Raw genomic sequence first — 121,896 nt, forward strand, 5'->3', positions numbered from 1 at the left:
TTCTTCAGCAGACCATCAATTCAGTTCCCCCCCATTGCATTCTGTCCAACTGAGGGTTCTGACAGGTTTGTCCTGCCCCTCGATGCCACTGCTATTTCTCCATGATTCGAAATCTTGCGCACTTTTTATAATGTAACTACTTCTGCTTCTCAGACTTTCCTCCAAAGACATAACAATGAGCAACATCACCTCTTGGAGGCTGAGTTGCATAGAATGCATACGCCTTTTGGTGGATGTGCTACTTCTCTTGGTATTTTATAACGTACCAATGAACGGTTTGTTTTATAGAAGAATAATCTGTATGGTGATTGTGATTGTATAATTACTCTGGTAGGGTTTACTTACTTACTTATTTATTTAAAAGGTAGAGTCACATTGAAGAAGCAAGGGAGGGAGGGAGGGAGAGAGGGGGAGATGGAGAGGGAGAGGGAGAAGGAGAGGGAGAGGGAGAGGGAGAGAGAGAGAAACACAAGAGAGAGAAAAATCTTCCATCGGCTGGTTAACTCTCCCAAATGGCCACAAAGGACGAGACTATGCCAGGCCAACAACCAGGAATTAAGAACTCCACCCAGGTCTCTTAGGTGGTTGGCTGGGGCCGTCATCTGCTGCCTTCACAGGCTCATTAATGAGATGGGAAATAGAGCAGCTGGCCCTCAAAATGGACCATATGGGATACCTGGGCCACAAACAGCACTCTGTACCACAACACCAGCCCCGGAAGCCCGAGTTGAGTTTTAGTCCTCCTAGGAACTCAGAGTCCATTCTCAGATGGGATCTCTCCACAGAGATGAAGGGACCCAATGTCACATTATTTACTGGGTAAGATCTGACACCTGGAACCACATTGATCTCTTGAATCTCACTCCATATCTGGCTCATCAGACATGGTAATGATCCTTTGACTGCTTTAGCCTATCAGAAGTCAGTACAAGTCATATATCTCTGAATTATTCTACTTCAAAGGGAATTTCTTTAAGTAAAATACAATGTTTATGAAATAAATCCATTATAATCAGTTGATTTGCATCATTTGGGAATTAATTTAAATTGAATTACATAAGCAAGTATTTCCCTTAGCCAGACTCCAACAGTGTGGGTTCACAGACATATGTGGAGGTTTCAGATTTGCCCCCTCACAAAACTCTATGTATCCCCTCACCTTCCCTAGTTATGATTGTATGTGCTGCCTTAAACATAATGTTAAGTTACAGATTACTATGAAGTGTCAGTTGCTAAGGAAACATTGAAAAAAAAACAGATAAGGGGTAAATTCAGCGGACAAAATCAGTAGGATCAGAAATTGAGATCAGCTTTTGTCCTAGTTTCTTTCACCAGTTACTCACTCTGTAGGTCTCCTTACTGTCTGTGTACCTGTGTAAGTCAGGGAAAGCACAAGTTGAAAAGGATGTCCATGATGGTTAGAAACACCATGCCTCTCATGGTGATAGTCACTCTAGAATTATTCCAGAGTACATCACTCCAGCTCATAGGAAAATGTACATAATGTATGGACCTAACTATCCACAAGTGCCAGCCAGCATCATCTCAAGAAGAATGTGGTGCATGTGTTGAGTCTCACATTCAGGAAGGCTGCTCATTCTTAGACCCTCTTCTCACATAGAGATGCTGCCCACCCCTCACCATGCTTTAAAAAAACTGGTTTCATTTGTTGTGTAAGGCAGGGAGACAGACATTTCCTATTCTTGGTTCACTCCCCAGAGGCTCCACCAGACAGGCCAGGAGTTTGGAACTTAATCCAGATATTCCATGAGGGAAGCAGGGAACCAAGTACTTGGGCCATCATCTGCTGATTCCCAGAATTCCATATAGCACGAAGCTAGGTTGGAAATAGAGTAGCCAGAATTCAAACCAGGCCCTGCATTATGACTTGCAAGCATCCCAAGTGTTGACTTATCCAATGCGCCAAGCACCCTCTCCTCTTCTCCCCCGGCTTTTGATTCTAAGCAGGTCTGTGGATGCTATGATAAATTGAATGTAGTGGAAGTTCACTGGTAATCTTTGAGAGGATTCAAGCTTCTGCCTTGCTATTTGAGAGCCCTGTAGCAGTCTGGCATTGTAGAACTCTGCTTCTCCTGTTGGTACCACCACAGGTAGAGCTATGGAGAGGCATAAGGGCCCAGTTGAGCCTGGCCCTAGAGTTGGTGTTCAAAGCAAAGAGGCTTTGTGAGAGAAAATTGCCTCGAAAAAAGTTTGAAGTGTCTCATGAAATTTTTGAGTAGTTTACATACCAGCTGAATGCCATTGAGTGTTCCTAGTTTAGTTTACATTTTTGAGGGTCACTTTCACCACTCCTTTGAACGATATTTGGATTAAAAAATGTGATAATCCTCTAATTACTTAAAACTATGTTTACTTGAAAACACAATAATAAACTATTTGTAATGTTTAGTTGTGTGTGACATGGCTGAAATTAACTGTGATCCTTGTATAAATTTAGGATATTTGATGTCTGCACATTCAGGACATTAAGCCAAAGTACAAACCTGCAAAGACTGCTTTTCAGATACACACTTTGAAAATGAGACAAAAGAAATGCATAAATAAGAAGATATATAAAACCTAAGAAAGAAATAGCTAATAACAAGGAGAGCGAAATACTGACTTCTTACAAATTAACATTACAGACTCTTTAAAACCACTTAATATACCACTGTATGGAGATTTGGTGAACTAGAAATTAGTCAAAATGCAGTATAGGGAATGTTGCATAATAAGAAAAAGGATTAAAAAGAGGCCAGAGAATAAAGTATGGATTATGAATGCATAATACACATTTCATAGGCAAACTGGAAATAGAAAAAAATAGTGCCTTTTAGAAAAAACAGTGTTGAAAAGGAAAGGATGTTGTCTTTTCAGGATTACAGGAAGTCATGATTTTCTAAATTCAGAAACCGCATCATAATAAAGCTAAATGATGTCAGAATACAGATCATCATGCCACAGAAAAAGAAGTGCTGACTAGAAAAGAACATATAAAAGCAGTACAGAAAAACTGTCATCATCAAATAGAATTGAAAAGGAAGTGTTGAGATCAAATAACTGCCATTTGTTTTTACATATCTAGCCAAAAGATGACTTAAAATGATGGTATGATAGACATGCAGATGGACCAACCAGAGACCTCTCAATAGCAATATGAGGTTTCAACTGCTGAAGTAGTCAGGTGCTTGTAATCAGGTTCTGTCCCTTCAGGCTGTACATAAGCTGCAGGAGATGTTTTGCTCAAGGTCACACACTTTCCTAGATAGACCACACCAAAGGATGATTCAGGAGACCTAGAATACTCAATGCATTGTGGGCCAAGAGGGAGTATTAATGGGCCATCTTTCCTCAGAGCTCCCCTTGGCATCAGAAGAGTCGCTTGTTGGTTTTATATCAAGGGTCTACTTCTGCCAAATCCTGTCTTTTTGGCCCTGTCCTCTCTTCAGGTGTTGATATTGCACACTACACTTCTTCTCAGAGTCAATTTAATGCAGAACCTAACTCAGAAATAGACATTATGAGAAAACAAAATTCTGAGTGTATTCACCAATAGACATTACGATAATTCATTATGTATCACTTGGATGAATACAGCATCCATGGGAGCATCTCATGAGCAATCTCCTGTGACTAAACCAATAAAGGACTTGCGGCCCTGGAGCCACAGGCATAGCAGAAAAGTGGGGAGAGGTGACCCAGGATGGAGGAATATAGCAATCCTGGGATGTTCAGCATTGGAGACTGTGCAGGAAATTGGTGTGCTCTTATCCTTGTTGGTTAGATTTTTGCTTGTTAGTTTTTTTGTTTGTTTTTTTTTTCAATGACAACTATTTAATGATTTGCATCCAAAATTATTGTGGACACATCTTGTTCTCTGCATCAAATCAAGAGGATTTGGTGACTAATAGGTCGAGGAGGATTTTTAGTAGTTATTTGGTAACGGGACTGTTCAGAAATGCATTTATGATATTTCTTTACTTGTTTTATCATCATATGATGTTTCCTGATAACAAATATTATCTTTCCCCCTTCCTAACTTGGAACTAATTAATGCATCATACAAGAAACTAACTGTTCATTAGAGATGTGATCAGGTTGGGCACTTGGCCAAATGGGTAGGACTCCGGTCACCACACCTTCACGCCACATCTGAACATCTGGCTTTGAGTTCTGGCTCTGCTCCCAATTCCAGCTCTCAACAAATGTGCATCCTGCCAGGCAACAGGTGATGGCTCAAGGAACTCAGTCTCTGCCACTGAACTGGGATGCTTGGATTGAGTTCACGGATCCTGGATTAAGTAGGCCCTGCTATGCTGGGCACCTCCTCTCCCTCTCCTAAATTTTTAAAGTAATATCAGACAATATCTGACAAGATACACCTGTCAAAGCCACCACTTGCTGATGACGGCTCACTGAGGAGCTCCATTTGCAGTTCTTCTTCAGTCCCCATTTTGTTCCGTTTGTGAGCTTTCACATCAATCCAAAAAAAAAAAGAATAACTTTCCATGTATTACTACCGAATTTAGGTCGGGATGCTTGTAATTTTAACATACTTGTTAAAATTTTAGTTTAGGAATACTTCTCTCTCTCTGAGAATTAGGGTAATATTTTTCCACCCAACAACTTTTAATTGATTCACTATTTCCCATTTCTAGGTTATTGATGAAGGAAGTAAATAGTGTTAATAATAGAAGTTTTAACATGCTATAACCTAAAGATACCGGATCCTTTTTAAAGACTCCCAGTCTCCTTGTATTCTGCGATGGCCGACAGAAGTTTTGCCATGTCTCCTCTTCTCCCTCCCAGACTAGTGTGATGAAACTGGAGATGCCTACAGGCTAGCCATGGCATTCTAGGTCGAGAGCACGGGGATGGCTCTCTCAGGGAGATTCTGCACAAGGCACGTTGGCTTCATCCGGGACTCCAACAGAGTCTGGGATGGAGGAGAAATGACTCAGACAGGCAGGGGCAGGGGCAGGGGTAGAGCAGAAGCAGCCCCGGCAGCATCGCAGCCGCCCTGACTGGGAGCACAGCACGAAGGCCTCAGCCTGTCCCGGGAGGCCAAGAGCCTCATGGACTCCTTCGTGAGCGACGTCTTCGAGCACCTCGCCGCCGAGGCCGCCCACCAGGCCTGGGAGAACAAGCGCTTGACCCTGACCCTCAGAGACATGCAGAACGCGGCCCACCGCCTACTGCCCGGCAAGCCCCACAAGTACGCGAACATCCAGGGCATCAGGGCCCTGCAGAAGTTCGCCATCGGCCAGTGAGGGGCCTGGGGCCCGGCCGCCCCTCTCCCCACAAAGGCTCTTTCCAGAGCCACCCTCCCAGCCGAAAAGGCCTGTCGCGCCGCGCTGCTGCACTCACCTCGGCTGTGGGCCGGAGGCGTCCTCGCGAGGTTGAGGAAATCCTTAGTATATCTAAGCATTGCCAATGCTGGTAGTGCCATAGGTAGGCAGCTACAGGAAGTTTACAGGCTGGAAGCCACACCTCCCCCACTCCCCGTAATCGTGACCGCCCCCCTGTCAATCAGATGACCTCTTCCCCAGAAAGTACTTCCCCTGACCCAGGACTTGGGGGCCACATCACAAAGCACTTGCATTTCTCAGCTCCTGAGAAGCAGATCATTAAAGGGCAAACACTCTCTCCACGTGGACCCAGAGCAGGCAGGGTATGGTAGTCTCTCTCTTTACCTTTCCTGGCCCACTCTCTCTAAATAAAAGCTATATGTGCAGGTGCATTTTCCTCAGTTTGTCAATAAACGTGATCACGTTGCACGTCGCGTTTACGCCTGTACTTACAATGTTGTGTAGTTAAAGCAGGAGTCTGGAATAGACTGCACCCGCATGGGAGACCAGGGGAAGCACCTGGCTCCTGGCTTCAGATCAGCGCGATGTGCTGGTTGCAGCGCGCCAGCCACGGCGGCCATTGGAGGGAGAACCAACGGCAAAAAGGAAGACCTGTCTCTCTCTCTCTCTCTCTCTCTCTCTCTCACTATCCACTCTGCCTGTCAAAAAAAAATCATATGGCAGCTTTACCTTTCTATGTGCTTTCATTTCTGTGGTTTTGCTGGTAAAGCCACCCGCCTGTAACACTGGCAGCCCATATGGGCACTGGTTTGAGACCATGCTAGCAATCCATTTGGGTACTGGTTCCAGACCCTGCTGCTCCATTTGTTACCCAGCTGCCTGCTAACATGCATGGGAAAGCATTGGAGGATAACAGGAGTACTTGGGCCCCTGCATCCATGTGGGAGACCTAGAAGAAGTTCCTGGCTCCTGGCTTCAGCCTGGCCCAGCCCTAGTCATTGTGGCCATTTGGGGAGTGAACCAGCAGATGGAAGGTTTCTCTCTCTCTCTCTCTCTCTCTCTCTCCCCCCCCACCACTCTCTATATAAAATCTGACTTTCTTTTTTTTTTTTGCTTTTATCTAATAAATACAAATTTCATAGGTAGAGCTTTAGGAATACAGTGGTTCTTCTCCCATACCCGCCCTCCCACCCCCACTCACATTCCACCTCCTACTCCCTCTCCTATCCCATTCTTCATTAAGATTCATATTTGATTATTTTTATATGCAGAAGACCAACTCTACAATAAGATTTCAAAAGTTTGCACCCACACAGACACAAAATATAAAGTACTGTGTAAGACAGTGACTCCTGTTGTTGGTTTAACAATTGACACTCTTATTTATGATATCAGTGATCACCTGGGGCGCTTGTCATGAGCTGCCAAGGCTATGGAAGACTTTTGAGTCCACAAACTCCGTCAATATTTAGAAAGAGCCATAAGCAAAGTGGAAGTTCTCTCCTCCCTTCAGAGAGAAGTACATCCTTCTTTGATGGCCCCTTTTTTCCACTGGGGTGCAACTCACAGAGATCCTTCATGTAGGTCATGTTTTTCCACCGTGTCTTGGCTTTCCATGCCTGAAAAGCTCTCATAGGCTTTTCAGCCAGATCTGAATGCCTTAAGGGCTGATTCTGAGGTCAGAGTGCTATTTAGGGCATTTGTCATTCTATGAGTCTGCAGTGTGGCCTGCTTTCCATGTTGGATCATTATTAGCAGACATTTGGTCTTATTTTTGTGATCCCTTTGATAATTAATCCTATCTATGTGATCAGTTACACACTTAATATGATCACTTTTACATGTAAGATGACATTAGTACCACCCATAAAGCAACCTTATACAACAAAACAAAGCCAGAGGCATCACAATACCAGATTTCAAGACATACTACAGGGGAGTTATAAGCAAGACAGCCCAGTACTGGTAGAAAAACAGATGGATAGACCAATGGAACAAAATAGAAACGCCAGAAATTAACCCACACATCTATAACCAACTTATATTTGACCAAGGAGCTAAAGTTAATCCCTGGAGCAAGGACAGTCTCTTCAACAAATGGTGCTGGGAAAATTGGATTTCCACATGCAGAAGTATGAAGCAAGACCCCTACCTTATACCTTGCACAGAAATCCACTCAAAATGGATTAGCCGACACCGCAGCTCAATAGGCTAATCCTCCACCTGTGACGCTGGCACACCGGGTTCTAGTCCCAGTCGGGGTGCCAGATTCTGTCCCAGTTGCTCCTCTTCCTGTCCAGCTCTCTGCTCTGGCCCAGGAGTGCAGTGGAGGATGGCCCAAGTCCTTGGGCCCTGCACCCGCATGGGAGACCAGGAGAAGCACCTGGCTCCTGCCTTCGGATCATCGCGGTGCACCGGCCACAGTGGCCATTGAGGGGGTGAACCAATGGAAAAGGAAGACCTTTCTCTCTGTCTCTCTCTCTCACTGTCCACTCTGCCTGTCAAAAAAAAAAAAAAAAAAGAAAGAAAAGAAAAGAAATCCACTCAAAATGGATTAAAGATCTAAATCTGTGACCTGGCACTGTCAAATTATTAGAGAAGATAAGAGAAAATTATGATGGAAAAAAATTAAATAATAAAATTAAATGCAGTGGAAAATTAAATCTCAACATTTACAACAAAATGTGTGAATCTGGAAGCCATCATACTTAGTGAAATAAGCCAGTGCCAAAGGGACAAATACCACATGTTCTCCCTGCCTGTGATAACTAACAGAGCACCTCAAAGGCAATCTGTAGAAGTGAAATTCATACTTTGAGAAGTAATGACTTCGAACAGCCCTTGTCTTGAGTGTTGAGGAATAGGTTTTTTTACACTATTGGTTGAACTCTTTACTTAGCATAGAGTAAAACATGTGTATAAAGTTAATTGAAAATGGATCTCAGTAAAAAAAATAAAAGTGGGAATAAGAGATGGAGGAGAAGGAGTATGGATGGGAGGGTAGGCATGGTGGAAAGACTCTCCATCTTCCTAAAGTTGTAATTATGAACTGTATGAAGTTTGTAACCGTCAAGCTGTGTAGTTCTGCATACATTCCTACAGACTCACTTCTAAGGTTACAGTTTAAAAACTTGCCATGCGACCCCAAATATCCTTAAGCTGGGTGCTAAAATACCATCTTAAGTGTTAAAGTGATCATATAGATAGGATTAAGGGTCTGGTAATAATAACAGATAGAATTAAAAAGAAGAGAATGCTCCAACATGAGAAACAGTCCAAAAAGCAGACACACAGAAGGACAAACTCTTTAAATAACACTCTGACCTCGAATCAGCCCTAAAGGCTTCCTGGTCTTGCTGAAAATCCTGTGAAAGCATTTCATATATGGAAAGCCAAGACACTGTGGCAGAAAATGCCCTACATGAAGGACCTCGGTGGGTAAGACCCCAGTGGAAAGAAGTGGTCATCAAATAAGGATGTACTTTTCTCTGAAGGGAGGAGAGAATGTCCACTTTGCTTATGGCCTTGTCTAAACACCAACGGAGTTTGTGGACTCAAAAGGCTTCCATAGCCTAGGCAGCTCATGTCAAAAGTCTCAGTGATCACTGATGTCATACATAAGAGTGTTAATTGTTAAATGAACAACAAGAGTCGCTGCACACTAACTCCCCATGCAGGACCTCTGTTCTCAAAGAATTGTATTATAGTTATGTCTGAGTGCTCACAAAAGATGTATCATTCTTGGGTGCTTCTTTAAAGTAAATTAACTTTCTAAAAAAATGAAATTAATTTCAAATGCAATGACTTTGAACAGCCCTTGTCTTGACTGTTGAGGGACAGTGTTTTGTTTTGTTTTGTTTTGTTTTTTGTTTTAGGGATTTTTTCCGTGCGAATTGTTGAACTATTTACTTAGTATAGAGTTATGTATATAAATTTATGTGTATAAAGTTATTCAAAAATGGATCTTAGGGGAGAATGGGACTGGGAATGGGAGAGGGAAGAGTTGGAGGGGTGTAAGAGTGGGTGGGAGGGGAGGTATGGTGGGAAGAATTACTATATTCCTAAAGTTGTACTTATGAAATGCAAGAAGTCTGTATTCCTTAAATAAAAGGAATTTTTCTTTGGGTGGGGGAAATAAATAAATACAAATAAATCAAAAAATGCAAGTCTGTAAAATGAATTCTGTAAATAATGCTATTGATTTGTCTGAGAATAAAGGGTATAATTTTCAAGTTCAATGGTCTTCAAATGGTCATGAAGGAGATTGCTGGGTCTCCTAAAGTGATAAATATTTAAAAACTGTGGGAAAGGAAGTGGGGTTGGGGCCATGGTATGGCCTTTTTTTTAAACTTTTATTTAATGAATATAAATTTCCAAAGTACAGCTTATGGATTACAATGGCTTCCCCCCATAATGTCCCTCCCACCCGCAACCCTCCCCTTTCCCACTGCCTCTCCCTTTCCATTCACATCAAGATTCATTTTCGTTTCTCTTTATATACAGAAGATCAGTTTAGCATACATTAAGTAAAGATTTCAACAGTTTGCTCCCACACAGAAACATAAAGTGAAAAATACTGTTTGAGTACTAGTTATAGCATTAAATCTCAATGTACAGCACACTAAGGACAGAAATCCTACCTGAGGAGTAAGTGCACAGTGACTCCTGTTGTTGACTTAACAAATTGACACTCTTGTTTATGGCCTCAGTAATCACCCTAGGCTCTTGTCATGAGCTGCCAAGGCTATGGAAGCCCCCTGAGTTCACTGACTCTGATCAATTTTAGATAAGGCCATGGTCAAAGTGGAAGTTCTTTCCTCCCTTCAGAGACCCATAGAATGGCAGATGTCCTAAACAGCACTCTGGCCTCAGAATCAGCCCTTAAGGCATGCGGATCCGGCTGAAAAGCCCATGAGAGTATTTCAGGCATGGAAAGCCAAGACACTCTGGGGGAAAAAAAAAAAAAACCTAAATGAAAGATCTCCACGAGTGAGATCCCAGTGGAAAGAACGGGTCATGGTATGGCCTTTTTATTACAAAATAAAGACCTGGATTTCCTCATTTCTCACAGTCAAAAGAATAAATAAAGTAAAATATAAGTCTTGGTATTTTTGTTCTTAATGCTAATGTCTACAGGAGAACAGCATCAAGGGGATTCTGATAGAAAAACAGGAAGGGAGCAGGCTGGTTCATGTCCACTTACAAGTGTTCACAGACTGGCGCCCCGGAGGGAGAAGATGAGGAGGAGACTGTTGCTTCCCCGCTGGTGTTCCATGGCCAGAGCGAGAGTTGAGCTCTGAGGTGAGGCAATGGACGTCTGGAAGGCAGACAGCGGCTCTCAGCTTCCTTCCGGATGACAGATGGTTACTCTGTTCTTCTTCACCCTTTCGGGTGTGACCTCTTTGGGGCTAAATACTAAGAAGCAATCTATTCTCTTGCTCAAATAATAAAGCAACTGAATCAGGGATTTAAAAAAAAAAAAAACAAGTGTTCACAGACTGGCTGTAATGTGTTTTTTTTTTAATTTTTAAATTTATTTTTATTTATTTATTTATTTTTTGACAGGCAGAGTGGACAGTGAGAGAGAGAGAGAGAGAGACAGAGAGAAAGGTCTTCCTTTGCCGTTGGTTCACCCTCCAATGGCCGCCGCGGCCGGCGCGCTGCGGCCGGCGCACCGCACTGATCCGAAGGCAGGAGCCAGGTGCTTATCCTGGTCTCCCATGGGATGCAGGGCCCAAGCACTTGGGCCATCCTCCACTGCACTCCCGGGCCATAGCAGAGAGCTGGCCTGGAAGAGGGGCAACCGGGACAGAATCCGGCACCCTGAGCAGGACTAGAACCCCATGTGCCGGCGCCGCAAGGCGGAGGATTAGCCTATTGAGCCACGGCACCGGCCAGTGTAATGTGTTTTTACAGTTAGTTTTCACTGCAAGACAGGTCAGATCTTAGCATTCAGGTTCCATGAATGGACTCCATGTGGCCAATTAGTTTGTTCTTATGTCTCAACTTGTATTTTAATATTTATTTATTTGAAAGTGAGAGATACACAGAAAGAGGAAGAGACAGAGAAAAATAGATATTCCATCCACTGGTTCACTTCCCAAGTAGCCACAATGGACAGGGCTGGGCCAGTCTGAAGCCAGGAGCCAGGAGCTTCTTCTGGATCTCCCACGTGGGTAGCAAGAGTCCAAGCACTTGGACCATCTTCTGCTGCTTTCCCAGGCATATCAATAGGGAGCTGGATCTGAAGTGGAGCAGCTGGGACTTGAACTAGTGCCCATATGGGATTCTGGCCTTGCAGGCAGTGGCTTTACCTGCTATGCCACAATGCCAGCCCTCAACTTGGCATTTTCCCCCTTGTTAAAATTGGTTGTGCACAGCTTGTTAACTCCACCCTTTTACTAGGCAGGAGGAAAGAAGTACTGAAAACAGTTCTGTTGCCCAGTTACCATGCCCAGCATCAGAAGGTAGGACCACCAAATATGTCAGAGGTTCCACATCTGTCCATGGAGGTCAGGACTTCCACAGGAAGATTGCCAGGCAAATTTTGCCCCATCATGGCAGCTTCCACGGCCAGTTGACTGCTGCATGCCAGGTAGACAGGGCTACAATTTTTTTCAGCTCGATTCAGGTACCACCCTAAAGCACAGACATCAGGTGTGGGGCTCAGTCTCTACTACAGTTGAAAGCTCTACATATGGTGATATAATCCCTGAGAATGTTCAGGGTTCTAGAGCTTCAGGATTTAAACTAAACACTGAAAGCTGATCTCAGCTTTACACTGGCTTCTATCACCCCAGAGCATAGCCTCCCAGTGTGTGGTTCAATGTCCCCTAGAAGTGAAAGGCCCTAGCAGCCACAGGTGCCAGTCCCCAAATGTTTGAGGTTCCAGAGGTGAAAGGCCCCAAATAATGATTAATCAGATATTGCTTTCCTGGGTTTACCGGAACCTTAGTTATGGTGGCAGCACCATCTAGTGGCCAGATAACCTAGAAGCAAAAAATTTGTGGGACACTTGGCTAGATCAACCTGCAGGGAGCCTTTAAACTGGGCTGCTGAGCTCTTTCTATCTTTTGTTTTCCCAGGTTCCAAGAGACTCAGCTATAGGTAACTCTACATCCATTTCCTTGGGTGCACCCCTAGTATGCTTGCCTAATAATTTTGAAAATCTTAAACTGAATGGCATAATTTAAGAAGTTTATTTTCCTTGGTAATACCTACCATTTGGCCAAAATACAAGCTGGGAAATGGAGAAACATGACAAATGAATGGGACTCAACTCTAATGCTATCTCCAAACTTGACCTCTGTATTATAGAGACTTCGGAAATAGTTATTTGGTAACACTCTTGCAAAGGAACTCAGAGAGCTCCAATTAAAGAATGTAGCAACCCTACCATATATATATATATATATATATATATATATATGATATATTGTAGCAATGCTACAATATGCAGATGATATTATCATTTGCAGTTCCTATGAGAAGTTTTCAGATGAAAATATCATTCAGATCTTAAACTTTTTAGGGAAACAGGGATATAGAGTTTCCCCCAGCGAAAGCTCAAATTTCTGAACAAGGGGTAAGCTACTTAGGATATATCCTGACCCCAGGAAAGCATGCTCTTTCATCGAGGAAAAGGATGCTATGTTATGTATAAGGCCATCACAGACAAACAGCTAAAGACATTCCTGGGAGTGGCAGAATTTTGCAGAATATGGATTCTAGGATTTGTGTTGATAGATAAAACTTTATTTGAGGCTTTAAAGGATCCTGACACAGACCGACCTTACTGGACAGGGTAGCAGTAGGAAGACTTACAAAGAATTAAAGATCTATTAACAGAAGCTCAAGCACTAGGAATCTCTAACTTAGAAAATATGTTCACTACGTTTGGAGCAAAGAAACAGGGATATATCTATGTGTACTGACTCAGTAACTGGGCCTACTTCCAGGACTAGTGGCCCACTTTTCTAAACTGTTAGATTCAGTGGCTGCAGAATGGCTTGCATACTTAATGGCAGTTGCTATTATAGCACTTTTGGTGAAGGAGACCACAAAGCTGACTTTAAGTCAGTCACTTGAAGGTCAAACTCCACACCAGGTGCAAGGAGTTCTTGAAATTAAAGGATATCAATGGCTAATAGGAGGATGCCTTGTAAAACATTAGGCTGTTTTTATAGACTCATCTGAGGTAATTCTCAAGGAATGTGGAGTCCTCAATCTGGCTACTTCATTGCCATCTGAAGGCACTGAAGAAGTAACTCACTCTAATGTAGAGACCATATAGCAAGTGTATTGTTGTAGGCCTGACCTATGAGACAAAAATTATTAAAAAGCCAGATATTGAATGATTTACTGATGTCAATAGTTTTTGAAAGGAGTTAGAAAAGCATGTTATGCCACAGTGGATCTTACTCAGGCCATGGAAACTCAGACATTGCCATCTAACACTCCAGCTCAAAATGTTTAACTTAGTGATTTGACTAGAACCTTACAGCTAGGAAAAGGCCAAAGACAATATTTAAACAGACTCTGAATATGGATTCCTTATGTTTCATGCACATGCATCAATTTGGAAAGAAAAAAAAAACCTACTGACTTCAAAGAACTCTCTCATTAAATATGAAAGAGATATTAGCTCTCCAAGCTGTACTGGAATCTCTGGAAGAAGCTGTTATACACTGCAGGAGACAAAAGAAGAAAGCCATGTTAGTAAAGGAAATGCAATAGCAGATAAGACAACAAAAAACTGCTGCATAGGAGGTTCTAGAAATAACTTTAACACTTCAACCTGAAAATGTAACTTAAAATCCTACTGTATCGTGCCTGAGATAGAATGGGCTCAACAACCAGTCTATACTAAAGATTCCAATGGACATAATAAGGTCAGGCTCCCAATGGCTCTCAATGGAAAATTATTAAGAAAATGCATGACTCCACCCATCTGGGAAGAGGAGTTTTAATGCATATGTTCCTCAGATATTTGGAGAGAAAGACTCCACACTGTCATAAGAGAAATAAGTCAGTCCTGTGCCCTCTGTTTATAAAATAACCCTAGTGATCACATTAAGCCACCCCCTTTACTCACTCCTGTACAAAGGAGAGGAAGGTATCCAGGTGAAGACTGGCAAATAGACCTCACTAACACTCCCTCAGCAAATAATTATGAATATCTATTAGTCTTTATTGCTACTTTCACAGGATTATAGAAGTTTTTCCAACACAAATGAAAAAGACACAGGAAGTATCCAAGGGGCAGCACTGTGGTGTAGAATAACAAGCCTCTTCCTTCAGTGCCAGCATCCCATATGGGCACCAGTTCAGGTCCCAGCTGCTCCACTTCCCATCCAGTTCCCTGCTGGTGTCCTGGGAAAGCAGTAGAAGATGGCCCAAGTCCTTGGCCCCCTGCACCCACCTGTGAAACCCAGAAGAAGCTCCTGGCTCCTGGCTTTGGATCAGCCCAGCCCTGGCTATTGCAGCTATTTGGGGGAGTGAACACGTATATGGAAAATTTCTCTCTCTCTCTTTCTCTCTCTCTCTCCTCTTCCTGTATCTCTGCCTTTCAAATAAATAAATTTAAAAAAAAGAAAGAAAAGAAAAGAAAAAAGAGGTAGCCAAAGTCCTCCTAAAAGAAATAATTCCTTGCTTTGGTCTTCCAAGGTCACTCCAGAGTGACAATGAGACCACATTTGTGTCTAAAGTGATTCAGCAGATAGCCCCTGCTCTAGGGAACTTTTATTATCTCCATGCCTCTTGGAGACCTTGGTCTTCAGGTAAAACTGAAAAAGATAATGATAGTCATATGAAAAATCTGACTAAGTTTTGTGAAGAGATGCCAGAAACATAGCTCAAATTACTGCCCATTGCCCTCCTCAGGATGAGAAGGGAACCTAAGTCTGCTTTAAAAATGATATAATTTGAAATGCTATGTGAAAGGCCCTTCCTCAACTCTGACATCCTCTTTGACTTGGAAACTGAAGATCAGATAAAGTATATTATTAATCTAGGTCAGGTACAAAAGCCTCTAATGGAGTATGGTAATAAAGTTCTCCCAATGCTAGATGTCAAAAGTCACAGTCTATCTCCCTTAAGAGACTTAGTTTTATTAAAGACTTGGAAGGGGGCCGGCACTGTGGTGCAGCAGATTAACACCCTGGCCTGAAGCACCGGCATCCCATATGGGCGCCGGTTCAAGTCCCAGCTGCTCCACTTCCGATCCAGCTCTCTGGTATGGCCTGGGAAAGCAGTAGAGGATGGCCCAAGTCTTTGGGCCCCTGCACCCACATGGGAGACCCTGAAGAAGCTCCTGGCTCCTGGCTTTTGATGGGCACAGCTCCTGCAGTTGCGGCCATCTGGGGAGTGAACTAGCAGATGGAAGACCTCTCTCTCTGCCTCTCCTCTCTCTGTGTAACTCTGACTTTCAAATAAATAAATAAATCTTTAAAAAAAAAAGACTTGGAAAAAAGGATCATCTTCTGACCAATTGCAACCTAAATGGAAGGGACCTTTCCAAGTGCTATTTGGCATTCCTACTGCAATCAAATTATAGGGCATTTCAAGCATTGTCAAGAATTAAACATTTACCTTTTGAGTCTTCAAGGATGCATGTACAAAATAAGTCTGCCAACTCTTTTGAGCCAATTGAAGACCTCAAATACCTCTTCAAAAGGTTAAAAGATATGTAAAATTTGCCTTTGTCATAGTAACCCTGTTACACTTTAAAGCAGACATGTTTTACCTATCTTTTCTTTTTGATTTTTTTTAATTTTTTTTTTTTTGACAGGCAGAGTGGACAGTGAGAGAGAGAGACAGAGAGAAAGCTCTTCCTTTTGCTGTTGGTTCACCCTCCAATGGCCGCCGCGGCTGGCGCACCACTCTGATCCGATGGCAGGAGCCAGGTGCTTCTCCTGGTCTCCCATGGGGTGCAGGGCCCAAGCACCTGGGCCATCCTCCACTGCACTCCCTGGCCACAGCAGAGAGCTGGCCTGGAAGGGGGGCAACCGGGACAGAATCCGGCGCCCCAACCGGGACTAGAACCTGGTGTGACGGCGCCGCAAGGCAGAGGATTAGCCTAGTGAGCCGCGGCGCCGGCCATTACCTATCTTTTCTGATTCTCTCAGGAAGCTCCTATTAGCAGGAAAAATCCCTAGTGATTTATTCTATTGGAATAGTAGGAGATGGAGATCCTGCTGTGCCTCATGAAGCCATTTTTAAAAATCTGGATATTGCCTGAGGCAATCTAGCCTACACTTCGGACAAGCTTCTACTGCAAGTACTCAAATCTGGGTGCTCTAGCTAAGGTAGTTGTACACAACTCATTGGCCTTAGAATATATGCTGATAGAGCAAGGAGGACCATGTGCAGTGATCCATGAACTCTGTCACATCTACCCTAACAACAATATGCTTACTGAGAAAGACATTACAAATCTTTATATCCAGGATGAATGGTTTTATAACCTAGGCAGTTATAGTTTATCAGTTCCCACTATTTGGGAAACAATAGGATATACTTTTCCTTTCCTAAAAGGGATCCCACCTGAAATTCATCTTTGTCCAATTATGCTCATTCTGACTGACAAACTTATATGTTTCAGAATTCAACAGTTTTGCAGAGTAACAATGACAATGCAGGGGCCACAGTTATTGTCCATGATTGATGAACTGGATCCATTAGATGAGACAGGAAGAGTATTCCAAACCTGGGGTAAGCAGGGAATATGACCCTGCTCAGCAGGAAATAGGTACAGAAGATGGAACCTCATCCCTCCACACCTTCTTAAGACTGAGGGACAGGTCGGCACCGCGGGTCACTTGGCTAATTCTCCGCCTGCAGTGCCAGCACCCCGGGTTCTAGTCCTGGTTGGGGCGCCGGATTCTGTCCTGGTTACTCCTCTTCCAGTCCAGCTCTCTGCTGTGGCCCGGGAAGGCAGTGGAGGATGGCCCAAGTCCTTGGGCCCTGCACCCACATGGGAGACCAGGAGGAGGCACCTGGCTCCTGGCTTCGGATTGGCGCAGCACGCCGGCCGTGGTGACCATTTGGGGAGTGAACCAACGGAAAAGGAAGACCTTTCTCTCTGTCTCTCTCTCTCTCACTGTCTAGCTCTGCCTGTCAAAAAAAAAAAAAAAGACTGAGGGACAAAAATCTGAGGAGGGAATGATTTGGGCTTGGAAGGCAGTAGGTAGGTCTGGTGAGCTGGAAGTCACAAGCACCTATGTGTAATTCTATCCTCCTACTTGTTAATCAAAATGCCCTTTTCCCAGGGATGTATCTGCTTCATCCAGGGCTGAGGAAGAAGATGCCATGAAAATATGGTTATTGAAAATAATTTGTTTTGAAAATCTCAAGTACTTGAATCATCATGTGATACCCCCCCAAGGTGCACATTGACAGGAAGCTGGATTGGAAAGGGAGCTAGGACTCAAACTCAGAGAATCTGATATGGGTTGCAGGTGTCCTGAATGACATCTTAAACCATTGCACCAAATGCCACCCTAGGCATCCCAATTTACAGGCCTGATTTGGCTCCCTCTGACAGATTTTTGTTTCCTAATCTTATAAAATTATTAAATGACACAAAATTTTCTTTAGTTAATACTATGTAAAAAACTTACTGATATGGTTGAATTCCAAGGATCCTCAGTTCTTTAGAGATGGACTAAGTGTCTGGTATTATTGTTTACCAAGGTGTCTTAAAGTTAATGGGACTTACGTTGAGAAATAAAGCTCATATTTTTAATTTTTAAGTTTTAATTCCACTTATTCTTGAAACTTTTGAAGTCTATTGTATTTAGTTACTATTATTGATTATTATTGATGGTGGGAGTGTAACCTATTACAACTTCAGAAAATGATTTGATGTTATCTTGTAAAATAGGACAAGTGTGTAACTTGTAACTCAGCAATTTTAGACATGCATGAGTACAAGAATGTTCTTTAACAACTTTCTTTAAAATAAAAAAGCACCTTAACGTCAAAAATATGGATATTGAGCTCCATATGGAACTTGCAGAGGTGCCATATAATTCCCAGGTGGTTTCACATCTGGAGAAGCACCACTCTGAGCTCATAAAGGAGATCAACATATCAGAATCAGCCTCTCCTGCCACAGCCTATGGCTGCAGGGACTGCCAGGCATGCTCTTTGTCTCCTCCCAATCCTGTCTCTTTTCAGGCAAATCTGCCCACTGCCTACTCATGGCAGGTATTTCATTGTGTGGAACAACCCATGCTTACTTGTGTTACGTTCATTTCCTCATTGACCATGTGTTTATGAGCCAGGGTCACCAGTTCATCTCCTGAGACATCCCACAGTTTTGCTATGAAATCTGCAGCTGCTGTAGTTGCGGTACCCTTATTCAATGCTGTACTTCAAACAGCACCTTTGGGACCCCAAAACATTCCAATGCAGTGTCTTGTAGCTCCTTGGGATAGCATAGGTGTACCACCTTAGCAAGGGCTAATTAAGAAATATTCATAAGGAGTAATGCCTCTGAAAGCCAAATCAACCACAGGCCTCATGCTGTCCATCTGCCTCATTGCCGTGATGGCAGCAGCGAACCCCTGCTGGTCCGTTTTAATGTTTCCTTCTCACTTTCCTTGATGCTCTACCTTGGCTAATAACATCGACCTCAGTTTCAGTTTGTTTCTCTCCTACCTGAACCCTGACATCTTTTACATAGCACTCCACAGTTTCTGTCTGCACACATGCACTGTTGAGGATGAAGGGTCCCTTTCTGTTCCTCAATTGAGAAAAGGAATTAGACTACAGAGAAGATGAAGAAAGCAAAAGGGACTGTGAAAAATGGCAAACCAATGTTTATCTGGCCAGCCAAGTATCACAAGAGGGCTGGTCCCAAGAGGAGGCTATGGGTGACTGGGGAGAACCTATGCCAAAAAATGGAGGTAGCTGTCCTTCAGCCAGTGATTGCTGGGTGAGACTACTGTGGCTGGCCAGATCTTCTGACTATTCAAGAGAAGTTGGAAATCTGCATTTATATTTCATACTGCATGTTTTTAAATGCTTAGAAACTAATTAAAATGAATGGAAAATCCTCTGTCCAACGTTTTGCAGTTTCTAAATTATTGAGTTGTTAAAAAGCAGCTGCTATTTTTTTTGCATCAGCTGCAGTTCTTATTTTTACTTTTTCACAATGGAAATAGATTTCTTTTTTTCTGTATGTAAAAATGTATGTTAATTTTAAAATTTACATATACTGTTCCAATAAACTATTTTTAACATTTTAATGTCTTTGTTTTTCTATATATTGAAATAACACCATATGTACATTTTTAATGTTAAATTATATAATGGTCACTTACCACATTAATAATTATCTATCTATCTGCATCATTTTTTCATGCTATATGACATTCCATTGTGTAGATGGTATATGCATTATTCATCTAATTCTCTACTAATGGATATCTAGGTCACTTGTAATTTTTCATTCTTGCAAATGACACAGAAATGCACATTAAGAACTTTCCAAACAGAATCGCTATATATAGGAGAGGGAGAAGTCTTATCCTAGAAGTTTTAGTTTTCAAGCGTAGAAAGTCCTAAGGATCAGCAGTAGGGTCCACCTTAGTTAATACATGTTTGGGAGATAAAGAACACACACATTTGCAGTTCATTATTTCGAGTTACACTAGCCACGTCAGTAGTGAAAAACTGCAGAAATATCTCATAAGTGGTCAGGAGAGTGGAATATAAACCTCAATGTGGAAAAGTGTATGCTAATACATGAAGCAAACTATGTGGAGAATTATTGTAAGAGTATAACATAGCGCTCCACGCTGTCACACCAGAGACATGATTCTGCCTCACTGGGGCAATTCATAAGTCATTCAGTTATACGTTATCTAAAGTATGCCAATCTGACATTGAAGATATATGCTGACAGAATAAAAATGCCAGAAATCAATCCAAGCATCTACAACCAACTTATATTTGACCAAGGAGCTAAAATCAATCCCTGGAGCAAGGACAGTCTCTTCAACAAATGGTGCTGAGAAAACTGGATCTCCATATGCAGAAGTATGAAGCAAGACCCCTACCTTACACAGAAATCCACGCCAAATGGATTGAAGATCTAAATCTACAATCCAACGCCAACAAATTATTAGAGAACATTGGGGAACCCCTGCAAGACATTGGCACAGGCAAAGAGGTCTTGGAATAGATTCCAGAGGCACAGGTAATCAAAGCCAAAATTAACAAGTGGATTACATCAAATTGAGAAGTTTCTGTATTGCAAAGGAATCACTCAGGAAAGTGAAGAAGCAAGCAGCAGAATGGTAGAAATTATTTGCGAACTATGTAATTGATAAAGGATTAATAACCAGAATATACAAGAAGATCAGGAAACTCCACAACAAACAACCTATTAAGAGATGGACAAAAGACTTAAACGGATATTTTTCAAAATAAGAAATCCAAATGGCTAACAGACACATGAAAAAATGTTCAGGATCCCTAGCCATCAGGGGAATGCAAATCAAAACCATAATGAGGTTTCACCTTACCCCGGTTAGAATGGCTTTAATACAGAAATCAACCAACAACAAATGCTAGTGAGGATGTGGGGGAAAAGGTACCCTAATCCACTGGTGGTGGGAATGTAAACTGGTAAAGCCACTATGGAAGACAATATGGAGATACATAAAAAATCTGAATACAGACTTACCATATGACCCAGCCATCCCACTCCTGGAAATTTACCCAATGGAAGTGAAATCAATAAATAAAAGTTATCTGCACCCCTGTGTTTATTGCAGCTCAATTCCCAATAGCTAAGACATGGAATCAACCTAAATTCCTATCAACCTTAGACTGAATAAAGAAATTATGGGATATGCATACTATGGAATACTACACAGCATTCAGCAAAAATGAAATCCAGTCATTTGCAACAAAACAGATGAATCTGGAAAACATCATACTTAGTGAAATAAGCCAGTCTCGAAGTGACAAATACTATAATGTTTTCCCTGATCTGTGAGAACTAATAGAGCATCTAAAACAAAATCTGTAGAAGTGAAATTGATACTTTGAGAAGGGATGACTTGAGCTGCCCTTGTCTTGACTGTTGAGGAACAGTTTCCTTTTTTTGTTTTTTGTTTTTTTCTTCATACTATTTGTTGAACTCTTTACTTAACATAGAGTTAATCATATGTGTATAAAGCCAATTGAAGATGGATCTCATTAAAAAGTATGAGTAGGAGGGGCCGGTGCTGTGGCACAGTGCATTAATGCCCTGGCCTGAAGCGCTGGCATCCCATATGGATGCCGGTTCTAGTCCCAGCTGCTCCTCTTCCGATCCAGCTCTCTGCTATGGCCTGGCAAAGCAGTAGAAGATGGCCCAAGTCCTAGGGCCCCTGCACCCACATGGGAGACCTGGAATAAGCTCCTGGCTTCAGATGGGCACAGCTCTGACTATTGCGGCCATCTGGGGAGTGAACCAGTGGATGGAAGAACTCTCTCTCTCTCTCTCTCTCTCTCTCTCTCTACCTCTCCTTCTTGTGTGTGGCTCTGACTTTCTTTCTTTTTTTTTTTTTTACAGGCAGAGTGGACAGTGTGAGAGAGAGAGAGACAGAGGAAAAGGTCTTCCTTTTTCCGTTGGTTCACCCTCCAATGGCCACCGCGGCCACCGCACTGTAGCCAGTGCACCACGCTGATCCAAAGGCAGGAGCCAGGTACTTATCCTGGTCTCCCATAGGGTGCAGGGCCCAAGCACTTGGGCCATCCTCCACTGCACTCCCGGGCCACAGCAGAGAGCTGGCCTGGAAGAGGGGCAACCAGGACAGAATCCGGCGCTCCGACCAGGACTAGAACCCGGTGTGCCGGCGCCGCAAGGTGGAGGATTAGCCTAGTGAGCCGCGGCGCCGGCTTCTACTTCTCTCTATAACTCTACTTTTCAAATAAATATTTTTTTAAAAAAGTACAGTATCAAATGCATTAAGCACTAAACTAGAAGCCACATTTGCATTTAGCCCAAGCTCGACTGCTTAGTATGATCTTGAGAAAATTGATGAGCCCCTCTAACTCTTTTTATTTCTGTAAAATAGCTTATTTTCATGGTGATTATGAAGATACAATAAACTATACCTTGAGATATTTGTTCAAAATATTATCATATTTGTCAAAAGCTTTCAGGTGAGGTTTAAACAATAGATTTACCTACAAAATGTTGCGCACACAAGCAAGGCAAGGCCAAGGTCTGACAAATTTGGACAGAAATATGTAATAATTTATTTTCAGACTTAGTTTATTGCTTATATTGCTAGTGAAGGGAATAGTCAAAGGAATCAGATCCTCATGGTCCTAGTCCTACAAATAAAGGTCAAGAATAAAGAACAAAGCAAGGGTGGGGGATCAGATCACAATGCATCTGGAGTTGTGGCAAACCCTGTGGCTGAGTAGCCAATGCAGTCAGCAGCTTAGCAGTTGTAGCACTTGTAGTTGTACCCCAAGGGGGCAAAGCAGAAAGCTTCAGACCTTATGAGAACTCAAGCGATGATAACTGTCTCAGGACAACCTCCCGGGTAAGTAAGGAGGAGAGTAAGAGAATATCTCTTAGCAGCTCCTCACAACGTGTTCTCATTCCAGGAGCCAAGACTCAGATTAACTTCAGTGGAAGCCTTGCCTCGCCTCTGGGACTTAGTGGACATGTTCAAGGTCACTAGGGCACCAGCAAGGAGCCATCCTCTTTTCCAGAACAAATGTTTTTCTGTGGCTTGGCCAGGGCTGATAACACCAGGAATTTAATCTTTTCTATTGTGCTAGGTCAGAAGAAATGGCATCTTAGTAACTAATGATAAAGCATTAGAACAAAATTAATGTAAGCCTCAGTCAGATATACCTCAGAATTTTTAAATTCTGTTAATTAGTCTATATTAACCCCACCTTTCTTCTCTAGACCAAAACTATCAAGAACTGTGACAAACTATGAAAATTTCTTTGGCGTTGTTTTATGAATCTTGGTAGATGATATGGGACACCTGGAGCAGAAACAGACTGATTATTATTAGTAAAATTATAAAAAGTAGTCACAGTATCAACATGTTGTGTTGGCTTCTTTTTTCTTAAGTTCTTTGAATCTATTTGTATTTATTTGTAGGTCAGAGAGACAGACAGAGATCTTTGATTTTCTGATTCACTTCCCAAATGCCTGCAACAGCTGGAGCTTTTCCTGGAGTCCAGAGCTCCTTTGGGTCTCTCATCTGGGTGGCAGGTACCTAAGTACTTGAATCATCACCTGCTACTCCCCACTATGGTGCACATTAGCAGGAAGCTGGAATTAGAAACAGAGTTGGGACTCAAACCTAGGCACTCTTATATGGAATTTGGGTGTCCCAAACAATGAGTTTTTTAAAAAGATTTATTTATTTAAAAGGCAGATTTACAGAGAAGCAGAGAGAGAGAGAGAAAGTCTTCCATCTGCTGGTTCACTCCTCAGATGGCCATAATGGCAGGACCTGCTTTGATCTGAAGCCAGGAGCCAGGAGCTTCTTCTGAATCTCCCACCAAGGTGCAGGGGCCCAAGGACTCGGGCCATCCTCCACTGCCTTCCCAAGCCATAGCAGAGAGCTGGATCGGAAGTGGAGCAGCTGGGATTCAAACAGGCACCCATATGGGATATCGGCACTACAGGCAGCAGCTTTACCTGCTACGCCACAGCGCCGGCCCCCAGCCAAGCCATGTCTTAACTGCTGCACTAAACATATGCCTTTGTTTTGGTTTCTTGAGCTTCAGTTCCTACATGGAGACAGGAAGAGGGAAGAAATGACACCTACATGCTCAGTGGGTTGCATTAAAAGAGAATTCTTAGCTTAGGGGGCACAAATCTTTCACAACAGACCATAAGCATGTTGACCTTTTGCTCCCGTGGTAAACATTATTTCTATCTTCCAAAGCTGGGAACTTATTGCATTTTGCTCCTGTGGGGTACATTTTCTCTATTTTCTAAGGCTGTTCCTTATACAAATATCCTTGGAAAGATAGTCCACAACAAAAGGCAGCAAGTGTTTTCTTGCAAAACACTTAGAAACAAGAGATAATTACATCACTACATGGTGTTTTCAGGGTCAAACAATAAAACGCAGACTATAAATACCTTACACATTGTAACTCTTTGCTACACAATATCTAAGTTTTAGATACATTTGTATGTACAAATACTTCAAATGAATATGTGAGAAGGGAGGGAGTTCTTTTGAATCTGTTAAAACAAAATTCCATTGTATTTCTTATGACTAGCTAAAATATGCTTCCAAAACAAAAATAGGGGAGCCAGATTCAAGGTGGCTAAACAGAGAAACCCAACATTCTCATACTTCTCCATGTAGAGGACTCAAATCAGCTATAAGGTGAGTGCCCGAGGAAGAGCACCTGAGTGCCGTAAGTGAACAGTTGGAACAGTAGGACACCAAGCCCAGACAGAGCAGCACAGAAAAAGAAATAAAGCCCTCTGGCTGGGACTGATTTCCTGGCCCCACAGCCAGAGGATTCTCTGCTGCAGGGGAAAGGGAAAGTAGGAGAGCCCCAGCAGGGCTCGTTTGCAGGAATACCTTACAAGGCAATCCTCACTAGACAGGAATGCAGTCGCTATAGACCAGAAGGTCAGTAAGGAGAGCTCGCTGGAAAATGCGCAGTCATTTTGCTTCAGAGAAGGCACTCACACTGTCTCCTCCCCCAAGTTTCAGACTGCAGCTCTGTGGCACCATCTTGAGAAAGAAGTCTGTTGGAAACTATACTGTGGAGAGAGAGAGAGAGAGAGAGAGAGCGTGTTCACATTTCTTCCCCAGGGGCCCCATGGACATTCTTGAAATCTATCAAGGAAGACTGTGCCTCACAGGTCCAATTGGGCCCAAAAAAGCAAGGGTGACCTCAGCAATCTAGCCCACAAAGTGTCTACACCTTAGGGAAGAGCGGGAGCAGGGCAGCTGAGATATCCAGCCCCTGGGGCTTCAGAAGTGAGGATGCCTGCCCCCTCAGATCTGAGTGTTGTCCTCCACATCTCTGCTTCCCCTCCTCCAACCACTTGGAACATTGCTGAAGGCTATTCGAACCTGTGTGTACCACGACTCATCCAGGGTTCCCATGCATCTGTCCAAACTGCCTACTGAGGCTCAGAGCTCCTGGTGCACCAGGGACAGTTTGTGCAATACAGTCTACACATGCAATAGAAAGTATGGCCATGCTCTGGACAGTGTGCTAGTGTGCTCGTCTGGGAGTCTGAATATGCCTTGGGACTGTTTGCTCCTTCTGAACAGTGATCCAGCACATAGAGGCGTTGGCAGACTAAGCTCCACAATGCTCAGCTGACAATGGTCAGTTTCTGAGACTCATTCATCTTGGGGATCACTTTTGACTCTTGTCCCTCCCACAAATAGGTGCCTGGGATTTCTGGCCCCTCCCAGAATGCTTTCTGGGGACTTTTCCCTTGCTCACTTGCTGCGGCCTCTAGCCCAGCGTTTCTAGGCTCCTCCCAGGCACAATGTAGGGCTCAGGGCTCCAGTTCCTCCCAGGTAATCTTCAAGGCTTCTGTGGTACTCCAACGCTGGTGCACTGCTGCTCAATTTCAGCTCTGTCCTGGGTCCCTACCCCCGCCCCGGCCCAGCTCAGCAAACAGTCCATGAAGAGTGGCCCAGGACTCCTTGTTCTGCTGTCCCAGAGCCAAAGTCACTCTTGTTGATCCAGTCACTCTTTCAGCATCTGTGGGACCCACCTCTTCTACACAGCACTAGTGCTACTTCTGGGGCCATGGAGTCAGACAGTTGGCTGGGAGTCCATGACACCACCCTGCACCTGGAGAAGTACTGATCTTGCTCCTAACCTTGGGTAGTGGCTTGGGATCTGTACACCAGGTCCACCCACAGAACCAGCAGGGCCTGCTCCCAACACCTTAGAAGCTCCTGACTGCAGTCCTTCCCTCAGAAGATTGCTAGGGACCTCTGTGACAGGGATCCCAACAACCACACTAAGCTACAGGAACACCCCAAATTACTACTGCTGCTGCCATCAACTAGCAGGTAAAAGTGTAAGTAGACTATTCTATGGAATCTAACTGGAATGAAAGCCAAAGTAGTCTGCAAAACCAATATCCAAAGGCACATCTTTAGCAAAAAAGCCTTTAATCCATGAAAACCATTCTCTGAAAGTGATGGAAGCAACTTATGCCTAGACATGCAGAAGTCAGTGTCAGAACACAAGAAGGGGCCGGCGCTGTGTCGTAGCGGGCAAAGCCGCAACCTGCAGTGCCGGCATCCCATATGGAAGCTGGTTTGAGTCTCGGTTGCTCCACTTACAATCCAGCTCTCTGCGATAGCCTGTGAAAGTAGCAGAAGATGGCCCAAGTTCTTGGGCCCCAGCACCCACATGGGAGACCCAGAGGAAGCTCCTGGCTCCTGGCTTCAGATCGGCGCAGCTCTGGCTGTTGCGGCCAATTGGAGAGTGAACCAGTGGATGGAAGACTCTCTCTCTCTCTCTCCTCTCTCTGTCTCTCCTTCTCTCTCTGTGTAACTCTGACTTTCAAATAAATAAATTAATTAAAAAACACAAGAAATATGAAAACACAGGCAATATGACCCCCTAAAAGGAACACATTGATGCTTTAGTATCATCATATGAAGAAAAGGAGATTGATGGAATGCCTGACAGAGAATTCAAAAGAATTATTCTAAGACTATTCAAAGAGGTAGGAGAGAATACAAATAAACAATCAAAGAAAATCAAGAAATCAGTGCAAGGCATGAATGAAAAATTCAGCAAAGAGATAGAGACATAGAAAAAAAACAAAAGAAATATTATAAATTAAGAGCTCAATAAGTCAAATAAAAATACAGTGGAAAGACTTAACAACAGACTAGATGAGGGAGAAGAAAAAAATTTGATCTATAAGACAGCCTTTTTTGAAATATCTTTGTGAGAAAAAAATTAAATAAAAGAATGTAGTGTTCAGGATCTCTAAACTACCATAAAATGAACCTTCTATTCAAGTTTGTGGAATTTCTGAAGGAATGGAAAAAAGTAGTGGCTTAGAAAACCTATTCAATGAAATATCAACAAAAACCTCAATTTGGAAAAAGATACGAACATCCAAAACAGGAAGCTCATAGGACCCCCAGATAGACATGATCCGAAAAAAAAAAAAAATCTGACCACAATGGTCAAACTTTCAAAAACACAACACAAAGAGACTATTGAACAATTTACAAGAGAAAGACACAAGGTCACTTTTAAAGGTGCTCCCAAATAGACTGACACAGCAGCTTTCTCAACAAAAACTCAAAAACTTAAAGGCAAAGGCCAGACTTGCACTGTGGTACAATGGTTAAGCTTCTGCTTGCAATGCCAGCACTCCATTTCCAAGTGCTGATTTGAATCCCACCTTCTCTGCTTCCAATCCAGCTCCCTGCTCATGAACTGGGAAGGCAGCAGAGGACAGCCCAAGTACTCAGTCCCCGGCCACACACGTGGTGTTCCTGGCAAGCTCACTCGCTCTATCTCTATCTCTCTCGCCCTTGCTCTCTCTCTTTCTCCTTTCTCTCTCTCTCTCTCCCCACCCCCATTTCAAATAAATAAATAATGTTTTAAAAAAACTTTCAGGCCAGGAGAAATATAGCACAGGTTCTGAAAGAAAAATACTTCTAACAAAAATTACCCAATGAAGCTCTCTTTCATAAATGAAGATTAAATAAAGATTTTCCAGGTCTGGTATTGTGGCACAATGGGTTAAATCACTACCTACCATACTGGCATCCCATATGGACATTGGTTCGAGTCCCAGTTGCTCCACATCCAATTCAGCTCACCACTAATGCACCTGGGAAAGCAGCAGAAGATAGCCCAATTACTTGGGCCCCTGCACCCAAATGGGAGACCAGGAAGAAGCTCTGGGCTTCTGGCTTTGGCCTAGCCCAACCCTGGTCAATGTGGCTATTTGGGGAGCGAACCAGCAGATGGAAGATCTCTCTCTCTCCCTCTCTCTCTCTCTCTCTCTCAAACTCTTTTTCTTTCTTTCTTTCTTTTTTTTTTTTTTTTTGACAGGCAGAGTTAGACAGTGAGAGAGAGACAGAGAGAAAGGTCTTCCTTTTCCGTTGATTCACCTCCCAAATGGCCGCTACAGCCGGCGCACCGCACCAACCCGAAGCCAGGAGCCAGGTGCTTCCTTCTTGTCTCCCATGCGGGTGCAGGGCCCAAGCACTTGGGCCATCCTCCACTGCCTTCCCGGGCCACAGCAGAGAGCTGGCCTGGAAGAGGGGCAACTGGATTTTTGCGCCCTGACTGGGACTAGAACCCAGTGCGCCGGTGCTGCAGGCAGAGGATTAGCCTATTGAGCCGCTGCGCTGGCCCAAATGACTCTTAAATGATATAGAACAAGGTTTATGAAACTTGCTTTATACCAAGAATAACCTCTGGAGATTGTTTTAAAAATAATTCTCAAAATTCCCTTACCAACAGAAATTCTGATTCAGTAGGTCTAGGAGTCATGATTAGAAATTTCTATGTTAAACAAGGGCTCCGTATAATTTTCTTGATCAGGCAAGTTCACAATGGCTGGAGCTGAGTTGATCCAAAGCTGGGAGCCAGGAGTTTCTTCTGGATCTCTTACATGGGTGCAGGGGCCCAAGCACTTGGGCCACCTTCTACTGCTTTCCCAGGCCATAGAAGGGAGCTGGATTGGAAGTGGAGCAGCCAGGACTAGAACTGGCGCCCATATGGAATGCTGGCACTACAGTTGGTGGCTTTACCTACTGTGCCACAGAGCTAGCCCCTGAAACACTATTATTAAATAAAATCTGTACTTTATTCATATTTCTATCATTTTTATATAATGTTCTATTTGTGTTCCAATATCCCATCCAGTGTATCACAATATATTTAGTTGTCATATATGAATGTTTTTTTTCAGACTTTTCTTGTTTTTGATAAACTTGACTGTTTATAGTAGTACTGGTCAAGTATTTTATTTTACAGCATGTCCATTGGTTGAGATGTGTTAGATATCTTCTTCGTGATTGTATTGGAGTTATGTGTTTTGAGGTACAAGGCCACAGAGGTAAAGTGTCATTTTCACTACATCTTATTAGAGGTTTTTATACTATCAACATGATTTAGCTCTGTTGATGTTAATCTTGGTCACCTGGTTGAGATATTATGTGTCAAGTTTCTCCAGTGTGAAGTTAGACATTTTACTCTCTTTCCATAGCGTACTGTTTGGAAGGAAGCCACTATGTATAGCCCATACTTAAAGAATGATGCGGAAGAAACCTTCACTTTCTGAGGGATAGAGTACCTACAAAAAATTTAGGTTCTACCTCTTGGGGGAGGATTTGTCTTCTTTTCCTCCATTTATTTATTGATTCATTGTTTATTTATTGAAGTATTAACTCCTGTATATTTATTTTATACTTTGCTTGTTAGGTGGTGATGAATTCTTTCAATTTTTGCTTGTCTTTAAAGTCTTTATTTTTAAAAAAAATAAAGATTTATTTATTTTATTTGAAATCAAGAGTTTGAGAGAGAGCCGGCGCCACAGCTCACTTGGCTAATCCTCAGCCTGCGGGGCCGGCACCCCAGGTTCTAGTCCTGGTTGGGGCACCAGATTCTGAGATTCTGTCCCGGTTGCCCCTCTCCAGGCCAGCTCTCTGCTATAGCCCGGGAGTGCAGTGGAGGATGGCCCAAGTCCTTGGGCCCTGCACCCCATGGGAGACCAGGCAAAGCACCTGGCTCCTGGCTTCTGATCAGCGTGGTGCACCAGCCGCGGCGGCCATTGGAGGGTGAACCAATGGCAAAGGAAGACCTTTCTCTCTGTCTCTCTCTCTCACTGTCCACTCTGCCTGTCAAAAATAAAAAAAGAGTCATTTGGTTTACTGAAACTTTATTTGCTTCCCAACACCCAACTCTGATGCCTCACTACCTAGTCTCAGTCCTCTGCAGGCATAGACTGTATAGAAGTTCCTTTAGATAGCATTCATTTCAGTCTTCTTCTTTCAAAGAGTAGGAAAAAGAGAACCAAGTTCATTTTTAACTTACCCAAGATTGCAGTAAGACGTCAAAATGCCATGGGGGGGTGGCGTTTAAGCTAGCAGTTAACACACTTGCCTCCCCCATTAGAGTACCTGGGTTCAATTCTTGGCTCTGGTTTTTGACTCCAGCTTCCTGTCAATGCAGAGCCTGCGAGGCAGCAGCAATGGTTCAAACAGCTGGATTCCTATCACCCAACTGTGGGTAATTGGAATTCAGTTACTGGATCCTGTCTTCATCCTCACCCATTAAAGACATTTGAAAAATGAACCAGTGGATGAGAACTCTGTGTGTGTGTGTGTGTGTGTGTGTGATCTGTCTCTATCTCTCTGCTTCTCAAATAAGTAAATAAATTTTAAAAAATTAAAGACCTGAGATACAGCAAAAAAATTGATCATGGCTATATATTCAAAGGAAACAAAAGATTCAATTTATTAAGTGTGCACATACCCATGAAAAGATTTATGGCACAGAAAATTATATCTTCCTGCAATATATAACAATAGGACAGGAGTTGAGAGAGATTCTTCAAATGGCTGCAGTAAGGAGCGTAATCAAAATTATAGGAAGCCAAACGGTTAACAATAGTATGACAAAGGATTGGAAAAACTGAGACAAATTTATACAATCAACCCAATTTCTACTTAAGCAAACAATTCAACATGTTCTTAAAATTCATAGAATTTATGTAAAAGAAATAATAAAATTCTCACAAAATGGAGTGAAAGTTACCATTATTTCTGATCATGCTCTGTCAAGAGCCTAAGCTGATTTCTTAAAAGATTGGAAACTTGCAAGGGGTTGATGGAGTCTAAGGAAATTCCTGCTCTTAAAGGAATTAGAAACCAAAGAATATATACTATTCACATTTCAAGATGTCAGAGTAGGACATGGTATGTGTGTATGTACGTGTGTTGGTGGGATAATACAAATATTATTCTCAAGGAGAGAGTAAAACCCAAGTCTCTGAAAAGGAAAACAATCTTTTATTCTGTAGAAGTAAATAATGACAAACTGGGGAGTGAACCAGTGGATGGAAGACCTCTTACTCTCTCTGCCTCTCCTTCTCTCTCTGTGTAATTCTGACTTTCAAGTAAATAAACAAATCTTTTCTAAAAAAGAAGTAAGTAACGACAGGTACAGCAGTGCCACAGGTAAAGAAAGGAAGGATGATTAGATGTGAATGATGCATTCTCTGCAGACATCCTAGATATATTATTCTCAAACGTTAGGGTATATCAGAATTACCAAGACTTTTTCTTAGGGGTTTGAACATGAAGACTCCTGTGATTGTTACCCCAGGGATACTGATTTATCAGGTCTACACAGGACCCAGAAAACTTCATTTTATTATTTGGACATCTTAATTAGCATCTTAACGACTAGGCCAAATGCCTGCCCCAGAAACTGCATTTTCGCAAAGCACGGGTGTGCGCACATGCACACACACACACACACACACCACACCAAGGAGTTTCTGTTGCACACTAAAGTTTGAGAACTACTAAATCGTACTATATCTGTGAATTACAGTGATCACCTGCCCAAAGAGATACGAATTTGAACACCTAACTCAACTTCACAAAAGCTTCAGAAGCTAGGTGAGAGATCACAGTGTCCAGTTTTAGTAGAACAATAAGAAAATACACATTGAAGAAAGCAAGGAAGGGTTGCCTGCATCAGCTCTCCTCAGCTTCAAGCAGCACAGCATGGAAAGAGATGACGCCGCTCTCCGCTTGGGAAATGGGGAGTGAGTTAAGTCCAGATCTCAGACCTGGAAATCCAGTGCTGTAATAAAACCCAGTGCCAGGCCAAGCCTCCTGGTCCTTGCCTCCAGATTCATACTTACAAGCTTAGGTTTCAAAGCCGCCTTAGGCAGAACTACCCCTCCCCAAAGCAGACAGAGCAGCAAGACTTCACCCACTGGGGAGTAGCACAAGGAAGAGAACATAGGTCCTTGCCTTGAGGCTACAAGCCAGGCCGCTGTGGTGAGATGGAGGGCCTGATAAAACGCCAAGGCTTCTAAGCAGTTCTCACAGAACCTCCAGACTTGCCCAGGCATCAGGCAGAGGCTTGCACCCTGGTGAGACACTGGGGCCTGATGTGCACTCTTGAGATTGTACAGGGACCTAGTGACTGAGACTTAGGTGGGAGCCTGAGCGCCCAAGGACCTGCCTTTATTGCTCTTGCCCCTCCCTGGGGAAGAGAGCAAGGAGCCACAGGACTGCCCTGGGACTCGGTGCTAGGCTAAAAACAGCAGCAGCAGCAGCAGCAGCAACAACAACAACAACTTTGGGCAGATTCTAATGGGCCCTGTTCCCAGGTCAATACCCTTGAGTGGAACCTTTTTTCCGGCCCTGGTGTCAAGTGGAGTCCTGCAGCTCTAGTCTGTTGACCTTACACTCCAGCCAGCATCACTTAAGTCTAGTTACAGCAATTTGCAATCCAGTACAACAATAAAAACCAGTGGCAGTCCAAGCCTCATGGCCCCTGCCTCCGGGCTCATACCTACAAGTATAGATTTTAAACCCTTCTGTGAGTTCACCTCAGCAACAGACAGACCATAGCAGCGCAGGCTTCGGTCCTATTCCCATATCATGTTGGCCTTGCAGACCATTAAGTGATCTAGCATTGAGACATTGGTGATCACAGAACTGGGTCTCTGAGCCTGCCCTGGCCCCAGAAGGAAGCTTGTGGGACAAACACACTCTCCCTTTCTGGAGTTTGGTGACATCACATCCCCAATGGACTTGCAAAACAAATCTCATCTTAGAGTGCCACCTAGTGCTGAAGTAATGGAAGTGTCCACAAGCTCAGACAAAATATGGGGACTGCTTAGAATTTCTGGAAAAACAATGACAAACGAAGTCACTTTATGAAGACAGAGAAAAAATAACTGATCGTTTAATGCACAGACAATGTCATATACCAACAAGTCTCAAGTACACTCATGAACCATGACCTCATCTAACAAACAAAATAAGGTTGCAGAAACCAACTACCTTGCATAGGACATTGTCAAATGCTCAGATGAAGAATTTAAACGAGAGGGCAGGTCTTTGGTTCAGCAGTTAAGACCCTACTTGGGACACCTACATTCCATATCAGAGTGCCTGGGTTTCAATCCCTACTCTGTTTTTCCCAATCCAGATGGCTGCTCATGTGCACCCTGGGAGACAGCAAGTAGTGACTCAAGTACTTGAGTCTTGGCCACCCATGTGGGAGACCAGTTGTTGTTCCTGGCTCCTGGCTTTAACCTAACACAGACTCAACTGTTATATTAATTTGATGAGTGAAACAATGGATAGAAGGTCTCTCTTTCTCTCTCTCTCTCTCTCCCTCGGTCCCTCCCTTCCTCCCTCCCTCCCTCCCTCAAATTAAAAACAAAAATTTAAAGTATCTGTTTTTAGGAAACTGAATAACTTTCAGAAGAACACAGAGAAACTAATATTCTAACAAAAAGACTTCACAGAGTTATGAAGTTCATTTTTTAAAATCAAACAGAAACCCTTCAACTTAAAAGTACATACACTAAGTGAGATTAAGACCATAACAGAAAAATATCAACAACAGAATAGATGAAACAGGAGAAAGAAAAAGTGAGTGCAAACACAGGCTACTTGATAATACGCAGTGGGGCTGACAGTGTGGCGCAGTAGATTAGGCCACCACCTGCGATGCCGGCATCCCATATGAACATGGGTTCGAGTCTCAGCTGCCCGACTTCTGATCCAGCTCCCTGCAAATGCATCTGAGAAAGCAGTGGAGGATGGCTCAAGTGCTTGGGCCCTTGCACCTACATGGGAGACCCACGTTCCAGGCTTTGGTCTGGCCCAGCCCTGGTGGGATATTTGGGGTGGCGTGAAAAGAGCAACTTTCAGAGTATTTAGGGTGTCAGTGGGACTTGAGAATGCCAACAGGGTAGAAAATATAAGCAAAGAGATAACAGAAACTTTGAATTTAGAGGAAGATACAGCCATCTAGGTACAGGAAGGTCAGCGATAACCAGTCAGATTCAGCTCAGCCAAGTGTACTCCAAGATGTATCATAAACAGACTCCCCAACACTAAGGGGAGATTTCTTAAAGTTTCAAGAGAAAAAAATGAATAAAATAAAGGGGTGTTCCAATTAACCTGACATGAGATTTCTCAGTGGAAATCTTGCAGGAGAGAGTGGAGAGAGACATTCACAGTACTGATGGACGAAAAACTGTCCATGAAAAATACTGTACCCAACAAAGGCATCCTTGAGATTGGAGGGAGAGATAGACACTCCCAGACAAGCAACAGCTGAGAGAGGCCGTCACTGCCAGACCTGTCTTACAAGAAATACTAAAGGGAGTGCTTCCAACGGAAAGAAAGAGATGCTGAAGAGTCAGAGGAGACTATCAGAAGGCAGAAAACTCACTGGTAAGGGCCCCTGCACAGATTCAAAACGTAATAAAGACTGAGTATGAACCGTTCACATTTAAGTGTAAAGATAAAAGCAAAAATAATATAAAACAGTAATAACTATGTTAATATGTTAAGAAATAGACACTATAGAAAGATATAAAATAGGAAATTAAAAGTTCAAGATGTGGGACTGGTATTTGGCCTACCAATTAAGTCAGTCTCTCTCTCTCTCTCTCTCTCTCTCTCTCTCCTTTCTCCTTCTGTATCTCTTGCTTTCAAATAAATAAAATAAATCTTTAAAAAAAGAAGTGACAAATCATCCAGTCAGAAAATCAACAAAGAAATAGCACAGTTCAGTTGCACCCTAGATCAATTGAATCTTAAAAGAAAATCTGCAGAACTTCCCATCCAACACAGAATATATGTCACAAAACAAGTCTCAACAATTTTTTAAGAATAAATTGAAGTAATCATGGAAGGCTTCCTGGAGGAGGTGAGGTTTTTTTAAAAAAAATATTTATTTTTATTTGTTTGAAAGGCAGAGTTACAGAGAGACAGGGGGTGGAGAGGGAGGGAGAGATCTTCCATCTGCTGGTTCACTCTCCAAATGGCTGAACAGCTGGAGCTGGGCTGATCTGAAGCCAGGAGCTTCTTCCATGTTTCCAATGCAAATGCAGGGACCCAAGCACTTGGGCTATCTTCTTCCATTTTCCCAGGCCATAAGCAGAAAATTGGATTGGAAGTGGAGCAGCCAGCACTCGGACTGGCGCCCATATGGGATGGTGGGGCTGCAGGTGACAGCTTTACTCGCTATGCCACAGCGCCAGCTCCAACAAATTTTCTATAATAGAAATTACATCAAGTATCAATTCTGGCCACAGTGTAATAAAACTAGAAATCAACAACAAAAAAAACTTTGAAAACTACATAAATACATGGAAATTAAATAACTTATTCTTGAACAAGCAATAGATGTAGGAAAGGAAAAAAGGAAGAAATTGGAATATTTCTTGAAACAAATAAAAGTGGAAAAATGACATACCTAAACCTCTGGAATACAGCAAAAGCAGTACTAAGAGGGTGATTTAAAAGAATCAATACCTACATAGAAAAGCAGAAAAATCTTAACTAAACAACTTATTGCTGCATCTCAAGGAACTAGAAAAACAGAAACAAATCAAAGTCAATGGTGGTAGAATGAAAGAAATAATAAAATTCAGAACACCAACAAAGGACATATTTAAAAATATACTAAAAAAAGGCAATAAAATGAAGAGTTGGTTCTTTGAAAGGGTGAACCCAATTAATAGACACCTAACTAGATGAACTAAGAAAAAAGGAGTAGATTCAAATAAATAAAATTGGAGACGAAAAGGGAGAAACAGGAAGGGAGTTCAGAAACTACTCAGCTGTAAAATAATTGGCAAATATTTACCAAGATATCACTTGTGAAAGCTTGATTAAGTTGTTGAAGAGAAAAAGCATTTCTGCACGGCTTGGCCTCATTGCTGAGTCATTTTGAGATCAGTAAATACTCCTATTAATGTTAATATTTTGAGAGAAGTAGACAAGAAGTCAATATCCATTTTACAGTTGACACTGAGACTCACTGGAGTCAGCATGACCCACTATCACTACGAGAGTGTCAGGCCTAGGATCTTCCATACTCCATGGAGAAGGAAAGAATTAGCTGAACCTCGAAGGGAAGATTGAATCCAGCAAAGAGGATGGAATGAGAATCAAGAGAGAAATTCTCTTGGGAAACTTTACTAATAGATGCATGAGACGAGATTAGTAAGTGCATTCAGGCGATATTTAACAGCTTAGTTTAGCTGGGTTGAAAGACTTATATGGGAAGAGTATGTGGGAAGATAAAAGATAGTTAGGACCCAGGTCCTGGAAGGCACTGAATCAATTTTTCATTAAGACTAATCTGGCTGTGGAATTTCAGATGGCTTGGAATCTGAATGCATGGATACCAACATAGTGACAAAAAGAAACAGTGCATAGAAGCCAAAGCTCTAGAATAAAAAAAAGTGGGGGAGTCCTCGCTCTCAAGTTACTTAACCTTTTATTTACACATCTATAGGATAGGGCTAATAGTAATCTCTGTCTCATAGAATTGTGATGAGAATTAACTGAGATCATTATCAAATGAGTGTGTTAGGATGGCAGCAAAAATGCAGAGGGCACATTCATGTTAGAGAGCATAAGAGAATCTAACAACCAGATTATTAACAAAGATGTGAGTGAAGTAAAGGGAACTCACAAGGGACAGTGCAAGGTCCCAGTATGAAGATCGATGTGGTCGTTACCACTCCTAGTCCTGCATGAGGCAGCAGAAGAAGTAGAAGTTGGCTGAGGAAGCAGGGAGCTACTGGAAGTCATCTGCTGCATGCTGTGAATTTAGCTACCCTACAGCAACCCTGCCAGGAGAGAACTGAATTAATAAATACCCTGACCTCATTCTCCTTCTTCCCTCTGATCTGCTTCCAGGGCTTCTCAATGGTGGAACCCAACAGGAAGCCGGAATATAAGAAAGTCCACTAGGATGTCAATACAAGTCCTTTCCCCAGGAAAGAGAGCATGGGGAAGAGTGCGGGGGAAGGCTGGAAGGTGAAACTGGAGGAGCACTAACTGCGCTCTAACCAATGGTAGTGTGATGTATATTTCAGTCCCTGCACGGCCTCCAGCCTCCTGGTTTGCTGGCAGGTGATGCCCTTTAGGGTTCAGAAGATTCCGGAGGAAGGTGTGATGAGGATGTTTCTTCTAGTTACCTCTGTCTATGAGTTGCTGCTTTCACTTCGTTCTTATTCCCTTCTCACGCCTCCTGGGTATGTGGTTCTCTTTCTGCACAGGGTCAGTGACCTACTTACTCCCGATTTCTTTCATTAATTCATATACTACTAATAGTTGCATGTACATAGATTTCACTGACGGATGGAGTCTTTGTCGTGCAGCAGCAAACAACTTAAAACTAAAGAGTCCACACCTTTCACCCTGAAAGGCTTTTAGCCATTACTCTAGGGCTTGAGTTTTCACAACGTTGTTTAATTCCTCTCTCTCCTTTGATCGTCTCCTCACTTTCCTTCAGATTGCAAATCCCTAAACCAAGCCCTTAATACTAATTTCTCAAGCACAGCAATTTAGTGCCATATTTATTCCAACCGTGCCCCAAGAGTAATCTTTGAGCAATCAAATGACCCATCAAGGCGTTTAGCTAAAACAAACACAGATTTGTCACTAAAGAGGAAATTTGCCATTACTTAGCTCTAAATTGACACTTTGGCTTTTCCCGCACTACTTAGTTCATGTTGTTTTTCAGGCATGAATTGATGAGCACCTGGTCTGAGAGAGTCGCAAGAAAATTGAAAATAAAGGGACAGATGTGAGGTCCAAACCATGATGGCCATCCAGATACGGATGAGAGCCCAGGAGAGGGAAGAGGGCCATCCAACAACGGGATTGACAGCCTGGGTGATTGAGAGCACTTTTCTACCTAGTGAGAGTGAGGTCGTTTCCACCCCAGGCTAGAGCTCTCTCTGTGGTCTCCTTTCCAACCTTATCACTTTTTCCTGCTGCCAGTTGTTTCTTCCACTGGGTTCCTGTCCTCCAGGATCCAGAAGATGGGATGTGGGTCCCAGTCACAGCTTTGTTAACCCACACCTCATCTTCCGTGAATCACCTACACTGAACTATATGCCCCCAGAAAACCCATTTTCTTACAGTTGATCCTAAAGCACTGTACACATTATTACCTAATTGTCTTTTTAGAAAATAGCTTGAGATATTATTCATAAACCTCACCCTTTGCAAGTGCATAATTCTGTTGTTTTTAGTAGGATCCACTGAGTTGTACAACCACGACCACTATCTAATTTCAGAATATTTTCATCACCACCTAAAAAACCTTGTATTCGGGCCGGCGCCGCGGCTCACTAGGCTAATCCTCCGCCTAGCGGCGCCGGCACACCGGGTTCTAGTCCCGGTCGGGGCGCCGGATTCTGTCCCGGTTGCCCCTCTTCCAGGCCAGCCCTCTGCTGTGGCCCGGGAGTGCAGTGGAGGATGGCCCAGGTGCTTGGGCCCTGCACCCCATGGGAGACCAGGAAAAGCACCTGGCTCCTGGCTCCTGCCATCGGATCAGCGCGTTGCGCCGGCCGCAGCGCGCCGGCCGCGGCGGCCATTGGAGGGTGAACCAACGGCAAAGGAAGACCTTTCTCTCTGTCTCTCTCTCTCACTGTCCACTCTGCCTGTCAAAAAAAAAAAATAAATAAAATAAAAAAAAAAAAAAAAAAACCTTGTATTCATTAGGAGTCATCACAACATCCCATCCTCACAACCCCTGAAAACCACCAGTCGAATTTCTAGCTCTATATATTTACTATTCTGGACATTTCATATAAATGGAATCATTTTGTAATTGGCTTTACTCAGTATGCAGAATGTTTTCAAGGTTCACCTATGTTGAAACATGGGATAGCACTTCATTCTTTCTTTTGTCTGAGTAATATTTAATTGTATTTTGTTTATACATTCAAACAGTTTCTACCTTTTGGCTATTGTTAGTAATGCTGCTATTAACGTACAACCATCTTATGCATGAGCATGCTCTCATTTCTCTTCGCTATATATTTAGTAGTGAAATTTCTGGGTCCGTTTTGGGGAACTGCCAAACTGTTTTACAAAGCAGCTACATAATTGACAATCCCATCAGAAAGGTAGGAATTGGGGCCAGCGCTGTGGAATAGCAGGTTAAGCTACCACTTCCAGCGCCGGCGTCCAGTATGAGCATCAGCTCAAGACCCAGATGTTCCACTTCCCATCCAGCTCCCTACTAATGTGCCTGGAAAAGCAGTGGAGGATGTCCCAAGTACTTCAAGTACTTGGGCCCCTGCACCCACATGGGAGACATGGAAGAAGCTCCTGGTTCCAGGTTTTGTCCTGGTCCAGCCCTGGCCATTGCTGCCACTGGGGAAGCGAACCAACAGATATAAGACATTCTCTCTCTCTCTCTCTCTCTCTCTCTCTCTCCCTCTCCCTCTCCCTCTCCCTCTCTCTCTTCTTTTCCCTCTCCCTCTCTCTCTCCCTCTCCATCTCCATCTCTGTAACTCCGCCTTTCAAATAAATAAAAAACAAGAAGAGAAATGTATGAAGTTTCCAATTTCTCTACATCATTGATAACACTTATTATCTGTCTTTTTTAAAGATTTATTTATTTGGAAGGTAGAGTGACAGAGAGAAGGGGAGACAAAGATATCTTCCATCCACTGGTTCACTCCCCAAATGGCTGACATGGCCGGGGCTGGGCCAAGTCAGAGCCAAGAGCCAGGAGTTTCATTTGGGTCTCCCATGTGGGCATAAGGACCAAAGCATTTGGGGAATTCTCTGCTGCTTTCCCAGGTCCTTAGTAAGGAGCTGGGTAGAAAGAGGAGCAGCAGGGACTCAACCCGACACCCATATGGGATGCTGGAGTCGCAGGCAATGTTTTAACTAGCTAGGCCACAAACCAGGCTGCAAACATTTTATATTTTGATGAAGTCTCATTCGTCTGTTTTTCCTTTAGTCGCTTGCGCTTTTGGTGTCATATCTAGGAAACCATTGCCAAAGTCACGAAGATTTCATCTTACATTTGATTCTGTTTTAAAGTTAGCTCACACATTTAGGTCTATGTGACAGTTTGAGTCAATTTTTGTGATACAGTTTGGGGAAGAGGTCCTGCAACCTGTGGCTGCAACCCTGCCTGCTCCATTTCTCGGCTCAGGAATTTTTTTTGCTGAGTCAGCAATTCTACTCATGCCTTAGAAAATCCCATTGCACACTATAGGCTGCTTCTCACTATTAGCACTAAACCTCTTCCACTAACTTTATCAACACACGGCTCATCTAAAATCTGGTGACTGTGGGTTGGTTTTCCTCCCAGAGGAGTAAAAGAAAACCCTTACTGTCAGATGGTACTGTAGCACATCCTTCCTACTTGGAGGACAAGCAGTAATAACAGCTCACTGCTGCCACCTGCTGCCAGGCACAGCTCAAATGGCAAGTGGTGACCCCAGTTAGCTGCCAGACTTAGCAAATTTAAATACTTTAGGACAGTCAACAGGAGTGAGTGAAGTTCGCTAGTTAGGAACTATGTTAACTTGGCTAGCACCAGCTTATATAAGGTAGGTAGTGGCTCCTTACCTCCAGCGAATTATCATAGCACAACACTGGTCCAGTAAAACCAGATCTTTAGTTTAGTTTTTTGTTTTGTTTTATTTTCAAGGCAATTCAGAAATATAATTTTGTTTAAATGTGAACTCTCACAAATTATTAAGAGATTTATTTATTTATTTGAAAGGCAAAGAGACAGCAACAGAAACCAACAGACATGTTCCATCTGCTGGTTCACTCTCCAAATGCCTGCAATGGCTGGGGCTGGGAACTTTATCCAATCACATGGGTGGCAGGGGAACAACTACTTGGCCCATCTTCTGTTGCCTTCCAAGGCACATGATCAGGAAGCTGGATTGGAAGTGGAGCAGCCAGGAGTCAAACTGGCACTCCACTCTGAGATGCTGGTGTCACAAATGGAGGCTTAAGCCAGCCCCAAGTGCACACACTTTTTAACGAGCAATTTAAAAGCATGTAAGTTCCATGAAGATCGAACAGAGCAGGTCTCTAGAATAATAATTTGCAAACTCTCTTTCTTCTGCGAAAGTCCCAGAGACTGTTTTTGATGAATTCAAGAGTCAAAAGTAGAAGCAATGTGCTCTGTTGACATTCAAATGACATTAGCAGTGGCCCAGCATCTTCAGGCTTCTGACTTAGCTTGCAATTTGAAGACTTGGCTTTCCTTGAGAAAAAAAGGACCAAGCCTTTTGCATCTTCGTGATCCCATCAGTGAGTACATCACCTAGATGGGGTAGGAGCTCAGTCTCAACACAAAAATAAATAGATGTGTGCCTTGGCCGTGCTGCTTAACAGCTACATGATGGGTGAATGAGCTCCTCTGAAGGAGGTCAATTTTCTCACATGGGAGTTGTGAAGTTCCATTTCTGTGAACATGGCCTTTATCTAAAGCTGACTTTTTAGTGGCGAAAGAGAAGCTGAATTCAGGAATATTTAAGTTCTCCAGGAAGAAGTGAACTAGAGCATGCACTTGGTTAACCACCAACGGAAGGGCCTTGGATTTTAGGGAGACCCCTGACAGAAAATCAGCCTCAGAATAATTTGGCACAGAGAAGATGGAATGTTTTAGCTTAAAAATCAATGAGAGTGGCCGGCACCGCGGCTCACTAGGCTAATCCTCTGCCTTGCGGCGCCGGCACACCGGGTTCTAGTCCTGGTCTGGGCACCGGATTCTGTCCTGGTTGCCCCTCTTCCAGGCCAGCTCTCTGCTGTGGCCCGGGAGTGCAGTGGAGGATGGCCCAAGTGCTTGGGCCCTGCACCCGCATGGGAGACCAGGAGAAGCACCTGGCTCCTGGCTTCAGATCAGCACGTTGCACTGGCCGCAGCATGCTGGCCACAGCGGCCACTGGGTGATGAACCAGCAGAAAAAGGAAGACCTTTCTCTCTGTCTCTCTCTCTCACTGTCCACTCTGCCTGTCCAAAAAAAATTTTTAAAAATCAATGAGAGTAAACTGAATGATTAAAGCAAAGTCTACAACTTTGTCATCATTCACTATTCAAAAATCTCTGCCTAATTTCATGAAACAGGAACATTTGCATCTTTAAAATGTCCTAAATGATGGTGACTGTGAGGATCAGATGTCAAGATGGAAAGATCAGTGAGCTGAAAGCCAGATGCAGCACCGCCTGTCAAGATCGTGATTCAGTAAGTCAAGGTGAATAAAATTTGTTTTATCTGTATTTCACAAGGCCCCAATATGATGTATAAGATAGGTAAGTTTGGAAAACTCTACAGAGGACTTGGTTTCTGATCTTGAATCTAGGTGACCACTCGTAACACAAATATGGAGAAGTCATACAGTTTCTGAGTTCCCTTCCCAAATAAAATGAGAAACAGAATAACCAGGTTTAGTTTTGATTGCTAGATTTTAAGTCTGCTTTAAGATCTAAAATTCCGGGCCCAGCACTGTGGCGTAGTAGACTGAGCCTCCGCCTGCAGTGCTGGCATCCCATATGGGTGCCAGTTGGGGTCCTGGCTGCTCCTCTTCCAATCCAGCTCTCTGCTATGGCCTGGGAAAGCGGTATAAGGTGGCCCAAGTGCTTGGGTCCCTGCACCCAAGTGGGAGACCCGGAAGAAGCTCCTGGCTCTGGCTTCAGATCAGCCCAGCTCCAGGTGTTGCCGGCATTTAGGGAGTGAACCAGCAGATGTCTCTCTCTCTCTCTGTAACTCTACCTCTCAGATAAATAGTGAAATATTTTATTTTAAAAATAAAATTTTAAAAAAGTCTAAAAATGTATGTACTATGTTCACTATTTATCTGAAAAACACTATTTTATTCATTCCCTAATCTCTTTTGTTCCTATTGGTTTAGAAGCCCTACATCTCTAAAAAGCAAGAACCATTTTGATGACTCTCACATTCTTGAAAGACTCTATTTAGGCTTCCAATGCTTTCTTCAGATAAAATTGCACATCCAAAAATTCTGTTTAGGTTGAAGTCATATACTGACAAGGTCAAAAAATGAAATTTATTACATTTGTATCTTATTTAACTTTATCAGACTTAGGTCTTATTACTGAAACAGAGGCCATAAAGAACATTATTGACTACATTTAAATTTTATTTTGTGAGCATATCATATTACATTATTGGGAGGTTGTTGGTAGTAGAATTGTCAATATGTTAAATACAAAGGTACTTTAAGGGGGCCAGCGCTGTGGTATAGTAGGCTAAGTCTGTTCGGGACCCAGCTACTTTTCTGATCTAGCTCTCTGCTGTAGCCTGGGAGAGCAGTGGAAGATGACCCAAGTCCTTGGGCCCCTGCACTCAAGTGGGAGACCCGGAACAAGTTCCTGGCTACTGGTGTGGATCAGCCAGCTCTGGCCATTGCAGCCATTTGGGGAGTGAATCAGCAAATGGAAGACCTTTCTCTCTGTCTCTCCCTCTCTCTGTCTGTAGCTCTACTTCTCAAATAAATAAATAATCTTTTTTAAAAAAGTATTTCACAAGATTCAAGAAAAAAAAAAAACAGAATTAGGCTGGCGTCACGGCTCACTAGGCTAATCCTCCGCCTGCGACGCCGGCACACCGGATTCTAGTCCCGGTTTGGGCGCTGGATTCTGTCCCGGTTGTCCCTCTTCCAGGCCAGCCCTCTGCTGTGGCCAGGGAGTGCAGTGGAGGATGGCCCAAGTGCTTGGGTGTGGGGAGCAATCCGGACTAGACTGAGTTACTGGAATTAAGACTTATTCTATGCATCTGCTCTCCCACAATATGGCGCTGGGAGAGAAGTAAACAGCTTCTGCACAGCTGCCTCCAGTTCAACCAATAAACTGTAGGACTTGCTCCTGATTGGAGGAGAGCAGCGTACTCGGCGTGTGGGCAGCCGAGTTGGGATTGGCGGAGGAGGACTATAAAGGAGGAGAGAGACGGCATGCACCAGGAACATCTAAGGGGAACATCTAGCTGAAGGAACACCTGTGCAGCCCCCGAGAAGAGCCGGCCGGTGGTGTGCCGCTCCCCTGCGGAAGTGGGGAATGTGGCCAGGGGGAACTGCCCTTCCACGGAGGTGGAAGGGATAGTAGCCAACCCGGGAAGGACCAGCAGCAAACCCGGGGAGGGCCGAGCAGACGAAAGAACAGCGCAGGGTCCCGTGTTGCTCCTCCACGAAGAGGGGGAGCGACACTTGGGCCCTGCACCCCATGGGAGACCAGGAAAAGCACCTGGCTCCTGGCTCCTGCCATCGGATCAGCGCAGTGCGCCGGCCGCATCGCGCTGGCCGCGGCGGCCATTGGAGGGTGAACCAATGGCAAAGGAAGACCTTTCTCTCTGTCTCTCTCTCTCACTGTCCACTCTGCCTGTAAACAAACAAACAACAAACAAACAAACAAAAAACAGAATTAAAAGGTAAGTTAATATGGAGGAATTCTTAAAGTCCATATATAGTTTTTTTCATAATATGCATTTCCATGAACTCTTTGAAGATTTTGTATGCATTTTCAAAACTTTTGAGGTACCCTCATATAAACATTTAAAATATCTCATTATGTTAAAACTCTGTTTTGATGTTTTCATTATTTTCCTTTTAAATTGTTATTTTATTTTATTTTATTTAAAAGGCAGAGAAACAGAAGAAGGAAATCTTCCACCCACAGGTTCACTCCCCAAATACCTGCAACAACCAGGCCTGGACCAAATCAAAGCCAGGAGCCTATAATTCAATCCAGGTCTCCCACAAGTGTGGCAGGGACTCAAGTACTTGAGCCATGTTCTGCTGCCTTCTGGGGTGCACGTCAGCAGGAAGCTGTGAAAGCAGAGAAGCTGGGACTCAAAACAAACATTCTGATTGGGGATGTGGGTACTACAAGCAGTAACTTAACCACTGTGCCAATGCCCATCCCACTTTATTTTCTTCTTATGTATCAGGATCCTCAAAAATAATGGTGATGACCTAGACCTCTTTTGAACTCTGAAAGTCCCCATCTCTAATTATATACTGGAAACTTCATCTTATCCAATGCTAATTTTTCCCTTTATGCTGTTATCCTGCTACTTCTGTCTCTACTAATTCCCTTTTCTGATATTCACGACAGCACCCTCCTGTTTAGGACCTCACTTCTATAACTTTTCCCTCTGGATATTCTTCAAGCAATCTTCTTTCTCCTCCAGTCCCCTAACTGGGGTTTTCCCAAGATTTTAGTTGTAGCCTGTGCTCACAGGAGACAGGCAGTAGACATAAATGATTCAGTGTCTTCGTGGTTTCTACTTGAGTGTCCCGCTATCACTCAATATGCCTACAAAGAAATTCATCAGGGGGCAGGCATTGTGACGTAGCAGGATAAGCCACCGCCTGCAGTGCTGGAATCCCATGTGGATGCTGGTTCAAGTCCCAGCTGCTCTACTTCCCATCCAGCTCCCTGCTAATGTGCCTGGAAAAGCAGTGAAAGATGGCCCAAGTGCTTGGGCCCCTGCACCCATGTGGGAAATCAGGAAGAAGTTTTTAGCTCTTGGCTTCAGCCTAGCCTAGTCCTGGCTGTTGTGCCCATTTGGGGAGTGAACCAGTGGATGGAAGACCTGTGTGTGTGTGTGTGTGTGCGTGTGTGCGTGTGTGTGTAACTCTGCTTTTCAAAGAAATAAAATAAATATATTTTTTTAAAAATTAATCAACACCTTTTGAGTCAGCTCTCCCTCCAATCCTTCTTGATTTTCTTTGCCAATGACACAGTAATTCTTCTAGTCCATCAGTCTAGGATGGGAGAAATGCCCAACAGAAGTGAGTCAGAAAATAGATGTGTTGTTGACAGTGGAGCATGGTTGTGATACTGGAGTAGCTCTAGTGAGAATCCAGCATAAGGCAGGAAATCGCTGTCAGAGTAATGGGCAATCGGGTCAGTGTGGGTCAAGGCAGCAGAGCAGGACTAGATGGGATTTAGTACAGTACATAATTCCAAAACAGTGCCCCAAATCTAGAGAAGGTTCAAGCAGGTCAGCTCTGAGCTCAAAGAAAAGCCCGCAGCAAACAGTTGCTTCAACTATGTTCTCCAGTTACATTTTATTTAGGACAATTCAGGACTGCTAGCTGGCCGAGCTCCCAGAGAAGGACCCTTCAGTGAGTCATGCTTAAACTTTTCTGGGTCATAAACCCTTTAGTGAATCTTGTGAAAATTGTAGAATTTTTCCCTGGAAAATGTATGACTTAACGTACTTGCAAATTTTATTTAGAATTTCAGAGTTTTCATGAACCACTTGATCCTGTTCAAAGACCCAATTCTAAGAACCTCTTCCGAAGACCTTTAAAGACCTTGGCTAAATAGAGCAATGCTGAATCTCCTTAGGGGCAGGGAGGATCATTGGAAGCCCACTCCTTGTTCCGGACGCTGAGTTTAGCATTGGAAGTTCCTATGTCTCCCCTGTTCACTCTTCTGATGCATTCTGGGCTGAAGCTGAGTTGCCAAAATCTATAAAAGAAGGCCTCATGCTTGGTAATTTTAATGTTTTTGTTCAATATGTATTATTTATTGACTGCTTACAATGTATCAGATACAAGCCTAGCACCTGAGGGCTCAGCAGTGAACTAGAGAGACCAACATGGAGCTTTTTATCTACTGGGAGATCATGATGTTAAATAAATGAAAAGTATCACAAGTTGTAAATGTTAATGAAAGAAATAACCAAGTCACTAAGATAGTTATAGATGATAAGGATGTGGGAAATTATTTCTGTTAAGATGGTTAGGCAGGGGCCAGTGCTGTGGCTTAGCGAGTAAAGCCACTGCTTGCAGTGCCGGCATCCCATATGGGCACCCATGCGAGTTCTGGCTGTTCCACTTCCGATCCAGCTCTCTGCTATGGCCTGGGAAAGTAGCAGAAGATGGCTTGAGTTCTTGTGCCCCTACGCCCAGGTGGGAAACCCGGAAGAAGCTCTTGGCTCCTGGCTTTGGATCGGCACAGTTCCAAGCCATCCATTGCAGCCAATTAGGGAGTGAACCAGCGGGTGGAAGACCTCTCTCTCTCTCTCTCTCTCTCTCTCTCTCTCTCTCTCTCTCTCTCTCTCCCTGTCTCTCCTTCTCTCTGTGTGTAACTCTGACTTCCAAATAAATAAAATCTTCAAAAAAAAAGATGGTTAGACAAAGCCTTCTGAGGAGGAGACTCATACACTGGAGACCAAAGGAGTTTTTCTTGACAAGAATCAAAAAAAAGAGCATTCTAGACGGAAGGGGCAGCATGTATAACATCCTTGAAATAGGAAAGAGTGGGACTTGCTTGAAAAAGTGAAAAAAAAAAAAAAACAAATACCAGCATGCCTAAAGGGAAAGCACATGATGGAAAGAATGGTAAAAGATTAGAATGTCAAAATAGGATTCATTCAGGGCCTTACTAGATCAGGGTACTTACTTTTACTTTTTTTTTTTTTCAAATTGTAACAGGAAACAACTGAATAGATCTAAGTAGGAAAGTCACAAGCTTCAATTAATATTTTTTAACATCACTCTACCATGTGGAGATTGGATTAGAATAGGCAATAACAGATGTGAGGAGACTATTTTGGAAGCTACAGTAATAACTCAGGTGAGAGATACAAATGACTTGACTAAGATGATGGCAGTAGGAGTCAGATATGGGTTCCATGTATACATTTTGGCACTATGATTGGCATGGTTTGTGGATGTATTTGTTTTGGGGAGGAGGAAGACAAAGGGAAAAAAGGAAAAGGGAATCAAAGATAATCTGTGTGTTCCTGGATAGAAAAAGTGTATGGATAGATATTGATGTCATTAACTGAATGGGAAGCAAATTTCGTAGAAAAAATCCATAGATCCATTTCACCATGTTGTTTAATATTAATAGAAAATATCAGAATAATGATTTAAAGCGGATGACTGGAAATGTCCATCTGGAGGTTCAAATTTGAAAATCATCAGCACCAGATGGTATGTGCATCCATGGGAACTCTCTCTAGCATTGGTTTTAAATTTTGTTCAACAAGTATTATTTATTTCAATTTTTGTTTGTAGGCTACAAGACTAATACCTGAGGAATCAGCAGCAAGCAACAGAGATAAACACGGAGCTAACATTAAAGAAATAAAGATGCTAACTAACCAAAGGACCTTCGTTGATGCTTTCTTGATCAGTACTAAAATAGGATGATATAATCCTTTCTCTAATTACTGTTATTAAAAATATTGTGAGATATACTGGGATTCTTTTAAACTATAATAAATATTTTAAGTAAAAATGCATTTGAAAATTAAAAAAAGATACTAACAGAAGTATTGTACACCATAAACACTAATGAAAGAATCAAGGCAATGAGATACCGGTAACGCTAGGGAGACTATGCAGAAAGGTGGGAGAGTCCATCAAAAGGATAAAAGAGCTCCAATATTTAGAGTCAACTATAGGAGAAAGTAGCAAAGGAACCAGAGCCACAGCAACCAGCTGGGGTAAGAAAAGAAACCAGAAGAGAGTGGTGTTGTGGAAGCTCTTGCAGACTGAAACGTGCTCCCACCACCACTGCCAAATATTGAAGCTTTGACTCCTAATGTGACTGTATCTGGGGACAGAGTGTTTAGGAGGTAATTCAAGTTAAATGAAGCCATAAGGATAGAGCCCTCATCTGATAGGACTCTGATCACTGAAGAGGTTACATGAGCACACAACAAGATGACAGCTGTCTGTAAGCCAAGAAAAGAGGCCCCTGGATGAAATCCACCTTGTGGTACCTTAATCTTGGACTACTCAGCCTCCAGAAATGCAAGAAATAAATTCTAAGCCTCCCGGTCTATGGTATTCATTATGGCAGCCTGAGCTGACTGAATTAGAAGCCATGAGGAGGCCGGCGCTGCGGCTCACTAGACTAATCCTCCGCCTTGCGGCGCCAGCACACTGGGTTCTAGTCCCGGTCAGGGCGCCAGATTCTGTCCCGGTCGCTCCTCTTCCAGGCCAGCTCTCTGCTGTGGCCCAGGAGTACAGTGGAGGATGGCCCAAGTACTTGGGCCCTGCACCCCATGGGAGACCAGGAGGAAGCACCTGGCTCCTGGCTTTGGATCATAGCGGTGCGCCAGCTGCAGCGCGCTGGCCACGGCGGCCATTGGAGGGTGAACCAACGGCAAAGGAAGACCTTTCTCTCTGTCTCTCTCTCTCTCACTGTCCACTCTGCCTGTCCAAAAAAAAAAAAAAAAGAAGCCATGAGGAGAATACTTCAAGAAGAAAGAAATGCTGTTGAGCAGTCAAGTAAAATGAAAATAAAGCAGTGACTACTGAATCTGATGATTTTGATGCAATTATTCACCTCAACAAGAACACTATTGGTAGAGTGACAGAGATGGAAGCCAGAAAAAGTGGGTTGAGAAGAAGTGATGAAAATGCAGAAAAAAAAATCTACTGACAACTTTACTGAGAAGTGTTGTTGTAAGTAGAGTCAGAGAGTCCGAACAGCGGTGGGAAGGGGACCAAGATTTAATATTTTTCTTAATTGGGATGGGGCTAGTACTGTGGCATGGTGGGTGAAGCCACCTCCTGTGATGCTGGCATCCCATATCACAGCAAGTCCCTGGTGCTCTGCTTCTGAGCCTCCCTGCTATTGCACCTGGAAAGCAGCAAAAGATGGCTCCAGTACTTGGGTCCCTGCCACCCACATGGGAGACCCAGGTGGAGTTCTGGGCTCCTGGCTTCAGCTTGGACCAGCCTGGGCTGTTGTGACCATTTGGGGGAAATGAACCATAGGATGGAAGAGTCTCACTCATTCATATTCTCTCTCTCTCTCTCTCTCTCTCTCTCTCCCCCCCCCCTTTCCCCTCTGCCTTTCAAATAAATTTTTTTCATATTGATTAGACTGATTGCATGGCAACCGAAGAAATTGATGGAAAAGTTAGAGAAGAATCTACCTAAATGGAATATTCCTTGAAAAGGAAGAAGGATGATCCTCAAAACAGTCGTTGAGCGATTGATTGGTCTTGAGTAGGCAGATGAATGCTTACTCAGTTGTAAAAGAGAAGTGGAAAATATGGTTGAAAGCACAGGTAGAATTGTAGACGTGGTGCAAAGAAATGAGAGTTTTCTATGATGGCTTCTAATTTCTCAATACGGTGTGAATCAAAGTCCACAGGTGAAAGTGAATGTGGAGGAGGAGACAGGCTTGATGAGAGAGGGAAAGGTTTGAAATCGTGTCCATGGCAAAGTACAAAATGAGCCTCTTGGAGAAAGATAATGGCACTGGCAGGAAGAGTTAGTCATGAAGTTTAAGTCTGAGATCTTGGTTTTTTTTTTTTTAAGATTTTTATTTATTTATTTGACAGGTAGAGTTACAGACAGTGAGAGAGAGAGAGACAGAGAGAAAGGTCTTCCTTCCATTGGTTCACTCCCCAAATGGCCACTACGGCCGGAGCTAGCCGATCCAAAGCCAGGAGCCAGGAGCTGCTTTTCTGGTATCCCACAAAGGGGCACAGGAGCCCAAGCACTTGGGCTATCTTCCACTGCCTTCCCAGACCACAGCAAAGAGCTGGACTGGAAGAGGAGCATCTGGGGCTAGAACCGGGCGCCCATATGGGATGCCGGTACCACAGGTGGAAGATTAACCTAGTGCGCCACCGCGCCGACCCTGAGATCTTGGGTTTAAAATCAACTAGTCAACTCAGTGATGATATTTTTTTTCTGGCAAAATTTATCCAGCATTTTGATGATGGGAAAGAGGGACAAGTGCAATAATCTGTAAAAGGGCGACGATACAATAATTAACCATGAAATCTGAGAGATAAATGAAGCCAGAAACTTGATTGATAGGAAAGGTTCATTTATTTCTTTAATTTTCAGGTATAAGGCTGTTTTCACCATAAAAATTTATTTAATGTGTAACACATTGATCAGCCTTCTCTAGAAAAACAGAATCAATAGAATATATATATATATATGTAGATATCTGAAAGTAGATTTGTTAGAGGAATTGGCTCATGTAATTATGGTAGCTAAGAAGTCCCAGGATAGACTCTCTATATACTAGAGACCCAACGATTACTGTAGCAAAGGTCCAAAGGCCTCAGAACCAGGGAAGCTAATGGTGAAACTCTCAGTTCAAGCACAAAAGCCTGAGCACCCAGCAAAGAATCTGCTGGTATAAGTCCTGGAGTCCAAAAGCAAGAAAGCCTAGCGTTCTGAAGCCCAAGGCAGGAGACCAGCCTGTCCCAGCTCTCAGGGCAGAGACCACTTTGACTTCTATATTTATTCTCTCCAGGCTGCCAGCTGATTAAATGGTGTCCACATACTGAAGGTGGGGCTTCCCACTTAGTGCACTCTGACTGACATGCAATTCTCCCCTGGAAACACCCTCACGGATATATCCAAAATAATGCTTTCCAAGTTTCTGAGTATTCCTTAATCCAGCCAAATTAAGCATCACACACATATAGAGGAAAACAGACTATTTGCTGTACAGATTGAAAAATTTTCATAAAGTAAGCATACTCTTGTAAGCAGCCCCCAGGCATAAAAACGAAATATGACCAGGTGCCCAGGAAACCCACTTATGTACTCTTCCCAATCACTAAGTCTCTGGGAATAAACACTAGCCTGAGATGCAACAGCATGCATTAATGTTGCTTGTTCTTGTATTTATATAAATGAATCATAGAACATGAGCACTTTTGTATATGGTTCTTTTCACTCAGCATTATGTTTGTAAGATTGATCCATTCTATTTAGATGGATATTTGGGTAGCTTCCAGTTTCCAGTTGGGGCTACTATGAATAGGGCAGTTATAACTATTCTAGCTTATGTTTTCTGGCAAGCATATGCATTTCTGTTAGGTATATATTCAAGAGTGACATTCATCAACTGATAGACATTTAAGCTTATTTCTCCTTTTATTTGTTATGAATAATGCTGTTATATTCGTGTACAAGTTTTTGTGAACATGTCTTCTCATATGTTTCCGGTATGTAACTAAGAGTAGAATTGCTGGTTCATATGGTAACTCTATGCTTGAGTTTTTGAGAAATTACCAACATGTTTTCCAAAGTGATGCATCATTTTACATTCCCGCTAGCAATATATGAATGTCCCAATTTCTCCACATCATTGTCAACATTTGTTATTGTTCCTCTTTTGATGATAGACATCTTAGTAAATAAGAAGTGGTATCTCATTACAGTTTTTATTTGCATTGCACTAGTGGTTAATGATGTTGAACATCTTTTCTGCCTCTCCCTTTCTGTAACTCTTTCAAATAAATCAATAAATCTTTTAAAAAATGTATCTACTCAGATCTCTTGCTTATTTTTAAGTTAAATATATTTTATTATTAAGTATGCTTTATATATTTTATAATATCTCTGTGATGTATGTGATTTGAAAATAAATTTTCTCCTATTCTGTGAGTTGTTTTTCACTTACTTAATTACACACTTTGAGGAAGAACGTTTTAAAATTTTGACTATTAGCAATTTTTTCTAAATTTTATTTTGTCATTTAAGAAAGCTTTGCAGATCCCAAGGTCACAAATATTTGCCACTATGTTTCATTCTATTTTATACTTTTAGTTTTTATAATCAAGAATTTGATCCTCTGATGTTTTTGCACGTAATGTAGGAAGGGATCTGTCTTCATCCCTTGCCATGCATATATCCAGTTTTCCCAGAATGATTTTTTGAAAGATTGTTTCTTCTACCTTGAATAGTATTTACATGCTTGACAAAATCAGTTGATGGTAAATCTTTCTATTTCTGAAGTCTCACTTCTGTTTTTCTGATCTACAGGTCTATTGCTATGCCAGTACCACATTAGCCTGATTATTGTACGTTTATAGCGAATTTAGAAATTGAAAATTGTGAATCTTCTTTGTTTTTCCCTTTCAGGAGTATTTTAACCATTTTGGGTCCCTTCCATGTCTGTGTAAATTTTAGCATCATCTTCCCAATTTTCGCTTTAAGAAAATATCAGATTTGATTTTGATAGGGATAGTACTGAATCTAGATATCAACTTGGAGAATATTGCTATCTTAACAATATTAAATCCACCAAAACATGAACACAGAGTGTCTTTCCGTTTGTTTAGTTATTCAATGATACATCATTGCTTTGTGTGTATATATCTTGAACTTTTGTTAAATTTATTTCTAAGCATTTTGTTCCTTTTGATGTGACTGTAGTAAATGTATATGCACCCAATGCTAGGACACCTGGCTATTTTAAACAAATATTAATGGAGCTAAAAGGAGACACAGTCTCTAATACAATAATAATGAGGGAACTTCAACATCCCAATTTCTCTTTTTTATTTAAAGATTTATTTATTTGAAAGTCAGAGTTACACCGAGAGAAAAGAAGAGGCAGAGAGAGAGAGAGAGAGAGAGGTCTTCTATCCGCTGGTTTACTCCCCAATTGTCCACAACGGCTGGAGCTGGGCCAATCCGAAGCCAGGAGCCAGGAGCTTCTTCTGGGTCTCCCACATGGGTGCAGGGACCCAAGGAGTTGGGCCATCTTCTATTGCTTTCTCAGGCCATAGCAGAGAGCTGGATCAGAAGTAGAGCAGCTAAGACTCAAACTGGCACCCATGTGGGATGCCAGCACTGCAGGCAGCGGCTTTATCTGCTGCACCACAGCGCCTGCCCCAAAGCTCAGCTGCCCCCTCTGAGGCTCAAACTCAGGACCTTCAGATTATGAGACTGGGGTGCTGCCTACTGCGCTAAAGAGGCAGGCCTCCCCAATTTCATCAATGGCTAGATCAACTAGACAAAAAAAGAGAAAGAAACAACAGAGTTAATCTACACTATTGAGCAAGTGAATATATTTGCTATCTATAGGATATTTCATTCCACAGCTGCAAAACACACATTATTTACATTAGTGCCTTGAATTTTCTCTAAGATAGACCATATGCTAGGCCATAAAGCAAGTCTCAACAAATTCAAAATGTTTGAAGTCATATCATGTATCTTTTCTGACCACAATGGAAGGAAGCTGTAAATTAACAACTTAAAAACTCTAGAAAATATGCAAACACGTGGAAACTAAACAACATGCTCCTGAATGAACAGTGGGCCATAAAAGAAATCAAAAGGGAAATTAAAAATTCCCAGAAATAGTATGAAGAGAAAAAAAATACTCTCCTTCAAATGGAAGAGACAGGGCTGTAAACAATCATCAAATCTAAAAATGTCTATTTTACTCCAATACATTACATTTCAGATAAACTATTCAAAATAATTGAAAGGGAGGGAATCCTTCCAAACTCCTTCTATGAGGAGGAGTTTAGCATCACCTTATTTCCAAAGCCACAAAAAGATACAACAAAGAAAGAGAACTATAGACCAATATCCCTGATGAACATATATACAAAAATTCTCAATAAAATACTTGCTAATCAAATCCAACAACACATCAGAAAGATCATTCACCTGAACCAAGTGGTATTTATTTCTGGTATTCAGCGATGGCTCAACATATGCAAATCAATAAATGTGATAAATCACATCAACAAATTGAAGAATAAAAACTATATAATTTATCTATAGATGCATAAAAAGTATTTGATAAAATATAATATTCTTCCATGATTAAAAAAAAAAACTAAGCAAATTAGGTGTAGAAGGAACATTCCACAACACATTAAGGCAATATATAACAAACGCACAGCCAGCATCTTATTGAATGGGGAAAAGCTGGAAGCTTTCCTGCTAGGATCCAGAATCAGACAAAGATGCCCACTCTCATCATTTCTATTCAACACAGACAGTTCTGGAAGTTTTAGCCAGAGCCATTAGGCAAGAAAAAGAAATCAAAGGGATACAAATGGGAAAGAAGGAACTCAAAATACCCTGTTTGCAGATGATATGATCCTCCTATACATAGGGTAACCAAGAGACCCCACTAACAGATTATTGGAACTCATAAGAGAGTATGGCAAAGTTGCAGGATATAAAAATGTAAATGAATTGCATTTGTATACACAAGCAATGCCATGCTGGGAAAGAACTTGTAAAATCAGTCCCATTCACAATAGCTACAAAAAGATTAAATACTTTGGGATAAATTTAATCAAGGATGTGAACGATTTCTACAATGAAAATTATAAAACACTATGGAAAGTAATAGAAGGCACAAAAAGTGGAAAAATCTTCCACGTTCATGGATTGGAAGAATTAATATCATCAAAAATGTCCATACTACAAAAACAATTTAGATTCAATGTGAACCATAACAAAATACCAAAGATGTTCTTCTCAGATCTGGGGGAGGGGGAATGACCCTAAAATTCATATGGAATCACAAGAGACCCTGAATAGTTAAGGCAATCCTAAACAATAAAAATAAATCTGGAGGCTACACAACACCGTATTTCAAGACATATTTTCGGGAAGTTATAATCAAAGCAGTCTGGTACTGGCACAAGAAAAAACATGTGGACAAACAGAACAGATTAGAGACCCCAGAAATTAATCCACACATCTATAACCAACTAATCTTTGACAAACAAGCTAAAATCGCTCCCTGAAGAAGGGACAGTCTCTTCAACAAGTGGTGTTAGGAAAATTGAATCTCTACATACAAAATTGTGAAACAAGACACTGCTGTACACTCTATACAAAAATCGACTCAAAATGGATCAGAGATCTAAATCTAAGACGTGAAATCATCAAATTACTAGAGGAAAATACAGGGGAAACACTGCAAGACATTGGTAAAGGCAAAGATTTCTTGGATAAAACCCCAGAAACACAGGAAATAAAAGCAAAAATAGACAATTGGGATTATATTAAGCTAAGAAGCTTCTGCACAGCAAAGGAAACACTCAACAAAGAGGCAATCGACAGAATGGGAGAAAATAATTGCAAACTATACATCTGATAAAGGATTAATACCCAGAATATATAAGGTTATCAAGAAGCTCAACAGCAAAACAAGGAAGCCAATTAAGAAATGGGTTAAGGATATGAGCAGGCATTTTTCAAAGGCTGGAATACAAATGGCCAACAGACACATGAAAAGATGCTCAGGATCACTAGCCTTCAGGGGAATGCAAATAAAAATGACAATGAGGTTTCACTTCACCCCAATTACAATGTCTATCATTCAGAAATCAAAAAACAACCAATTAACCAATTCTGGTGAGAATGTGAGGATAAAAGTGCCCTAATTCACTGTTGGTGGGAATGTAAACTCATACAACCATAGAGGGATATATAGAGAGAAATCTTCCATCTGCTGATTCAATGCCCAAATCGCCACAACCACTAGATCTGGGCCAAGCTGAAGCCATGAGCAAAGAACTCCATTCTGGACTCCCACATGGGTAGCAGGGGCCAAACACCTGGGCCATCTTCCACTGCTTTCCTAGAAAGGAAGGGAACTGAGTCAGAAACGGAGTAGCCATGACTCAGAATGGGCACTCCTATATGGGATGCTAGCATTGAAAGAACTAGCTTAATATGCTATGGCACAATGCCATCCTTTGAAATTCCGCTTTAATAAATATCCACCTCCATTATGATATCTGATATTAAATGGGCAAGATATAGGATACTGTGGTTAGTTTTACAGGTTACAGAAACCTTAAATGAGAATGATATATGCTCATGATGGTCATATGTCCAGTTCATCTTCTATAGAGATTAGGATTCTCATTTCCATTCCCTAGACAATCCACCCTAGGATCAAAGTAAAGTACTAGATAAACAATAATAACAGGAGCTCTTGTAAGCATTGAATGGAACATACAGAATCACATTGCCTTTTTTTAGTTTTTACTTTGTGTTATGGACATTTCAAATTTATAGAAAGGCAAGGTTACAGCATGTTAGTGAATATACTCATTGTGCAGCTTCAATTCACGCCCAGACTTTTTTCATTTAAATCTCCACAACCTACCTTCAGCTACCAGATTGTTTCAAACAAATTCAAGATATTATATCCATATTCCTTAACCCATAAACATTTCAGAACCCATCTCTAAAAGGTAAGGGTTCTTTCTAAGGCATTACCACAATACCTTTACCACAACTGAGAGAAAATGAGCAATTACTTAATGGCAAAAAGTAGAGACCAAAGTTTTCAAATTTCCTGAGTGTCCTTTTTTTCCTTTTATACTTGGTTTATTTATGTCCATGTAAGAGTTACAACTCTCCCAGGAAAAGTAACAGCATTTCAGTCAGTGGATGTGTCTTGTAGGCTGTTGTTGCTTTATTATTTTTAATTATTTATTTGAAAGGTACAGAGAGAAAGAGAAACTTTCACCTTCTTGTTCATCCCCCAAATGCCTGGAACAGTCAGGTCCAAGCCAAGTCAAAGCCAGGAACCAGAAATTCAATCCAGATCTTCCACTAGGATGGCAGGGACCAAATTACTTCAACCATCATCTGCTGCCTCCTAAGGTGTGCATTAGAAGGAAACTAGAATTGGGAATGAAACTGGAACACAAATCTGCACACACTGCTAGGGGATGTGGATGTCCCAAGCAGCATTTTAACAGCTGTGCCAAATGCCTACCCTGTTGTTTTAATAGCTTTCAGAAGTAATGTGCAATTTAGCTTTAAATGAGGACGCTAAGAGATGTTTTAGGCTTCTTTCAATCAATAGATTTAAGTTCCTCTTCCAGATATTTGATTTCCTCCTTGTTATTTTCTGTAAAACTTTATTGAGATCTAATTTACATACCATATCACTGACCTTTTTAAATGTACAATTAAACAAGTTTTTGGTGTGTTCACAGAGTTGTGCAACCTTCACAATAAATTTTAGAACATTTTAATCACCCCAAAAAGAAACTCCATACCCTTTTGTTATCACCCCCAATATCCCCACCTACCCTGTAGCCATCAACAATCACTATTCTATTTTTGTTTCTATGTATATTATTTGCCTATTGTGAACATTTTAAATAAATGGAATCATATAAGATGTAGTCTTTTGTAATTGGCTTTACTTAGCATAATATTTTATGGTTCATACATATTATTACGTAAATCATTTCATCCCTTTAATTACTAAATAATATTATATTATAGGGTTATATAATATTTTAAAGCTTTATTTTATTTTATTTTATTTTATTTTATTTTATTTGAAAGATAGAGTTACAGAGAGAGGTAGAGCAAGAGAGAGAGAGAGGTCTTCTATCTGCTAGTTCACTCCCCAGATAGCTGCAATGGCCGGAGCTGCACCTATCCAAAGCCAGGAGCCAGGAGCTTCTTCTGGGTCTCCCAGGTGGGTGCAGGGACCAAAGGACTTGGGCCATCTTCTACTGCTTTTCCAGGCAATAGCAGATAGCTGGATCGGAAATGGAGCAGCCAGGACTTGAACCAGCGCCCATATGGGATGCCGGCACTGTAGACCAGGGCTTTAACCCACTGCACCACAGCGCCAGCTCCGGATATATCATATTTTTAGCCGTCCACCAACTGATTAACATTTGAGTTTTTTCCACTTTTAGCTATTATGAATATTACTGTCATAAACAATCAGGTAGTAGAAGTTTATGTGCATATATAAGTCTTCATTTCTCTTGAGTATGCAACTGGGAAAAGAGCTGTTGCATCATGTGGTAACTCTATGCTTAACTTTTTAAGAAATTGTCAGACTGTTTTCCAATGTTATTGCAATATTTTACATTCCTGTCATCACTTTATGAAGGTTACAGCCCACATTTCCTCCACAGCCTCATCAACTTGGTATTATCTGACTTTCTGATGATAGCCATCCCAGTAGGTGTGCAGTTATATTTCATTGTGATTTTGACTTGCATTTTCCTTATGATTAATAGTCTGAGTAACCTATCATGTGCTTATTGGTCATTTGTATATTCTTGGAGAAAAATCAATTTAAATCTTTTGACTACTTCTAAATTGGATTATCTTTTTTTAATTGAGTTGCATGAGAATACTTCAAAAAGCTTATAGACAATGGAATCTAAAATAAGTTTATTTTGGTGCAAAAAATATAAATCCATGCATAGATTTTTCATAAATTTTTGAAGTACTTTGTATATCCTATATATATATATATATAACCAAATATATGATTTGTAAATATTTTCCACCAGTCTATGAGTTGTTTTGTCATATTATTGATAGTGTCTTTGAAGCAAAAAAAATTTATATTGATAAAAGTCCAATTTATCTGTTTTTTCTTTTGCTGTTCTTGCTTTTAGTATTATACCTAAGAATCAACTGTCTAACCATGGCCATGAAGATTTTGTTTCCATGTTTTCTTCTAATAATTTTATAGTGTGATCCATTTTGACTTAATTTTTGTATTTGATGTGAAGAAGGGTCCAACTTCCTTCTGCATGTGACTATCCTGCTGTACCAGCACCATTTGTTGAAAAAATTGTTTTTTTGCCATTATGTGGTCTTGGTACCATTATTGAAAATCAGTTAACCATAGGCACAGGGGTTTGTTTCTGTGCTTTCAATTCTATTCTTTTGATTCAAATGTCTTATGCCAATACCACACTATTTTGACAACTGTAGCTTTATAGTCAGTTCTGAAATTAAGAAATGCGAGTTTTATAACTTTGTTCTTTGAAAGATTGTTTTGGCTATCCTGGGTCCCTTGAGTTCCATATGAATTTTAGAGTCAGCTTGTAAATTTCCACAAAAAAGCCATCTGGGATTCTAATATGCATTGTGTTGGATCTGTAGATCGATTTGGAGAATATTTCTATCTTAATAACATTAAGCCTTCTGATCTACAAACATGAAATAGCCTTACATTTGTTTAGATCATCTTTAATTTCTTTAAGCAATGTTTTGTAGTTGTTGAGGTATTATTTTTGCAATGCTTTTCAAAAATGTACTCCCACCATGTGCATTGTGGCACAGCAAGTTGAGCTGCTGCCTGTGATCCCATGTCATAATGTCAATTCAAGTCCCAGTTATTCCACTTCTCATCCAGCTTCCTGCTAATGCACCTAGGAAGACAGCAAATAATATAGAAGTACTTGGGTCCCTGCCTCCTGTATGGGAGACCCTGATGGACTTCCTGGCTCCTGGCTTTGGCTTGGCCTAGACCTGGCTGTTGCAGGCATTTGGAGAGTGAACCAGCAGACAGAGGATCTCTCTCTCTCTTTTTCAAGTGAATAAATAAATAAAACTTTTTAAAAACCTTTCTAAATAAAATTTACTCCTACGTATTTTGTTCCTTTTGTTGTCCTTATGGATGAATTTTTTTCTTTCATTTTTGAATTATTTCTTATAATTTATTTGTTGAAGAAACCACACTATTTCTCTGTAGGATTTCCCCACAAATACACATGTCTACACCATAAACCCAGGCCAGATATTGTTAATTAAATCCCTGTGTATTATCCAGCATTTTTGTCCTTGTATTTTCCTTAAAATTTGCATTTATATCTACAGACATGTTCAGATTCAAATTCCATTTTTTGACAAAAACATTTTATAAGTGCTACTTTGATTTTACATCAGGATGAATATAAATCTCATTATTACTCTTTTTGTAGTGTTAGAAGGCATTAATGATTATTGACTGGGTCCATTAATCATTAAGGGCCAGGGTTGTGGCATAGCACATTAAGTAACCACCTACAACGTCAGCATCCCACACGGGCACCAGTTCAAGTCTTAGCTGCCCTACTTCTGATCCAGCTCCCTGCTAATAGCCTGGGGAAAGCAGCAGAAGATTGTCCAAGTATTTGAGCCCATGCATCCACCTGGGAGATCTGAATAAAGCTCCTGGCTCCTGGCTTTATCTCAGTCCCACCTTGATTGTTGCAGCCATCTAGGAGTTTACCAGCAGATAGAAGACCTCTCTCTCCCTGTCTCTATCTCTCCTTCTCCCTATGTAAATCTATCTTTGAAATATATATATATATATATTTTTAAAAGTATTATAACACCAGAAATTATGACTTGCTTTTTTTAAAAGATTTATTTGAAAGAGTTACAGAGAGAAGTAGAGACAGAGAAAAAGGTCTTCCATCCAGTGGTTCACTCCCCAGATGGCTGCAACAGCCAGAGCTGTGCCAATCCGAAGCCAGGAGTCAGGAGCTTCTTCCAGGTCTCCAACGTGGGTGCAGGGGCCCAAGGACTTAGGTCATCTTCTACTGCTTTCCCGGGGTATAACAGAGAGCTGGATTGGAAGTGGAGCAGCTGGGACTTGAACATGTGCCGACATGGGATGCCAGCACTTCAGGCCAGGGCTTTAATCCACTACGCCACAGCGCTGGCCCCATGACTTGCTTTTTAACAGTAATATATAAATAATTAGCCAACTCTTCTTCAAATTTTTCATTTATTTAATTGTTTAGAAGGCAGAGAGAGAGAGAGAGAGAGAGAAGATCTCCACATCTGTCAGTTCACTCCTCAAATGCCTGCAACATCCAAGGTTTGGCCAGGCCAAAACCTGGAACCCAATCTGCGTCTCCCTCATGGGTATCAGGCATCCAACTATTGCCGCCTTCAGGCTAGCAGACAGTTGGAATCACAAGTTGAACCAGGACTCCAATCCAGGCACAAAAACATGGGTTTCAAATGACCCACACAGCATCTTCTTTTTTTATTTGACAGGTAGAGTTATAGACAGTGAGAGAGAGAGACAGAGAGAAAGGTCTTCCTTCCATTGGTTCACCCCCCAAACGGCTGCCACGGCCGGCACTGTGCCAATCCGAAGCCAGGGGCCAGGTGCTTCCTCCTGGTCTCTCGTGCGGGTGCAGGGGCCCAAGCACTTGGGCCATCCTCCACTGCCCTCCCGGGCCACAGCAGAGAGCTGGACTGGAAGAGGAGCAACCGGGACAGAACCCGGCGCCCATATGGGATGCCAGCGCCGCAGGCAGAGGATTAACCAAGTGAGCCATGGCACCGGCCCCCACACAACATCTTAAACGCTGCACTAAATACCTGTCCCATAAATAATTAACAAACTCATACTATCCAATTCCTTTTTGTATACCACTGGCTGTCACATTTTCTGATGAAACCATTAGATGGTCTCATGAGTATTATTGTAACTATGGAGATAACGTAGCAAAACACTTAGAACTAAGACTATGTGGAAAATATAAAATGTATAGTTACTGCATGAATAGTCTAGGCCAAGGATGGCAAACACATCAATGTGCTCTTAGAAGTTACTACTAAGCAATCGTTCTTTAATTTCTAATGGAAATAACTAGACTCTGGTTGGAAAAAATCAAAGTTGAAGTTTATTCAGCAAGTCAAACTGAAGATTTAATCCCAGAAACAACCAAACATTTGCCTGAGATGACTGTTCCATAAGCCCAAGTTTGATTTTCAAGTCAGTACATGCATTCAGTCAGATTTAAAACAATGCAGATTTATGTGTGGCTGTCAGAATGAAAATTGAAAAATACCTAATTCAAAATTGGGGAATACCTGGTAATAGGTAACAGACTTGATTATCAATTAAGGAGGTACACCATATTCCCACACTCCATGTTAGCTACATGCAGGGAGAGGCAAACAATGGGTTGCTAATCATTTTTCCTACATCGCCACTAAGACATGAAGCTCACTCCTTCTTAAGGAGCAGAAGACATTCCCTGGCCCACAGCTGAGATTTCCTCGGTCATGGTTAGGTTTTTTTTTTTTTTTTTTTTTTTGACAGGCAGAGTGGACAGTGAGAGAGAGAGAGAGACGGAGAGAAAGGTCTTCCTTTGCCGTTGGTTCACCTTCCAATGGCCGCCGCGGCTGGCACACCGCACTGATCCGATGGCAGGAGCCAGGTACTTATCCTGGTCTCCCATGGGGTGCAGGGCCCAAGCACTTGGGCTATCCTCCACTGCACTCCCGGGCCACAGCAGAGAGCTGGCCTGGAAGAGGGGCAACCGGGACAGAATCCGGCGCCCCAACCAGGACTAGAACCTGGTGTGCCGGCGCCGCAAGGCAGAGGATTAGCCTAGTGAGCCGCGGCGCCGGCCGGTCATGGTTAGTTTTGAAAGGTTATTTTACATGGGAACCAACTGTAGGTAGTCATCACAGCATGGACAGCACCCTGGCTTAGTTAGGCCTCTGCCGTCACCATTCAGGTCCACAGAATAACTCTCCAGGAATCCACTACAGATGTCAAGATGATATCTATTGCCTCCATACTCAGGGCAAACCAATGTCCTTCTGTTACTACATTGTAACTTTGTACAACTGATTACAACAGCTGCTCAATTGTGTCCTGTCAATAGGTATGTTTTAGAACAGTTTGAGAAATGATTGATTTTTAATAACACCCAAGTTTCTTTACTCTGGGTCCCTAATAGCCTTTAGTGTTCTGATACACAATGCAACTCTTCAGGAAAGGAAACAGCATACAGGTTTTCTGAATTTATTTGAAATCCCACCCTGGAACTTTTTTGTACATAGCATCTTGTGAATTCTGAAGCACACTCTCCTTTTCAATAAATCACATTCCAGTTGTGTCTTCTTAAAGCCCTGGTGAGTGTATTCCAAACTGATTAGGATTGAGGACTTTGGGAAATAATAATCTTGTTCATTGATTGTTGAATTTTGTATGTATGTGTGTATGTGTGTGTGTTGGTGTCACCCTCCAAAGGTAACCTTATCTCTGGTATCCAAACACAATCTTGATTTGACTGTCATCAATTGAACACACCACAATTCTATTTTTGGTGTGTGTGTGTTTTTCTGTGACTCAAAGATAGATTTAGATTATTTCATTATGCATGGAGGATATGGTTTGACAGATCTCAGTGATGGATCACTGGAATAGTGCTCTATAAAGAGCACAAAACCATCCACAGCTGTTACTTTGAATCTTTGTGCTGTCCACTCTGTGCTGTTCCCTCATAACTACTGGCAGTCATGCTGCTTCTATTCTAGTTGGATGGTACTTACTTTTCAAGTGTCCTTATATATTTTTAAAGATTATTTATTTATTTATTTATTTAAAAGGCAGGGGTTGGGGTGGAGGGATTGGAAGTGGAGCAGCTGGGGCCCATATGGGATACCAGTGTCACAAGTGGCAGCTTAACCCCGCTACAACACAGTGTCAACTCCTAATCGTAAATCTTATATTAAAAGAATCCCTAGGGGCCAGCGTTGTGGTGCAGTGGGTTAACCCACATCCATTTATGATACCAGTATCCTATGTTGTAGTGCTAATTCGAGTTCTGGCTACTCTGAGACTCCAATCCAGCTCCCTGCTAATGCCCCTGGGAAAGCAATGGAAGATGCCTCAAGTGCTTGGGCCCCTGCCACCCACATCGGAAACCTGGAAGAAGCTCCTGGCTCCTGGGTTCAGCCTGGCTCAGACCTGGCAGTTGCAGTCATTTGGGGAGTGAACCAGCAGATGGAAGACCTCTCTGTCTCTCCTCTCTGTGACTCTACCTTTCAAATAAATAAATCTTTTTTTTTTTTTTAAAGGAGTTACAATTAGGAATCTTTGGGCTAACATAGGATCTTGCTTACCCCTTAGGGGTTCCATCATTCTCCAAAAGTGTGATGATTTTAGAAATTATGAGATCCTGAGTACAAAACTAAATACCCAAACCTAGAAATTAAGATGCTTGAACACCCTTAAAAGACATGCATGAAGTTTTGGAGGATTCTCAGAGATGATTAAATTGTTGGAACAACTGCACCTTTGAAGACAAAGTAATCTAGATTATTACTTCTTTTTTAAAGATTCTACTTATTTATTTGAGAGGTAGAGTTATAGACAGAGACAGGGAGAGACAGAGAGAAAGGTCTTCCATCTGTTGATTCATTCCTCCAAATGGCCTCAACGGCTGGAACTGAGCCAATCCGAAGCCAAGAGCCAGGAGCTTCTTCCGGGTCCCCCTATGGGTGCAGGGGCCCAAGGACTTGGGCCATCTTCTACTGCTTTCCCAGGTCATAGCAGAGAGCTGGATCAGAAGAAGAGACCATATGTGATGCCTGCACTGCAGGTGAAGGTTTAGTCTACTATGCCACAGACCGGCTCCTAGATTATTACTTCTAAAAATCAAAGACCACCGGCACCGCGGCTCACTAGGCTAATCCTCCGCCTTGCAGCGCCGGCACACCAGGTTCTAGTCCCGGTCGAGGCGCCGGATTCTGTCCCGGTTGCCCCCCTTCCAGGCCAGCTCTCTGCTGTGGCCCAGGAGTGCAGTGGAGGATGGCCCAAGTGCTTGGGCCCTGCACCCCATGGGAGACCAGGATAAGTACCTGGCTCCTGCCATCGGATCAGCGCGGTGCGCCGGCCGCAGGGCGCCGGCTGTGGCGGCCATTGGAGGGTGAACCAATGGCAAAGGAAGACCTTTCTCTCTGTCTCTCTCTCTCTCACTGTCCACTCTGCCTGTCAAAAAAAAAAAAATCGAAGACCGTAATGAGAAGGACTTTTATTTAGAACAGTTCACAAAACAAACATTAAAACAGCAATATTTTTTCTCATTCTTTTTAAAATCGTATGTTGGCATATTTTAATGCAACATATATACAAAGTAATGTGTAAAATATGTATTCACAATAGTACATGTATATAATCTACATATACTGTGGCCTGTGCTCAAAGGTTTTATTTTTTTACAGATTAGAATGTGCAAGTGGTTTCAAGGATCGTGTACAGCTCTTCTCCCTTGGAAAAATATTTTAGAGTGTTTGGGAAGCAAGGATGGCTGAAATAGGAGCTGAAGGGATTTAGTTAGATCAATTCATTTTATTTAAAAGTAATGATCATTGATGATACAGCATTTATACACCTGCAACAAATACAGTCTAAGTACATCCTGTGTACCAAGTATCGTCCTAGGCTCTGGGGATATGGTGGTGAACTTAAGCAACCTCAGCCCTTGATCTCATGGTGCAATATTGTTTTGGTAGAGAAGATGGCTGTCAATCAAATGATTATACATTTGAAATAACATCATAAATGGGTACCAGTTAGGAAGTAAAACTCTAGCAAGCTACAGGAGGCTGCAGGAGAATGCGTCAGGGCCCTGATTATTTTGGGGTTGTACAGAAAGGTTATTCTTAGAAGTGACGTTTAAGCTGGGGACTGCAGGGATTGATTAAGCAGTTACCTTGTGAAAAAGTAGAGGGAGAGTGGCCTAGATGGAAGGAAGGCATGTGTGAGGGCCTCGAGGTCGCACATGGTGAGGGGCAGTGCCACCCAAGTACAGATTTCCAGATAATGGGGACGCTTCAGAAATGAATCTGCCTGAAAGAGAGAGTTCAGGCTAAATGACCTCGGGAGTTTTGTCTTTCTTTGATCCCAGGAAGAAGAAAAAAAAAATCACAGCGTAGTTGGAGGTACCTGAGGGCTGCAGGAAATGAGGAGGGACTAGTTGGGCGGCTGGGCAGAACTGGAACATTTGTTCCCGGCCACACAATCGTTGCCGGCAACAATTCCGGGAACCTCAGGTAATGCTGTCTGCGTGGGCCTTTAGAACTGTGACTGATAAGGGTAAAGGACCGTGTGTCCTCTATGCCTGAGCTGTAGATGCAGACTTTTCTCTCTGGATTGCCAGAGACTTTCATGAGCCGTAGCGAGCTAGAGGGCCTCTTTAAGCATCGTGATCGTGTTTTTTCCTGGGGTATTTCCCAAAAAATCGGGTGTACCAGGGAGTAAGCGCCATCCGCTCGGCAAAATGAACGCATTTGGAAGCAGATGAGAAAGTAATTGCAGGAAATGGGGCTGAGGCTAACCCTGGCTTAGGCTCCAGGCTGCAGAACAGCTACGTGGGAGAACAATATTTGATGGTCCATTGTCACTGTACCTACTAATCTGGTAGGGGAGGGGAAAAGGGACAGGGAAGGGCGGGGTTGGCCAGTGAGCATGAAAAAAGAGCGAGCGAGCCAGGGAACGCTCTGCACAAGCGAGGGCGGGAGGCGGCCACAACGGGTCCCCAGCGCCAAGAAAGGGGCACAAGGAGGCGGTGCGGGCCCCGCCCCCTCCCCTGGCGGGCGCGGGCGCGAGACGCTGCGCGGCGGCAGCAGCGGGCGCGAGCGGCAGCTGTCAGGCCACCGAGGTCCAAGCAGCACTTGCTGCCCCATTGAGGACGAGGCGGCAGCAGAAGCGGTGACGGTGTCGCTGAGGAGCCTGACTCCCGGCACGCAGCCCCGACCTGCCTGGCACCCCGCGGCCCTCTTCTGTCTCCTTCCCATTGTGTTGAGTAAGGTACCAGCGTGTGGGCAGGAAGAGGGGCTAGGAGGAGCTGGCGGACCCGGGAGGCCAGGAGGTGGGAGGCCTGAGGAGAGAGGGAGAGAGCGAGGGCTAGGTGATTCCCGGGACCACTCGCACCTCGGGAAGGGGGCCTAGGCGCTGCCGGGGTCGGAGGTGGGGGTACGTGACGGTGGAGGGGGGCGTTGCTGAGTAATCCCGAGCGGCTGCCAAAGCCGGGCAGAGAGGCGCAGGGCTCCGTGGGGAGCGGGTGTGGCTCACTGCGCATGCGCCACAGCTGACTCGCTCTAAGAGGTAGGGGTGAGGTGAGAGAACCTAGCTCTGAGGTAGTTGGGACTGTGCGTCGCACCTCACTTTCTGAGTCCCCAAGGCTAACAGGACCCCTGTCATAGAGATGCCAGCATTCCTGGCCTCTGTTGGAAGCTGCTTTTCCCTGTGCTCCTCTCGCTTAATGCCGTCCAAACCTTACCTATCTATTTGTCTCCAGGCTGTCTACTCAGGAAGAAGTGGCCTGGGGACAGTGCCAAATTGGTATCTAGTGTGCTTTTGGACTCATAGCCCCAGAGCTTTCGTTTTGAGGAGTAAAGTTCCACATTGGACGCTTCCAGTTGTATATAGGATTATAAATGTGGGCGTGAATGTGGGAATAGCATTTTAGTGGCGTGACAGCTGTGGCGTTTGGACTCAGCGTGGATGTAGCTGATTACTTGGTAACTCCGCAAAAGGAGTCCACTGCGTCTGAGGGCTTCCTAGCGCTGGAACACGCACTACCACCACCACCACTACCACCACCACTGAGCATCAGGTTGTATTGGAAACAACCTACACCATTGAAGTTGGAGGGTTTCAAAGAGCCAATCATTTCTTATTTGTGTTGGTTGTTACATAAGATTAAAGAAAGCCATGCTCAGTTCTCCAATCCAGTGTTTCCAAATATTGTGCTAAGATTCAACAGTGAGTGGAGTAGCCCCAACCTGTGTGTCATCCCAAGATGGGCTTTCCCCACAGCTCCAACCCTGGCTCCTCCCCTCTAGACTTCCACCAGGACCGCTTATCCACTGCCTAGCCCTCCCCGGTTGCTCTCCCCTCATCCAGCCCCACGGTATATTTCCTCTGAAGAGTTGCTCCCAGACAATCTGCACTACTGATTGTGAACATCTTTCCACCCCATGGCAACCGAACTGACGTTGCCAATTTGCTTTTCTGCCTCTCTTCTCTCCATTATTGCACTAAAATGTACTATTTTCAAAGTTCAACCTCCTTCTCTTCTTTGTACTGCCTCCTCCGCCCACCTCCACACCCACCTCCAAACATCCACAACTAAATACAATAATTTTAATAAGCTTGTGTGGGTGCAGACACAGCAGATTCCAAAGGTTTCAAGTGTGTTGAAGAACAAAGAGCTGGGGAATATTGGTTATGTAGATTCCTAATTCACCTTATTGTCCAAGATTGAGACCACTACTGGCAGGGGTTGGGGGTGGGGAGTGTGACTAAACTATCCTCCAAGAGTGCTTGTTAATCTGGAGGTGGTAAGAAAGAAGAATTGTATCTCTTAGATGTTTGAATCAGTTAAAGTTGGATCCTCTTGTGAATGGAGTCAAAACAAAACAAAACAAAAAAAATTAGTTCAAACCCTAACCTGGTGTGGGACGCATAAAGGATATTTAAGGAATGTGGCTTTTCGGTTAAAATTCAGAGTTATTAAATAACTGTTTTACCTGCTTAATGCTATCTTCTTTTAAGGTTTGGAATAAATGTTGGATATTCTGGGGAAGGAAAAATTGTTTCATTTGCTTTTCTATTGTGCTAGCCCTTTTAAATTTAAATATGTACTAAAGTACATCACCCTGCTTTCAAACAATGAGGAATGATATTGGGGATGCCAGAACCCACTAAAAACATGAAGCAGACGTCATTATTCTGCTCTTGTTTTTGGTATGAATTAAAAACATATATATTTAGTGTTTTTTTTTTTTTTTGACAGGCAGAGTGGATAGAGAGAGAGACAGAGAGAAAGGTCTTCCTTTTGCCATTGGTTCACCCTCCAATGGCCGCCATGGCTGGCGTGCTGCGGCCGGTGCACCGTGCTGATCCGATGTCAGGAGCCAGGTGCTTCTCCTGGTCTCCCATGGGGTGCAGGGCACAAGCACTTGGGCCATCCTCCACTGCCTTCCCGGGCCACAGCAGAGAGCTGGCCTGGAAGAGGGGCAACCGGGAAAGAATCCGGTGCCCCAACCAGGGCTAGAACCTGGTGTGCCGGCGCCTATTGAGCCGCAGCGCCAGCCATATATTTAGTTTTAAAAGCTGAGGAGAGGAAGAGGGAAATGGGAGCATTTCTACTGACTTTCAACAGGTGGAATTCCTGTTAAGTCCATCTGGAAACTGAGCCAGATAAATTCATAATATCTATGCTTTTGTTACCTTATTGGATAATAGTATTTGGAAATTTCATAGACTTTGGATCTGTTGTATTTTGGCATCAATTCAGAAGCATTAATTCTCGGCTCCTACCTAATCAGTTAATTCATACAGCAAATATGTATTGATTATCTCTATGGAGGATCCTGGTGCTGTGTGCTGCAAGGGTTTCAATGACGTCTGCAAACAGGGCCTTTACTATCCAGGATTTAAAATTGGTTGTGAAGGAAAGATACACTTAGAAAAAAGAATTTTTAGCAAAATGCTGCAGTTTGATGATAAGATTTAGACTGGAAACCATGAGACCTTAAGCTTATATGTGAATTTGTAAACTTACTGAGGGCAAGGCCTTGCCTTAAACATTTATGCATTTCCGAGAGTATCTACACCCAGTGTGCGTTCAAATGATGAAGCAAAATAGATTGGGTAGAGAGAAACCAGAAGCGGGAAGAGAAGAGCCAGGAAGCTTTCCAAATAGATTAGATGTGAGGAGACCAAAATGAGAATGATAGGAGAGGACTAGGGGGAAAAAGCACATTTCAAGGAAAAATAGCCAGGATTTAGTGGCTAAAGGCAAGGAGACAAGCCTAAAGTGCATTAATTTCTACTTCTAGCAAACAAATGGGAGTTGGAGACTCAGAGGAGAGTGGAAAGTCACCTTAGTAAAGATATAGCACACAAAAGGCAATCAAGTGTTTTCTCAAAAATCAATAACACGATTGGACCAGAACACCTTTAAAGGGTCCTCCAGTGTTGAGATTGTGTGCCATATTGCAGATGGTCGAGAATGTTGGGAAACAAGGTGTTCTTGGGTATGGAAGAAAAAGAAAAGGAAAAATTGTTATCCCCCCACGGACAGGTCCTTTCAGAGAAGGGTCAACACAGAGTCCCAAGGCCCCTGTCACAAAATGAAAGGAGGTATATCAGCTGAAGGAACAAAAATTTCACACCAGAATTTTCAAGAAATGCTTACAAATCTTTGCAAACTTCATAAGTTATTAATTCTCCTGCACATCCTGTGAGTTAAGTAGGGCAGGTATTATCAACTCTATTTTTATATAGGAAGATACTGAAGCAGAGAAAGATTAAAATACTTGCCTAAGTTCATAGAATAAATGAATGTTGTAGCAATGATGAAGATCCTAGTGTCCTGATTGCTGCCAGCCCAGTGCTCTTGGCACTGAGCCACACTGCTTTTCCTCCTATTTCCCTGGCATAGTGTCTGTGTACCCAGAAGATATGTGCACACGTGACCAAATAGGTAATGTACAAGCAACTGCAGCATTATCTCAGATGGTTAATAATACTTCATCATTATTCTTGGGGCTGAGCATTTGGTTTCTATATTCACTCAGTCCTTGACCCATCTATTGAGTTTATTCACAGCCCAGGAAAGTAGTGTTAGTGAGTCATTTAATGATATGAGCACCTGTTCACTAGGAACTTAAGGAAGCTCATTTGGCATGGACACTTAATACTAGCCATCAGCGTTGTGCTCAAGTTTGTAAATTTAAATTTAAATATGTACTAAATGACATCACCCTGATACTTCCTTCTGATACTTTGAGAAATGAGAGTTCAAGAGTTCTGCCCTATAAAATCATCCTACAGACTAGTATAAATAATAAAGAAATGTGCTGATGCCGTTTCATTCCACTTAAAGAAATGCATGTTACTTGAGCTGGCTCGAAAGATAGCAACTTGAGAGCAGGAAAATAAAGAGGACAAAAATTAGTAATTGTAGGAAACTTGAGAATTCTGTACAGTAGACATAGATCAAAAGGGACAAAGCTATCAATTTAGGAGATAGTATTTAAATTCACAATTACTGGGGCTAGCTTTGTGGCATAGTGGGTAAAACTATCACTTGTGGCCCCAGCATTCCATATGGGCACCAGTTAGAATCCTGGCTGTTCTTCTACTTCTGATCTGGCTCCATGCTAGTGCACCTAGGGGAGTAGTGGAACATGGCCCAAGTCCTTGGACCCCTAAAACCCATGTGGAGGACCCAGAGGAAGCTGCTGGCTCCTAGCTTCGGCCTGGCCCAGTCCTGGTTGTTGCAGCCTTTTGGGAGGTGAACAGGTGGATGGAAGACTGACCTCTCTATCTCTGTCTCTCTTTAAATCTACCTTTCAAATAAAATAAATTCCTAATTACTGATTTGGATATTTCATGAATCCCTTATTATGTACTTTACCTATATTTGAAAAAATGATGTGAGATTATTAAGCAGCAGAAAATTAATTTTTAAGGACTCTTTATTCTTCAATAAGAAATAGTATTCAATAGATCTAGGAACTTTTTAGATTAGTACTTTTTATGCTGCTTAGATAAGTTTCTTGCCATAATTAACTATGATATTAAATGAAGAAGTGTTTAAGGCCAGCCAAATACTAAAAGCTGTGTTCAAGTCAGCTGGTGTAAATTAATGAACAAAATAATTAGCCAAGAGAATATAATGTAAATAAGAAGCCCACAAATATAATTTGTTCTTCTTTTCATCATGTGGAATCAACAATTTCAGAGAGAACATCAAGGGAAGATGGGCACATGTGCTAATAATTTCTTGGAGATGGGCATGTTGATAAGTATAAAAGGAAGGAGTTTCATCTCTGTCTTAAGAGTTCAATGTATCTTTGATTCCTCTGTGCTTCCCCTTTCCTGAATATCATCTACTGTGAATACCCTATACTTTATTTGATGTACTTTTACTTGGAGTGGAAGATTCAATAGGGAGACAATATAAAGCTAAGAAAGAATCCTATAGAGCACCCTCAAATTAGGACAAGTTAAAGTCCTTGCAATAAAATTACTTTGCTCACGTTAAACTTGCATAGCATTTGGAACTGAGGTGTATTTGTGGAAAGCATCCTCTGCAGGTAACTTGAGGCTACTCTGGGTTTTCTTTCCTGACATGAATGCATTTTTATATATAGCCTTAACTTTCTTTCATTATAGATTCTAAAAGATAATATTTGCCATTCTGTTTTTTAGAACCTTAAACAGAAAGAATAAAACGATAGGAAAAAAGAAATATTGTGACAAAAATCCAACTAGGTGAGTATTTCATGGGGGCGCAAAATGAATTATAGATATAAATTTCACCTCTTAAAAATGAATATTTCAAAAAATATATAGCGCACATGCATTCTGAAAGAATTTTAGTAGTACATTTCAAATATGCTTGCTTCCAGATTTTGCATGTATTCCTTCAATTACTGATTTTTACTGGGTTTTATCCCTTTGAATATCTTGCATAAAAATCACCCGGTTAACATAATCGCTAATAAGTTCCCAAAATGGACCGTGTGTGAAAATACCTAACAGAATATAGCAAAAGGTATTTAGTTGGTCAGTAAACATCTGATTTTGTTTTCAAATGCATGTATAAACATGTTACAGAGGTAAAAAGAAGAGTACTAATTCTCAGCACTTTAGATCTTACAGCAGATGTCTTTTGTTGCTCTTAGAGTTAGAACCTAAACTAAAAAACTAACAAGCTAGTCAAGATGTTCTCCTTTAATGAGAGCTGTTATTGTTATCAGTCAACTGTCACCAAGTGGCACTATTCCATGTAGAAAATATCATGGAAAACCCTGCACTTATGAGGTTGTGCCTATCAGTGCAAATATAATGGGATAAATGCTTGAAGAAAGTTGCCTTTTTACGTTCTTCCAAATTCTGGGGCCCAGTCTAATTCTGGCTCAGGCCTCTACAGACAGAATCAAGTACCCAGCTTACGCACCTTCTCTCCTTAAGAATTCTGGGGTCTATTGAGAACAGAGTTCAAATCCCCAGTTTCACACTACTTGCCTCTTATTTAGAATTGGCCAAAGAGGAAGCTAATATAGTCACTCATTTCAGTGGCATTCGTCTTCTGTGCTCTGTCCCATAGAATAGGGTCAGAACTGGACGAAATCACAGGACCATCTGCTAGTCCATTTACTCATGGCATTCAGCCATCTTCCTAACACAGGCAAGAAACGGCAGTAAAACAAGACCTATTTTCTTCTTCGTGCAAAAAGAATGTTATTCCTACAGCTGTACTATATCAATTAATGAGACTGAATCAAGAGAAGTTAAATTAAAAGGCTTTGTTAGTCAGAGAAGTTTGCTATGGAATTGGTTTCAATTTCAGGTTTAACTGGTTTCCCTCCTACCTTTTCTTTTCAGGTTCTCTTGGTTACAAACTCCTCCCCGTCTGGTGCCATAACAATGAGTGGGAAATCCCTGCTCTTAAAGGTCATTCTCCTGGGTGATGGTGGAGTTGGGAAAAGTTCACTTATGAACCGTTATGTAACCAATAAATTTGACTCCCAGGCTTTTCACACCATAGGGGTAGAGTTCTTAAACCGAGATCTAGAGGTAGATGGACGCTTTGTAACCCTCCAGATCTGGGACACTGCGGGGCAGGAACGTTTCAAGAGTCTTAGGACACCCTTCTACAGGGGAGCAGACTGCTGCCTCTTGACCTTCAGTGTGGATGACCGGCAGAGCTTCGAGAACCTCGGAAACTGGCAGAAAGAATTCATCTACTATGCAGATGTGAAGGACCCTGAGCACTTTCCCTTTGTAGTTCTGGGTAACAAAGTAGACAAAGAGGATAGGCAAGTGACTACTGAGGAGGCACAAGCTTGGTGTATGGAGAACGGGGATTACCCTTATCTAGAAACGAGTGCCAAAGATGATACTAATGTGACAGTGGCCTTTGAAGAAGCAGTCAGGCAGGTGTTGGCTGTAGAGGAACAGCTGGAGCATTGCATGTTAGGTCACACCATTGATTTGAACAGTGGCTCCAAAGCAGGATCTTCATGCTGTTAAAAGTAGGGAGCCTTTTAAAAACATGCCCCAGATTGGTCAGTCAGCAGTGCAAGAATAACTGGGCCCCTCTAAGGATGCACACACACACACACACACACACACAAGAAGGTAAGATACAAGGTTCTGGTTGTGAAACAGAGCCTTTCAAATTGAAGTCGTAGAGTGATTTTTTTTAATGCTTTATCGAGCCAAGTGTATTTTGCGTGATGTCTGCTGTTTCCCCTTCTTGTGTATCTCAGGACATTTTAGAAAGTTTTAGTCCTGAGAAATTTAAATATTTTTTTTTGAAATCACAGTTTAAACCTAGAACCCAGCCGCATGAAGGAGTTGAAGAGCTACAGCTATCCCTTAAAGCAATTCATTAATCAACTAACAAATATCACCATCAGACTCTTGCCAAGCAGTTTCTGACATTTCTGCCAAAGGGAAAAATATGAGACTCTGAGTTGTGTCATTATAAAAATAGCAAAGTAAACCCATGTTCTTGATTCTGAATTTTAAGAGGTTATCATGATTAGGAATGCAAAAAAGCAAATGATGTACCTTTACTTGTTTAAATCCTTATGTACGGTTTGCTTCCATCTGAGGCTTGTTAAAAAATACTATCTCAGTTAAGAGATGCTCTAATGACACTGGAAATTGATTTACTCCTTGTGTTTGAAGTCATAGGATACTAGTGAGTGGATTGTGCTTACATATGCCAATCACCCCTCCAAATAAATGGTTGGTCTTTTACTTCATAAGTCTATACTTTCGCTGCATAGAGATGTTGCTTCTCTGACAACCTCTTATCAGTTTAGCAATGCTGCTTAGTATATGGCTTTGGGTGCAGTGTTTTATGCTCATAATGTAGATGATCCTTTGGCTGGACTCATGGAGAAGGTTTCTGACAAGACTAGAGGACTGTGGGCTTTTCTCACAAGGTTCTTTAGCACAAATATTCATCACAGAAGAAAGACCTGACTTCTGTATGTTGCATTGTATGTTTCAGCTGGCCAAACTAGGACATTGAAAGAGTCAAAAGAGCAGATTGTAACCCTGTGTTAGAATAAATTTCTCATAAGTAGAGTTGTCCAGCAGTGGAATGGACTGCCTTAATAAGTGAGCTCCCTTCTAGTGAAACTATCTGGTAGATGACCATCTGATAAAAAGACCATGAAAATAATTTCTGTCCTGGCAATCTGTTTAATATAAGATCGCTTTAAGATCCCTTTCATCTCTAAATTTTATGAATCTATAAACTTTGTGATGCCATGTTATGGGTAGATTTATCTGAAGATAACACCTAAGACAATGGAGAGGGACTGTAACAATTCTCAAACCATTCTGTGATCTGCCTTTAATAGCAGCTACGTAGCTCTTTTGCTTTTGCTTTTGCGCTGTGGCAGGAGAAATTCTTAAGCTCTAAATAATCTTTATGTTCCCTTACATAAACATCCTAAAGAAACCATCTTAAAATTTTAAAAATGCTGTGACAATTTTTGATTATCATGACTGCCAGTTATAGACTATGTCATGAACATGTAGTCAGGTTCTTGTTGGTTGATCTGTTTGTCCTGCATAGTTTGTAATATGTATTTTTTAAAAAAAAATCTGTAATAAAAATAATGGCCCAAGGTAGTGAATGACAGAAATTATCCCAGAAAGAGACCTAGGCCAGGGAGGGGTGGGAGCTTTTACAGGAATACAGCCTAGAACTCTCCATTGTAGCCACATGTGGAATCAGCCTTACGTGTGGGACCTTATGTGCTTTAAGAGCTCTGGGACTTTTTGACCACATAGACAAGAGTAGGACAGTATTTCAACCCTGTCATTTTCAATATTTCCAATTAAGATATAGTCCTTACCCCATTATCCAATTAACTTTGATGCCAGAACTGGGATCCCACAGCTCTTAAGTATCGGTTCCTATCCTGCCTATGCCTATAGCCAGCCACACTGGTTTCCAAGTTCTATGATCATTTTGCTACTATCATGTTAGGATGAAAATCTGTACGTCAGAACTGTTATATGCTAATTATTTTAAGTGCATGAGACCTGGGGCCTTCTCTTTCTACTTGCACTCTGCTTATAATAGTTTGTATCTGTAGATCTCAGGCCTTCACAAAAAAACTCCAACTCACGAAAGTACTCGTCTCTATTAGAGTGGCATGTAGTCATTTGAGTAAAACATAAATATGGATATCCAATTCATAGGCATCCTGCCCATCCAACACAAGTGTTAATTTTATTGGCAAGTGAACTGAAGCCCCTTTCCTCTTAGCCATACCATTTTTTTCTGCCAAATCACTACACAATATCTTAACAAAAGCACTTAACATTAAATGACAAACACAGTGCGTGCTGACGTGTAGTTTGAGTAACATTGAAAAACACCAAAGGCTGAAATCTGTGAGTACCAGGAACTGTGCATATAGGTTTAGAAGTGGACTGTATGCCCTAGAATGTGCAGTGCAATATTTTCAATAGGTTTTTTTTAATGAGCCCTAGATTTTTGGAAAAATATATTTCTAATTAGAATCACACTGTTTTTCAATGGTCCATTAAAACATCACACAGAATATTTATTTAGTTGATTGTCATGTATAGGCTAACTTTCAGGGGGCCTCAGATTCCATACGTCTTCAATGCATTGATGAATTTCAGGTTAATTTGTGCCTGCCTCAGCCATCTCTACTTTATCCTGAGGTACTCCACGATCCTCTTGTTGCAGGTGCTGCTAAAAAAAAAATCTCAAAATTGTGTATCAGATATTTTCTTTCAACTGTAAAAAATTATCTGTGTCCAAGTGAATAAAAAGTGCATTTTGAATAACCAATATGCAATGTTTGCGTTTCCTTTCTCCTTTTCTCTTTTTGAGCAATTGGTGAGCACAACAGATAATACTTAACAAACAAGTCACCCTCTCAGGCCGCACTGGGAGTGGCTTCTGGACCATTTTTCACATGGTACTCCAAGCAACCACTGTCTAGTGATCAGACAGATATTGCTGTACTGATTGGAAAGCAAAGCCAAAAGATTAAAGTGAGGAAGTTCCTTTTATTATATACCTCTTTCTAATGGATGTGGGGTTTGGGGACTGGAAATTGGATCATAACTCTTCATGACAATTTATGTTAAACCATCATAAATCTTTTAAAAAGGCATATACATATTTTCTGGGCTGGTGAATTGTCCAGGCCTAAGGAAAACAGGAAACTATAGGCAAAGTAAATCAGAAAACAATGAATAATTTCATTATTCTCTTTTCTTGCCTCTCATACTGTAAAGATTGGACTGTAAAGGTTCATTAGTAGTGAATGGCTTGTAAGTAAGGCATCCTCAAAAAGTTTGTGGAAAATACACATTGTAAAATAAACTACACATGAATTTAAAATTTTTGCACCAAAATAAACTTACATTGTCCATTTTTTGCAAACTTTTTGAAGTACTCTTGCACATACTGGCAACTTTGTAAGGATGGACACAAGTCTCTCCCCAGCACATAGTATCACTACATTGATTCCACCTGCCACAGACTTAGCCCTCTTTTCCGCTCTATCTACTTGTGCCTCATGGAACTTAGGGCAATTGAAACGATGGGGGAAAAACAAATATTTTTGCAACGTTTATCATTTTCACCACTGAGAATTATCATTTAACAAGAATTATCAAGCATGCTGCAAATATAACACCCCAAATTGTTTTGATTAGGCTATAATACCATAATTTTTAAGAAATAGAAGATCATAGGTTTACAAGCCCTTATAAGGAATTTGCTCATCCGGAGCCAATATTTTAAAAGGAGAAAAATATCTTTGTGTCTTTACTGTTTTGCTATTTTCTACCTGATTCTTTACCCAGTGGGAAATCTCCAAGAGGAAATGCCTTAAGAAATAATATAGTGTCTCATTTTTGGGGAAGTGGTTTGGCTATGTCCTTCCAGAGAGCAGAGAGTATGAAATCCATGGTTTCTTTTTGATCCTATAATTGAATTTTTGGAAAACACCGGAAAATTGAGGCATCAGTTTGAATAATTTCAGGATAGGAGTTACTTCTCAACTTTCATTTGAATTACCCAGAGAAGTTCCTGTGGCAGTTTCATTTTTTGTTTGCTTTTGTTTTTTACCTCAGTGATTCAGGCAATCATTTCACTTTTTTGCCCTTCTTGCTGTGGGCATGTAAGATTCATTACAGTGGAGTGCTTTTATTGCACTTGATTTTAAGACAGATAAACTGTTACACATTGTCTTAGTCTGTTCAATCTATAACAAAATAAAACAGGCTGAGCAACTTATAAACATTGGAAACTTAATCCCCCCATTGCTGGAGGCTGGGAACTTCAAGTTCAAGGTACCAACACTTTTGTTGTCTGTTGAACGCATGCTTTCTTTCCTTTTTTTTTTTAAAAAAAATATTTATTCGTTCATCTCAGAGTTGGTGAGAAAGAGACTTTTCCATCCACTGATTCACTCCCCAGATGGCCACAATAGCCTGGGGCTGAGCCAGGCGAAAGCCAGAGCCAGGAGCTTCATCCGGGTCTCCAACATGGATGGTAGGGGCCCAAGCACTTGGGCCATTTTCTGCTGTTTCCCAGGCCAGTAGCAGAGAAGTGGATCAGACATGGAGCAGCAAGGACTCAAACTGGTGCCCATATGGGATGCCGGCACCACAGGTGACAGCCTTACTTGCAACGCCACAATGCCAGTCCTGAGAGTCTATTTTCTGGTTCATGGATGGCACCTTATAGCTGTGTCCCCACATTGTGGAAGGGGCAAAGCAGCTCTCTGGACTTCTTTCACAAAGGCATGAATCCCCTTCGTGAGAGCTCCACCCTCAAGGCCTAATCACTTTCCAAAGGCCCCACCTACAAATACCATCACCTTGGGGGTTAGGATTTCAACATGTGAATTTGAGGGAGCACAAACATTTAGATCATAGTATACACCTTTTGATAAAATGCTAACATATGTGCATTGTGAAATATTTACTAATGTTCTTTTTGCCCAAACTGATCTTGTGAATTTCCTGAAGTTTCCCTCATCAATTCAGCCCTCATTCTCTAGTCCTTTCCTCCTTAACAGAAGGAAGGGCTAAGAGAGAAGCAAACTGCGTTTACAGAAAATTTTTAAAGATGATTAAATGTCCCCTCATCAATATGCTTGCAAAAACTGGTGAGCGAGGATCTGCCTTGTTGCTGGTGATGGTCGTAATGTTTGGCTCTGGTTTTTGCTTAGGGGAGAGGGGTTCCTTACTGCTTTCTGGGGAAAATAAGCATCTTCACAGCTCAGGATGTGAAAGAGTTGTCACCTTCAGTCAGACAGGAGCTGCTGCAGTGCTCTGTGTGTCTCCATAAATCCCTCTGTCTTCTCCAAGAAAACACTGAGACTTAGGATTCAGCCACACACAAATGCCTTTTTAAAGGATGAGATTCGTGTGTGAGACTGAGCATGTGTATTTTTAAGTAATCTGTCAGTTCCTGTCATGCTCCCTGAACTATGGGCACATGCGTAATAAGTCTCATTGTAGCACTCCTGAATTTTAACCAGAACGGCCAAGCCACACTGCCTCTATTTAATTGATTAAGACAAATTAGGAAACACTGCTTTTATTGAAAGGAATAACTCTTACTTCAACATTAGCTAAATTTATTGCAGTAAACATACAAATCATGCCTTCCTGTGGTGCATTCATGAGGAAGCAAGAGATAGACTCAGATCTTCTCTTTTCTCTTTCGTTGTTCCTGGCTGCATTAGAAACAACAGACACAAGGGTGTGTCCTGCACCGTCTCGCTCAACACAGAGGCTGTTGGTAGATGAACAACTATTGGTAGCTTTTGAATCCCCTTGTTTTCCACTTGTTCTCAGATGGAAAACGTGGTATCACCAATAAGGACTTTAGAATTTTTTCTTTATTCTTTTATGATTATAAAAGTTAAATAGCTTCATGGTAGAAAAACTAGAGAATTAAATAGAAAAGCAAGATAAAGAAATTAAGAGTTGTCTGTAATCCTGTTATCCCAAGATGGCCAGATTTTAACTTTTTAGTGTTCTTTTTTTGTATAAAAGATTTATTTATTTATTTGAAAGGCAGAGTTTACAGAGACAGAGAAGGAGAGGCAGAGAGAGAGAGAGAGAGAGAGAGAGAATCTTCCATCAGCTGGTTCACTTCCCAAATGGCTGCAACGGCCTGAGCTGCACTGATCCAAAGCCAGGAGCCAGGACCAGGAGCTTCTTCCTGGTCTCCCACATGGGTGCAGGGGCCCAAGTTCTTGAACCATTTTCTGCTGCTTTCCCAGGCCATAGCAGAGAGCTAGATCAGAAGAGGAGCCTGTATATGATGTTGGCCCTGCAAGTAGCGGCTTTACCCACTACGCCACAACACCGGCCCCTAATATGGTTTTTAATATGTTTATATATAAAATATATTGAAGCCACACTGCACTCACTGTGATCTTTTTCACTTCATTACATACTCAACTTTCCTCTAAGTCAATATATATTCTCAGAATTATATTTAGCACCTGCATAATATCCTACTGAAGTATTTACCACAAGATACATAATCAAACACTTATTACTAGACATGTAGATTAATTTCCAGCTACCTCCTTTGCATAAAATAAAATAGCAGTAAAATTCCATAATATTAATATTAATTCACATCTGTTTATTTCCTAAAAGTGAAATATCTGGGTCAAAAATTAGGAATACTTTTATGACTTTTAATATACACAGTTGTAAGATTTCCCTCTAGAATGTTGTCCCAGTTAATATCAACACCAGTAGAATAACAGAAGAGCTATTTTTCTCTTTTTTTAAGATTTATTTTATTTATTTGAAAGAGATACAGACAGAGGTAGAGACAGAGAGAGAGAGAGGTCTTCCATCCACTGGTTCACTTCCCAATTGGCCGCAATGTCCGCAGCTGCACTAATCTGAAGCCAGGAGCCAAGAGCTTCCTCCAAGTCTTCTAAGGACTTGGGCCATCTTCTACTGCTTTCCTAGGCCATAACAGAGAGCTGGATTGAAGATGAACAGCCGGGACTAGAACTGACACCCATATAGGATGCTGGCGCTTCAGGTCAGGGCTTTAACCTGCTGCGCCACAGCGCCAGCCCCAAGAAGAGCTATTTTTTAAACACTAACACATATGAAGTATTAAGTTCCTTTGTAAACACATTTGCCCAATTTGATGGGTAGATAATTATTTCATGTTTTCATTTGCATTTATTTAATTCTTTGTTCATATATTTATTGACATTATTCTTTCTTTTTATAGATTTTTTTAGCTTTTATTTAATGAATACAAATTTCATAGGTACAGCTTTAGGAATATAGCGGTTCTTCCCTCCATACCCGCTCTCCCTCCCCTGCTCCCTATTCTTTCTTGAGTAAATGTACCCTTCTAGTCCTTAGTGCATTCATTTTTGTTTCTTGTCATATTCTGAGTATTAGCCCTTGTTGTCTGAAATCCTCTCCCCTGTCTTTCACCTTTTAATTTTGTTCATTGTATTTTTAAATGTCCTGACATTGTTGAAATGGTTATTTTTTTAATAAAAGGTTTATTTATTTATTTATTTGAAAGACAGAGTTACAGAGAGAGGTAGAGACAGAGAGAGAGAGAGGTCTTCTATCCGCTGGTTCACTCCCCAGTTGGCCGCTATGGCCGGAGCTGCACCTATCCAAAGCCAGGAGCCAGGAGCTTCCTCAGGGTCTCCCAGAGTGGGTGCAGGAGCCCAAAGGCTTGGGCTATCTTCTACTGCTTTCCCAGGCCATAGCTGAGAGCTGGATCAAAGAGAAGCAGCCGGGACTCGAACCGGCGCCCATATGGGATGAGGGTACTGCAAGCGGAGGCTTTACCCGTTACGCCACAGAGCCGGCCCCTGAAATGGTTATCTTTTCATAAAACAGAAAACTATAGCAAATGAAGGGGACAGACATGCTATTTGATTTGTCTTTTGTTCCTGATCACATTTAAGACTATATGTATTACTTTTGTTTGGAAAGACTGTGAATCAGAGCTTGTGTCTACACAATAAAAGAATTGGTAGAAAGCAAAAAATTCATTCATCCTGATACTTTATCTGCGTGATATCAAATGTCTGGCTTGAATTTATTGTTTTAAAATGAACGGATAAGTCACGTACAAATATAGTGTACTAACAGTTCAACTTTCACCCACAAGGGGACAATAAAGATCCGTAAGTGTTCTGCTAGTGATTAGCACAGGAGACTTCAGCCTATGAGAGCCGAAGAGATGCCTAGAAATCACCCTCCTAGCCCACTCCTCCCTTATTTTATAGACGGGAAAACTGAACCTGGAGCAGTTAAATGACATGTTAAAAATCTCAAAGCTGGCTAGTCAGACAGCTGTGTCTCAGTCACCTTCCAGTTTACCGTGCTGTGATTTTAGTTCAGCTGAAAACATGGTAAGCACTTCTGTATTTTCCTGATTTTTAAATTGTTTGACTTGTCTTCATTGAAGAAAGATTCACATACAACATTAGCTGTGTGAAAGTGCCCAAAGTAGTTGTATTTAGTATGTTCATAGCATTGTACACATATATATTGTACGCACATACATTTTAAACTCCTGGATCCTAATCCTAACCCTGCCTCTAAGTGGCTGGGTTATCTTAGGCTGGGCCTCAATTTCCTCAGTCAGCTTGTGTAAAGGAGAAAATACTGGATTGTTGAGAGAATTACCAGCAATAAATAACAAGTGCTGGGGCCGGTGCCGGGGCCAGCGCTGGTTCGAGTCCCGGCTGCTCCACTTCCCATCCATCTCTCTATTATGGCCTGGGAAGGCAGTGGAAGATGGCCCAAGTCCTTGGGCCCCTGCACCCACGTGGGAGACCTGGAAGAAGCTCCTGGCTTCGGATTGGTGCAGCTCTGGCTGTTGCAGCCGACTGGGGAGTGAACTAGCAGATGGAAGACCTCTCTCTCTCTGTGTCTCTCTCTGTATCTCCTTCTTTCTCTGTGTAACTCAGACTTTCAAATAAATAAATAAATCTTAAAAAAAAAAGTGCCTAGCCACATGCTTGATAGATAGTAGACAAGCAAGAAATTATTTCTATCACTCAGGATGTTAATCGGCTGCTTCCTATATGGTATATTTACTTCATGTTGAAGTAAAAGTAGATGCCAGAGTTGAGTTGTTCCTCCTTGTGCCTATTTCTGCATTATTTAGATTAGATGTGAAGTGTGCTCAGAGGTTAAAAATTATTTTAAAAGAACTTCATAAAAAGGTTATTGTGACTTAGCTGTCAAAAGATTGAAGTATTTCATAGATGCAAAAGGCCCTCTTGAAAACAAGCGAGCTTCTTAGCAGAGTTCAGAAAAGGGGAGGGTGATACCTGTTTAGGGGTGAGCTACAGAAAATGTGGTGATGTGGGTGCCATTCTCGATCAAATGCTATGCCAGACCCTAAGGTGGTATGATCCAATCTCTTCTTTTTACAGATAATAAAGCAGAGGAACAGAGAAGTGAAGCCCATTTCTAAAGGCCCCCTCTATAACAAGCCAGTGAATGATCGATCACACCTTGGAACGCCCGTGCCCTGCTTCTCACTCCAGTACGGTCTTCAGCACACCTCACAGTCTGGGGACAGGATCTTGGCAACGTAGCTGGAAGGATGCAGAGAGGTCTGGATGTGGAGGAAATGAAACCTGAGAGGCGAAGGGGGAGAAAAGGCTCGCTTCTGAACAAAGCAGGGTTTAGGCTTCAGGCAGCGGAAGAGACGGAAGCAAACCAGCAAGCAGCACATACCTGAGACAAGATTCCATAGAGGCAGTCGTGTCATTATCATTCTCCCAAGGAAGCAACTCCAGGAACTTCTGAGAAGGTGCTCATGCCTAATGAGCCTTTGACTCATTGAATAACAGAAGCTAAAAATCATTGACATCAGAGCCGTTATTTCTCTGTGTGTCCCAAGTCTTCGAAAACCTGATTAAAAATTGCCCAAACGATTAAAATCAAGATGTCCTTACTAAATAGCACAAGGAAAGAAATACAGGGAGAATCTCCAAGACCCTGTTATGCAGTCCCACATTCTTCTTGTTCCTTTTATGGAGAGGTAAAATAAGAAAAACAGCTATTGAAAATCAACTATGGGGGCCAGCGCTGTGGCACAGTGGGTTAATGCCCTGGCCTGAAGCGCCGGCATCCCATATAGACACCAGTTTGAGACCCGAGTGCTCCACTTCCGATCCAGCTCTCTGCTATGGTCTGGGAAAGCAGTGGAAGATGGCCCAAGTCCTTGGGCCCCTGCACCCACGTGGGAGACCTGGAAGAAGCTCCTGGCTCCTGACTTCGGATCAGCACAGCTCCAGCTATTGTGGCCATTTGGGGAGTGAACCAGCGGATGGAAGACCTCTCTCTGTGTCTCTCCCTCTGTCTCTCTATAACTCTGCTTCTCAAATAAATAAACAAATGAAATATTTAATAATCATCAAAGGAAAATAACTGATACTATTTTCAGATTTGCTTCATAGTATGAAAAAGGCATTCCCTGTATGGTGCGCATGGGTATGATACATGGTAATAATTAACCGCAGTGGTATACTTCCCAGAGACAGACTTCACTTTCTTTTCTTCCTCTCTTCTTTAATTTTTAAGTTGTTAATTTTAGTTATTATGTTAATAAACAATCATTGTATATACTTATGGGATACAGTGTGATACTGTCTTTCTCTTTATTCACCCACAAAATCTTATCATTTCAAGAATGGTGGGTTATTTTGTCTAAATTCTACTCAAGGCTTGAGTCCTCTCACTACATAGCTGCCCGGTGGCCACAGGATTAGTGCTGGAATACTGCGGGTGGCAGAGAAATCACCAATGTTTCAAAGCAGATGATTATATCCTGCAAAAGCAGCACATGAGCTCATCTCAAGTCAAACTCGAACTTCCTCTGACTAACACCGCTTGGCCTCAGGACCACTCCCAACAAGGATTCTGCACGACACAGACCTTTAACATATTTCAAAAATGTACTCTTTTCCTCCTAGACTTGATTTACATGACTTAAAATAGCCCCAGTTCCTCCAGTGAAATATGACATGGGGAAGCTTCTTATTTTCCTAGTAATTCAAGAAATACTTATTCCGTGTCTTCCCAGCTTCGGGCGCTATTCCAGGAACACTAGTGAAAAGGGTAAGTGGGATGTGGCAGGAGTAAAGGTGTAGGCAGAGGCAAAAGTACACAATGCAATCGATGCCATAGGAAGGAATTTTCCAAGTAGGAGAGAAAGAAGGTGTTTTAAGCAAAAGAGTGGGAAGCGTAGGCTTGTGCTATAAGATAATTACTCCAGTGATGCGGAGGACAGGATTCTGGTGGGAAGCGAAGATAGAGGCCTAGACACAGATGACCAACAATTGACAGGAAAAGATGAAGACGCTTAGGCTTTGCTCGGCCACTGCATACAAAGAACAGCAGACTTCTTGCAATGGAACTAACCGGGGCCCTTTAGAAATACATATTCTTGGGCCCCACCCTGCTTAGTCTAAGTTACTGTGGACTCTGAGGAACAGGATCTGAAAGCAAGGCATTCACAAGACCCAAGCCGCAGCAATCGGACACATTGTGAGACAGGTGAAAGCCACAGCACGCAGCCAGCAGAGCGTGACTCCACAAGAGTAACGGGTTTGGAAATGCCCTGGCCAGGGGCGGGACCACACCGGCCCCCCCGCCCGCAGTAGTGCCCCCAGCAGTGCCCCCTCTCGCCCGGCTGGAGACTTTTCTTTCAGGGGGTGCAGGCTTCAGCATCACCTGCTGAGTTGTTTCCTGGCCCTACTCCACCTCACAGGTGTTGGCAGCATCCTGCCTGAGCGCATTTTGCTGCGTCTCCCACAGCGTGGAAGCCCACGTGCACGTGTGGGGTCCTTCCCGACTCACTAGACCGTAGCTCCACGACACTGAGGCCTGGGCCGGCTTTGCCCGCTGCTGTGGACCCCCGAGCATCTAAGCAGGGGCCAGGCCAGCACGGGACACTAAAGAGGAGTGGATGAGCCCAGGAGCAAGTAGACAGGAGAGCGGCCGGGGCAGCTTGGACAATGGTACTGAGTGGCAGTGGCTGTGAGGGGCCAGTGGCAGCTCTGGGGCAAGGGCTCTGGTGGCCTCATGGACGGCTGGAAAGGGGACCAGACGAGTGCTTGGGCGCCTTCCTTAGGGCTTCTGGTGCCCAGGCAGAACCCCAGTCACTCCACACTTGGGCTGCCAGGGCTTGGGGGAGAGCCGTACGGTAAGCGCCCTAGGGTAAGGGGAGGCCCTGGTCCTAGCTGCCCTCTGGCCCTGACCCTGGCTCACCTGGCCTGTGGCCTCCCAGCCTTCCTGCCAACCCCAGGGGTCCCCCAGGCTTTGCCTTAGTGTTGCTGGGGCAGAGTCCCAGGCAGGTGACCTGGAGCCCCAGCAGGCTCAGTCTTCCCCGCAGTGCTTTCCCGGGGGCCGAGAAACCCAGGGGGCACACGTGTGGTTGTGTGACGTCACCTGTGACGCGACTGGCATCTATGGGGGGGGGGTTGCCTGTGTGCCACAGACGTCTGCACACGTGCCCTGAAGGAGTGGCGCCGGCAACCACATGCTCTCACGGTTCCCTCCGGAATGAGAAGGCAGCCCCAGGGCCTGGACTCCTGGGCGACAGCAGGCCTGGGAGCGCCCCTCTCCTCAGGCCAGTGAGCGGCTTCTCCCTGGGAGATGGCGCTCTCTGACGAGACGCAGGCAGCCGGTGTTGTCGAGGGGTCTGAAGGCCGTGTGCCGACAGCTCTGCGGGCGCTTGCAGCAGCCTCCTGGGCCAGACACTCTTGTTGCCCCCATTTTCCAGAAGAGAAGACTGAGGCTTGGTCAGGTTATGTGGCTTTCCCTGTGCAACACCTGGGGCGAGCAGACCTGGGTGTGCAGCCCGCAGCCTGGCTCTGGAGCCCACGCTCTCCATGGCGTGGGCTGGGGCCGGGGGTTCGCACACACCATGAATGCCAGCACCGCAGCTCCCGGGTAGGTCTCCTCCTGGTCTCAGGCTGTCCTCCTGCTGGGGCCATCCCAGGCGGTACAGCGCCGGCATCCATCCTGCCCTGTGTCACCCAGCCAAGGAGACAGCTGAGGCACGGACACGCCGAGGTCTCTTCCCTCCGTGGCTGTCACTGCTCGGCCTTCAGAGACCGTGGGCCTGGCAACTGCAGTGGGAACAGACCGTGGGCCTGGGAACCGCGGTGGGAACAGGCCTTCTGGGTTGCAAGGAAGCATTGCAGGATGCCAGCCACACCGGCCTTGGGCTCCCTCCGGGCCTGGGTCCCAGAGACGCCCTCTCCTAGCCCCTCTGCCGCAGTCGCACCCCTTGCTCTGCTTCTCCTCCTCCCTGTGGCTTTCTCTCGGGCCTGAGTGGGAAGCTGGGCTGAGTAGGCCGCTCCACCAGGGCTTTAAATGAGAACTTGTGTCCTGCCCAGGCGGCAAAGATGAATAATGCAGCCGCGGAAGCCCAGGAAACGTTATCATTTCAGAGAAGGGCCCCTTAGCAGTTATGCAGGCAAAAGCAAAACAAAACAAAAAAAAGAGGGAGAAACGGAGAACACAGGGATCGTTGCCAATGTTTGCTCTTAATGAAGAATTCAAACAGAAAAGTGATTGCAGATCAGAATTGCCCTTTCCAATGGTGCTCTGGCTGTAAGGAAGATATGGATCACATTTGGGGCTAACATGGAGGCAGGGAGAGCAAGGAGGAGTCTGTTTCAATCATTCCGTGTTCAGTTATGTTGAGAGGGAAAAGGCAGACTGGACAGGACTAGATAAGTGTAAGGAATAAAGAATCTGCAAAGATTGCTTTCTGTGCACTCTCCTGTGAGCAAACTAACCTGTACATTTCTCTCTTAAAATGTGTCATAGAAGGTGAGTTTGGAGGAACTCAGAGTACAAGGTCACCATCATCTGCTCTTCCCACCAGTGTGGGATCCACTGACAGCCTGCGTCCTCGCATGTAGAAAAAGCAGCGGGTTTGTACCATGACCTTCTACTTCTCTGTACCCAAAGAATTTCAAACAATCGGCAGAACTGAACCAATCCAAAGCCAGGAGCTTCTTCCGGATCTCCCACGTGGGTGCAGGAGCCCAAGGACTTGGGCAATTTTCTACTGCTTTCTCAGGCCACAGCAGAGAACTGGATTGGAAGTGGAGCAGCCGGGACTTGAACCAGTGCCCATGTGGGATGCCAGCACTGCAGGCAATGGCTTTACCCGCTAGGACACAGCACCAGATCTGCATGTACCTTTTTTTAAGAGTAAGGAATATATTGTTTTTAATATTTTTAACATTTTATTTAACATATACAAATTTCATGTATTTCATATACACAGATTTAAGAGCACAGTGATACTTCCCACCCTACCCTCCCTCCTGCCCACACTCCAACCATTCTTCCTCCTCCCTCTCCTATTCCCACTATTAATTTTTACAAAGATCAATTTTCAGTTTACTTAATACTCATAAGGATAACCTACACTAAGCTTTACAACTCAATAATAGACAAATAAACCAATTTTTGAATGTGCAAAGTATCTGAAGACACATTTCTTCAAAGATGTAGAATTGCCCAGTAAGCACATGAAAAGATGCCCAACACCATTCGTTATCAGGGATATGCAATTCAAAACCATAATGAGATATCACTTTATACCCACTAATGTGAGTACAATCAAAAAGTCAGAGAATAACAAGTATTGACAAGGATGTGGACGCACTGCTGTTGGAAATATGGAATGGTGTAGCGTCTGTGGAAAACAATCTGACAGGTCCTCAAAAATTTAAACATCGACTTGCCATATGGCTCAGCAATTCTACCTCTATATACATATTCGAGGGAATTGAAAACATGCTCTCATAAAAACTTGTTTATTGCAACATTATTCATAATAACAAGGAAGTGAGAAAAAAATCCCAAATTCACCGAAGAATAAATAAACAAAATGTTGCATATTAATACAACAGAATGTATTATGTAGCGATTGGAATACCTGTATTTGGAAAAACAAAAAGGAAGCAAACTACTGATGTATGCTGTGTCTTGGAAGAGCCTTAAAAGTATTATGCTAAGAGAAATAATCCAGTCACAAAAAAACCATAGTGTATGATGGCATTATGTAAATGGTCCAGAACAGACAAATCCACAGAGACTGAAAGTGGTTATCTGGTGCTAGGAGAGAGAAAGAATAGGGAATGAATACCCATCGGTACGTAGTTTCTTTTTGAGGTGATAAAAAATTTTTTTAAATTGTATTGAGCCTAAAATTAATCTTTTACTTTAAAATTAATTTTATACTTTAAATGGGCCAATTGTTTGCATCCGAATTATGTCTATAAAGTTGTTAAAAAGTAAGTTCTCACACACTGATAGCCTGTGGTATGAATTTATTGTCACATTCAATTGCAACATAATAAATAAATAGGCAAAAATAATCTAATCATTTTCTAGTAAAGCGAAGACTACATCGAGTTTTAGTCCAGTTTAGCCACTTACAGATTTAAGTCTTGCTTACTCTTGAGGTGTATCAGGAACTCTATATATCTAACCAGAGAACCATGATCCCCACAGAAGCAAAAGATGTTACTCCAGAGCAACTGTTTTTTGTTTGATTTGGACCTCGGGTGGCTGGAAATTGAACTGATCATATTCCGAACTTCTTAGTAAATTTTTATCATCATTCAAAGCAATCTCTCTCTCTCCCTCTCACTCTCTCACTCTCACTCTATCTCTCTCTCTTCTGTGACTCCTATCCCCATTTCCTTCTGCCACCCCAGGTACACACTTTAATTTGTTTAATATAGTCCTTAAAAATGCAGGTTTCCCTGTAAGTGATCTGCTGGTGTTGACATAGTATGTGCTTTTTGGCACTTTATTTTTGATAAACGTGTCCCGTATTTGGCAGCTACACGTTTTGCACAATGAAGTGGAATCCTTCCTCATGCTGAGACCTGGTTGTTGCAAGTCCTAATTAGCCAGTTATGACCCTCAACATTCTGCTTTCCTTAATTCCAGTTTGACCTAGATATGCCCCCGTCAGGAAAACCGGGCAGTTTCATTACACAAAATGTTTTCTTTAATCTGAAAGTCCTGCTCCCCTACAGTAGGATGTTTCCCCACACTGGGAGGACCATGAAGAGCAGAGGTTAAATGCAGAGACTCTGGATCTGACTACCCCACTTTCACTTGTAGTCCCCACCCTTGTCAGCTTGTCATTCGGAACATTGCACTTAACCAGTGTGTTCATATTTAAGGCTGGAAAGATAATAATAGTAATTGCCTCTGGGTTGTTAGGAGGCTTTCGTGAGTTCACATCAGCACAGGACAAAGGACAATGCTGGTACAGAGCAGGAGCCATTTGTGCTTGCTGTTATTGTATTTCCACGTTGTCAGTCATATTTCAGGATCCTTGGTGAAGCGGTAATTTATTCACAACCAGTAAAGTTGGCAGAATGCAAAAGCTAGGTCCAACAGTAAACAAATCTCCAGAGTTTCAGGCAGATTGGCAGTAGTCATTAGGACGTTGTCATCCTAGAACAGGAGCAGCTATCCGGGAAAGTGGTGAGACCAGCTAGAAAGGGCAAGTGCTTGCCACGCTTTAGAGGTGACCAGAGAAATAAGCAAACTGCTGTGGTGATTTAAAATCAGGACAATCTTATCATAAATGGTCAATAAGGCAGGTAGTCAGACTAGGTGGTGGAACACTATGGAGGAAAGATTGTGAGTAGCACCGATCACAGTAAAACCCAGCTGGGGGGACACCATTGTTCTCAATTTCAAACCCAGAAAGGCAGAGGCAGAGAGACTGCGACTAAGAATACAGTGGAGCTGTGTTTTGGTAACCCTGTTTGCAAGCAAAAATCCCCAAATATTTGGGAACTGAAAATTATAACTGCTTTTAATTTTTTATTCTCTTCTCTAAATTGCATTAAATTTTTATTGATATCATTTTCCTGTCCTCCTTGAAGCAGTTGAAGATACTTTAGTATGTCGAGACCAATCCTGGGCTTCACTACCTTAGGCTTTTACTGTGGGGAGGAGACAAGGAACAATATCAGAAGCCTGCTTTGCTTGCGAAAGTAAAAGCTTTGGACATGGAGCCATTTAACTTCAAATTTATATCTATTTCTAGAAGTGTTTGCCAAATAGGGTCTCTTCCACATTGATGAATTCAAATGAGCAAGGAACTTGGGGTCCTTATGAGAGTGGACTACCAGCTATGCCCAGGTCTGGTTGAGAGATGTTAATTCACCATACTTGGATCCACCCATTAATTTACTGAAAAGGCCACATCCGAGTCCCATGGTATAAGGGTTTCTGAAGTCTAGAGTTTGACTAGAGTTTGCAGACTAGGGAACAACAGACCTAGAACCACATTCTTTCTGCTTCCTCCAATTCTGAACACCTTGTGTATTGCTATAGAAATGACAGGTAAGAAGAAAGACCCAATAAAGCAAGAGGTTGTTTTGAAATGGTCTCTACAACTTAGAAATAGATTCAATTACTAAAGTGATGAATGTGTCTCTTCCCTAAACTCCAAAACACAACTTCTGTCATCATACTAACAGTCTGCCTTATGCCACCACTCAAATAAGACACATCTGGTTTTGAAACTGAGAGTGAAGGGAAATATTTTTCCTGTGGTATGCTGGAGAAATATGATATAATGAATGACACCAAAACAACACACCCATGGCAAAAATAAGCACCATTGTATGGGACTGGTTTTTTAAAAAGTCACAAAACAGACTACTGCATCACTGAAAACAATGCCATGGAGGGCAGTATGAAATGACTTGAGAGTGTTGCTATCTATTGGTCTAACTAAACTTAGGAAGATATTTTAGACTCTGAAGTGGAACAATCCCAGAGCTTTATTCCTTTGTCCTCTCAAGAACAGGGTAGAAAATGGAGGCATTTTTGCAAGGAAATTTGAATCCTAAAGATTACTAGTACAATGAATGAATATGACTTCATGTATGTGCACATTAATAAAGTACAAACTAGTTTTTTTTTGTTACTCAGCATTGGCCAATATTGAAATTGAATAATGGATACACAAGATTGCATAATTCTCTTTGTGTATATTTGAAATCTTCAGTTACAAATTTAAAAAAAAACTGGCAAAGAATTAATGGTAGATTTTAAATGTTTTCTCAACCAATAGGTACTAAAAGTATGGCCACTGTTATGCCGGAAGCCTGAAAACAGTTGTTGTAGAAAGAGATAGACATACTAAAAGTGGTTTGGGGGAACTGTTCCATAGGATGATTTCTAATGTGGGACTTGTGCACTCACGGGGATTGCAACGTGATCCATGAGAATTTCTATTTACATTAATCATTAACCTTAAAATAAGAAAAATATTGTATTAATACTTATTATAATGATTGAGTCTGGTTTCAAGGATAGGTGCTTTGGTAGCAATGAGGAAGAAAGTGGATGACTTGCAAAAGAGATTTGCCATAGTTTTTGAAAACAAATGGAAATGTTTTCATTATCTTGTGATTTTGTTGCTGAAAATTATGTGGGTTACCTATTTTTCCCAGGTGTAAAAAAATGTAAGGGCGCATTTTTCACTTGCCTAAAACATTCTACTCCAATAACGTGAACTCATTTGCAAGGCTATTTTCGTTTGCAAGAGCTGCTGCCTGCTGTCAGGGAGAGTGGAAATTTAATAGCCAGATTTCAATGAAAACCTTTTCATAATTGTAAAATGAGACTTAAAATCTAGTAGCATGATTTACTTAGTACCATCAATGTCACAGCGCATAGATCTATGAATCTTTGTAAGGTAGCATCTTCAACTGTGACATACATTTCAGTCCAGTGTCAATTTAAGCTGAAGTTAGTATTCCAAGATGTTAAACGATGATTTCAAAATTAACGAGGTATGTTCAATCACATTCTTCTCACAAAAATATTAATAATAACATGTTTCAAAACAGAGAAAAATTTTAAACATATCAAATGTAATTTATTTTAAAATATTATTTCAGACTTGTACTTTTAAATTTTCTGTTTCCCATGCTTTATAGTGCACATAATACATTAAAATCTCTTTATATGACAATGACGTTAATATTTGGCATATAAGTGTAGTCCACATTTCAATTCAGTTTTATATAATTACGCACAGAAAATCTTCTCAAATTTAGTATGTATGCAATTTATCCTGGGATCTTATTGAAGTACAGTTTCTGTCGCAGTAGTTGTAGGTTGGAGCCTAAGAGTCAGCATTTCTAACTAGCCCCCAAGTGATCCTGATGCTGCTTTCTTCAGACCAGACTTAGAGCAACAAGGTTTTCACTGAGTGTGGGCTCCAACAGGTTTTACTGTTGAGTTGCACAATCAATAATGTTTGGCGATGACTGGGAAATGAATGGACTACACTTCCTTCAGATTATCCTGCCCGACTAATGCTTCTCTCAGTGGAGTCTCTGTAAGTACTGGGCTGAAATGACTGTAGTTCTGCTCATGACAAACACCGAATGCAACTAATCTCTGCAGCCTTAGAATTAGCTGAGCTGAATACAATTAGCAACCCCATGTATTGATGTTATGACCCACAAGGGCGCATGCTCAGCGTGGAGCTAAGGGATAGTAGGTGCTACTGCCTCATGTTAGGGTGCCTTAAAAAGTCTATGGCAAATGGAAATGAAATAGAAGTTTATTCTGGTGCAAAGAACTCTGAAATCCATGCCTACGAGAGCTCTGCAAAAAGGTCATGAAAATGTATCTCATGAAAAAACAACTGTATGGATTTGATCGCAAGAGTCACATTGCCCTTCTTTTTAAAAAGCTGTTTCACATGTGAGCTTGTCATCAGTTGGAATCAAAAGCATTCATACATTTTCAAAGTTCAGTTAGCTTGTTTGGTTGTAATATTGTGGCCCTCAGAATCCAGCTTTGTAAGGTATTTTTTCCCCTTTTGCTGTTTGAAAAAGAGAGCTTCACATAATATATGGATGATCAATTCTGCTGGTTCCCTTGGAACACAGAGCTGGTAAGCAAAAGAGTCATTGGCCTGACCTGTCTCCAGCTGCTGCGGCCATTTGGAAAGTGAACCAACGGACGGAAGATCTCTTTGTCTCTGTCTCTCTTTCTCTGTCACTCTGCATTTCAAATAAATCTTAAAAATAATTAATGCTTTTCCATTTGTCACTTAATATTCACCAAGATAATTGTCAATGTCAAACATAGGCACGCTGTGTTACACTAAGGGCTCTCACATTTAACCTAGATCGAAAACAGCAGGCTGAGTAGCTTGTGTTTCTGTAATTCCTGCTCCACATGCCCTCTGACTCCCCAGATGACTGAGTGGGTGGAAGCAAGCACATGCATTGTGCCAGTGTGTGCATAAATGCTGTCACATGTAAGACAAGAAGCAGAGTGACATAGAACAGGCAAGTCACAAGTTGTCAGGACTTAAATTGAAGTTTTGTTTTATCAAGGGCCGTAGAAAGCCAGAGCCACGTGAAGTCACAACCCTCAACCACCGCCTCTCCCACACACTTCGTGGGAGAACTCAGATGCCCACTGCAGTCAGCCAGTAAAATTGCCTTTTCCTCACTTGCTGCCTCCATGCCAGCCCAGCCTCGGAGACCTCACTGCTACGGGTGAAGCAGAGAAACCCTTGGGTGTAAGATCATATCTTCGCCGGTGCCGTGGCTCAGTAGGCCTAGCGGCGCCGGCACACCGGGTTCTAGTCCCGGTCGGGGAGCCAGATTCTGTCCCGGTTGCCCCTCTTCCAGGCCAGCTCTCTGCTGTGGCCCAGGAGTGCAGTGGAGGATGGCCCAGGTCCTTGGGCCCTGCACCCGCATGGGAGACCAGGAGAAGCACCTGGCTCCTAGCTTCGGATCAGCGCGATGCGCCGGCCGCAGCGGCCATTGGGGGGTGAACCAACGGCAAAAAGGAAGACCTTTCTCTCTGTCTCTCTCTCTCACTGTCCACTCTGCCTGTCAAAAAAAAAAAAATCATATCTTCCTGCTCCCAAACTTGAATCTCCTGTGATTCCACACAAAACTTACTTGGTGCTCAATACATGTGTACAGTGTGAATTAATGAATGAATCAATGTTGCTCTAGACAAAGCTGCAGCTTCCACACCCTGCATATCTGCACTCAACACTGACCCTGAAGATAGAAAAAGCCATACAACTGATGCTGTAAGAAAATGTTTCTTGTTTATACTGCTGCATCTTGATCTTTGGCTGATCTGCGAACAAAGAGCGCTCTTTCAGTTCAGAGAAAGGAGGTTTATGGTGTGTGGAAGAGCTAGGAACAATGGGCTCAATTGATAGACTGGAGATGCTCTCAGCTTCTGAGAGCCTGGAAACTCCATCTATAGATCCGTCCCAGAGGGCAGAGCCAAATAAGGGCAGATGGAAAACACAGCTTTCTTGGGAACTGGCTTTCAGCTCCTCTGAGGCAAAAATACATTCACTCTGCAGCACCCTGAATCAATTCTCCAAAATACGGTGCTGTGTTCTTATTTGCTGGTGTCTAAAAATAAGTCCTTGTCATATTTTCATTCTTTTTGTCTTAAAGTCATTTGACTAGACTTGCTTGTGGAATACTGATTGTGGTGAAGCAGAAATTGGGAGATTAAGTTGAAACTACTCTTGAACAGTGCTCCTTCACTTGTTGCCCCCAGTTAAAAGCTCTCTCTCCAGTAATGTTCCTTGCCAGCTGCACCCATGGGACAATGAATCTACAGCTCATTCTCTGTCAGCTTTCTTTAGGCTGCTCATCACAGTGCTGTTCGAACCTAGGGTCTTGACTGGGCTTCAGTGCTATGTCTCAAGTAGGTGAGTGGCCGTCCAGGGCAGTAGGTGTCACTAATTTATTTTAATACTTCCCTACTGTCAGCTCTTTACATCTACATTGCCCTCGCCATATCTGCTCTGCCTTTTATTCATTAGGTATGAAGCATCTCATCCAATACTTTGCAGAAGTACTTCTGTATGAAGCACCAAGGGGTCATGATTAGAATATCACAACAATTTAAAGAAAAGGCAACAATGGATGACTTCATCCTAAATGCACCAGAGGCGGAGAATGTGCTCTTGTATTGAAGATGTAACCATCTTTGACTCTTTATTAGCAGAACACTCTGAAATCCAACTCTAAAACAAAACAAAACAAAACAAAAACTTTGGAACAGGTAATGAATTGGTGACAAAGCCCAGGTTTGAGTCCAAGCTCAGATGTGTATATATTGGGTTTCTTAGGGTAGATTACTTTGCTTGTTGTGCTTAGTAACCCCAGCCATAAAAGAAAATGGGTGTGTTTATCTAGTATTTATTTCATAGAAGTGGTGTGAGACTGACATGGTTGACCTGAAAAATAAACGGGCTCCTTGAACGACATACAATGATCAAGTTTCTGTCAAACAGAACAATTCACTCAAAGGACACAGTTGTTGATTGAGAACATTCTTAATTTTATTTTCTTTAATTTTATAAAATACATTTTGTAAGATGAGTTTCTAAAAGTTTATCCTTTATATGTGTTAAAATTGCAATTCTATATCAGAAAAGAAGGAAACACTTTCAGTTGATTAACTCTCTTTGTGTGTGTATATGTGTGTATGTATGCATGGGAGGTTTTCAGGGAAAGGTTGGTTATTTGTTACGTTATTAAATCAAAACAAAACACAAGGTATAGACTACTTCACTTTCCTTGATCTTGATTGGTTTCATACAAAACCATTTCCCTCTCCTCTCTCTATGTAGCCTGGAAGCTTATCTTGTACACTAGTCTGAAAACAAATATCCGGTGTCTTTTGTAAAGATCTTACATCTCCTTAAACATCACTGAAAACACTTGGGGGGGTGGGAGAACAACACAACTCTGCAACAAAAGAGACACAGTCAAAAAAAAATCCTCCAGTAAAAATCAATCAGGCTGTTTTAAAACTCAAAGTTAACAAAAGCAGGAAAAGACTTAAACGCAAGAGCTATTCACATTTCAAACTCTTTCTGCCTGTCTTCTAACGTGGAGTCTTGCCAAGTGAATAGCAGGATAGCTGGTGTATTATGTTACGTGATCTATACCAGGAGAAAATAACTTTATGTTAAACCTAACTCTTAGCATGCCAAGATAACATCACTAAGCAAAATCATCTCCCATTAGCTACAAAGAACAATCAAATAGGCTATTCAAATTGAGATTCAAAAGCATCAAATCTGTTCCTGCAAAGGGCACAATACTTGCAGAAAATCCCAACGGATTCATGGAACTAGATGATTCTAAATATCATTTGTGATACATAATGTCCAAATTTCCTTTAAAAAAAAGAATCTCCAGACCTTTCTGTTACAACCCTAACCAAGTGATAAACAAATTGACAAATTCAAAATGTGCCTCAATCTGCAACAAATCAAGATCTTCAAATTCGCTACTATGACTGAATGAAAAATACCCTATGAAAAGAGCACCATTGTGAAGATATGACAGAGGCCAGAGTACACAAGTAATTAACAGAAAAGACATGCTATCCAAAGAGTTATCTGTCCTGTGTCTACCAGAGGGCTATCTTGGGTTACACTGTTAACCACCAGCAACTGCTGCTCCTTAGGCCAGTCTCTTTTCCTGTATGCTAGTTTCCTTCTATTCTCAGCTCCTTGGAAACCACAGGGTTGTCATGGTAGCTGTTATCAAGGAGAAGGGAGTGAGAAATGATGATAACACCCTGTTTTCTTCTCTAACGAGGTGTAAGGCCAGATGCCCCCTTCGTCTACACAGACACTACGCTCCCTTGTGCTGTAAGTAGGGTTGGCTGAGTTAGGGCTCAAGTAGTCCATCGCCATTGGGGTCACTGCTCTCTTTCTATGGGTGAAAGATCCTTGCTTTGACCCCCTTCTCCCAGCTGCAGTAGGCAGATTTTGGGCAAACACTCTTTTTGTTTTGCTGCCATAATTTTTTTACCTTCTACCTTTGGTAGTAATTGGGATACGGAATGAGAATATACTTGACCCCTATAGATGACAAGAGGACCAAGTGCATTCCTTCTCTCTACCTGAGCATCTCGGTTTCCACCAGTGGCAGTGCCCTTTGAGAAGAAAGCACTTCCTGGTCCTCAGGAGCTGCTTGGAAACTGAATGAGAGCCTCTTTTGCTGTGTGACGTGCAGTCAGGGAGTCCCTTCTTGGGCATTTCCCATTTCTAGCAGGAACCAGCTGTGAAGCAAAATGACTAAAAGAGATACATAAGCGAGGAGAGTCCACAGAGAGACACTAATCACTGCCGGACTCTCCTTTCGTGTTACACTCATCAAGAGAAGAGCCAGTCAGCGGCAAAGGCAGTTAAGATGGGAGACGCAGCATTGTAGGCTGTGTGGTTAGAGCCTCGCTATTAGAGAAAGGGGGGATTTCTACAGGAGATCAGAACTTGGTGCCTCGGCCCATGAGTTTAAGGACGGCAAAGTTGTAAGTGGCAGCAATCATGAAGGTGAGCTGTGGAAATAAAAGAGAGAAATATGACTGACAGGAAACTCGGAAGTTCTCCCTCCTCAAATCCTTTTTGGAATGAGGAAGGGGAAAAATAAAAATCATAAGTAAATACAGGAAAAACTTGCTCTGCCACAAGCAGCACGACCCGAGGCTTTCTCCCTAGCCACTTCGACAAGCAGTTCTCTGAGATGTTTCCTTCCATCGGGGCAGGCCCAGAGAATCAAATCGGTAAGAATTCATTCCGCACCCATACACAGCCTAAAACTAACTTCTTCTCATGGAAGTGAGCGATAGTTGGGCTGTGCCACAGCCACATGTCTGAGGGAGCTGCAGTCATAGGGTACTTGCTGTGGACACACAGCCACTCCATGCTGCACAGCCTCAGCAGTACGAAGCAGGAGTTCTGTGAACTCATCCCCGTAGGGTCATCATTTGCTCAACGACTTCAGATAAATCACTTCATCCTTTAGTGCCTTGGGTTTTTACTCTGCACAATGAGTTCACAACATTGATGCTGCATAGAACTGCATTATAGTTGTAACAAGTCAAATAATGTTAAGGGGTTCTTTGAATATTTCCAGGATATTAACTCTCCATTGGAGAGTGTCCAAGATGAATTCATACTTTTAGAATACATGAGGAACCTCTGGAAAGTTCAGGATCAATGAAATTAAAAGATACCTTCATTTTGGAACAAAACATTTTGAAATCCACACATAGCTTTCTCAGAATATGCATTTCCCATGAACTCTTTGAAGACATCACCATGCATGGCTTTCAAAATATTTTGCACCAAAATAAACTTATCTTACATGCTCTGTAAACACTGGTATTGTTCATGGCTATGAAGCCCTTACCTCCTGTTTCCTCACACCACTTTTATTGTTCCTGTCTAATTTCTCACGGGTTTCTTCCTTGCCAAAGCAAAGTAGAAACACACAGCCTCTACATTTTGTTGTTTCTTCCCTGGAGCTTCTCTCCAGCATTTCAAAGTGGGAAGGAGTCTATCTTCTTGTCTTTCAGCATAGCTGTACCCAAGCTATCCTAAACTATCTCATTCAAAGGACACTCACCAGGGACACAAGCGTGGCTGCAGCTCCCACAAATGCAGCAATAAACAGATGGAAGGTCATTTGGAACTGCGGGAAAATGCAAAAGGGAGAACTATTTCTTAAAACAGCAAATATATATATATATATATATGTGTGTGTGTGTGTGTGTGTGTGTGTGTGTATGCCCCACTGCTAATCATGAATACAGATTTCTAAATGTGTGGATGCATTGCATGAGCATTGATTCAGCATCTCTGACTAGATTTTCACTTCCTTAGGTGTAGGCCTGTTGTTCTTTAATATACACCATAGCATCTAGCCCTATAACCCCAAGAACACAGAATACTCATAAAACAGTGTATTGTTCTCAGATGACGAACTGCTTCCCTATCTTTGTATCAGCAGCTGGCTTTCAAAGAAATAGTTTACTGCTTTCCTCCTCAGGATTTCCTTGTATTTCCCTGCCTCATTTGTGTATAATATTCATTTGCAATAAAATGTTTCCCTTTTTCACATGTGTTTATTTTACCTCTTGTTACAGATTAAGAAGTTCCTAATTAAAAGTGTTTTTGTAAAGCTTAAGTGTGTATCTTTGTACAATCCATTCTCTTCATCAAGTTTTTAACTAAAAGAATGAAAATTTCCATTTGGGGAATTATGCCATTAAGCTCTATCTTTACTTAAAGCTACACATTTTCTTGGGGGAGGGGAGGATTGGAATGGAAGTATTTTTTATGCAACTCTAGGGAAACTAAGCCAATATTTTATGGGAGGCAATCTGCTAATTCCAAATTCAGCAAAGAAAAAAATTTAGTCCTTAAAATTGAAGGCCATGGGTAGGAATGTGTATGCTATTATCCATTCCATTGTAAAGTAACCAAAATGGCTCACTCACCTCAGCTGTTTTGCAGATGGACAGAAGGTTGGAGCCACAAACCTTGCCAGGGAAAGCATTCCATGGGAGAACCCCTAAATGAGACACACAAAAACAATCAACCAGAGTAGGCTTTATGCAGTCACAAGGAGACTTTCTCTCAGAGCCCTTCTTCCATCTCTCATCATCCTAGTGATAAAACTGGATCCCACCAACAATCAGGATCCTCTTTTAAAGATTTACAAAATAAAGAGGGGGTGGTATTGAACAGCTGTGAAATCTTGTGTTTGTTATTGAAATGTGCTGCTTTGGGGTTGGGAACAGCAGTCAATTACAGTAGAGCAATGAGAACAGCCAAGAAAACTCCCCCACTTCTACGTTCCCTTCTCAAGGAAGAACTATCTCCAGTTTTTATGGAGAGAGATTAAGAAACTAAAGCGTAAGCATTCATAATCTTATATGTCCCCTTAATTAACACTGCCTCCTTACCCTAAGAAAAAAACCAAATATACAGTCCTTCTATGGTGGGCAGGGGTGCCAAGGCACCTGTGCTCTTACTTACCATACATTCTGGCATCAGCACAGAGAGTGCCTATACTGGCAGAGGTCTTGCTGGGGAAGGCAATAGACTGGCAGGTGGTCCAGGTGTTGAAGTAAATGTACACAGGCACAGCAGAGCAGGCAAACACCAGGAGCCACACAACGGTCAGGGCATAGGTGATGCCCACAAACTAAAATGATTGACATAGGTCGGTTAGAAATAAGCATCAGCCTACACACACTGAAACACAAATTGGGAGATCCTGGAGTGGTATGTGTCAGACAATGAAACCAGATTCCAAGGATCTCCCCCAAACAAATTAGTGAGCAGGGCACCTCTGCCAAGTGTCATTGGCAGTATCTACTAGAGAACTGGCCCCAGTTGTGATGGAGGGTGGGGGGAGTGGGTGGGGATTGGAGTGAGGAGGATCCCTGGGTTAGAGAGGCTTCAGGGGATTTTTTGGGCAGATAAGGTATAAAAAAATCAAAACAGATCTTGAAAGAAAGTGGTGCCATTTGGTGCCTTAGGCTGATCTTAGAAAACATTCCTTGTCACAGGATTTTTGTTCCCTAGTCAATGAACAAGCCAAGAAGAGATTTAAATCTCAGATCCAAAAAAACCTTTCTAAGCTAACTGCTGGCCACAAAAATACAACGCCACAACCCACACATGTTCATCCCCTGTAGGATCTTTAACTCTAGAGACTTTCACCAATATGTGCCTTACTAGAAGCAGGGATGGTCCTCAAAGACGAAACATGAAAGATGCAGATCTACTTGTATTCCCCCCTGGGACCTCCAACCACATCGAGTCCCAGAATGTTGTGAATTCCACCTCGGAGCCAATTGTTCAGTTTCTATAGTCCACCCTCCGTCTTGCCTAAGTCTCACTTCCACGAGCAACATTTCAGACTGTGGTCATGACACTTCGATCCACCCTTGTGGCCCCTGCTAGGGAGTCAAAGGACACCAACAGATGGCTTAGAAACAGTTTTATTACAGAAAGCATTGCAGAATCTCATGATTTTCACTTTGAGAAGAAATTTTTCTAGGGAAGCTTTGAAAGGCGAGATGAAGCCGGCTGGGCACCACGTTCTTCCTGACCTTCTCGTTCGGCTGTAGCCATCACTTCCTCACTCAAAAGCCAGGCCTCCGGAGAGGACCCAGCCTTGGGTGGGGATGAGGCTGCAGACTCACGCCCAATTGTCCCCCACCCCTTGTTATTGCCACAAAATCCTGAGGATGATCACCTTGTCGGGATGTCCTAGCCATTTTCCCAAACAATGACACACCCGCTCCAAAGAATGAGCTTGATGTTGGCCTCTGGAACCCCTCCCCTTCTGGCCCCCTGTTACCGTTGCGCTCAGGCCCTTGCCGCAGATGGTGGTCTTGTAGTCGCCAAAGATCTGCCTGACTGCGCCGGTGGTGTAGAAGCCCTCAGCCAGCAGGAGGGCCCCATAAAGGAAGAAGAAAGAGGCAGTTCCATAGATGACATACTGGAAGGCATGAATCCTGTGTTAACATGTAGACAAAAGAGAAGAGCAATCTTACTCACTGAAGACTCAGCTCCTTTTGAACACAAAAGGGAGGTACACAGTTCTGTGGCCACTACAACACTGGGTTCTTCCTCCATGCTTTCGTCTTATCTTTATTGAAGTAAATGAAAGACAGGGAGTGTGTGGTCAAGAGCACGTGCTCCTCCTCTCATCCCTTGCTTAGCCAGTGACCTGGGGAACCAGGGCCCTCCTCTCCTTGCCCGACCCTTCAGGGATGTCATCTCTCAGTACAAAAGAGCTACACAAAAAGGAGAGAGTGAAGGAACAGGCGATTAACTTGCTCAAGGTAAAAAATGAGCTTAGAAATAAGCCCGAGCAGAAACAAGCAGGATGTCACAGCAAGAGCAGTGACCCTGCTCGGTCGAGTCATTGTGCCCTCCCCCGAGTTCTCCATATCTTCAATGGTGAAGGCACCGTTAACCACAATTAGCAGAGCTAGAACATAGAGGAGAAAACAAGGCAGCTGTGGGAGGCAAGCAAAGCTCTCCTTTTGGAATCTGACACTTTCTCCTCATGCCCAATGCAGCGTATGTGGAATCTGTACAGAGAAGGGTGACACTCGAACCCTTGATGAGTTCTCTGTTTCCAACATAAAGAAGGGGAGAAAGAGATGAGCCTGTGTGGGAGGACAGGTACTTACACATTGATGAGATATTCATAGTCCTGGTAGTTTTTGGAGAAATAGGTCTCAATTAGCTTTTCTGTACCAGTGAGTGCTTCATGTCCACAACCACAGAACAGTGCCACTCCAAAGAAACACAATCCAGTGGCCACCAGAGAAGCAAAGGGGGCCCCTACCAGACATCTCGCACAGCACTCTAACAAGCCTGGGGAAAAGGAGGGGGAACAGTCAGGCATGGAAAGTAGGTAACTCAGGCCACACATGCCACCCCAGCGTGCCAAGGTTGGCCAGCCCACATATACACAAGCACAGAGGGAGTGGTCACCCAGACTCCAAAAGCAAGAGTCTAGAGGTATCAGTTTTTAGAATAGGACTTGACCCAGAATAGTTACTTTGTCCCACTCTTATAAATAAACATTTTCTTTTTAATTTCCAGAATTTGTGGTGCTTTTTGCATTTTCATAAAAACAAAAAAGTAATTCATGTAGCAAGCCAGAAAGCTTGTAGAATCAGTACCTCCTTTCTCACTGTTCTGGTCTGTTTGTGAGTTTTTTTAGTAGTCACTCATCAACTATTTATGGGATACTTACTATGTGCCTGGCCTTGTGAATGGTGGGTGTTATATGGGATAGGAAGACGTAGGCTCTTCCATATGGGAGTCCTTAGTGTATTGAGAAAGAACTAGTGAGGTAGACCTAATATTCTCAACTAACAATTGTAGGCAGTAAAGTGTGTGATTACAGCGGGTAAACGCACTAGGAGTTCCAGAAGGAAGGGATGGCTGTAAGCCAGAGATGTTAGTATTGCCAGAGTGTCTGAGCCTGAAGAGTATTCCAGGCAGAGGAAACTTTGGAAATTGCATATTTCTGAATATATCTGAACATTGTACATATTTTGTTGCAAAGAATGTTTGATTCTTCTTAGTCCAGATAGATGACATTCAGTTCAAATAGAAGGAAAGAACTGGCTTAGGAAAAGAAATAATAGAATTACTCTTATTCACAATAATAAAAATGCAGGATTAATGATTTTGGGGCACTTTGCACAGCTGTTTTGTTCCCCTATACTGTAGCTTGGTCAATGTCCCCACCCTCAGCCTTACACTGAGATTCTGTCAATGGAGTTACAAAGAGACTTTATACTAAGTCAGCAAAGCATAAAACATCTTTCTGGCACAAGAAAAACACTGAGTGAGAGTCCCTGAGATCTCCAGATCTGGTGCTCCAGGGCCCCCACCAACGCTGCTGAGAAAGAGAAAAGACACACGAGTCACAGGCTCTGAAAACAGCTGTGTCCCAAGTACTAGTTCCATGCTATAAGCTATCATATGGCTGGAAACTTAGCAGATGTCAAGAACACGATTGGATAGATTGGGCAAAAGCATCATTCCCTCTGGCCTCTTAGCCAGATCCATGAAAAGGTGGGAAAAGAAAAGAAAAAGAAAAAGAAAAAGAAAAAGAAAAAGAAAAAGAAAAAGAAAAAGGGGCCGGTGTTGTGATGCAGTGGATAAAGCTGCCGCCTGCAATGCCAGCATCCCATATGGGTGTTGGTTCTAGTCCCAGCTGCTCCACTTCCAATCTAGCTCCCTGCTAATAGCCTGAGAAAAGCAGCAGAAGATGGTACAAGTGTTTGGGCCCCTGCCACCCAGATGAGAGACCTAGAAGAAATTCCTGGCTCCTGGCTCCTGGCTTCAGCCTGGCCCAGTCCTGGCCATTGCAGCTAACTGAGGAGCGAACCAGTGAATGGAAGATATCTCTCTCATTTTTTGCCTCTCCCTCTCTAATTTTGACTTTCAAAAAAACAAATAAATCTTTGTAAAAAAATGAAAATAATAAGCTCTTCAGACAACAGTTCATAATTTATCTGTGTGTCTGTGTATATACATACATACACTGATTTTACACATCTGTTCATATAGTTTGCATTAGCAAATGTTCAGAGAAGCTACTGTTTTGGAACAAGCATTTTGTGATTCCTCATAGAAAATAAATTGTATTAATTTCTTAGATTGGGGTTTTTATAATCAAGCATTTCTCAAAGCCAAGCCAGCTTGTCTGTTCTAAGGTACCAGGAAAAAGGGGAGTCCTTACCCTGGCCCCTTTAATACTAGTATGGTTTCTTTTTACCCCTGTTTGAGCACATGATGTTTTGCATTGCTTAATTGCATCATTTGAACAATTTTTGAAAGACCAAATTATCTCTACCATGGGAAATTTGAGGTAGTGGCACTTGTCCTATTCTTAGAACCACAAAACGAACAAGTCCTATGATCCTGAAATGACAGCTCTTCCCTGTACATCAAAGATCTTGATGTGTGAAACCAAAGACGCAGCTCAGAAGCCCAAATCAAGCAAAGTAAATAGCTAACATGTCAGCCCAGCTGGGGTCCTTAACTTTTCTAAGAACTTTTCCAAGACTGGAAAACTTGGCCCCTGTTGAGAAGCCATCAGTTTGTAGCTGTGCTGCTGTAAGTGGAAGCTGACTGCACTCTGCATGAACTTTGCAACAGTGCTTGGTAACTGCACCTCATCAGAACTGGTCCATGGTGTGGGCATGTTTCGAGGAAATATTGCAGAAATTGATCTCCCACTTTCTCAACAAGTTAAGATACCAGACGAATCCTCTAAGTCAAGAAAAGGAGCTAGGACGTACACAGTACTACCATTTTTCTTCTCTGCCTATCCAACTCCTCCCCACCCCCAAACTCTTGGACTCTTCTGGTCAAGAAGGTCTCTGAAGCCTGGGGGTGGCGGGGGGAGGAGAAGGTCAGTGACCCCACTGTTCCCGCTCTCCGCAGCACAGGGTCAAGGCCTGGACAGAGCCCTCCATAGCTCCCCCGGACAAAGAAGCCTTGTTTTCTCCTGAGATCTCAGGAGCCTCATTGGTATTCTGCAGGGACCCGCAGGCCTGGGGGTGGGGAGGGGGTCAGACCCAGGACAAAGGCAGGACTGTTTGTTTACCCCAGAGTAAGGAGAGCCATCCACCCTAGCAAGTGGCTGTCCTGGGCCCACTCACTCACCCCAGGTTTTTCACCCTGGGAAGGGCTAAACATTGGTGCAGGTGTGATCAGGGGATGGAAGCATTTCAACTAAACAGAGAATTCCACTCCAAGCTTTATCCGATGCCCTCTGCAGGGTTGTAATCATCCATATAGCCAGAGAGTGTCATGGGTAGTGTTCTACTGGGTAATAAAGGGCTCAGCCTCAGGAGCAACTCTGAATTACCAACCGATACTCTTTCCATTTTGCACCCATGACCCATGTTCTTCTATTTTCTGAGAGACCAGAGAAATTGGCACTCCATTTTCTGCCCCACTGCTGCTCATAGCAAGACAGGAAGGTCACAGACTTTAATGAGTTTCTAATGTGTAGTCTGACATAAATAACCTTGGATAAATCTATCACTGTTGAGCTATAAACATTTCAATAATATCATCATAAGCGTCAGAAGCCCATCTCTTTACAATAAATATGAAATGTTTGTTCTGAGGGCATTTAAGTTCAGCAGAAGTGAAGAATCCCAGACTTTCCAGGCAAATCTCAATTTTTTTTATTCTAACTGGGAAAAACTCAGAATATCCAAGAAATTGCCTCATTATCCAAGTAGTTCATCAAAGCACTCCAAGAAAAGTCCATTGGGTTACCTTTGATTTTTCATGGCCCAAGAAATGTCCCTGGGTATATGTGAACAATAGCCTAGAGCTACAGGCTCTCCCTTGTAGCGCCCCTCATAGCTGAAAGAGTGTGAGTTTGATTCAAGAAGGCCGTGAGAGATTCTGGAAGAGAAGTTCCTTCACTCTCTCAAGAGATCTTCTCACACTTCCAGGCTACCTACAGATAGTGACATGGTAGAGTTGGCATAAAAGAACTATATAGTAATAATATTACCCAATGCAACTCAATTGAATTGAGCCACCTGCCTTTGATGAAGAATCACAGATAAAAATAATAACCCTCACCAGTGTTCTCCATTTATACTAATATGGACTCACTACAAGCATGAAGCAATTGGCAGTAATCTAGACACTAGGAGAAATGGAAAGGAATTTAAAGGGTCAGCCCCTTTCTTCAGAGAACCTGCAATCCTATTCCGGCGAACAAATTCACATCTGTGAGTCAAAAACCAAAGCTACTTATAATCAAGTGTTAAGATGGACATAACCAAGCCTGTGGACAAAATGTAAGGAAAGGGACAAGAACAGGTCAGGGTTGGCCACACTGCAACATCCCAATTCAAAGCTAATTAGTGATGATAGACTTCAAGCCCTTCTCACCAATGCTCCTTACAGGAATCTGAAAAAGATAAACAGGACCATTGTGACTCTCTTAGAGATCTAGGTCCATCCCAGGGAAGTGTTGATCCTGATGCTGTCTCTTTAAGCAGGAGCCAAGAGCCTCAAGCCCTCCCTCCTTTCCCATGCCCTGGACATGCCTCAAGAATCAGCTCCATGATGGAAATTCAGTGTGAATCTGGGAACTCATCAAAGGAGGAGAGGAAGGGCTTTCATCGAAAGGAATGGTAGAAAGAGACCAATTGTGCCCTGCACAATCCCAGCCTGTCCCTTGAATCCAGCTGACAAAGGGAGAGATAGAAGAACCCTATACAATAGAGCTAAACAACAGGCAGGCTCATTGAGTGAGAAACTGGCCCCATCTCCCTAAGTCTCTAATCTGCACTACAGTCTTACCCTCCTCCCAGAACACACCCCTTAACCTCATCCCATGAACAGAAGCCTCCTTGATCAGAGCCCATAGCAATTGACATGGCCAAGATGCTAGAGTAGCCGTGACTGGTACTAGTGATGGATGGAGATCAGTGGGTGGGTTCTATGAGTCAAACAACAGTCATCAGGAGGTCCCCAGAGACAAAGAGTTTTGCTTCTGGCCTTATCTTGGTCAGACAAAGCCCAGCCTATAATCCTATAGTTCCTACATGATATCAGTACTTTTACCACATTCAAGTGCTAGAAAGGGCTTGAAGAAGATGGAACCTGGGACTCTAAGCCTACCGGACAGTCAATTCATATGGACAAGGTTAATAAAAAGGGATCTCAGCCTGAGATGATTATTATGATGGCAACCACATCTGGTCTACCTTGTTCCCTATACTCTTCAGACACACATAACACACAAACACCAATTTATGTGCAAATATTGGGAGGTACAAAATTGATTGTTAAAACTTGTCCCTGGCACATTGTCTCTACCTTGCCCACTTATGGGAAGATGAAAGAGAAGCACCTAGAACCAAAGACAATGATGGCTATACCTTATTCCTTAGGTAAGTCTCCCACCAACTACTTCTCTCTCCTTAGTTGTTGTGTGAAATTGATCCAGGGAACCTTGTTCTCATCCTTGGGATGTCACTGACTCTTTTCTAGAACTCTGCCTGCTAGAGAACCCAGAGGTTAGTGCAGAGCTGAAAGGTTGTCCCTAGGACCATTTTACAACAGCCAAAGAGAGATTAACCAATCAGTCTTTGCTGAGCTTTTGATGTAAGTTTGGCATTAAGTAGGGCCTGTGAGTGGGAAAGGGAGGGAAAGCTGCTCTGTTCACCCACCATCAGCTGATATTATCATTCCTGATCATGTCTCTGCCCTGACTTGATCTCTAGACGTGAAGTTCTGTGGGCACAAACAGCATCTCTACGTTACTTTCTTCTAAGACCCCTGAACTGTACCTGAGGGATGGTTTGATGGTTTTTAAAGCTTCAGGATATACATTTACAAAGCAATGGGCTAAAAGGCTGGGGTTCTATGTTAATAGCTTTGGAGAATATATTTCCCCTCCCACCCACCTCCCAGGATCGAGGTTGTGGCCACTCGGATAACTCTGAAAGAGCAGTTCTAGTTGTCAAGCTGTTGAGTAGACCTCTTCCTTTCCTAGCTCAGCGTTAGAACGAAAGCCCCTAGAAGCAGAGCAGACCTTTCATTCTGCCCAATTCTTCCAGAGCTCCTCTCCTTTTTCAGGTCCAAGGTGAGAGCTTGGGAGGAAAGCTGCCCTTGTTCATCATTTTCCTTAGTGCCTCTAGGAAGAGTAAGTGAACAGGCTCATTTGGGTCTGGTTTCTTTTAAGCTCCTGGGATTCTCAAGGCATTCTTGCCATCTTAATAGGATTCAGCCAGTCTTCTGGCATTTTGAAAAAGTGGACCACAGCCGTGCATGAACAGATTTTGCCTGAGCTACACCCACTTACTCAGAGCCAGCCAAAACTATACTGCTCGGCAAACAGCCACGTTTGAAGGGAAGCATCACAGTCTGGTTACCAGGGTAACAGCCACTGTTCTCAGATGACAACAGGCTTGCAGAAGCCAATGTTTTGCTGTTCCGTAATGGCATCGTGTTTCTGAGCAGAGAATAGTCAGCTACCGCTCTTTGGCTCCTTTCCAGTTTCACTGTTATCCCAAAGAGTCATTCGGAACAACCCCCTTCCAAATCAGAACAAAGTTTAATGAGCTACCATTTCCTCCCACAAACCTTTTCTGCAGACACTACTGGATTCAGTGTTCCTTTTCACTTCCAATCCTAAGACATCTATATGATTTAGGTGGTGTGAGCTTCTTGTACCCGGAGGGCCTATGCAAACATTTAATTGGTAGTTGCAGAAATGAATCCTGCTTTGAGGGTTGGCTTAGACAACTTCTAAAGTTCATTCCAATTCTTAATTCCATGACATAATTTGCCTATTGTAATTGGTAATCAGCAAGACACTCCATATCGGAAGTAGTAGCAGTTCAGTGCCTTCAACTAGAGATAGGATATCATTCACAAAGTGTTTGAGATATTCTGCCACCGAATAACTAAAAACTCAATGGCTATTGCAGCGTGTGTACCCGGCTCAAGTATTGCCCAGCCCCCAAACTGGAACCCAATACTCGTAACTGCCCTTATCTGTGACACTCTTCCTCTGAAGGCAATCATGCAGCTTCCATAACAGGAAACTGTTCCTGTGCTCACCTCATTTGTTCATGTCTTTTTCTTCAAGATTTTCATCCCCTGAGGAAGTAATACTCAACATCCTTCCTGACATTCTCTCTCTGCCTTGAATACACAACCTACCTAATCAGCTGCCCTGACAACAGATGGGTTTTCTGATGTTTCCCAGGGCAGGAGTTGAGTTCCTCCACCTTTCACCTTCCATCCAGCCAAACTTAGTCAAATGATTCTTACCCAAGCACACAAAGTGCGCACAAATAAAACTACCCACCTCGAATAGAATAAGAGATTGCTAGTACTCATGTTATTGTGTAATGATTGGTAGTAGCATGGTTTACAACTGCTATAGAGCTTGCCCATTTTCAAAGATTCCCACATTATTAGTACTTGAGCCTCACAGACCTAAAAGCAGAAAAAGCAGTTACTGGTAGCCTCACTTTCCAAATGATGAAGTGGATTCGCAGTACACTGCCCAAGGTCATGCACTTCCTAAGTGGAAAGTCTATATTTCAAACGTGGCTATTCTGACTCCTACTCTATTGCTCTGCCCTCTTAAGTGTCCTACCTGAATACACATTTCAAAGAGCGCTCTCAGTGTTTCAAGATGAAACTAAAGGCTGATATCAACGCAACATCATTGAAAAGCTATTTCCATGGATATTGTGCGAGCCTACTGGGTACTGCATTTGATGGTGAATGTATGGGGCAATTGAGTTCCATTTCACTTAGCATGTATTCAAGCTGCTACCCTGGCTTTGCCAAATGTGAGCAATGCATACATGTTTCTGTGCTACCCTGTATGGACAAAGACCCTTGTGTTCGGCACACCTTACTCTGAATCTACTACCCAATACCAGAACCTCACAGGTTCTCTCCGTTCATAGAACATAGAGAAGCCCTTAATACTCCAACTCAGCAAGAGCCCTAAAGTTCTAGTTGTCTAGCTGTCACTGCAGAGATTTAGAGTCTTCTTGAATCCATATCCTCTGGGAGCTAAGTCTGTGATATTTACTAGTAGTGGTCACCCATATAAGCACCTGCACAGACACACAATACATACGTACACACACCTAGTCATACCCGTTCCCCATGGTAAAGCCAGTGAGGGTGTTATTTTCATTTCCTGAACCTGGGAGTGGCCTCCTTACCTATAGCCAAGCCTGAATCCAGCTTGCATGATTCTCCAGCTTCCTAGTGATGCCAAACAGAGCCAAACTTTTGTAGCAAGCAAGCAAGCAAGCAAGCAGTTATTTTGTACATCTACACATTAGCCAATAGTCAGTTGTTTTTAGCCAAACCAAGGCTGAACTGGCCATTATCAGGGCCTTGAGACCAGGGGAAAACAGAAGGTAGAAGTGAGAAGACAGGACACGTGACCACATCCATCCTTCTGGGCACTCTCTCCAAGGATCTGTGGGACTCTCCAAGTGCTGCTGGAATTCTTTAGCAACAAAGCATCATGCTCAGTACAGCAGAGAAGGAGTTAACCTAATTCAATGCTAAGGAATTAAAAAAGAACAAGGTGCCAACACACAACTCATTTAAACCACTAGAAACCCCGAAGCCCCAAAGTTGGCAATTCTGTTGTAAATTCCTGGGTCTACTTGAATCTGTAATGCTAAAGTTTGGGAAACTCACCCATGTCTTTGGGAGTCTGACTCCGATTGTAGCCGGCTGGCTAGTCTGCTTTGCGGCTGACTTTGTTCAGCTGGAAGGATCCTGGTGTCTCCAGTCTCCTTCTTCGGCCCTTTACTTTTTCTCTCTGAGTATCTTTGTCCTCTTCTCCTGCAATGAAAAGGGCTTTCTGATTGACAGCCAACCCCCTTAAAGGGACAGGCCTGCTTTCCTCCTCCTCTCCTCCTCCCCTTCTCCTCCCCTTGTCCCCACCTCCTCAGGGATACTCCCTTCTCTAACGGCTCCATCTTCTCTGCCTTTCACTGCCAACTGTTGTATTTTTCTTTCTTTTTTCCACTCAGTCTTACCTGGATTTTCACTTTGCTGCAGAGACATCTGGAAATGTGGATTCGGGGTAGAAATAAAATGAAGAGATCACAGAAGCCCCAAATAGATCCCTGGTTCTATTTGGTGAGGGATGTGGCAGCAAAAGCACGAGAAACCATGGGAGTGGTAACCCTGATTGAGGGGTCAAGGTCCAAAACCTAGATGCTATCTGCCAGTCCTTTCAAATCTGCACCAACCCTCACTCTTGAACACCCCTGGCCCGGTTTACCTTTCCCCTTCTCCTACTCCTTCTTTACCAAATAAGATCCCTTTTTCCTCACAGCTCTAGAAATACAATAGAGAACAGAAAATGATCTTTTAAAATAATTTCTTCCAAATCCTTAATTTCTACTGAATGAGGACAAAATGCAAGCTGTTGATTGCAAGAACAGATTGTGACCAAGCTGGGAAGGCTAGAATTGTAACAGTTTTATAGATAGGATAACAGAAACCCTGCGGGGAGGGGGGAAGACCTGTACAAGTTCATAGAAGAGGCTTAAGAAAAGGACAAAGTCGAGGATGAGGGTGATTTCCAAAGAAGATAATCTATTTTGAGACAAGTCAAGAACATGACCCGGGAATAAGGTAGTCAACATTCCACCCTGAGAATATATAATGCCTTCATCAGAGTGCTCAGGTCAGGTTTACAAGAAGCAGGTTGGGGTGAAGCAGCAGGGGAGGGTGTACAAAAGAAAAGGAACATTGTTGTAACCTCAGAAAAAGAAATACTAGGGAAAAAATGGCCAAACAGCAACAACTGGGAACCAATGTCTGAAAACTGTCTTACCAATAACAGTGATTTCTAAGGACTGTGACGGTATCTGGATATCTGGTGCTAGGTGAGATTAGCCTGGAAAGGTATTCTAGAATAAGTAAATCTTAAGCGGTGCCAAACTGGGCTCTTGTCAGTGCTCTCTTTCCCTTCAGAAAGGCATACTCTTGACCTAGATGCTAGCGTCCACCCACTGATGGCCTATAGGACAACTGGTTATCATAGAACAGGCACAGTGCCTGTTGGAAGACTCCATGGAGGGAAAAGTATGGACTCCTGGAACTTTTCCTGTGACTTTGTCTTGAGGTTAGAAAATAGAGGAGGGAGATACTAAGCAGAACCTAGAGTCTTCCTGTGGGGAGAAAGAGCCAAGACTGTGTCTTACATAATTCTTTTCTCTTTGGACTCTGACATGAGACATGTTTCTAGCTTGGGCACTGCTGTTAGGAAACGCGTGAGTCTTCGGCAGGTGCCCCTGAGTTCCCACTGAGTCCTGAGACCTGCAGCCTTTGAGGCTTCTTCAAAGTCCTAGAACCTTTGCTCTCATGCACATCCCAAGGAGAACATACACCTTTTTGTGATGCCCATTGCAGAATGGTATGTAAATACTTTTGCAGAGCAGACCAGAGTGACGCCATATGACTGGTAGTAGAGGGTCCTAGAGCACCTGCCCTCCCCAGCCCTGGTCTCCAGCTGTAGCCTCTGCCTTGCTGTGGAAGTTCAGTTGTAAGAATTGTCAGCAATAAACTTCTGGATGGTCATTGTCATAATGGCCCTAGAGGAGGTGGAGGATCAAGAGTGAGGAGTCACCAAACATGTGCCCTCAGCTCATAGATGGCAGAACGAACTAAGCCCAGACTTCAGGCATTCTGCTTGGGGGTACAGGGTGAGAGAGACGAATTTTCCACAGCCTGGATAGAAGGGGAGACAGCTCTGCACACAGGAGACCTCACTCAGACCAAGCCCTCTCGCGGATCTCTCCCTTGGACTCTCAGCAGCAGCACTGGGGATGGCTGGGTGACTTGGGAGAAAATTTGTGTTCCCAATAAACTCACAGCTTGCGATTTATCAGACACATTTCCGTAGCATACATTTTATTTCTCCTTTCCTCTGGCTTCCAGACTTCCTGTCTTCTCCCCAAGCCTCATTCTCTCAGTCTCCCTGTTATGCCCTCTCTTTCTTTCTGGATATCTGTCTCTCTCTATCTCTCTGTTTCTTATCTCTCTTAATAACCCTTGATGAAACAGATCTTCCTGTCTCCAACTTGTTCTTATGCCTAGGGCTGGAAAAGGAACTTGACCAGGTGACTGTGTCACACTCACAGTCCCCAGTGTCCTAAGGTTTCCAACTCCCTAGAACCTAGTGTATTCCAATCCCTCCTGACACTATGCGTCAGTGCCCCCTTAGCACTTCTAAGCCCTCCCAAGATCCCTCATAGGTTTCTTTCCAGGTCCTCAAGAGGCCTTTTTCAATCCACTTACTCTCACCTATTCCTTGGATTCTGTTTCCATTGGTCCTGCTGGGTGCCCTTGGCAAAAATGTTCTTGGAAGAGTCCAGCTGAGCTGCCGGCGATGCCCAGGGATTCCTCAAGAGGGCACTGCCAACCTTTTTGGTGGCAGCCTGCTGACTGCATTGGGTGCCTGGGGAAACAATGCAGGATTGTGTGAAACCAGTAAACAGTTTGCTTCATGCAGTTCTGATGGTATCTCAGAGAATCTGGGCCCCCTTCAGCATAGCTTGGTTTTGGCTGTGAAATTTCCTGCAAATAACTCTAAAACATGTGGATATTACCTCCACGCTCTTCTCTGTGATCCCACAGTACCACATTTCTGAAGCCACCGAGCAAGTGGGTTCTCTGTATTCCATTGTGTGGACTAAATGCTTAAACTCAACAAAGTCCAGTGGCTTTCTCTCAGGAAACTAGATAAGGGATCAAGTGCCCGATCCAGTGGTCTACTTTTCAATGTCTATGTAGATGATGGTAAAGGAGAACAGCGAAAACATGGCGCCAGTGACAACCTGGTGTCACCTGCTAGTGTTTGGGCTTCTAGAACTGAGTTTTCAATTTTCCTCCCCAAGATAATGTCCTCCCTAACCAGTTTGGGAAGGCAAGTGGCTACTTCTTAGAGCTTTTCTAGCCCTGGCATAGAAGGCTGGCTTGGTAGCAGACAGATAATATATTATGTCCTATGGATTTGTAGCTACAACTCTACACACGCAACTTCATGCTGATTGGCTTGTCTATTCCTTTCTGATCGAAAGAGTTGAGAGAAAAAGTCCAAAGATGTCACTTACTTTGAACTGACATTGGGTTGGCAGGGCAAGGAATGAAGGGTGATTTTCTGCCTCTCCTGAAAATACATGGAGTAGTTCAAGGATGGATATTGGCAAGTGGTGAGTTGGATGTGTATCTTGTAAGGGGGAGGTGCCCATGGCTCGTGGATAGAGCAAAGAGTATCCTGGAAGCCAAAATAAGTCAATGAATAAACTCATGAATAGAGTGTCTGAGTAGCACCAAATAGCTGCTATCAGTGCGAAGAATGTAGCTGCCCACATAACCTACAGCCACCCCCACGCACACTTGTCCAGCTTTGGCAGGGCAGCCCCGCAGAGAGGCTGCATCTTTGGTATGATCTCCAAGCACGGCAGAAAGACAACCACTATCCTTGGCTCTCAAATATCTAATTGGAGGGGACCAATGTTATTCATTCCATTGGATTGTGGGGTTAACAGAAGCAGTTCTCCCAATGTCGCCTAGCACCCAAAGGATGAAGCCACCTCTACAGAATGCCTTTTTCCAGACTCTTGATGCTTGGAAAATGCTTGGAAGATTTTCTGCTCCAAAAGAATGTTTGAATAGAGGGCCTCTGCCCTGAGCCAGAAGGGAGGATGGACAGGTCTCAGGCTGTTGTGTCCTGAGTTTCCAACCCTCTGTAATTTTCAGGCAAAATAGGAGGCCCGTGTTTGAAAACCAGGCAGAGGCAAGTTTCATGTGGTTTGTAGGCTCAGTGGGATTCTAAACCAATCAGTGGAAATTAGATAATATTAAGGATGATTTTTTAATCGTGCTAATTACATGGTGATTATGTCTTTTTAAAATTTGTATTTATTTTATTTGTAAGTCAGAGTTATAGACATTAAGAGAGGGAGAGACAGAGAGATCTTCCATCTGCTGGTTCACTTCCCAAATGGCCACAATGGCCAGGGCTGAGCTGATCCAAAGCCAGAAACCAAGAGCCTTATCCGGGTTTCCCACATGGGTTCAGGGGCCCAAGCACTTGGGCCATCTTGCACTGCTTTTCCAGGTGTGTTATCAGGGAGCAAGATTGGAAGTAGAGCAGCCAGGACTCAAACCAGCATCCAATGGGATGTTGGCGCTACAGACGGTAGCTTAACCTGCTGTGCCACAGCGCTGGCCCCTGGTGATTATGTTTTAAATGGTCTTTATCAGTTAGATATGCAAAGAGAAACAGTTATAGGTGAAATGCCATGATACCCAAGATTTCCCCCTCCAGAAAAGTTCAGTAGCAAGGTTAGATCAAATAACATTGACCAAATATTGATAATCATTGTTGCTGAGTGACAGATACATGGGGGCTTATTACAGTTTTCTGCATTTTGTAAATGGGGAGTGTGAGGTCAGAAAAGTGGAGCCATTAAAGTTAAGATTAAGAATAACCCAGGAGGGATAAAAGAAGAAATCTAAGATATTTCTGGGAGGATGCATGCAGCCTGGTGAGAGTGGCTGCTTCTGGAGCTGGGAGTTTGCAGTGGGAGGGACACTTTCCTCTCCATGCCCTTTATGTGGCTGATATTCGAACTTCCATGCATTTCTTACTTAACTCTATTGAAAATCTCACTTGAGAAGTCTTTCAGGCTGGGTTGAGAGCCAGCACTGCACCTGTGGGCGGCTGGTGAGAGTAAAGGCCTTGCAGCGGCAGGTTGGCCAGGCCTCCGATCCCCGCACACACCACCCACGCTGCCCACGCCCTTCTGCCTGTGTCTTTCCCTGGTCTGTGCGGAAACATAGGCTGCCCCTCACTCCAGGAGAGGACTCTCAGGGACAGCTCCTGAGGCCCCCTGGAATGGAGATAAGGAATTGTTGCTCTTGCCCTGCCCTCTGTGGGAGAACACAAGAGCCCCGGGGAGCCAGCAAAGTCCTCAGCCCAAGCCGCAGCTTTCCAGGGCAACAAGGCCCCTCCTCGTCGCTTTCCTGGCCACGCAAACCCTGGGGACCGCATTGGACCCTGAAGGACTGGCTCCCGCGGCTACCCACCCCTCCTCCTTTCAAAGCCACTGCCCAGGGCAGCATTTTCAGAAATGCAATTCCATCCCCTCCTAAGTAACAATAATAAAATTTGCTGTCACTTTCACAGAAGCAAGTCCCGCCTTTAGCACTGCCTGCTTGGCTGGTTGAAAACAATGTCACTCTGAGCTCTGGGGGACACCTCAACGGAGAGCTGGGCTCCCGTGCAGCACCCTGAGGCTGAGCTGCCTTCCTTGGAAACTATCAGCAGCCAGGATGGACAGGAAGGGGAGCCTCAGATCTCCCTGCTGAGAGCTGCACAGCCCAGGCCAGCCAGAGCTCGGAGCAAATACTGTGCACAGGGAGAAAAACCGCCACACCTCTTAGCTGAGCCTTGCTCCCCAGTCTCCCTCCTCCCCCACCATGGCCAAGCCCAGGAGCAAGTGTAAGCAGCTGTTCTTGTCATCATAGGCCCACGTGAGAGCCCATGTCCTGGCACACGGAGGGAATAGAATTGCTGCTTCCTCCTGCCCCCAAGGAGGATGGGTGGCCTCTAGGCGGTGCGGAACCTCCACCCTCCAATTCTTCCTGCCCGAGGAACTCTGTTGCTCTGGGATTTTCTCTGTGATGATAGCAGGAGGTGATGAGGGGGGTCGGGAGCTGGAGCTGAAGCTGTGTGCCTGCCCCTTCCTAGGCCATGGGCACCCAGGCCTTGGAGCAGAATGGTTTCTTTCTTTAAGCACAATTAGTCCAGAACCATGAAGTCTAAGAAGCAATTTCCCCTGGAGGACCCTCGAAAAAGCGTTTTATATGCTCCTTGGTTTATCTTTGAAAATCTTTCAAAATCTCTAAAGCACTGCAATTATTTCCACAGGCTGCATCCAGCAGTTCTTGGAAGGCATTCAAAGGGTAGTGGCAGCAGCAGCAGCTCCCTGTAGTCTCTCTCTCTCTCTCTCTCTCTCTCTCTTTCTCTTCCTCCCCAGCAGGAGCCTTCAGAAAGAAAAGCAAAGCTTCACCGAGACGTCTGTGCTGCCCTGCCTCCACCACTGCTGCCCAGCCAGAGGGTCTATTGGGTTCTTTACCCAGGAGCCCCCTCCAAGAAGCTGGCCTTGGGGAGAGCTATTGAACCTAAGCTGCACACCTAATGAGCCAATCGGCCTCTTCATGCTGGGACAGGAATTGGTCAGCTCTCTTCGAAATTCCCTTAGAAGAAGTGACGTGGCTGTGGGCAGTGATGTTGCGTTGGTGCTGGATTTACAGAGAGTTGGTGTCCCTGGGTTTCCAGGGAGGAAACATCTTTTCTCCACTAATAACTAGGGAAGAGGGGGCTTATCAGAATTGCGGCATGAAGAATTTTTAGCTAGACACCAATGGGGTCTTCTAGATGGTCAGGGCTCTCGGTAAGCAGTGGAATAGACTCTGTGGCATAGCAGGTTAAGCTGCCACCTGTGATGCCTGCATCCCATATAAGCATCAGTTCAAATCCCGGCTGCACCACTTCTGATCCAGCTTCCTGCTAATGGCCTGGAAATGTAGTGGAAGATGGCCCAAGTGCTTGGTTCCCTGCCACCCACATGGGAGACCCCGAAGAAGCTCCTGGCTCTTGGCTTCGGCTTAGGTTAGGCCATCTGGGGAGTGAACCAGCAGATGGAATATATAAATACATCTCTCTCTCTCTCTCTCTCTCTCTCTCTCTCTCTTTCTCTCTGTAACTACATCTTTTCTTTTTTTAAGATTTATTTATTTATTTGAAAGACAGAGAGAGGGAGAGAGAGAGTTACAGAGAGAGAGGTCTTCTGGGACTGAACCAGTGGGTGGGAGCTCTCTATCTCACTCTCTCTCTCAAATATTTAAATAAAATAAAAGCAAAAGGCCAGGCCATTTTTTTTAAAGTCCATAGACTCTGAATTCAGACACCTGGACTTGGATATCAGTTCTATCAAATACCAGCTTTGTGACTTTGGACAATGATTTAACCTCTCTGAGCCTCCTTTTTTTTAAATCTCTAAAAATATATAATAATGGTGGTGACTTCACAAGGTTGTTGTATAATCCACTCTCTGCAATATTGTGCCCAGACGAGTAGGGTTGCCACATAAAGTGCATGATGTCTAAACATCAGCTAAACAATGAATAATTTGCTTAGAATAAGTATGTTCCAAATAGTGGATGGAGCACACTTATACTACAAAAGTGTTTGTCTTCAAGCCAAATTTAACTGGGTGCCCTGTACTTTTGTTAATCTGGCAACCCTACAGATGGGGGCAGTGGGCCGTGGCAAGCCAAGCTGGCTTTTGGGGAGGTAGCCAAGAGAGTTGCTAGGAAAGCCTCAAACAAACAAACACATTCCCTAGAGCCACGCCTTCTCCTCTGCCTTTCAGCCCCCAATTCCTTCATCCTATGGGCCTTCCCTGGGCTCCCCAGGCGTGTTTTACCCTAAGCAAGATTGACTGGGGCAACATGAGAGAAGATAGGCCCCGCAACAGGCTACATAATGTAAAATGGTCAGCAATTCGGGCTTTGCCGCCAGCAAAATTGAGTTCATATTCTGCCTTAGCACAATAATTGTTAGTAACTAGGACCTGAACTTTCTCCTGTTTCTCCTTTAAAAAAAAGATTTCTTTATTTTAAAGGCAGAGGAACAGAGGCACAGAGGCAGAGAGAGAGAGAGACTCTTCCTGCCTTCCTGCCGGTGGGTCACTCCCCAAATGGCCACAACGGCCGGAGATGTGCTGATCTGAAGCCAGGAGCCAGGAGCTTCTTCTGCATCTCCCATGCGGGTGCAGAGGCCCAAGCACTGGGCCACCTTCTACTGCTTTCCCAGACCATAGCAGGGAGCTGGATCGGAAGTGGAGCAGCCAGAACTGGAACCAGCGTCCAAATGGGATGCCAACACTGCAGGTGATGGCTTTACCTGCTATGCCACAGTACTTCTTTCTCTATGCTTGTTAGCATTTTGCCAGATAGTAAAGGGAATGAATACAGAGAAGTGGGATGGTGTGTGGACACAGCCCTTGCCCTGGGAGAACCTATAGCCACATCTGCAAAGCAGTTAGAAACAATAACCAAATGGAGATGCAGGCACAACAGATCCTGAGCACCTAGTCAAAGTGCACAGGTAAGCCACTTGTCAGCACAGGGACAGTCTGTTCTTTCAAATCAAGTCAAAGCGACTCAAGCCCCGTCACCCTCCTTATCAGCAAAACCTATTGCTTTCCTCAGGTTTGATGAGAATCATGAGGAGGCTCAGAATCCCATGTGGTTCTGAACGTGAGCTCCTAATGAACTTCTGGTTTCACAGTTCAACTTCCATGGTCACTCCCTTCTTTCCAGTTTTTATTTTGTATTTTTTTTGGTCATATCATATTGGGAACACTACTCTTCTTCCCTAATTTCTATGAAAAACAAAATAAAACTCGCATGAAGGATTTGTGCAAATAACCGAGTTTATTGAGGTTTGGGTGGCTGGAGGGGACATACATTGCAGTAACATAAACAATTAAAAACTGATTGCTAGGCACCCCAGTGTTTAAAAGTTCTTGACTATATTGTCACTCGGGATTTCTCTGTAAACTCCCACACCCTGCCATGGAGCCACTCTTGCTCCTTTGTCCCCTCTCCCATTTCTTCTTTTCTTCTCTGTCCCACGCGAAATTCATTTTCGTGCCTTAGGAAGAGCAGCTCTGCTACCTGCGTGTTAGAGTCCAGTCCTTTCCTTCAGAGCTCTGCCTTCTTTCCCCCAGTTGGCTTATCAGAGTATTTTCCTTTAGAAATGCTATTCCTTTCTGTTTTCTTTTCTTTAAAGATGTATTTACTTATTTATTTGAGAGAGAGAGAAAGAAAGGAGAAAGAGAAATAGAAAGATATCTTTCATCTGCTGACTCACTCCTCCAAATGGCCACAGTGACCAGGGCTGGGCCAGGTTGAAGCCGGGAGCCAGGAACTTCATCTGGGTCTCCCACGTGGGTGGCAGGGTCCAAGCACTTGGGCCATCTTCTGCTGCTTTCTCACGTCCATCAGCAGGAAGCTGGATCGGAAGTGGAGCAGCCAGGACTCAAACTGGCACACATATGAGATGCTGGCAGTGCCAGCTGGGGCCTTAACCTGCTGCACCACAGCACCGGTCCCTGTTCCTTTCTTAAGAGAAATTTTGATGTCAACTAGCGAAATCATCATTTTATCACCC

General features: G+C 43.0%; 2 protein-coding genes across 5 annotated transcripts; one reads left to right on the plus strand and one right to left on the minus strand.

The window, feature by feature from the left end:
* The first annotated feature begins 66,540 nt into the window (after window positions 1-66,540).
* RAB9B (RAB9B, member RAS oncogene family) lies at window positions 66,541-77,489 on the plus strand. 3 transcript variants are annotated; one of them, XM_089324564.1, is made up of 3 exons: window positions 66,541-66,669; window positions 72,845-72,907; window positions 74,024-77,489. In XM_089324564.1, the coding sequence occupies exon 3, from the start codon at window positions 74,066-74,068 to the stop codon at window positions 74,669-74,671; it is 606 nt and encodes a 201-aa protein (XP_089180690.1). In that variant the 5' UTR covers window positions 66,541-66,669; window positions 72,845-72,907; window positions 74,024-74,065; the 3' UTR covers window positions 74,672-77,489. The 3 variants fall into 3 exon arrangements, with proteins under 3 accessions (XP_089180690.1, XP_008271271.1, XP_008271272.1); XM_008273049.5 differs by lacking the exon at window positions 66,541-66,669 and adding an exon at window positions 67,203-67,426; XM_008273050.5 differs by lacking the exon at window positions 66,541-66,669 and adding an exon at window positions 67,211-67,421.
* A 19,592-nt stretch (window positions 77,490-97,081) lies between these two features.
* PLP1 (proteolipid protein 1) lies at window positions 97,082-112,513 on the minus strand. 2 transcript variants are annotated; one of them, XM_008273037.5, is made up of 7 exons: window positions 112,329-112,513; window positions 103,775-103,961; window positions 102,934-103,090; window positions 101,601-101,769; window positions 101,060-101,133; window positions 100,186-100,251; window positions 97,082-99,115 (listed from the first exon to the last, which is right to left on the minus strand). In XM_008273037.5, exons 1-7 carry the CDS (start codon window positions 112,330-112,332, stop codon window positions 99,044-99,046), a joined length of 729 nt encoding a protein of 242 aa, XP_008271259.1. In that variant the 5' UTR covers window positions 112,333-112,513; the 3' UTR covers window positions 97,082-99,043.
* Between the last annotated feature and the right edge of the window lie 9,383 nt (window positions 112,514-121,896).

Source organism: Oryctolagus cuniculus, chromosome X (assembly GCF_051225735.1).
Source record: "Oryctolagus cuniculus isolate XC-2025 breed Fujian yellow rabbit chromosome X, ASM5122573v1, whole genome shotgun sequence".
Lineage (NCBI taxonomy): Eukaryota > Metazoa > Chordata > Mammalia > Lagomorpha > Leporidae > Oryctolagus > Oryctolagus cuniculus.

Coding starts and splice junctions, on each gene's coding strand:
- RAB9B (XM_089324564.1), top strand. CDS start 74,066: ATGAGTGGGAAATCCCTGCTCTTAAAGGTCATTCTCCTGGGTGATGGT.
- PLP1 (XM_008273037.5), bottom strand. Junction 103,091..103,774: donor TATGAATATCTCATCAATGT/GTAAGTACCTGT, acceptor ATGTTAACACAG/GATTCATGCCTTCCAGTATG. Junction 101,134..101,600: donor TGCTGATGCCAGAATGTATG/GTAAGTAAGAGC, acceptor TGTCTCATTTAG/GGGTTCTCCCATGGAATGCT.